The sequence below is a fragment of the Phyllobates terribilis genome, unplaced genomic scaffold (genome assembly GCF_046119375.1).
Source record: "Phyllobates terribilis strain yellow unplaced genomic scaffold, ASM4611937v1 Scaffold_13__5_contigs__length_258822181, whole genome shotgun sequence".
In the NCBI taxonomy this organism is placed as follows: Eukaryota; Metazoa; Chordata; class Amphibia; order Anura; family Dendrobatidae; genus Phyllobates; species Phyllobates terribilis.
The window spans coordinates 257,359,507-257,503,685 of record NW_027362773.1 but is presented as its reverse complement, the minus strand read 5'-3'; positions in this window follow the sequence as shown (position 1 = coordinate 257,503,685).

Sequence of the window (144,179 nt, the reverse complement as noted above, 5' to 3'; positions counted from 1 at the left end):
AATCGCTCTGGAACTGAAATCGGAACGCTCACTGACATTTCCCCTATCTGAAAGTCTGATAAACGCCCGAAAAATGACTAAGTCGAAAAAAAATTTTTTTTTAACTTTTTGCAATTTTAACCCCCATGTAATATATATTCTAACCACACACATTTGGAACTCTCCTAGGGTACCCTCACACATATTATTCCCTCATTTAGTGGATATTTTCACAAAAAAGTGAAATTTTCAAAAATTCAGAGTATTGGCTAAAAACGACTAAATATCAAGAACTCAACGGGCGAATCGCTCTGGAACTGAAATCGGAACGCTCACTGACATTTCCCCTATCTGAAAGTCTGATAAACGCCGGAAAAATGACTAAGTCCAAAAAATAATAACTTTTAAACTTTTTTCACTTTTACCCCCGTGGGATATTTATTCTACCCACACACGTTTGGAACTCTCCTGCTGTACCCTCACACATATTATTCCCTCATTTAGTGGATATTTTCACAAAAAGTGAAATTTTCAAAAATTCAGAAAATTAACTGAAAATGACTAAATATCAAGGACTCAACGGGCGAATCGCTCTGGAACTGAAATCGGAACGCTCACTGACATTTCCCCTATCTGAAAGTCTGATAAACGCCCGAAAAATGACTAAGTCCAAAAAAAAAATTTTTTTAACTTTTTTCAATTTTACCCCCGTGGGATATATATTCTACCCACACACATTTGGAACTCTCCTAGGGTACCCTCACACATATTATTCCCTCATTTAGTGGATATTTTCACAAAAAAGTGAAATTTTCAAAAATTCAGAGAATTGGCTGAAAACGACTAAATATCAAGGACTCATTGGGCAATCGCTCTGGAACTGAAATCAGAATGCTCACTGACATTTCCCCTATCTGAAAGTCTGATAAACGCCGGATAAATGACTAAGTCCAAAAAAAATTTTTTTTTTACTTTTTTCAATTTTACCCCCATGGGATATATATTCTAACCACACACATTTGGAACTCTCCTGGGGTACCCTCACACATATTATTCCCTCATTTAGTGGATATTTTCACAAAAAAGTGACATTTTCAAAAATTCAGAAAACTGGCTGAAAACGACTAAATATCAAGGACTCATCAGGCGAATCGCTCTGGAACTGAAATCGTAACGCTCACTGACATTTCCCCTATCTGAAAGTCTGATAAACGTCGGAAAAATGACTAAGTCCAAAAAAAAAATTTTTTAAATTTTTTTCAATTTTACCCCCGTGGGATATATTCTACCCACACACATTTGGAACTCTCCTAGGGTACCCTCACACATATTATTCCCTCATTTAGTGGATATTTTCACAAAAAAGTGAAATTTTCAAAAATTCAGAGAATTGGCTGAAAACGACTAAATATCAAGGACTCATCGGGCGAATCGCTCTGGAACTGAAATCAGAATGCTCACTGACATTTCCCCTATCTGAAAGTCTGATAAATGCCGGAAAAATGACTAAGTCCAAAAAAAAAATTTTTTAAACTTTTTTCAATTTTACCCCCGTGGGATATTTATTCTACCCACACACATTTGGAACTCTCCTGCTGTACCCTCACACATATTATTCCCTCATTTAGTGGATATTTTCACAAAAAGTAAAATTTTCAAAAATTCAGAAAATTGACTGAAAATGACTAAATATCAAGGACTCAATGGGCGAATCGCTCTGGAACTGAAATTGGAATGCTCACTGACATTTCCCCTATCTGAAAGTCTGATAAACGCCCGAAAAATGACTAAGTACAAAAAATAATAATTTTTCAACTTTTTCCAATTTTACCCCCGTGGGATATATATTCTACCCACACACATTTGGAACTCTCCTAGGGTACCCTCACTAGTGTTGAGCCACCCCCGTAGTGTTCGGGTTCGGTTCGGTTCGTCGAACACCGGGATGTTCGAGGAACTGTTCGTCGAACTGTTCGTCGAACACCTTAGAACACCGTAGAACACCGTTAAAACCAATGGCAGGCAAACAAAAACACATAGGAACACATAGAAAACACCTTCAAAGGTGTCCAAAAGCTGACAAACTGCTCAGAAGACGCTTTCTTTAAAAAAGCCGGCCGGCAATTCAGCAGCGGCATACACCGGTACCCGACAATTTAGACATGAAGGAATAGAGCATCACACATAGATTAGATAGATAGAAACATGTCAGTCACATATATATGAAGTACAGTGACAGTGTTGCTTACTGTACTTGTCATTTAGTGTAAAGGATTTATTAAAAAATATAATAGTGTTTTCGTGCACCGTCTCTTTAAAAAAGCCGGCCGGCAATTCAGCATCTGTACACGACAATTTATAACAGACAGAATAGAGCTTCACACATAGATTAGATAGATAGAAACATGTCAGTCACATATATATGAAGTACTGTGACAGTGTTGGTTACTGTACTTGTCATTTAGTGTAAAGGATTTATTAAAAAAAATAATAGTGTTTTCATGCACCGTCTCTTTAAAAAAGCCGGCCGGCAATTCAGCATCTGTACCCGACAATTTATAACAGACAGAATAGAGCTTCACACATAGATTAGATAGAAAGAACATGTCAGTCACATATATAATAAGTACAGTGACAGTGTTGGTTACTGTACTTGTCATTTAGTATTAAAATAAAGGATTTATTATTAAAAAAAATTGGCGTGGGGTTCCCCGTTATTTTAGTCTCTAACGGAGGTTAAGCAGACAGCTGGGGCAGATGTTTGAAGCCTGGGAAGGTGGTAATACCCACGGAGCTTCCCAGGCTACTAATATCAGCCCCCAGCTGAATACCTAGCCTTTACTAGCTATTAAAATGGAGGACCCCCCCAAAAAAAATGACGTGGGGTCCCCCCTAATTTAATAGCTAGCAAAGGCTAGGCAGACAGCTGGGGGCTGATATTAATAGCCCAGGAAGGTAGCCATGAATATTGGCCCCCTCCCAGGCTAGAAACACCAGCCGTCAGCCGCCCCAGAAATGGCGCATCCATAGGATGCGCCAATTCTGGCACTTAGCCTCGCTCTTCCACGCTGCCCTGGTGCGGTGGCAGGGGGTAATAGGGTTGGGGTTGATGTCAGCTTATAATGCCAGCTGACATCAAGCCCAGGTTAGTAATGGAGAGGCGTCTATAAGACACCCCCATTACTAACCCCATAGTCAAAGTTAAAAGAAAACACAAACACCCAGAATAAAGTCCTTTAATTGAAATAAAGACACATTCCTTTATTGTTCTAAATTAAACCATACTTACCGTCACGCCCATTCCAGCTGAAGCCAACGATCTCCTGCAATAAAAGAAAAATAATAAAGCAACCTCATCCTTACCTTTCCATGGTTCCCAGGACAGCTTCAGCTCTGCTACATCGAGATGACAGGCTGGACCGCAGCAGAACGCTGCCATCCAGCTTGCCATGCCGCACACACTGAGAAGCGCAGGCATGCTTGCGCTCCTCAGTGTCTGACTGTGACGGCATCCAGATGAGCCGACAATGAACTCGGCTCACCTCATGTACGTCACTGACAGCGTGGGAAAATTCTCCTGCACTCAGCGCTTCAGCGTGAGAATTCTTCCACGCTGTCAGTGACGTGTATGAGGTGAGCCGAGTTCATTGGACATGACCTCGGCTCATCTGGATGCCGTCACAGCCAGACACTGAGTAGCGCAAGCATGTCTGCTCTTCTCAGTGTCTGCGGGATGACAGACTGGATGGCAGCGTTCTGCTGCGGTCCAGCCTGTCATCTCGATGTAGCAGAGCTGAAGCTGTCGTGGGAGCCATGGAAAGGTAAGGATGATGTTGCTTTATTATTTTACTTTTATTGCAGGAGATCATTGGCTTCAGCTGGAATGGGCGTGATGGTAAGTATGGTTTAATTTAGAACAATAAAGAATTGTGTGTTTATTTCAATTAAAGGACTTTTTTCTGGGTGTTTGTGTTTTTTTTAAAATACTTTACTAGAAATTCATGGTGGTCATGTCTAATATTGGCGTGACCCCATGAATTTCGGGCTTAGGGCCAGCTGATAATGCCAAGCTGGCCTTAACCCCTTTATTACTCAGTGAGCCACCGCACCAGGGCCCTGGATGAGTTGGGTACAGCGCCAGAAGATGGCGCTTCTATGAACGCGCCATTTTCCGGGGCGGCTGCGGACTGCAATTTGCAGCGGGTGGGGCCCAGAAAGCTTGGGCCTCCCTGCGCTGCAGATTCCAGCCCCCAGCTGCCTAGTTGTACCTGGCTGGACACAAAAATAGGGCGAAGCCCCACGTATTTTTTTTTTAAATTCATGAAATTCATGGAATAATTAAGAAAAAAAGGGCTTCCCTATATTGTTGTGTCCGGCTAGGTACAAATAGGCAGCTGGTGGTTGGGAGCAGCCCGTTCCTGCCTGCTGTACCTGACTGGACACAAATATAGGGCGAAGCCCCACATCAATTTTTTTTTCATTATTTCATGAATTTCCTGAAATAATTAAAAAAAAATTGATGTGGGGCTTCGCCCTATATTTGTGTCCAGTCAGGTACAGCAGGCAGGAACGGGCTGCCCCCAACCACCAGCTGCCTATTTGTACCTGGCCAGACACAACAATATAGGGAAGCCCTTTTTTAAAAAAATTATTTCATGAAATAATTAAAAAAAAATTGACGTGGGGCTTCGCACTATATTTGTGTCCAGCCAGGTACAGCAGGCAGGGACGGGCTGCCCCCAACCACCAGCTGCCTATTTGTACCTGGTTAGACACAACAATATAGGGAAGCCCTTTTTTTCTTAATTATTCCATGAATTTCATGAAATAATTTAAAAAAAAAATGCGTGGGGCTTCGCCCTATTTTTGTGCCCAGCCAGATACAACTAGGCAGCTGGGGGCTGGAATCAGCAGCGCAGGGAGGCCCAAGCTTTCTGGGCCCCACCCGCTGCAAATTGCAGTCCGCAGCCGCCCCAGAAAATGGCGCGTTCATAGAAGCGCCATCTTCTGGCGCTGTACCCAACTCATCCAGGGCCCTGGTGCGGTGGCTCACTGGGTAATAAAGGGGTTAAGGCCAGCTTGGCATTATCAGCTGGCCCTAAGCCCGAAATTCATGGGGTCACGCCAATATTAGACATGACCACCGTGAATTTCTAGTAAAGTATTTAAAAAAACACAACACCCAGAATAAAGTCCTTTAATTGAAATAAACACACAATTCTTTATTGTTCTAAATTAAACCATACTTACCATCACGCCCATTCCAGCTGAAGCCAATGTCTTCTGCAATAAAAGTAAAATAATTAAGCAACCTCATCCTTACCTTTCCATGGTTCCCACGACAGCTTCAGCTCTGCTACATCGAGATGACAGGCTGGACCGCAGCAGAACGCTGCCATCCAGCCTGTCATCCCGCGGACACTCAGAAGAGCAGGCATGCTTGCGCTCCTCAGTGTCTCGCTGTGACGGCATAAAGATGAGACGAGTTCATGTTCAATGAACTCGGCTCACCTCATGCACGTCACTGACAGCGTGGGAGAATTCTCCTGCACTCAGCGCTTCAGCGTGAAAATTCTCCCACGCTGTCAGTGACGTACATGAGGTCAGCTGAGTTCATTGGACATGAATGAGCTCACCTCATGCACGTCACTGACAGCGTGGGAAAATTCTCACGCTGAAGCGCTGAGTGCAGGAGAATTTTCCCACGCTGTCAGTGACGTGCATGAGGTGAGCTCATTCATGTCCAATGATCTCAGCTCACCTCATGCACGTCACTGACAGCGTGGGAAAATTCTCCTGCACTCAGCGCTACAGCGTGAGAATTCTCCCACGCTGTCAGTGACGTGCATGAGGTGAGCTCATTCATGTTCAATGAACTCAGCTGACCTCATGCACGTCACTGACAGCGTGGGAGAATTCTCACGCTGAAGTGCTGAGTGCAGGAGAATTCTCCCACGCTGTCAGTGACGTGCATGAGGTGCGCCGAGTTCATTGGACATGAACTCGTCTCATCTTTATGCCGTCACAGCCAGACACTGCAGAGCGCAAGCATGCCTGCGCTTCTCAGTGTCTGCGGGATGACAGGCTGGATGGCAGCGTTCTGCTGCGGTCCAGCCTGTTATCTCGATGTAGCAGAGCTGAAGCTGTCGTGGGAACCATGGAAAGGTAAGGATGAGGTTGCTTTATTATTTTTCTTTTATTGCAGGAGATCGTTGGCTTCAGCTGGAATGGGCGTGACTGTAAGTATGGTTTAATTTAGAACAATAAAGAATTGTGTCTTTATTTCAATTAAAGGACTTTATTCTGGGTGTTTGTGTTTTCTTTTAACTTTGACTATGGGGTTAGTAATGGGGGTGTCTTATAGACGCCTCTCCATTGCTAACCTGGGCTTGATGTCAGCTGGCATTATAAGCTGACATCAACCCCAACCCTATTACCCCCTGCCACCGCACCAGGGCAGCGTGGAAGAGCGAGGCTAAGTGCCAGAATTGGCGCATCCCATGGATGCGCCATTTCTGGGGCGGCTGATGGCTGGTGTTTCTAGCCTGGGAGGGGGCCAATATTCATGGCTCCCTTCCTGGGCTATTAATATCAGCCCCCAGCTGTCTGCCTAGCCTTTGCTAGCTATTAAAATTAGGGGGGACCCCACGTCATTTTTTTGGGGGGTCCTCCATTTTAATAGCTAGTAAAGGCTAGGTATTCAGCTGGGGGCTGATATTAGTAGCCTGGGAAGCTCCGTGGGTATTACCCCCTTCCCAGGCTTCAAACATCTGCCCCAGCTGTCTGCTTAACCTTCGCTAGAGACTAAAATTACTTGGAACCCCACGCCAATTTTTTTTAATAATAAATCCTTTATTTTAATACTAAATGACAAGTACAGTAACCAACACTGTCACTGTACTTATTATATATGTGACTGACATGTTTCTATCTATCTAATCTATGTGTGAAGCTCTATTCTGTCTGTTATAAATTGTCGGGTACAGATGCTGAATTGCCGGCCGGCTTTTTTAAAGAGACAGTGCATGAAAACACTATTATTTTTTTTTAATAAATCCTTTGCAGTAAATGACAAGTACAGTAAGCAACACTGTCACAGTACTTCATATATATGTGACTGACATGTTTCTATCTACCTAATCTATGTGTGATTCTCTATTCTTTCTGTTATAAATTGTCGGGTACAGATGCTGAATTGCCGGCCGGCTTTTTTAAAGAGATGGTGCATGAAAACACTATTATTTTTTTTAATAAATCCTTTGCAGTACATGACAAGTACAGTAAGCAACACTGTCACAGTACTTCATATATATGTGACTGACATGTTTCTATCTATCTAATCTATGTGTGAAGCTCTATTCTGTCTCTTATAAATTGTCGGGTACCGCTGCTGAATTGCCGGCCGGCTTTTTTAAAGAGAGGGTGCACGAAAACACTATTATATTTTTTAATAAATCCTTTACACTAAATGACAAGTACAGTAAGCAACACTGTCACTGTACTTCGTATATATGTGGCTGACATGTTTCTATCTATCTAATCTATGTGTGATTCTCTATTCCTTCTATTCTAAATTGTCGGGTACAGATGCTGAATTGCCGGCCGGCTTTTTTAAAGAGACGGTGCATGAAAACACTATTATTTTTTTTGATAAATCCTTTACACTAAATGACAAGTACAGTAACCAACACTGTCACTGTACTTCTTATATGTGTGACTGACATGTTTCTATCTATATAATCTATGTGTGAAGCTCTATTCTTTCGGTTCTAAATTGTCGGGTACCGATGTATGCCGCTGCTGAATTGCCGGCTTTTCATGTTTCACTGTGAGCACTGTTCCCATCGATTTGGGCAATCACTGTAATGCCACAACCACCATGGCTGTGGCATTACAGTGAGTGGCAGACAATCCCTGCATGATTGGTGCTCTAAATAGCGCCAGACATGCAGGACACGCTTTTGGTGCACGAACAGTTATCGAACATAACCTCGAACAGCCGAATTTTTTGCAAATCGTTCGGGTTCGTCGAACAACTCGAACACCACCCAAAACAGCTCGAATTTGAGATTGGCGAACAGTTCTAGTCGAACACCGCTCATCTCTAACCCTCACACATATTATTTTCTCATTTAGTGGATATTTTCACAAAAAGTGAAATTTTCAAAAATTCAGAAAATTGACTGAAAATGACTAAATATCAAGGAATCAACGGGCGAATCGCTCTGGAACTGAAATTGGAACGCTCACTGACATTTCCCCTATCTGAAAGTCTGATAAACGCCCAAAAAATGACTAAGTCCAAAAATAAATTTTTTTCAACTTTTTGCAATTTTACCTTCTTGGGATATATTTTCTACCCACACACATTTGGAACTCTCCTAGGGTACCCTCACACATATTATTTCCTCATTTAGTGGATATTTTCACAAAAAAGTGAAATTTTCAAAACTTCAGAAAATTGGCTAAAAACGACTAAATATCCAGGACTCAACGGGCGAATCGCTCTGGAACTAAAATCGGAATGCTTACTGACATTTCCCCTATCTGAAAGTCTGATAAACGCCCAAAAAATGACTAAGTCCAAAAAAAAGTTTTTTTTAACTTTTTTCAATTTTACCCCCATGGGATATATATTCTACCCACACACATTTGGAACTCTCCTGGGGTACCCTCACACATATTATTCCCTCATTTAGTGGATATTTTCACAAAAAAGTGACATTTTCAAAAATTCAGAAAACTGGCTGAAAACGACTAAATATCAAGGACTCATCGGGCGAATCGCTCTGGAACTGAAATCGGAATGCTCACTGACATTTCCCCTATCTGAAAGTCTGATAAACGCCGGAAAAATGACTTAAGTCGAAAAAAAAAATTTTTTAAACTTTTTTCAATTTTACCCCCGTGGGATATATATTCTACCCACACATTTGGAACTCTCCTTGGGTACCCTCACACATATTATTCCCTCATTTAGTGGATATTTTCACAAAAAAGTGAAGTTTTCAAAAATTCTGAAAATTGGCTAAAAACCACTAAATATCAAGGACTCAACGGGCGAATCGCTCTGGAACTGAAATCGGAACGCTCACTGACATTTCCCCAATCTGAAAGTCTGATAAACGCCCAAAAAATGACTAAGGGTATGTGCACACGATGTAGAAATGAAGCAGAAAATTTCTGCATCATTTCTGCATCTCCCTGGCAGAAAAAACGCATGCAGATTGTGCATGCGTTTTTCCTGCAGAATACATGCGGATATACATGCAGATTCACATGCGTTTCCGCATGCAGATTGACAAGCGCTTTCCAGGCGATTTTAGCATCACCTGGAAAGTGCTTGACAACTAGGTCACACTATCTAAATCCATGCAAACAGCATGGATTTATATAGTGTGACCCGAGAGAGTGTATATACTTACCTCCGATGGCCCGCGCTGTCCTGCTCACTCCGTTCTCCCGGCTGCCGGCAACTTTGAATTGAAAGACCTGCCGACGTCAGCGTCACGTGACCCGTCACATGACTCTGACGTCACCGCAGGTCCTACAACTCACTGCAAGTGCCGGGAACCAAGCAGGAGCGGTGCGCGGGCCGACAGAAGGTAAGAATACATTTATTTTTTATTTTATTCTTTTTTTTTTAATGGTACCTGGGTGTGGATGAGACTCTCCTCTCCTCCACACCCGGGTACCATCCGCATATTAGAACGCGCCAATAACGCAAGTACAAATGCTGTCTTGCGGAATTGGCGCGTTCTAATGCAAGTCAATGGCGGCGAAATCGCCGCGTTTCCGCAAAATAAATTGACATGCTGCGGATTTTTGACCACAGCGTTAACGCTGCGGAAAAATCCGCATCATGGGCACAGCACATGCGGATTTCCATAGGGGAACATTGCTTACCTTCTACCATGCGTTTTTCATGCGTTTCCGCGGCGTTTACGCAACTGCAAAAACGCCGCGGAAACGCATGAAATACGCATCGTGTGAACTCAGCCTAAGTCCAAAAAAAAAATTTTTTTAACTTTTTTCAATTTTACCCCCGTGGGATATATATTCTACCCACACACATTTGGAACTCTCCTAGGGTACCCTCACACATATTATTTTCTCATTTAGTGGATGTTTTCACAAAAAAGTGAAATTTTCAAAAATTCAGAAAATTGACAGAAAATGACTAAATATCAAGGACTCAACGGGCGAATCGCTCTGGAACTGAAATCGGAACGCTCACTGACATTTCCCCTATCTGAAAGTCTGATAAACGCCCGGAAAATGACTAAGTCCAAAAAAAAAATTTTTTTAACTTTTTTCAATTTTACCCCCGTGGGATATATATTCTACCCACACACATTTGGAACTCTCCTGCTGTACCTCACACATATTATTCCCTCATTTAGTGGATATTTTCACAAAAAGTTAAATTTTCAAAAATTCAGAAAATTGACTGAAAATGACTAAATATCAAGGACTCAACGGGCGAATCGCTCTGGAACTGAAATTGGAACGCTCACTGACATTTCCCCTATCTGAAAGTCTGATAAACGCCCAAAAAATGACTAAGTCCAAAAAAAAAATTTTTTTAACTTTTTGCAATTTTACCTTCTTGGGATATATTTTCTACCCACACACATTTGGAACTCTCCTAGGGTACCCTCACACATATTATTCCCTCATTTAGTGGATATTTTCACAAAAAAGTGAAATTTTAAAAAATTCAGAAAATTGGCTGAAAACGACTAAATATCAAGGACTCAACGGGCGAAACGCTCTGGAACTAAAATTGGAGCGCTCACTGACATTTCCCCTATCTGAAAGTCTGATAAAGGCCTGAAAAATGACTAAGTCCAAAAAAAAATAATTTTACAACTTTTTTAAATTTTACCCCCGTGGGATATATATTCTACCCACACACATTTGGAACTCTCCTGGGGTACCCTCACACATATTATTCCCTCATTTAGTGGATATTTTCACAAAAAAGTGAAATTTTCAAAAATTCTGAAAATTGGCTGAAAATGACTAAATATCAAGGACTCAACGGGCGAATCGCTCTGGAACTGAAATCGGAACGCTCACTGACATTTCCCCTATCTGAAAGTCTGATAAACGCCCGAAAAATGACTAAGTCCAAAAAAAAAATTTTTTTAACTTTTTTCAATTTTACCCCCGTGGGATATATATTCTACCCACACACATTTGGAACTCTCCTGCTGTACCCTCACACATATTATTCCCTCATTTAGTGGATATTTTCACAAAAAGTTAAATTTTCAAAAATTCAGAAAATTGACTGAAAATGACTAAATATCAAGGACTCAACGGGCGAATCGCTCTGGAACTGAAATTGGAACGCTCACTGACATTTCCCCTATCTGAAAGTCTGATAAACGCCCAAAAAATGACTAAGTCCAAAAAAAAATTTTTTTTAACTTTTTGCAATTTTACCTTCTTGGGATATATTTTCTACCCACACACATTTGGAACTCTCCTGGGGTACCCTCACACATATTATTCCCTCATTTAGTGGATATTTTCACAAAAAAGTGAAATTTTCAAAAATTCTGAAAATTGGCTGAAAACGACTAAATATCAAGGATTCATTGGGTGAATCGCTCTGGAACTGAAATCGGAACGCTGACTGACATTTCCCCTATCTGAAAGTCTGATAAACGCCGGAAAAATGACTAAGTCCAAAAAAAATAATTTTTCACCTTTTTTCAATTTTACCCCCGTGGGATATATATTCTACCCACACACATTTGGAACTTTCCTGGGGTACCCTCACACATATTATTCCCTCATTTAGTGGATATTTTCACAAAAAAGCGAAATTTTTAAAAATTCTGAAAATTGGCTGAAAACGACTAAATATCCAGGACTCAACTTGCGAATCACTCTGGAACTGAAATCGGAACGCTCACTGACATTTCCCCTATCTGAAAGTCTGATAAACGCCCAAAAAATGACTAAGTCCAAAAAAAAAATTTTTTAAACTTTTTGCAATTTTACCTTCTTGGGATATATTTTCTACCCACACACATTTGGAACTCTCCTAGGGTACCCTCACACATATTATTCCCTCATTTAGTGGATATTTTCACAAAAAAGTGAAATTTTAAGAAATTCAGAAAATTGGCTGAAAACGACTAAATATCAAGGACTCAACGGGCGAATCGCTCTGGAACTGAAATCGGAACGCTCACTGACATTTCCCCTATCTGAAAGTCTGATAAACGCCCGAAAAATGACTAAGTCCAAAAAAAAAATTTTTTTAACTTTTTTCAATTTTACCCCCGTGGGATATATATTCTACCCACACACATTTGGAACTCTCCTGCTGTACCCTCACACATATTATTCCCTCATTTAGTGGATATTTTCACAAAAAGTTAAATTTTCAAAAATTCAGAAAATTGACTGAAAATGACTAAATATCAAGGACTCAACGGGCGAATCGCTCTGGAACTGAAATTGGAACGCTCACTGACATTTCCCCTATCTGAAAGTCTGATAAACGCCCAAAAAATGACTAAGTCCAAAAAAAAATTTTTTTTAACTTTTTGCAATTTTACCTTCTTGGGATATATTTTCTACCCACACACATTTGGAACTCTCCTGGGGTACCCTCACACATATTATTCCCTCATTTAGTGGATATTTTCACAAAAAAGTGAAATTTTCAAAAATTCTGAAAATTGGCTGAAAACGACTAAATATCAAGGATTCATTGGGTGAATCGCTCTGGAACTGAAATCGGAACGCTGACTGACATTTCCCCTATCTGAAAGTCTGATAAACGCCGGAAAAATGACTAAGTCCAAAAAAAATAATTTTTCACCTTTTTTCAATTTTACCCCCGTGGGATATATATTCTACCCACACACATTTGGAACTTTCCTGGGGTACCCTCACACATATTATTCCCTCATTTAGTGGATATTTTCACAAAAAAGCGAAATTTTTAAAAATTCTGAAAATTGGCTGAAAACGACTAAATATCCAGGACTCAACTTGCGAATCACTCTGGAACTGAAATCGGAACGCTCACTGACATTTCCCCTATCTGAAAGTCTGATAAACGCCCAAAAAATGACTAAGTCCAAAAAAAAAATTTTTTAAACTTTTTGCAATTTTACCTTCTTGGGATATATTTTCTACCCACACACATTTGGAACTCTCCTAGGGTACCCTCACACATATTATTCCCTCATTTAGTGGATATTTTCACAAAAAAGTGAAATTTTAAGAAATTCAGAAAATTGGCTGAAAACGACTAAATATCAAGGACTCAACGGGCGAATCGCTTTAGAACTGAAATCGGAACGCTCACTGACATTTCCCCTATCTGAAAGTCTGATAAACGCCGGAAAAATGACTAAGTCCAAAAAAAAATTTTTTTCAACTTTTTTCAATTTTACCCCAGTGGGATATATATTCTACCCACACACATTTGGAACTCTCCCGGGGTACCCTCACACATATTATTCCCTCATTTAGTGGATATTTTCACAAAAAAGTGAAATTTTCAAAAATTCAGAAAATTGGCTGAAAACGACTAAATATCAAGGACTCATCGGGCAAATCGCTCTGGAACTGAAATCGGAACGCTGACTGACATTTTCCCTATCTGAAAGTCTGATAAACGCCCAAAAAATGACTAAGTCCAAAAAAAAATTTTTTCAACTTTTTTACATTTTACCCCAGTGGGATATATATTCTACCCACACACATTTGGAACTCTCCTGGGGTACCCTCACAAATATTATTACCTCATTTAGTGGTTATTTTCACAAAAAAGTGAAATTTTCAGAAATTCAGAAAATTGGCTGAAAACGTCTAAATATCAAGGAATCATCGGGCGAATCGCTCTGGAACTGAAATCGGAATGCTCACTGACATTTCCCCTATGTGAAAGTCTGATAAACGCCGGAAAAATGACTAAGTCCAAAAAAAATAATTTTTCAACTTTTTTCAATTTTACCCCCGTGGGATATATATTCTACCCACACACATTTGGAACTCTCCTGGGGTACCCTCACACATATTATTCCCTCATTTAGTGGATATTTTCACAAAAAAGTGACATTTTCAAAAATTCTGAAAATTGGCTGAAAACGACTAAATATCAAGGACTCATCGGGCGAATCGTTCTAGAACTGAAATCGGAACGCACACTGACATTTCCCCTATCAGAAAGCTTGATAAACGCCGGAAAAATGACTAAGTCCAAAAAAAAAATTTTTTTGACTTTTTTCAATTTTACCCCCGTGGGATATATATTCTACCCACACACATTTGGAACTCTCCTAGGGTACCCTCACACATATTATTCCCTCATTTAGTGGATATTTTCACAAAAAAGTGAAATTTTCAAAAATTCAGAAAATTGACAGAAAATGACTAAATATCAAGGACTCATCGGGCGAATCGCTCTGGAACTGAAATCGGAATGCTCACTGACATTTCCCCTATCTGAAAGTCTGATAAACGCCGGAAAAATGACTAAGTCCAAAAAAAAAAATATTTTCAACTTTTTTCAATTTTACCCCCGTGGCATATATATTCTAACCAAACACATTTGGAACTCTCCTGGGGTACCCTCACACATATTATTCCCTCATTTAGTGGATATTTTCACAAAAAAGTAAAATTTTCAAAAATTCTGAAAATTGGCTGAAAACGACTAAATATCAAGGACTCAACGGGCGAATCGCTTTAGAACTGAAATCGGAACGCTCACTGACATTTCCCCTATCTGAAAGTCTGATAAACGCCGGAAAAATGACTAAGTCCAAAAAAAAAATTTTTTCAACTTTTTTCAATTTTACCCCAGTGGGATATATATTCTACCCACACACATTTGGAACTCTCCCGGGGTACTCTCACACATATTATTCCCTCATTTAGTGGATATTTTCACAAAAAAGTGACATTTTCAAAAATTCTGAAAATTGGCTGAAAACGACTAAATATCAAGGACTCATCGGGCGAATCGTTCTAGAATTGAAATCGGAACGCTCACTGACATTTCCCCTATCTGAAAGTCTGATAAACGCCGGAAAAATGACTAAGTCCAAAAAAAAAATTTTTTCAACTTTTTTCAATTTTACCCCCTTGGGATATATATTCTACCCACACACATTTGGAACTCTCCTGGGGTACCCGCACACATATTATTCACTCATTTAGTGGCTATTTTCACAAAAAAGTGAAATTTTCAAAAATTCTGAAAATAGGCTGAAAACGACTAAATATCAAGGACACAACGGGCGAATCACTCTGGAACTGAAATCGAAATGCTCACTGACATTTCCCCTATCTGAAAGTCTGATAAACGCCCAAAAATTGACTAAGTCCAAAAAAAAAATTTTTTAAACTTTTTGCAATTTTACCTTCTTGGGATATATTTTCTACCCACACACATTTGGAACTCTCCTAGGGTACCCTCACACATATTATTCCCTCATTTAGTGGATATTTTCACAAAAAAGTGAAATTTTAAGAAATTCAGAAAATTGGCTGAAAACGACTAAATATCAAGGACTCAACAGGCAAAACGCTCTGGAACTAAAATTGGAGCGCTCACTGACATTTCCCCTATCTGAAAGTCTGATAAAGGCCCGAAAAATGACTAAGTCCAAAAAAAAATAATTTTTCAACTTTTTTCAATTTTACCCCCGTGGGATATATATTCTACCCACACACATTTGGAACTCTCCTGGGGTACCCTCACACATATTATTCCCTCATTTAGTGGATATTTTCACAAAAAAGTGAAATTTTCAAAAATTCTGAAAATTGGCTAAAAACTACTAAATATCAAGGACTCAACGGGCAAATCGCTCTGGAACTGAAATCGGAACGCTCACTGACATTTCCCCTATCTGAAAGTCTGATAAACACCGGAAAAATGACAGTCCAAAAAAAAAATTTTTATCAACTTTTTCAATTTTACCCCCGTGGGATATATATTCTACCCACACACATTTGGAACTCTCCTAGGGTACCCTCACACATATTATTCCCTCATTTAGTGGATATTTTCACAAAAAAGTGAAATTTTCAAAAATTCAGAAAATTGACAGAAAATGACTAAATATCAAGGACTCAACAGGCGAAACACTCTGGAACTAAAATTGGAGTGCTCACTGACATTTCCCCTATCTGAAAGTCTGATAAAGGCCCGAAAAATGACTAAGTCCAAAAAAAAATTTTTTTGACTTTTTTCAATTTTACCCCCGTGGGATATATATTCTACCCACACACATTTGGAACTCTCCTAGGGTACCCTCACACATATTATTCCCTCATTTAGTGGATATTTTCACAAAAAAGTGAAATTTTCAAAAATTCAGAAAATTGACAGAAAATGACTAAATATCAAGGACTCATCGGGCGGATCGCTCTGGAACTGAAATCGGAACGCTGACTGACATTTCCCCTATCTGAAAGTCTGATAAACGCCGGAAAAATGACTAAGTCCAAAAAAAATAATTTTTCAACTTTTTTCAAGTTTACCCCCGTGGGATATATATTCTACCCACACACATTTGGAACTTTCCTGGGGTACCCTCACACATATTATTCCCTCATTTAGTGGATATTTTCACAAAAAAGCGAAATTTTCAAAAATTCTGAAAATTGGCTGAAAACGACTAAATATCCAGGACTCAACTTGCGAATCACTCTGGAACTGAAATCGGAACGCTCACTGACATTTCCCCTATCTGAAAGTCTGATAAACGCCCAAAAAATGACTAAGTACAAAAAAAAAATTTTTTAAACTTTTTGCAATTTTACCTTCTTGGGATATATTTTCTACCCACACACATTTGGAACTCTCCTAGGGTACCCTCACACATATTATTCCCTCATTTAGTGGATATTTTCACAAAAAAGTGAAATTTTAAAAAATTCAGAAAATTGGCTGAAAACGACTAAATATCAAGGACTCAACGGGCAAAACGCTCTGGAACTAAAATTGGAGCGCTCACTGACATTTCCCCTATCTGAAAGTCTGATAAAGGCCCGAAAAATGACTAAGTCCAAAAAAAAATAATTTTTCAACTTTTTTCAATTTTACCCCCGTGGGATATATATTCTACCCACACACATTTGGAACTCTCCTGGGGTACCCTCACACATATTATTCCCTCATTTAGTGGATATTTTCACAAAAAAGTGAAATTTTCAAAAATTCTGAAAATTGGCTAAAAACTACTAAATATCAAGGACTCAACGGGCAAATCGCTCTGGAACTGAAATCGGAACGCTCACTGATATTTCCCCTATCTGAAAGTCTGATAAACGCCGGAAAAATGACAGTCCAAAAAAAAAATTTTTATCAACTTTTTCAATTTTACCCCCGTGGGATATATATTCTACCCACACACATTTGGAACTCTCCTAGGGTACCCTCACACATATTATTCCCTCATTTAGTGGATATTTTCACAAAAAAGTGAAATTTTCAAAAATTCAGAAAATTGACAGAAAATGACTAAATATCAAGGACTCAACAGGCGAAACGCTCTGGAACTAAAATTGGAGTGCTCACTGACATTTCCCCTATCTGAAAGTCTGATAAAGGCCCGAAAAATGACTAAGTCCAAAAAAAAATTTTTTTGACTTTTTTCAATTTTACCCCCGTGGGATATATATTCTACCCACACACATTTGGAACTCTCCTGGGGTACCCTCACACATATTATTCCCTCATTTAGTGGATATTTTCACAAAAAAGTGACATTTTCAAAAATTCTGAAAATTGGCTGAAAACGACTAAATATCAAGGACTCATCGGGCGAATCGTTCTAGAACTGAAATCGGAACGCACACTGACATTTCCCCTATCAGAAAGCTTGATAAACGCCGGAAAAATGACTAAGTCCAAAAAAAAAATTTTTTTGACTTTTTTCAATTTTACCCCCGTGGGATATATATTCTACCCACACACATTTGGAACTCTCCTAGGGTACCCTCACACATATTATTCCCTCATTTAGTGGATATTTTCACAAAAAAGTGAAATTTTCAAAAATTCAGAAAATTGACAGAAAATGACTAAATATCAAGGACTCATCGGGCGAATCGCTCTGGAACTGAAATCGGAATGCTCACTGACATTTCCCCTATCTGAAAGTCTGATAAACGCCGGAAAAATGACTAAGTCCAAAAAAAAAAATATTTTCAACTTTTTTCAATTTTACCCCCGTGGCATATATATTCTAACCAAACACATTTGGAACTCTCCTGGGGTACCCTCACACATATTATTCCCTCATTTAGTGGATATTTTCACAAAAAAGTAAAATTTTCAAAAATTCTGAAAATTGGCTGAAAACGACTAAATATCAAGGACTCAACGGGCGAATCGCTTTAGAACTGAAATCGGAACGCTCACTGACATTTCCCCTATCTGAAAGTCTGATAAACGCCGGAAAAATGACTAAGTCCAAAAAAAAAATTTTTTCAACTTTTTTCAATTTTACCCCAGTGGGATATATATTCTACCCACACACATTTGGAACTCTCCCGGGGTACTCTCACACATATTATTCCCTCATTTAGTGGATATTTTCACAAAAAAGTGACATTTTCAAAAATTCTGAAAATTGGCTGAAAACGACTAAATATCAAGGACTCATCGGGCGAATCGTTCTAGAATTGAAATCGGAACGCACACTGACATTTCCCCTATCAGAAAGCTTGATAAACGCCGGAAAAATGACTAACTCCAAAAAAAAAATTTTTTCAACTTTTTTCAATTTTACCCCCTTGGGATATATATTCTACCCACACACATTTGGAACTCTCCTGGGGTACCCGCACACATATTATTCACTCATTTAGTGGCTATTTTCACAAAAAAGTGAAATTTTCAAAAATTCTGAAAATAGGCTGAAAACGACTAAATATCAAGGACACAACGGGCGAATCACTCTGGAACTGAAATCGAAATGCTCACTGACATTTCCCCTATCTGAAAGTCTGATAAACGCCCAAAAATTGACTAAGTCCAAAAAAAAAATTTTTTAAACTTTTTGCAATTTTACCTTCTTGGGATATATTTTCTACCCACACACATTTGGAACTCTCCTAGGGTACCCTCACACATATTATTCCCTCATTTAGTGGATATTTTCACAAAAAAGTGAAATTTTAAGAAATTCAGAAAATTGGCTGAAAACGACTAAATATCAAGGACTCAACAGGCAAAACGCTCTGGAACTAAAATTGGAGCGCTCACTGACATTTCCCCTATCTGAAAGTCTGATAAAGGCCCGAAAAATGACTAAGTCCAAAAAAAAATAATTTTTCAACTTTTTTCAATTTTACCCCCGTGGGATATATATTCTACCCACACACATTTGGAACTCTCCTGGGGTACCCTCACACATATTATTCCCTCATTTAGTGGATATTTTCACAAAAAAGTGAAATTTTCAAAAATTCTGAAAATTGGCTAAAAACTACTAAATATCAAGGACTCAACGGGCAAATCGCTCTGGAACTGAAATCGGAACGCTCACTGACATTTCCCCTATCTGAAAGTCTGATAAACACCGGAAAAATGACAGTCCAAAAAAAAAATTTTTATCAACTTTTTCAATTTTACCCCCGTGGGATATATATTCTACCCACACACATTTGGAACTCTCCTAGGGTACCCTCACACATATTATTCCCTCATTTAGTGGATATTTTCACAAAAAAGTGAAATTTTCAAAAATTCAGAAAATTGACAGAAAATGACTAAATATCAAGGACTCAACAGGCGAAACACTCTGGAACTAAAATTGGAGTGCTCACTGACATTTCCCCTATCTGAAAGTCTGATAAAGGCCCGAAAAATGACTAAGTCCAAAAAAAAATTTTTTTGACTTTTTTCAATTTTACCCCCGTGGGATATATATTCTACCCACACACATTTGGAACTCTCCTAGTGTACCCTCACACATATTATTCCCTCATTTAGTGGATATTTTCACAAAAAAGTGAAATTTTCAAAAATTCAGAAAATTGACAGAAAATGACTAAATATCAAGGACTCATCGGGCGGATCGCTCTGGAACTGAAATCGGAACGCTGACTGACATTTCCCCTATCTGAAAGTCTGATAAACGCCGGAAAAATGACTAAGTCCAAAAAAAATAATTTTTCAACTTTTTTCAAGTTTACCCCCGTGGGATATATATTCTACCCACACACATTTGGAACTTTCCTGGGGTACCCTCACACATATTATTCCCTCATTTAGTGGATATTTTCACAAAAAAGCGAAATTTTCAAAAATTCTGAAAATTGGCTGAAAACGACTAAATATCCAGGACTCAACTTGCGAATCACTCTGGAACTGAAATCGGAACGCTCACTGACATTTCCCCTATCTGAAAGTCTGATAAACGCCCAAAAAATGACTAAGTACAAAAAAAAAATTTTTTAAACTTTTTGCAATTTTACCTTCTTGGGATATATTTTCTACCCACACACATTTGGAACTCTCCTAGGGTACCCTCACACATATTATTCCCTCATTTAGTGGATATTTTCACAAAAAAGTGAAATTTTAAAAAATTCAGAAAATTGGCTGAAAACGACTAAATATCAAGGACTCAACGGGCAAAACGCTCTGGAACTAAAATTGGAGCGCTCACTGACATTTCCCCTATCTGAAAGTCTGATAAAGGCCCGAAAAATGACTAAGTCCAAAAAAAAATAATTTTTCAACTTTTTTCAATTTTACCCCCGTGGGATATATATTCTACCCACACACATTTGGAACTCTCCTGGGGTACCCTCACACATATTATTCCCTCATTTAGTGGATATTTTCACAAAAAAGTGAAATTTTCAAAAATTCTGAAAATTGGCTAAAAACTACTAAATATCAAGGACTCAACGGGCAAATCGCTCTGGAACTGAAATCGGAACGCTCACTGATATTTCCCCTATCTGAAAGTCTGATAAACGCCGGAAAAATGACAGTCCAAAAAAAAAATTTTTATCAACTTTTTCAATTTTACCCCCGTGGGATATATATTCTACCCACACACATTTGGAACTCTCCTAGGGTACCCTCACACATATTATTCCCTCATTTAGTGGATATTTTCACAAAAAAGTGAAATTTTCAAAAATTCAGAAAATTGACAGAAAATGACTAAATATCAAGGACTCAACAGGCGAAACGCTCTGGAACTAAAATTGGAGTGCTCACTGACATTTCCCCTATCTGAAAGTCTGATAAAGGCCCGAAAAATGACTAAGTCCAAAAAAAAATTTTTTTGACTTTTTTCAATTTTACCCCCGTGGGATATATATTCTACCCACACACATTTGGAACTCTCCTAGGGTACCCTCACACATATTATTCCCTCATTTAGTGGATATTTTCACAAAAAAGTGAAATTTTCAAAAATTCAGAAAATTGACAGAAAATGACTAAATATCCAGGACTCAACTTGCGAATCACTCTGGAACTGAAATCGGAATGCTGACTGACATTTCCCCTATCTGAAAGTCTGATAAACGCCCAAAAAATGACTAAGTACAAAAAAAAAATTTTTTAAACTTTTTGCAATTTTACCTTCTTGGGATATATTTTCTACCCACACACATTTGGAACTCTCCTAGGGTACCCTCACACATATTATTCCCTCATTTAGTGGATATTTTCACAAAAAAGTGAAATTTTAAAAAATTCAGAAAATTGGCTGAAAACGACTAAATATCAAGGACTCAACGGGCAAAACGCTCTGGAACTAAAATTGGAGCGCTCACTGACATTTCCCCTATCTGAAAGTCTGATAAAGGCCCGAAAAATGACTAAGTCCAAAAAAAAATAATTTTTCAACTTTTTTCAATTTTACCCCCGTGGGATATATATTCTACCCACACACATTTGGAACTCTCCTGGGGTACCCTCACACATATTATTCCCTCATTTAGTGGATATTTTCACAAAAAAGTGAAATTTTCAAAAATTCTGAAAATTGGCTAAAAACTACTAAATATCAAGGACTCAACGGGCGAATCGCTCTGGAACTGAAATCGGAACGCTCACTGACATTTCCCCTATCTGAAAGTCTGATAAACGCCGGAAAAATGACAAAGTCCAAAAAAAAAATTTTTTTCAACTTTTTTCAATTTTACCCTCGTGGGATATATATTCTACCCACACACATTTGGAACTCTCCTAGGGTACCCTCACACATATTATTCCCTCATTTAGTGGATATTTTCACAAAAAAGTGAAATTTTCAAAAATTCAGAAAATTGACAGAAAATGACTAAATATCAAGGACTCAACAGGCGAAACGCTCTGAAACTAAAATTGGAGTGCTCACTGACATTTCCCCTATCTGAAAGTCTGATAAAGGCCCGAAAAATGACTAAGTCCAAAAAAAATTTTTTTTAACTTTTTTCAATTTTCCCCCGTGGGATATATATTCTACCCACACACATTTGGAACTCTCCTAGGGTACCCTCACACATATTATTCCCTCATTTAGTGGATATTTTCACAAAAAAGTGACATTTTCAAAAATTCAGAAAACTAGCTGAAAACGTCTAAATATAAAGGACTCATCGGGCGAATCGCTCTGGAACTGAAATCGGAACGCTCACTGACATTTCCCCTATCTGAAAGTCTGATAAAAGCCAGAAAAATGACTAAGTCCAAAAAAAATAATTGTTCCACTTTTTTAAATTTTACCCCCGTGGCATATATATTCTAACCAAACACATTTGGAACTCTCCTGGGGTACCCTCACACATATTATTCCCTCATTTAGTGGATATTTTCACAAAAAAGTGAAATTTTCAAAAATTCAGAAAATTGGCTGAAAACGACTAAATATCAAGGACTCATCGGGCAAATCGCTCTGGAACTGAAATCGGAACGCTGACTGACATTTTCCCTATCTGAAAGTCTGATAAACGCCCAAAAAATGACTAAGTCCAAAAAAAAATTTTTTCAACTTTTTTACATTTTACCCCAGTGGGATATATATTCTACCCACACACATTTGGAACTCTCCTGGGGTACCCTCACAAATATTATTACCTCATTTAGTGGTTATTTTCACAAAAAAGTGAAATTTTCAGAAATTCAGAAAATTGGCTGAAAACGTCTAAATATCAAGGAATCATCGGGCGAATCGCTCTGGAACTGAAATCGGAATGCTCACTGACATTTCCCCTATGTGAAAGTCTGATAAACGCCGGAAAAATGACTAAGTCAAAAAAAATAATTTTTCAACTTTTTTCAATTTTACCCCCGTGGGATATATATTCTACCCACACACATTTGGAACTCTCCTGGGGTACCCTCACACATATTATTCCCTCATTTAGTGGATATTTTCACAAAAAAGTGACATTTTCAAAAATTCTGAAAATTGGCTGAAAACGACTAAATATCAAGGACTCATCGGGCGAATCGTTCTAGAACTGAAATCGGAACGCACACTGACATTTCCCTTATCAGAAAGCTTGATAAACGCAGGAAAAATGACTAAGTCCAAAAAAAAAATTTTTTCAACTTTTTTCAATTTTACCCCCTTGGGATATATATTCTACCCACACACATTTGGATCTCTCCTGGGGTACCCTGACACATATTATTCCCTCATTTAGTGGATATTTTCACAAAAAAGTGACATTTTCAAAAATTCAGAAAATTGACTGAAAATGACTCAATATCAAGGTCTCAACAGGCGAATCGCTCTGGAACTGAAATTGGAACGCTCACTGACATTTCCCCTATCTGAAAGTCTGATAAACGCCCGAAAAATGACTGTGAAAAAAAAAATTTTTTTCAACTTTTTTCAATTTTACCCCCGTGGGATATATATTCTACCCACACACATTTGGAAATCTCCTGGGGTACCCTCACACATATTATTCCCTCATTTAGTGGATATTTTCACAAAAAAGTGACATTTTCAAAAATTCAGAAAACTGGCTGAAAACGACTAAATATCAAGGACTCATCGGGCGAAACATTCTAGAACTGAAATCGGAACGCACACTGACATTTCCCCTATCAGAAAGCCTGATAAACGCCGTAAAAATGACTAAGTCCAAAAAAATATTTTTTTCAACTTTTTTCAATTTTACCCCCGTGGGATATATATTCTACCCACACACATTTGGAACTCTCCTGGGGTACCCGCACACATATTATTCCCTCATTTAGTGGCTATTTTCACAAAAAAGTGAAATTTTCAAAAATTCTGAAAATTGGCTGAAAACGACTAAATATCAACGACTCAACTTGCGAATCGTTCTGGAACTGAAATCGGAATGCTCACTGACTTTTCCCCTATCTGAAAGTCTGATAAACGCCCGAAAAATGACTAAGTCCAAAAAAAAATAATTTTTCAACTTTTTCAATTTTACCCCCGTGGGATATATATTCTACCCACACACATTTGGATCTCTCCTGGGGTACCCTCACACATATTATTCCCTCATTTAGTGGATATTTTCACAAAAAAGTGACATTTTCAAAAATTCTGAAAACTGGCTGAAAACGTCTAAATATAAAGGACTCATGGGGCGAATCGCTCTGGAACTGATATCGGAATGCTCACTGACATTTCCCCTATCTGAAAGTCTGATAAACGCCGGAAAAATGACTAAGTCCAAAAAAAATAATTTTTCAACTTTTTTCAATTTTACCCCCGTGGGATATATATTCTACCCACACACATTTGGAACTTTCCTGGGGTACCCTCACACATATTATTCCCTCATTTAGTGGATATTTTCACAAAAAAGTGAAATTTTCAAAATTTCTGAAAATTGGCTGAAAATGACTAAATATCCAGGACTCAACTTGCGAATCGCTCTGGAACTGAAATCGGAACGCTCACTGACATTTCCCCTATCTGAAAGTCTGATAAATGTCCGAAAAATGACTAAGTCCAAAAAAAAACAATTTTTCAACTTTTTTCAATTTTACCCCCGTGGGATACATATTCTACTCACACACATTTGGAACTTTCCTGGGATACCCTCACACATATTATTCCCTCATTTAGTGGATATTTTAACAAAAAAGTGACATTTTCAAAAATTCTGAAAATTGGCTGAAAACGACTAAATATCAAGGACTCATCGGGCGAATCGCTCTGGAACTGAAATCGGAACGCTCACTGACATTTCCCCTATCTGAAAGTCTGATAAACGCCGGAAAAATTACTAAGTCCAAAAAATAATTTTTTTCAACTTTTTGCAATTTTACCCCAGTGGGATATATATTCTACCCACACACATTTGGAACTCACCTGGGGTACCCTCACACATATTATTCCCTCATTTAGTGGATATTTTCACAAAAAAGTGAAATTTTCAAAAATTCAGAAAATTGACTGAAAATGACTCAATATCAAGGTCTCAACAGGCGAATCGCTCTGGAACTGAAATTGGAACGCTCACTGACATTTCCCCTATCTGAAAGTCTGATAAACGCCCGAAAAATGACTGTGAAAAAAAAATTTTTTTTCAACTTTTTTCAATTTTACCCCCGTGGGATATATATTCTACCCACACACATTTGGAAATCTCCTGGGGTACCCTCACACATATTATTCCCTCATTTAGTGGATATTTTCACAAAAAAGTGACATTTTCAAAAATTCAGAAAACTGGCTGAAAACGACTAAATATCAAGGACTCAACTTGCGAATCATTCTGGAACTGAAATCGGAACGCTCACTGACTTTTCCCCTATCTGAAAGTCTGATAAACGCCCGAAAAATGACTAAGTCCAAAAAAAAATAATTTTTCAACTTTTTCAATTTTACCCCCGTGGGATATATATTCTACCCACACACATTTGGATCTCTCCTGGGGTACCCTCACACATATTATTCCCTCATTTAGTGGATATTTTCACAAAAAAGTGACATTTTCAGAAATTCAGAAAATTGGCTGAAAACGTCTAAATATCAAGGACTCATCGGGTGAATCGCTCTGGAACTGAAATCGGAACGCTGACTGACATTTCCCCTATGTGAAAGTCTGATAAAAGCCGGAAAAATGACTTAAGTCCAAAAAAAATAATTTTTCAACTTTTTTCAGTTTTACCCCCGTGGGATATATATTCTACCCACACACATTTGGAACTCTCCTGGGGTACACTCACACATATTATTCCCTCATTTAGTGGATATTTTCACAAAAAAGTGACATTTTCAAAAATTCTGAAAACTGGCTGAAAACGTCTAAGTATAAAGGACTCATCGGGCGAATCGCTCTGGAACTGATATCGGAATGCTCACTGACATTTCCCCTATCTGAAAGTCTGATAAACGCCGGAAAAATGACTAAGTCCAAAAAAAATAATTTTTCAACTTTTTTCAATTTTACCCCCGTGGGATATATATTCTACCCACACACATTTGGAACTTTCCTGGGGTACCCTCACACATATTATTCCCTCATTTAGTGGATATTTTCACAAAAAAGTGAAATTTTCAAAATTTCTGAAAATTGGCTGAAAACGACTAAATATCCAGGACTCAACTTGCGAATCGCTCTGGAACTGAAATCGGAACGCTCACTGACATTTCCCCTATCTGAAAGTCTGATAAATGCCCGAAAAATGACTAAGTCCAAAAAAAAAAAATTTTTCAACTTTTTTCAATTTTACCCCCGTGGGATACATATTCTACTCACACACATTTGGAACTTTCCTGGGATACCCTCACACATATTATTCCCTCATTTAGTGGATATTTTCACAAAAAAGTGACATTTTCAAAAATTCTGAAAATTGGCTGAAAACGACTAAATATCAAGGACTCATCGGGCGAATCGCTCTGGAACTGAAATCGGAACGCTCACTGACATTTCCCCTATCTGAAAGTCTGATAAACGCCGGAAAAATTACTAAGTCCAAAAAATAATTTTTTTCAACTTTTTGCAATTTTACCCCAGTGGGATATATATTCTACCCACACACATTTGGAACTCACCTGGGGTACCCTCACACATATTATTCCCTCATTTAGTGGATATTTTCACAAAAAAGTGAAATTTTCAAAAATTCAGAAAATTGACTGAAAATGACTCAATATCAAGGTCTCAACAGGCGAATTGCTCTGGAACTGAAATTGGAACGCTCACTGACATTTCCCCTATCTGAAAGTCTGATAAACGCCCGAAAAATGACTGTCAAAAAAAAATTTTTTTTCAACTTTTTTCAATTTTACCCCCGTGGGATATATATTCTACCCACACACATTTGGAAATCTCCTGGGGTAACCTCACACATATTATTCCCTCATTTAGTGGATATTTTCACAAAAAAGTGACATTTTCAAAAATTCAGAAAACTGGCTGAAAACGACTAAATATCAAGGACACAACGGGCGAATCACTCTGGAACTGAAATCGAAACGCTCACTGACATTTCCCCTATCTGAAAGTCTGATAAACGCCCGAAAAATGACTAAGTCCAAAAAAAAATAATTTTTCAACTTTTTTCAATTTTACCCGCGTGGGATATATATTCTACCCACACACATTTGTATCTCTCCTGGGGTACCCTCACATATATTATTCCCTCATTTAGTGGATATTTTCACAAAAAAGTGACATTTTCAAAAATTCAGAAAACTGGCTGAAAACGACTAAATATCAAGGACTCATCGGCCGAATCGCTCTGGAACTGAAATCAGAACGCTCACTGACATTTCCCCTATCTGAAAATCTGATAAACGCCAGAAAAATGACTAAGTCCAAAAAAATATTTTTTTCAACTTTTTTCAATTTTACCCCCGTGGGATATATATTCTACCCACACACATTTGGAACTCACCTGGCGTACCCTTACTCATATTATTCCCTCATTTAGTGGATATTTTCACAAAAAAGTGAAATTTTCAAAAATTCAGAAAATTGACTGAAAATGATAATTTGCATATTCCCACTGCATTTTGGGGTAAGTGAAGAGTCTCCGCGAGCTCAATGAACACTGGATTTTGGCTGTTGGAGCTGAAAAGAGGACATCGGTAAACCGCGCGCCTGTAGTTTTTTTTTAAGCTTTTTTCACTGTTTTCAGAACATTAACAATAAGAACATGGAAGAGTCCAGGAGCCATTTGGTGAGCTGCATATCCTGCTACATGTTCACAGACTTGCCAGTGGAAAAGCCAAACTTCACATGCCAGAAATGCAAGCTTGTGTCCCTGTTGGAGGAAAAGTTGCGAAATCTAGAAGAGAGGTTAACTACCTTGAAAATCATTAAGGAAGGTGAAGAGTTCTTAGACAGAGCAGAATTATCTCTTCATGATTCAGAAAGAGAAGAAATTCGAACTGCACCTGACGAAACAGAGGAATGGAAGCATGTGACCCACAGAAGCAGGAGGATCGAGAGTCAGTCAGCACCCATACTGCTAAGGAACCAGTACCAGGCTCTCACGCAGGAGAACCATGAAGAAATACAGCAAAATAAGACGTTGCCAGCAATGAATAACCTTGTAAGCCCTCAGAATCCTCCTGGATGGAGAAAGAAGAATGTTGTGAAGAAAAAACGGAGAGTGGTGGTCATGGGGGATTCCCTGTTAAGAGGAACAGAGGCCGCTATCTGCAGACCAGACATAACCTCAAGAGAAATGTGCTGTCTTCCAGGAGCAAAAATTAAAGATGTGTCTGACAGGATATCAAGACTCTTCAGACCTACAGATCACTACCCATTCCTGCTAATACATGTGGGGACAAATGACACCGCAAGAAAGGACCTGGAAACCATCTGCAGTGACTTTGAAGACTTAGGCAAGAAAGTGAAAGAATTGGGAGCGCAGGTGGTCTTCTCATCCATCCTCCCAGTGGATGGCCATGGAACAATGAGGTGGAATAAGATTCTACAGGTGAACAACTGGCTACATCGATGGTGCCGTCAACAAGGATTTGGATTTCTGGATCACGGAATGAATTACCTATACGATGGACTACTTGCTAGAGATGGGGTGCACCTTACGAAGACTGGAAAACATGTATTTGGAAGTCGCCTTGCTACACTCATCAGAAGAGCTTTAAACTAGAACAATGTGGGAAGGGAAGCAAAAGGCCAGAAAAAGCCATACAGCTGACAAATACTATTGAGATCTCTGCTACTGGAAGTGGAAAGGAAGAACAAAGACAAAACAATTTAAATAATAAAAATATGGGAGGAAGAGAAACCAATCACAAACTAAAATGTTTTTATACAAATGCACAAAGCATGGGCAACAAACAAGGAGAATTGGAACTACTAATGCAGGAAAAGGAATATGATGTCATTGGAATCACTGAAACTTGGTGGGACGATACACATGATTGGAATAAAAGGCTAAAAGGATACAATTTATTTGCAAGAAACAGACTTGATAAACGAGGAGGAGGTGTTGCATTGTATGTTAGAAAAGCGTATATCTGCACAGAGATTGAAGCTTCAGAGACTGGGAGTTCTGTGGAAACTGTTTGGGTAAGAATACAAGGAGAGAACAATGGAAAGGACACCATTGTAGGCATTTACTACAGGCCACCTGGGCAAGCTGAAGATATGGATGAACTCTTTATGTATCAAATGACCAAGTTCTCCAAAAAATATGACGTAGTGGTCATGGGAGATTTCAACTATCCAGACATTTGTTGGGAATCTCTCTCAAGTAAAACTAACAGGTCAAGCAAATTCTTATCCTCTCTTGCTGACAACTTTATCTTCCAAAAGGTAGGGGAGAAAACAAGGGGATCTGCTACTTTGGATCTAATCCTTATAAACAGGGAGGAAATGGTTGAGGAGGTAAAGGTGGCTGGGACCCTAGGAGGCAGCGATCATGCTATTATAGAATTTTGGATAACTAGAGGAGGAAGACATGTGAAGACTCAGACTTCAAGGTTAGATTTTAGAAAGGCAGATTTTAACAGACTCAGAAAGAGAATAGGAGGGATCCAATGGCTGGATGTCCTTATGGACAAAAATGTCCAGGAAGGATGGGAAATTTTTATAAATGAGAGTCTCAAAGCACAATCGTTAACAATCCCGAAAAGTAGGAAGAATGGGAAGCATTTAAGGAAACCAGGATGGATGAACACAGAACTTAAACACATGCTAAAAAGAAAGAAAGAAATGTTTATTAAATTGAAAGAGGGAGGCATATCTAAAGAAGATTATAATGCAGTCTGCAGATCCTGTAGGGCACGTATCAGGTTAGCTAAAGCTGACAATGAATTAAGGTTTGCAAGAGATGTCAAAAGCAATAAAAAAGGATTTTGGGGATATGTCAAAAGTAAAAGAAAAGTCAAAGATGCTATAGGATTTTTACAGGATGAAAATGGAGAAATGGTAAGAGAGGATGTTGAGAAGGCCGAACTTTTTAATTCCTATTTTGCATCTGTTTTCTCTCAGAAAGAAAATGTAACATCAACTGATCTTCACTGTCCTTTTAAAGGAATAGAGGAATCCAAGTTATCTGTAAACAGAAAGATTGTGAGGGAATATTTAGCTAACATAAATGAGTTCAAGTCTCCAGGTCCAGATGAATTACACCCCAGAGTACTGAAGGAGATCGTAGAAGAAATTTTAGAACCACTTTCCATAATCTTTGAAAATTCTTGGAGAACAGGAGAAGTCCCAAAAGACTGGAGAAGAGCAAATGTTGTTCCTATCTTCAAAAAGGGGAAGAAGGTGGACCCAGGGAACTATAGGCCGGTGAGTCTGACTTCTATACCAGGAAAGATCTTTGAACAAATTATTAAACAACATGTATGTAAGTACATGGATAAGAATGAAGTGATTAACCAGAGTCAGCATGGGTTTGTAACTAACAAGTCATGTCAGACTAACTTAATTTCCTTCTATGACAGAATCACTGACTGGGTGGATCAGGGAAATGCTGTAGATATAGTATATCTTGACTTCAGCAAAGCATTTGACAAAGTATCTCACACCATCCTTATTGAAAAAATGACCAAGTATGCAATGGACCAGGCAACTGTTAGGTGGATTCATAACTGGCTTAGTGATCGGACTCAAAGGGTGGTTGTAAATGGCTTCACATCCAGCTGGATGAATGTCTCAAGTGGGGTACCACAGGGCTCCGTCCTGGGACCTGTATTGTTCAACATCTTTATCAATGATTTAGATGAAGGAATTGAGGGTAAACTGATTAAATTTGCTGATGACACAAAGCTAGGAGGGATAGCTAATACTAGAGAAGAGAGAGAGAGGATTCAAAAAGACCTAAATAAACTGGAGCAGTGGGCAGCAACCAACAGAATGGTTTTTAACAGGGAAAAATGCAAAGTACTACATCTGGGCAATAAAAATGAAAAAAGCATATAAAGAATGGGAGGAATAGAGCTAAGCAACAGTACATGTGAAAAAGACTTAGGTATACTAATAGATCATAGACTGAACATGAGTCAACAGTGTGATGCAGCAGCAAAAAAGGCAAATACAATTCTGGGATGTATTAACAGAAGCATACAGTCTAGATCACGTGAAGTCATTATCGGTCTTTACTCCTCTTTGGTCAGACCTCATCTGGAATACTGTGTACAGTTTTGGGCACCACATTTTAAAAAAGACATAGACAAACTGGAGCAAGTTCAGAGAAGAGCGACGAGAATGGTGACTGGTCTGCAAACCATGTCCTATGAGGAACGGTTGCAGGATTTGGGAATGTTTAGCTTGCAAAAAAGAAGACTGAGAGGAGACTTAATAGCTGTCTACAAATATGTCAAGGGCTGTCACATTGTAGAAGGACATCTTTATTCTCATTTGCACAAGGAAAGACTAGAAGCAATGGGATGAAACTAAATGGGAGGAGACACAGATTAGATATTAGAAAAAACTTTTTGACAGTTAGGGTGATTAATGAGTGGAACAGGCTGCCACGAGAGGTGGTGAGTTCCCCTTCAATGGACGTCTTCAAACAGAGGCTGGACAGACATCTGTCTGAGATGATCTAGTGAATCCTGCTTTGAGCAGGGGGTTGGACCAGATGACCCAGGAGGTCCCTTCCAACTCTACCATTCTATGATTCTATGACTAAATATCAAGGACTCAACAGGCGAATCGCTCTGGAACTGAAATTGGAACGCTCACTGACATTTCCCCTGTCTGAAAGTCTGATAAACGCCCGAAAAATGACTAAGTCCAAAAAAAAATAATTTTTCAACTTTTTTCAATTTTACCCCCGTGGGATATATATTCTACCCCCACACATTTGGTACTCTCCTGGGGTACCCTCACACATATTATTCCCTCATTTAGTGGTTATTTTCACAAAAAAGTGACATTTTCAAAAATTCTGAAAATTGGCTGAAAACGACTAAATATCAAAGACTCATCGGGCGAATCGCTCTGGAACTGAAATCGGAATGCTCATTGACATTTCCCCTATCTGAAAGTCTGATAAACGCCGGAAAAATGACTAAGTCCAAAAAAATTTTTTTTCAACTTTTTTCAATTTTACCCCCGTGGGATATATATTCTACCCACACACATTTGGAACTCTCCTGGGGTACCCTCACACATATTATTCCCTCATTTAGTGGCTATTTTCACAAAAAAGTGAAATTTTCAAAAATTCTGAAAATCGGCTGAAAACGACTAAATATCAAGGACACAATGGGCGAATCACTCTGGAACTGAAATCGGAACGCTCACCGACATTTCCCCTATCTGAAAGTCTGATAAACGCCCGAAAAATGACTAAGTCCCAAAAAAAATAATTTTTCAACTTTTTTCAATTTTACCCCCGTGGGATATGTATTCTACCCACACACATTTGGAACTCTCCTTGGGTACCCTCACACATATTATTCGCTCATTTAGTGGATATTTTCACAAAAAAGTGACATTTTCAAAAATTCAGAAAACTGACTGAAAACGACTAAATATCAAGGACTCATCGGCCGAATCGCTCTGGAACTGAAATCAGAACGCTCACTGACATTTCCCCTATCTGAAAATCTGATAAACGCCAGAAAAATGACTAAGTCCAAAAAAATTTTTTTTTCAACTTTTTTCAATTTTACCCCCGTGGGATATATATTCTACCCACACACATTTGGAACTCACCTGGGGTACCCTTACACATATTATTCCCACATTTAGTGGATATTTTCACAAAAAAGTGAAATTTTCAAAAATTCTGAAAATTGACTGAAAATGACTAAATATCAAGGACTCAACAGGCGAATCGCTCTGGAACTGAAATTGGAATGCTCACTGACATTTCCCCTATCTGAAAGTCTGATAAACGCCGGAAAAATGACTAAGTCCAAAAAAAAATTTTTTTCAACTTTTTTCAATTTTACCCCCGTGGGATATATATTCTACCCACACACATTTGGAATTCACCTGGGGTACCCTCACACATATTATTCCCTCATTTAGTGGATATTTTCACAAAAAAGTGACATTTTCAAAAATTCAGAAAACTGGCTGAAAACGACTAAATATCAAGGACTCAACGGGCGAATCGCTCTGGAACTGAAATTGGAACGCTCACTGACATTTCCCCTATCTGAAAGTCTGATAAACGCCCGAAAAATGACTTAGTCCAAAAAAAAATAATTTTTCAACTTTTTTCAATTTTACCCCCGTGGGATATATATTCTACCCACACACATTTGGATCTCTCCTGGGGTACCCTCACACATTTTATTCCCTCATTTAGTGGATATTTTCACAAAAAAGTGAAATTTTCAAAAATTCTGAAAATCGTCTGAAAACGACTAAATATCAAGGACTCAACAGGCGAATCACTCTGGAACTGAAATCGGAATGCTCACTGACATTTCCTCTATCTGAAAGTCTCATAAACGCCGGAAACATGACTAAGTCCAAAAAAAGAAACTTTTCAACTTTTTTCAATTTTACCCCCGTGGGATATATATTCTACCCACACACATTTGGAACTCTCCTGGGGTACCCTCACACATATTATTCCCTCATTTAGTGGATATTTTCACAAAAAAGTGAAATTTTCAAAAATTCTGAAAATCGGCTGAAAACGACTAAATATCAAAGACTCAACGGGTGAATCGCTCTGGAACTGAAGTCGGAATGCTCACTGACATTTCCCCTATCTGAAAGTCTGATAAACGCCCAAAAAAATTACTAAGTCGAAAAAAAAAATGTTTTCAACTTTTTCCAATTTTACCCCAGTGGGATATATATTCTACCCACACACATTTGGAACTCTCCTGGGGTACACTCACACATATTATTCCCTCATTTAGTGGATATTTTCACAAAAAAGTGAAATTTTCAAAAATTCAGAAAATTTACTGAAAGTGACTAAATATCAAGGACTCAATGGGCGAATCGCTCTGGAACTGAAATTGGAAACTCACTGACATTTCCCCTATCTGAAAGTCTGATAAACGCCCGAAAAATGACTAAGTCCAAAAAATAATAATTTTTCAACTTTTTTAAATTTTACCCCCGTGGGATATATATTCTACTCACACACATTTGTATCTCTCCTGGGGTACCCTCACACATATTATTCCCTCATTTAGTGGATATTTTCACAAAAAAGTGACATTTTCAAAAATTCAGAAAATTGACTGAAAGTGACTAAATATCAAGGACTCAATTGTCGAATCGCTATGGAACTGAAATTGGAACGCTCACTGACATTTCCCCTATCTGAAAGTTTGATAAACGCCCGAAAAATGACTAAGTCCAAAAAAAAATTTTTTTCAACTTTTTTCAATTTTACCCCCGTGGGATATATATTCTACCCACACACATTTGGAATTCACCTGGGGTACCCTCACACATATTATTCCCTCATTTAGTGGATATTTTCACAAAAAAGTGACATTTTCAAAAATTCAGAAAACTGGCTGAAAACGACTAAATATCAAGGACTCAACGGGCGAATCGCTCTGGAACTGAAATTGGAACGCTCACTGACATTTCCCCTATCTGAAAGTCTGATAAACGCCCGAAAAATGACTTAGTCCAAAAAAAAATAATTTTTCAACTTTTTTCAATTTTACCCCCGTGGGATATATATTCTACCCACACACATTTGGATCTCTCCTGGGGTACCCTCACACATTTTATTCCCTCATTTAGTGGATATTTTCACAAAAAAGTGAAATTTTCAAAAATTCTGAAAATTGGCTGAAAACGACTAAATATGAAGGACTCATTGGGCGAATCGCTCTGGAACTGAAATCGGAATGCTCACTGACATTTCCCCTATCTGAAAGTCTGATAAACGCCGGAAAAATGACTAAGTCCAAAAAAAAATTTTTTCAACTTTTTTCAATTTTACCCCCGTGGGATATATATTCTACCCACACACATTTGGAAATCTCCTGGGGTACCCTCACACATATTATTCCCTCATTTAGTGGATATTTTCACAAAAAAGTGAAATTTTCAAAAATTCTGAAAATCGGCTGAAAACGACTAAATATCAAGGACTCAACAGGCGAATCACTCTGGAACTGAAATCGGAATGCTCACTGACATTTCCTCTATCTGAAAGTCTCATAAACGCCGGAAACATGACTAAGTCCAAAAAAAGAAACTTTTCAACTTTTTTCAATTTTACCCCCGTGGGATATATATTCTACCCACACACATTTGGAACTCTCCTGGGGTACACTCACACATATTATTCCCTCATTTAGTGGATATTTTCACAAAAAAGTGAAATTTTCAAAAATTCAGAAAATTTACTGAAAGTGACTAAATATCAAGGACTCAATGGGCGAATCGCTCTGGAACTGAAATTGGAAACTCACTGACATTTCCCCTATCTGAAAGTCTGATAAACGCCCGAAAAATGACTAAGTCCAAAAAATAATAATTTTTCAACTTTTTTCAATTTTACCCCCGTGGGATATATATTCTACTCACACACATTTGTATCTCTCCTGGGGTACCCTCACACATATTATTCCCTCATTTAGTGGATATTTTCACAAAAAAGTGACATTTTCAAAAATTCAGAAAATTGACTGAAAGTGACTAAATATCAAGGACTCAATTGTCGAATCGCTATGGAACTGAAATTGGAACGCTCACTGACATTTCCCCTATCTGAAAGTTTGATAAACGCCCGAAAAATGACTAAGTCCAAAAAAAAATTTTTTTCAACTTTTTTCAATTTTACCCCCGTGGGATATATATTCTACCCACACACATTTGGAACTCTCCTGGGGTACCCTCACACATATTATTCCATCATTTAGTGGATATTTTCACAAAAAAGTGACATTTTCAAAAATTCAGAAAACTGGCTGAAAACGACTAAATATCAAGGACTCATCGGCCGAATCGCTCTGGAACTGAAATCAGAACGCTCACTGACATTTCCCCTATCTGAAAATCTGATAAACGCCAGAAAAATGACTAAGTCCAAAAAAAAATTTTTTTCAACTTTTTTCAATTTTACCCCCGTGGGATATATATTCTACCCACACACATTTGGAATTCACCTGGGGTACCCTCACACATATTATTCCCTCATTTAGTGGATATTTTCACAAAAAAGTGACATTTTCAAAAATTCAGAAAACTGGCTGAAAACGACTAAATATCAAGGACTCAACGGGCGAATCGCTCTGGAACTGAAATTGGAACGCTCACTGACATTTCCCCTATCTGAAAGTCTGATAAACGCCCGAAAAATGACTTAGTCCAAAAAAAAATAATTTTTCAACTTTTTTCAATTTTACCCCCGTGGGATATATATTCTACCCACACACATTTGGATCTCTCCTGGGGTACCCTCACACATTTTATTCCCTCATTTAGTGGATATTTTCACAAAAAAGTGAAATTTTCAAAAATTCTGAAAATTGGCTGAAAACGACTAAATATGAAGGAATCATTGGGCGAATCGCTCTGGAAGTGAAATCGGAATGCTCACTGACATTTCCCCTATCTGAAAGTCTGATAAACGCCGGAAAAATGACTAAGTCCAAAAAAAATTTTTTTCAACTTTTTTCAATTTTACCCCCGTGGGATATATATTCTACCCACACACATTTGGAAATCTCCTGGGGTACCCTCACACATATTATTCCCTCATTTAGTGGATATTTTCACAAAAAAGTGAAATTTTCAAAAATTCTGAAAATCGTCTGAAAACGACTAAATATCAAGGACTCAACAGGCGAATCACTCTGGAACTGAAATCGGAATGCTCACTGACATTTCCTCTATCTGAAAGTCTCATAAACGCCGGAAACATGACTAAGTCCAAAAAAAGAAACTTTTCAACTTTTTTCAATTTTACCCCCGTGGGATATATATTCTACCCACACACATTTGGAACTCTCCTGGGGTACCCTCACACATATTATTCCCTCATTTAGTGGATATTTTCACAAAAAAGTGAAATTTTCAAAAATTCTGAAAATCGGCTGAAAACGACTAAATATGAAAGACTCAACGGGTGAATCGCTCTGGAACTGAAGTCGGAATGCTCACTGACATTTCCCCTATCTGAAAGTCTGATAAACGCCCAAAAAAATGACTAAGTCGAAAAAAAAAATGTTTTCAACTTTTTCCAATTTTACCCCAGTGGGATATATATTCTACCCACACACATTTGGAACTCTCCTGGGGTACACTCACACATATTATTCCCTCATTTAGTGGATATTTTCACAAAAAAGTGAAATTTTCAAAAATTCAGAAAATTTACTGAAAGTGACTAAATATCAAGGACTCAATGGGCGAATCGCTATGGAACTGAAATTGGAACGCTCACTGACATTTCCCCTGTCTGAAAGTTTGATAAACGCCCGAAAAATGACTAAGTCCAAAAAAAAATTTTTTTCAACTTTTTTCAATTTTACCCCCGTGGGATATATATTCTACCCACACACATTTGGAATTCACCTGGGGTACCCTCACACATATTATTCCCTCATTTAGTGGATATTTTCACAAAAAAGTGACATTTTCAAAAATTCAGAAAACTGGCTGAAAACGACTAAATATCAAGGACTCAACGGGCGAATCGCTCTGGAACTGAAATTGGAACGCTCACTGACATTTCCCCTATCTGAAAGTCTGATAAACGCCCGAAAAATGACTTAGTCCAAAAAAAAATAATTTTTCAACTTTTTTCAATTTTACCCCCGTGGGATATATATTCTACCCACACACATTTGGATCTCTCCTGGGGTACCCTCACACATTTTATTCCCTCATTTAGTGGATATTTTCACAAAAAAGTGAAATTTTCAAAAATTCTGAAAATTGGCTGAAAACGACTAAATATGAAGGACTCATTGGGCGAATCGCTCTGGAACTGAAATCGGAATGCTCACTGACATTTCCCCTATCTGAAAGTCTGATAAACGCCGGAAAAATGACTAAGTCCAAAAAAAAATTTTTTCAACTTTTTTCAATTTTACCCCCGTGGGATATATATTCTACCCACACACATTTGGAAATCTCCTGGGGTACCCTCACACATATTATTCCCTCATTTAGTGGATATTTTCACAAAAAAGTGAAATTTTCAAAAATTCTGAAAATCGGCTGAAAACGACTAAATATCAAGGACTCAACAGGCGAATCACTCTGGAACTGAAATCGGAATGCTCACTGACATTTCCTCTATCTGAAAGTCTCATAAACGCCGGAAACATGACTAAGTCCAAAAAAAGAAACTTTTCAACTTTTTTCAATTTTACCCCCGTGGGATATATATTCTACCCACACACATTTGGAACTCTCCTGGGGTACACTCACACATATTATTCCCTCATTTAGTGGATATTTTCACAAAAAAGTGAAATTTTCAAAAATTCAGAAAACTGGCTGAAAACGACTAAATATCAAGGACTCATCGGCCGAATCGCTCTGGAACTGAAATCAGAACGCTCACTGACATTTCCCCTATCTGAAAATCTGATAAACGCCAGAAAAATGACTAAGTCCAAAAAAATATTTTTTTCAACTTTTTTCAATTTTACCCCCGTGGGATATATATTCTACCCACACACATTTGGAACTCTCCTTGGGTACCCTCACACATATTATTCCCTCATTTAATGGATATTTTCACAAAAAAGTGACATTTTCAAAAATTCTGAAAACTGACTGAAAACGACTAAATATCAAGGACTCATCGGCCGAATCGCTCTGGAACTGAAATCAGAACGCTCACTGACATTTCCCCTATCTGAAAATCTGATATACGCCAGAAAAATGACTAAGTCCAAAAAAATTTTTTTTTCAACTTTTTTCAATTTTACCCCCGTGGGATATATATTCTACCCACACACATTTGGAACTCACCTGGGGTACCCTTACACATATTATTCCCTCATTTAGTGGATATTTTCACAAAAAAGTGAAATTTTCAAAAATTCTGAAAATTGACTGAAAATGACTAAATATCAAGGACTCAACAGGCGAATCGCTCTGGAACTGAAATTGGGACGCTCACTGACATTTCCCCTATCTGAAAGTCTGATAAACGCCCGAAAAATGACTAAGTCCAAAAAAAAAATAATTTTTAAATTTTTTTCAATTTTACCCCTGTGGGATATATATTCTACCCCCACACATTTGGTACTCTCCTGGGGTACCCTCACACATATTATTCCCTCATTTAGTGGATATTTTCACAAAAAAGTGACATTTTCAAAAATTCATAAAATTGGTTGAAAACGACTAAATATCAAGGACTCATCGGGCGAATCGCTCTGGAACAGAAAACGGAATGCTCACTGACATTTCCCCTATCTGAAAGTCTGATAAACGCCGGAAAAATGACTAAGTCCAAAAAAAAAATAATTTTTCAACTTTTTTCAATTTTACCCCCGTGGGATATATATTCTACCCCCACACATTTGGTACTCTCCTGGAGTACCCTCACACATATTATTCCCTCATTTAGTGGATATTTTCACAAAAAAGTGAAATTTTCAAAAATTCAGAAAATTGACTGAAAGTGACTAAATATCAAGGACTCAATGGGCGAATCGCTCTGGAACTGAAATTGGAAAGCTCACTGACATTTCCCCTATCTGAAAGTCTGATAAACGCCCGAAAAATGACTAAGTCCAAAAAAAAATTTTTTTCAACTTTTTTCAATTTTACCCCCGTGGGATATATATTCTACCCACACACATTTGGAATTCACCTGGGGTACCCTCACACATATTATTCCCTCATTTAGTGGATATTTTCACAAAAAAGTGACATTTTCAAAAATTCTGAAAATTGGCTGAAAACGACTAAATATGAAGGACTCATTGGGCGAATCGCTCTGGAACTGAAATCGGAATGCTCACTGACATTTCCCCTATCTGAAAGTCTGATAAACGCCGGAAAAATGACTAAGTCCAAAAAAAATTTTTTTCAACTTTTTTCAATTTTACCCCCGTGGTTATATATATTCTACCCACACACATTTGGAAATCTCCTGGGGTACCCTCACACATATTATTCCCTCATTTAGTGGATATTTTCACAAAAAAGTGAAATTTTCAAAAATTCTGAAAATCGGCTGAAAACGACTAAATATCAAGGACTCAACAGGCGAATCACTCTGGAACTGAAATCGGAATACTCACTGACATTTCCCCTATCTGAAAGTCTGATAAACGCCCAAAAAAATGACTAAGTCGAAAAAAAAAATGTTTTCAACTTTTTCCAATTTTACCCCAGTGGGATATATATTCTACCCACACACATTTGGAACTCTCCTGGGGTACACTCACACATATTATTCCCTCATTTAGTGGATATTTTCACAAAAAAGTGACATTTTCAAAAATTCAGAAAACTGGCTGAAAACGACTAAATATCAAGGACTCATCGGCCGAATCGCTCTGGAACTGAAATCAGAATGCTCACTGTCATTTCCCCTATCTGAAAGTCTGATAAACGCCGGAAAAATGACTAGATCCAAAAAAATATTTTTTTCAACTTTTTTCAATTTTACCCCCGTGGGATAAATATTCTACCCACACACATTTGGAACTCACCTGGGGTACCCGCACACATATTATTCCCTCATTTAGTGGATATTTTCACAAAAAAGTGAAATTTTCAAAAATTCAGAAAATTGGCTGAAAACGACTAAATATCAAGGACTCAACGGGCGAATCGCTTTGGAACTGAAATCGGAATGCTCACTGACATTTCCCCTATCTGAAAGCCTGATAAACGCCGGAAAAATGACTAAGTCCAAAAAAAAATAATTTTTCAACTTTTTTCAATTTTACCCCAGTGGGATATATATTCTACCCACACACATTTGGAACTCTCCTGGGGTACACTCACACATATTATTCCCTCATTTAGTGGATATTTTCACAAAAAAGTGAAATTTTCAAAAATTCTGAAAATTTACTGAAAGTGACTAAATATCAAGGACTCAATGGGCGAATCGCTCTGGAACTGAAATTGGAAACTCACTGACATTTCCCCTATCTGAAAGTCTGATAAACGCCCGAAAAATGACTAAGTCCAAAAAATAATAATTTTTCAACTTTTTTCAATTTTACCCCCGTGGGATATATATTCTACTCACACACATTTGTATCTCTCCTGGGGTACCCTCACACATATTATTCCCTCATTTAGTGGATATTTTCACAAAAAAGTGACATTTTCAAAAATTCAGAAAATTGACTGAAAGTGACTAAATATCAAGGACTCAATTGTCGAATCGCTATGGAACTGAAATTGGAACGCTCACTGACATTTCCCCTATCTGAAAGTTTGATAAACGCCCGAAAAATGACTAAGTCCAAAAAAAAATTTTTTTCAACTTTTTTCAATTTTACCCCCGTGGGATATATATTCTACCCACACACATTTGGAACTCTCCTGGAGTACCCTCACACATATTATTCCCTCATTTAGTGGATATTTTCACAAAAAAGTGAAATTTTCAAAAATCCAGAAAATTGACTGAAAATGACTAAATATCATGGACTCAACAGGCGAATCGCTCTGGAACTGAAATCAGAACGCTCACTGTCATTTCCCCTATCTGAAAGTCTGATAAACGCCCGAAAAATGACTAAGTCCAAAAAAAAAAATTTTTTCAACTTTTTTCAATTTTACCCCCGTGGGATATATATTCTACCCCCACACATTTCGTACTCTCCTGGGGTACCCTCACACATATTATTCCCTCATTTAGTGGCTATTTTCACAAAAAAGTGAAATTTTCAAAAATTCAGAAAATTGGCTGAAAACGACTAAATATCAAGGACTCAACGGGCGAATCGCTCTGGAACTGAAATCGGAATGCTCACTGACATTTCCCCTATCTGAAAGCCTGATAAACGCCGGAAAAATGACTAAGTCCAAAAAAAAATAATTTTTCAACTTTTTTTCAATTTTACCCCCGTGGGATATATATTCTACCCACACACATTTGGATCTCTCCTGGGGTACCCTAACACATATTATTCCCTCATTTAGTGGATATTTTCACAAAAAAGTGAAATTTTCAAAAATTCAGAAAATTGACTGAAAGTGACTAAATATCAAGGACTCAACGGGCGAATCGCTATGGAACTGAAATTGGAACGCTCACTGACATTTCCCCTATCTGAAAGTCTGGTAAACGCCAGAAAAATGACAGTCCAAAAAAAAATAATTTTTCAACTTTTTTCAATTTTACCCCCGTGGGATATATATTCTACCCCCACACATTTGGAAATCTCCTGGGGTACCCTCACACATATTATTCCCTCTTTTAGTGGATATTTTCACAAAAAAGTGAAATTTTCAAAAATTCTGAAATTCGGCTGAAAACGACTAAATATCAAGGACTCAACAGGCGAATCACTCTGGAACTGAAATCGGAATGCTCACTGACATTTCCCCTATCTGAAAGTCTTATAAACGCCGGAAACATGACTAAGTCCAAAAAAGAAACTTTTCAACTTTTTTCAATTTTACCCCCGTGGGATATATATTCTACCCACACACATTTGGAACTCTCCTGGGTTACCCTCACACATATTATTCCCTCATTTAGTGGATATTTTCACAAAAAAGTGAAATTTTCAAAAATTCTGAAAATCGTCTGAAAACGACTAAATATCAAGGACTCAACGGGTGAATCGCTCTGGAACTGATATAGGAATGCTCACTGACATTTCCCCTATCTGAAAGTCTGATAAACGCCCAAAAAAATGACTAAGTCGAAAAAAAAAATGTTTTCAACTTTTTTCAATTTTACCCCAGTGGGATATATATTCTACCCACACACATTTGGAACTCTCCTGGGGTACACTCACACATATTATTCCCTCATTTAGTGGATATTTTCACAAAAAAGTGAAATTTTCAAAAATTCTGAAAATTGACTGAAAGTGACTAAATATCAAGGACTCAATTGTCGAATCGCTATGGAACTGAAATTGGAACGCTCACTGACATTTCCCCTATCTGAAAGTCTGATAAACGCCCGAAAAATGACTAAGTCCAAAAAAAAAAATTTTTCAACTTTTTTCAATTTTACCCCCGTGGGATATATATTCTACTCACACACATTTGTATCTCTCCTGGGGTACCCTCACACATATTATTCCCTCATTTAGTGGATATTTTCACAAAAAAGTGACATTTTCAAAAATTTAGAAAATTGACTGAAAGTGACTAAATATCAAGGACTCAATTGTCGAATCGCTATGGAACTGAAATTGGAATGCTCACTGACATTTCCCCTATCTGAAAGTTTGATAAACGCCCGAAAAATGACTAAGTCCAAAAAAAAATTTTTTTCAACTTTTTTCAATTTTACCCCCGTGGGATATATATTCTACCCACACACATTTGGAACTCTCCTGGAGTACCCTCACACATATTATTCCCTCATTTAGTGGATATTTTCACAAAAAAGTGAAATTTTCAAAAATTCAGAAAATTGACTGAAAGTGACTAAATATCAAGGACTCAATGGGCGAATCGCTATGGAACTGAAATCGGAATGTTCACTGACATTTCCCCTATCTGAAAGCCTGATAAACGCCGGAAAAACGACTAAGTCCAAAAAAAAATAATTTTTCAACTTTTTTCAATTTTACCCCCGTGGGATATATATTCTACCCACACACATTTGGATCTCTCCTGGGGTACCCTCACACATATTATTCCCTCATTTAGTGGATATTTTCACAAAAAAGTGAAATTTTCAAAAATTCAGAAAATTGACTGAAAGTGACTAAATATCAAGGACTCAACGGGCGAATCGCTCTGGAACTGAAATTGGAACGCTCACTGACATTTCCCCTATCTGAAAGTCTGATAAACGCCGAAAAATGACTTAGTCCAAAAAAAAATAATTTTTCAACTTTTTTCAATTTTACCCCCGTGGGATATATATTCTACCCACACACATTTGGAACTCTCCTGGGGTACACTCACACATATTATTCCCTCATTTAGTGGATATTTTCACAAAAAAGTGAAATTTTCAAAAATTAGGAAAATTGACTGAAAGTGACTAAATATCAAGGACTCAATTGTCGAATCGCTATGGAACTGAAATTGGAACGCTCACTGACATTTCCCCTATCTGAAAGTTTGATAAACGCCCGAAAAATGACTAAGTCCAAAAAATAATAATTTTTCAACTTTTTTCAATTTTACCCCCGTGGGATATATATTCTACTCACACACATTTGTATCTCTCCTGGGGTACCCTCACACATATTATTCCCTCATTTAGTGGATATTTTCACAAAAAAGTGACATTTTCAAAAATTCAGAAAACTGGCTGAAAACGACTAAATATCAAGGACTCATCGGCCGAATCGCTCTGGAACTGAAATCAGAACGCTCACTGACATTTCCCCTATCTGAAAATCTGATAAACACCAGAAAAATGACTAAGTCCAAAAAAATATTTTTTTCAACTTTTTTCAATTTTACCCCCGTGGGATATATATTCTACCCACACACATTTGGAACTCACCTGGGGTAACCTCACACATATTATTCCCTCATTTAGTGGATATTTTCACAAAAAAGTGAAATTTTCAAAAATTCAGAAAATTGACTGAAAATGACTAAATATCAAGGACTCAACAGGCGAATCGCTCTGGAACTGAAATCAGAACGCTCACTGTCATTTCCCCTATCTGAAAGTCTGATAAACGCCCGAAAAATGACTAAGTCCAAAAAAAAAAATTTTTTCAACTTTTTTCAATTTTACCCCCGTGGGATATATATTCTACCCCCACACATTTGGTACTCTCCTGGGGTACCCTCACACATATTATTCCCTCATTTAGTGGCTATTTTCACAAAAAAGTGACATTTTCAAAAATTCATAAATTTGGCTGAAAACAACTAAATATCAAGGACACAACGGGCGAATCACTCTGGAACTGAAATCGGAACGCTCACTGACATTTCCCCTATCTGAAAGTCTGATAAACGCCCAAAAAAATGACTAAGTCGAAAAAAAAAATGTTTTCAACTTTTTTCAATTTTACCCCAGTGGGATATATATTCTACCCACACACATTTGGAACTCTCCTGGGGTACACTAACACATATTATTCCCTCATTTAGTGGATATTTTCACAAAAAAGTGACATTTTCAAAAATTCTGAAAATTGGCTGAAAACGACTAAATATCAAGGACTCAACGGGCGAATCGCTCTGGAACTGAAATTGGAACGCTCACTGACATTTCCCCTATCTGAAAGTCTGATAAACGCCCGAAAAATGACTTAGTCCAAAAAAAAATAATTTTTCAACTTTTTTCAATTTTACCTCCGTGGGATATATATTCTACCCACACACATTTGGAACTCTCCTGGGGTACACTCACACATATTATTCCCTCATTTAGTGGATATTTTCACAAAAAAGTGAAATTTTCAAAAATTCAGAAAATTGACTGAAAGTGACTAAATATCATGGACTCAATTGTCGAATCGCTATGGAACTGAAATTGGAACGCTCACTGACATTTCCCCTATCTGAAAGTTTGATAAACGCCCGAAAAATGACTAAGTCCAAAAAATAATAATTTTTCAACTTTTTTCAATTTTACCCCCGTGGGATATATATTCTACTCACACACATTTGTATCTCTCCTGGGGTACCCTCACACCTATTATTCCCTCATTTAGTGGATATTTTCACAAAAAAGTGACATTTTCAAAAATTCAGAAAATTGACTGAAAGTGACTAAATATCAAGGACTCAATTGTCGAATCGCTATGGAACTGAAATTGGAACGCTCACTGACATTTCCCCTATCTGAAAGTTTGATAAACGCCAGAAAAATGACTAAGTCCAAAAAAAAAAATTTTTACAACTTTTTTCAATTTTACCCCCGTGGGATATATATTCTACCCCCACACATTTGGTACTCTCCTGGGGTACCCTCACACATATTATTCCCTCATTGAGTGGCTATTTTCACAAAAAAGTGAAATTTTCAAAAATTCATAAATTTGGCTGAAAACAACTAAATATCAAGGACACAACGGGCGAATCACTCTGGAACTGAAATCGGAACGCTCACTGACATTTCCCCTATCTGAAAGTCTGATAAACGCCCAAAAAAAATGACTAAGTCGAAAAAAAAAATGTTTTCAACTTTTTTCAATTTTACCCCCGTGGGATATATATTCTACCCACACACATTTGGAACTCTCCTGGGGTACACTCACACATATTATTCCCTCATTTAGTGGATATTTTCACAAAAAAGTGAAATTTTCAAAAATTCAGAAAATTGACTGAAAGTGACTAAATATCAAGGACTCAATGGGCGAATCGCTCTGGAACTGAAATTGGAAAGCTCACTGACATTTCCCCTATCTGAAAGCCTGATAAACGCCGGAAAAATGACTAAGTCCAAAAAAAAATAATTTTTCAACTTTTTTCAATTTTACCCCCGTGGGATATATATTCTACCCACACACATTTGGATCTCTCCTGGGGTACCCTCACACATATTATTCCCTCATTTAGGGGATATTTTCACAAAAAAGTGAAATTTTCAAAAATTCAGAAAATTGACTGAAAGTGACTAAATATCAAGGACTCAATGGGAGAATCGCTCTGGAACTGAAATTGGAAAGCTCACTGACATTTCCCCTATCTGAAAGTCTGATAAACGCCCGAAAAATGACAGTCCAAAAAAAAATAATTTTTCAACTTTTTTCAATTTTACCCCCGTGGGATATATATTCTACCCACACACATTTGTATCTCTCCTGGGGTACCCTCACACATTTTATTCCCTCATTTAGTGGATATTTTCACAAAAAAGTGACATTTTCAAAAATTCATAAAATTGGCTGAAAACGACTAAATATCAAGGACTCATCGGGCGAATCGCTCTGGAACTGAAATCGGAATGCTCACTGACATTTCCCCTATCTGAAAGTCTGATAAACGCCGGAAAAATGACTAAGTCCAAAAAAATATTTTTTTCAACTTTTTTCAATTTTACCCCCGTGGGATATATATTCTACCCACACACATTTGGAACTCACCTGGGGTACCCGCACACATATTATTCCCTCATTTAGTGGATATTTTCACAAAAAAGTGAAATTTTCAAAAATTCTGAAAATCGGCTGAAAACGACTAAATATCAAGGACACAACGGGCGAATCACTCTGGAACTGAAATCGGAATGCTCACTGACATTTCCCCTATCTGAAAGTTTGATAAACGCCAGAAAAATGACTAAGTCCAAAAAAAAATTTTTTTCAACTTTTTTCAATTTTACCCCCGTCGGATATATATTCTACCCACACACATTTGGAATTCACCTGGGGTACCCTCACACATATTATTCCCTCATTTAGTGGATATTTTCACAAAAAAGTGACATTTTCAAAAATTCAGAAAACTGGCTGAAAACGACTAAATATCAAGGACTCATCGGCCGAATCGCTCTGGAACTGAAATTAGAACGCTCACTGACATTTCCCCTATCTGAAAATCTGATAAACGCTGGAAAAATGACTAAGTCCAAAAAAATATTTTTTTCAACTTTTTTCAATTTTACCCCCGTGGGATATATATTCTACCCACACACATTTGGAACGCACCTGGGGTACCCGCACACATATTATTCCCTCATTTAGTGGATATTTTCACAAAATAGTGAAATTTTCAAAAATTCAGAAAATTGTCTGAAAACGACTAAATATCAAGGACTCAACGGGCGAATCGCTCTGGAACTGAAATCGGAATGCTCACTGACATTTCCCCTATCTGAAAGCCTGATAAACGCCCGAAAAATGACTTAGTCCAAAAAAAAATAATTTTTCAACTTTTTTCAATTTTACCCCCGTGGGATATATATTCTACCCACACACATTTGGAACTCTCCTGGGTTACCCTCACACATTTTATTCCCTCATTTAGTGGATATTTTCACAAAAAAGTGACATTTTCAAAAATTCAGAAAACTGGCTGAAAACGACTAAATATCAAGGACTCATCGGCCGAATCGCTCTGGAACTGAAATCAGAACGCTCACTGACATTTCCCCTATCTGAAAGTCTGATAAACGCCGGAAAAATGACTAAGTCCAAAAAAAAAAATTTTTCAACTTTTTTCAATTTTACCCCCGTGGGATATATATTCTACCCACACACATTCGTAACTCTCCTGGGGTACCCTCACACATATTATTCCCTCATTTAGTGGCTATTTTCACAAAAAAGTGAAATTTTCAAAAATTCTGAAAATCGGCTGAAAACGACTAAATATCAAGGACACAACGGGCGAATCACTCTGGAACTGAAATCGGAATGCTCACTGACATTTCCCCTATCTGAAAGTTTGATAAACGCCCGAAAAATGACTAAGTCCAAAAAAAAATTTTTTTCAACTTTTTTCAATTTTACCCCCGTCGGATATATATTCTACCCACACACATTTGGAATTCACCTGGGGTACCCTCACACATATTATTCCCTCATTTAGTGGATATTTTCACAAAAAAGTGACATTTTCAAAAATTCAGAAAACTGGCTGAAAACGACTAAATATCAAGGACTCATCGGCCGAATCGCTCTGGAACTGAAATTAGAACGCTCACTGACATTTCCCCTATCTGAAAATCTGATAAACGCCGGAAAAATGACTAAGTCCAAAAAAATATTTTTTTCAACTTTTTTCAATTTTACCCCCGTGGGATATATATTCTACCCACACACATTTGGAACGCACCTGGGGTACCCGCACACATATTATTCCCTCATTTAGTGGATATTTTCACAAAATAGTGAAATTTTCAAAAATTCTGAAAATTGTCTGAAAACGACTAAATATCAAGGACTCAACGGGCGAATCGCTCTGGAACTGAAATCGGAATGCTCACTGACATTTCCCCTATCTGAAAGCTTGATAAACGCCGGAAAAATGACTAAGTCCAAAAAAAAATAATTTTTCAACTTTTTTCAATTTAACCCCCGTGGGATATATATTCTACCCACACACATTTGGATCTCTCCTGGGGTACCCTCACACATATTATTCCCTCATTTAGGGGATATTTTCACAAAAAAGTGAAATTTTCAAAAATTCAGAAAATTGACTGAAAGTGACTAAATATCAAGGACTCAATGGGAGAATCGCTCTGGAACTGAAATTGGAAAGCTCACTGACATTTCCCCTATCTGAAAGTCTGATAAACACCCGAAAAATGACAGTCCAAAAAAAAATAATTTTTCAACTTTTTTCAATTTTACCCCCGTGGGATATATATTCTACCCACACACATTTGTATCTCTCCTGGGGTACCCTCACACATTTTATTCCCTCATTTAGTGGATATTTTCACAAAAAAGTGACATTTTCAAAAATTCATAAAATTGGCTGAAAACGACTAAATATCAAGGACTCATCGGGCGAATCGCTCTGGAACTGAAATCGGAATGCTCACTGACATTTCCCCTATCTGAAAGCCTGATAAACGCCGGAAAAATGACTAAGTCCAAAAAAAAATAATTTTTCAACTTTTTTCAATTTTACCCCCGTGGGATATATATTCTACCCACACACATTTGGATCTCTCCTGGGGTACCCTCACACATATTATTCCCTCATTTAGGGGATATTTTCACAAAAAAGTGAAATTTTCAAAAATTCAGAAAATTGACTGAAAGTGACTAAATATCAAGGACTCAATGGGAGAATCGCTCTGGAACTGAAATTGGAAAGCTCACTGACATTTCCCCTATCTGAAAGTCTGATAAACGCCCGAAAAATGACAGTCCAAAAAAAAATAATTTTTCAACTTTTTTCAATTTTACCCCCGTGGGATATATATTCTACCCAAACACATTTGTAACTCTCCTGGGGTACCCTCACACATATTATTCCCTCATTTAGTGGCTATTTTCACAAAAAAGTGAAATTTTCAAAAATTCTGAAAATCGGCTGAAAACGACTAAATATTAAGGACACAACGGGCGAATCACTCTGGAACTGAAATCGGAATGCTCACTGACATTTCCCCTATCTGAAAGTTTGATAAACGCCCGAAAAATGACTAAGTCCCCAAAAAAATTTTTTTCAACTTTTTTCAATTTTACCCCCGTCGGATATATATTCTACCCACACACATTTGGAATTCACCTGGGGTACCCTCACACATATTATTCCCTCATTTAGTGGATATTTTCACAAAAAAGTGACATTTTCAAAAATTCAGAAAACTGGCTGAAAACGACTAAATATCAAGGACTCATCGGTCGAATCGCTCTGGAACTGAAATCAGAATGCTCACTGACATTTCCCCTATCTGAAAATCTGATAAACGCCGGAAAAATGACTAAGTCCAAAAAAATATTTTTTTCAACTTTTTTCAATTTTACCCCCGTGGGATATATATTCTACCCACACACATTTGGAACTCACCTGGGGTACCCGCACACATATTATTCCCTCATTTAGTGGATATTTTCACAAAAAAGTGAAATTTTCAAAAATTCAGAAAATTGTCTGAAAACGACTAAATATCAAGGACTCAACAGGCGAATCGCTCTGGAACTGAAATCGGAATGCTCACTGACATTTCCCCTATCTGAAAGCCTGATAAATGCCGGAAAAATGACTAAGTCCAAAAAAAAATAATTTTTCAACTTTTTTCAATTTTACCCCCGTGGGATATATATTCTACCCACACACATTTGGATCTCTCCTGGGGTACCCTCACACATATTATTCCCTCATTTAGTGGCTATTTTCACAAAAAAGTGAAATTTTCAAAAATTCTGAAAATCGGCTGAAAACGACTAAATATTAAGGACACAACGGGCGAATCACTCTGGAACTGAAATCGGAATGCTCACTGACATTTCCCCTATCTGAAAGTTTGATAAACGCCCGAAAAATGACTAAGTCCCCAAAAAAATTTTTTTCAACTTTTTTCAATTTTACCCCCGTCGGATATATATTCTACCCACACACATTTGGAATTCACCTGGGGTACCCTCACACATATTATTCCCTCATTTAGTGGATATTTTCACAAAAAAGTGACATTTTCAAAAATTCAGAAAACTGGCTGAAAACGACTAAATATCAAGGACTCATCGGTCGAATCGCTCTGGAACTGAAATCAGAATGCTCACTGACATTTCCCCTATCTGAAAATCTGATAAACGCCGGAAAAATGACTAAGTCCAAAAAAATATTTTTTTCAACTTTTTTCAATTTTACCCCCGTGGGATATATATTCTACCCACACACATTTGGAACTCACCTGGGGTACCCGCACACATATTATTCCCTCATTTAGTGGATATTTTCACAAAAAAGTGAAATTTTCAAAAATTCAGAAAATTGTCTGAAAACGACTAAATATCAAGGACTCAACAGGCGAATCGCTCTGGAACTGAAATCGGAATGCTCACTGACATTTCCCCTATCTGAAAGCCTGATAAATGCCGGAAAAATGACTAAGTCCAAAAAAAAATAATTTTTCAACTTTTTTCAATTTTACCCCCGTGGGATATATATTCTACCCACACACATTTGGATCTCTCCTGGGGTACCCTCACACATATTATTCCCTCATTTAGGGGATATTTTCACAAAAAAGTGAAATTTTCAAAAATTCAGAAAATTGACTGAAAGTGACTAAATATCAAGGACTCAATGGGAGAATCGCTCTGGAACTGAAATTGGAAAGCTCACTGACATTTCCCCTATCTGAAAGTCTGATAAACGCCCGAAAAATGACAGTCCAAAAAAAAATAATTTTTCAACTTTTTTCAATTTTACCCCCGTGGGATATATATTCTACCCACACACATTTGTATCTCTCCTGGGGTACCCTCACACATTTTATTCCCTCATTTAGTGGATATTTTCACAAAAAAGTGACATTTTCAAAAATTCATAAAATTGGCTGAAAACGACTAAATATCAAGGACTCATCGGGCGAATCGCTCTGGAACTGAAATCGGAATGCTCACTGACATTTCCCCTATCTGAAAGTCTGATAAACGCCGGAAAAATGACTAAGTCCAAATAAAATTTTTTTTCAACTTTTTTCAATTTTACCCCCGTCGGATATATATTCTACCCACACACATTTGGAATTCACCTGGGGTACCCTCACACATATTATTCCCTCATTTAGTGGATATTTTCACAAAAAAGTGACATTTTCAAAAATTCAGAAAACTGGCTGAAAACGACTAAATATCAAGGACTCATCGGGCTAATCGCTCTGGAACTGAAATTGGAAAGCTCACTGACATTTCCCCTATCTGAAAGTCTGATAAACGCCCGAAAAATGACAGTCCAAAAAAAAATAATTTTTCAACTTTTTTCAATTTTACCCCCGTGGGATATATATTCTACCCACACACATTTGGAACTCTCCTGGGGTACCCTCACACATATTATTCCCTCATTTAGTGGATATTTTCACAAAAAAGTGAAATTTTCAAAAATTCAGAAAATTGGCTGAAAACGACTAAATATCAAGGACTCAACGGGCGAATCGCTCTGGAACTGAAATCGGAATGCTCACTGACATTTCCCCTATCTGAAAGCCTGATAAACGCCGGAAAAATGACTAAGTCCAAAAAAAAATTTTTTCAACTTTTTTCAATTTTACCCCCGTGGGATATATATTCTACCCACACACATTTGGAAATCTCCTGGGGTACCCTCACACATATTATTCCCTCATTTAGTGGATATTTTCACAAAAAAGTGAAATTTTCAAAAATTCTGAAAATCGGCTGAAAACGACTAAATATCAAGGACTCATCAAGTGAATCACTCTGGAACTGAAATCGGAATGCTCACTGACATTTCCCCTATCTGAAAGTCTGATAAACGCCGGAAAAATGACTAAGTCCAAAAAAAAATAATTTTTCAACTTTTTTCAATTTTACCCCCGTGGGATATATATTCTACCCACACACATTTGGATCTCTCCTGGGGTACCCTCACACATATTATTCCCTCATTTAGTGGATATTTTCACAAAAAAGTGAAATTTTCAAAAATTCAGAAAATTGACTGAAAGTGACTAAATATCAAGGACTCATCGGGCGAATCGCTCTGGAACTGAAATTGGAAAGCTCACTGACATTTCCCCTATCTGAAAGTCTGATAAACGCCCGAAAAATGACTTAGTCCAAAAAAAAATAATTTTTCAACTTTTTTCAATTTTACCCCTGTGGGATATATATTCTACCCACACACATTTGGATCTCTCCTGGGGTACCCTCACACATTTTATTCAATCATTTAGTGGATATTTTCACAAAAAAGTGAAATTTTCAAAAATTCTGAAAATTGACTGAAAGTGACTAAATATCAAGTACTCAATGGGCGAATCGCTCTGGAACTGAAATTGGAAACTCACGGACATTTCCCCTATCTGAAAGTCTGATAAACGCCCGAAAAATGACTAAGTCCAAAAAATAATAATTTTTCAACTTTTTTCAATTTTACCCCCGTGGGATATATAATCTACTCACACACATTTGTATCTCTCCTGGGGTACCCTCACACATATTATTCCCTCATTTAGTGGATATTTTCACAAAAAAGTGACATTTTCAAAAATTCAGAAAACTAGCTGAAAACGACTAAATATCAAGGACTCATCGGCCGAATCGCTCTGGAACTGAAATCAGAACGCTCACTGACATTTCCCCTATCTGAAAATCTGATAAACGCCAGAAAAATGACTAAGTCCAAAAAAATATTTTTTTCAACTTTTTCCATTTTACCCCCGTGGGATATATATTCTACCCACACACATTTGGAACTCACCTGGGGTACCCTCACACATATTATTCCCTCATTTTGTGGATATTTTCACAAAAAAGTGAAATTTTCAAAAATTCAGAAAATTGACTGAAAATTACTAAATATCAAGGACTCAACAGGCGAATCGCTCTGGAACCGAAATTGGAACGCTCACTGACATTTCCCCTATCTGAAAGTCTGATAAACGCCCGAAAAATGACTAAGTCCAAAAAAAAATTTTTTTCAACTTTTTTCAATTTTACCCCCGTGGGATATATATTCTACCCACACACATTTGGAACTCTCCTGGGTTACCCTCACACATATTATTCCCTCATTTAGTGGATATTTTCACAATAAAGTGAAATTTTCAAAAATTCAGAAAATTGGCTGAAAACGACTAAATATCAAGGACTCATCGGGCGAATCGCTCTGGAACTGAAATCAGAACGCTCACTGACATTTCCCCTATCTGAAAATCTGATAAACGCCAGAAAAATGACTAAGTCAAAAAAAATATTTTTTTCAACTTTTTTCAATTTTACCCCCGTGGGATATATATTCTACCCACACACATTTGGAACTCTCCTGGGGTACCCTCACACATATTATTCTCTCATTTAGTGGTTATTTTCACAAAAAAGTGACATTTTCAAAAATTCAGAAAACTGGCTGAAAACGACTAAATATCAAGGACTCAACGGGTTAATCGCTCTGGAACTGAAGTCGGAACGCTCACTGACATTTCCCCTATCTGAAATTCTCATAAACGCCGGAAAAATGACTAAGTCCAAAAAAAGAAATTTTTCAAATTTTTTCAGTTTTACCCCCGTGGGATATATATTCTATCCACACACATTTGGAACTCTCCTGGGGTACCCTCACACATATTATTTCCTCATTTAGTGGATATTTTCACAAAAAAGTGAAATTTTCAAAAATTCTGAAAATTGACTGAAAGTGACTAAATATCAAGGACTCAACGGGCGAATCGCTCTGGAACTGAAATTGGAAAGCTCACTGACATTTCCCCTATCTGAAAGTCTGATAAACGCCGGAAAAATGACTAAGTCCAAAAAAAAATAATTTTTCAACTTTTTTCAATTTTACCCCCGTGGGATATATATTCTACCCACACACATTTGGATCTCTCCTGGGGTACCCTCACACATATTATTCTCTCATTTAGTGGATATTTTCACAAAAAAGTGACATTTTCAAAAATTCTGAAAATTAGCTGAAAACGACTAAATATCAAGGACTCAACGGGCGAATCGCTCTGGAACTGAAATCGGAATGCTCACTGACATTTCCCCTATCTGAAAGTCTGATAAACGCCGGAAAAATGACTAAGTCCAAAAAAAAATAATTTTTCAACATTTTTCAATTTTACCCCCGTGGGATATATATTCTACCCCCACACATTTGGTACTCTCCTGGGGTACCCTCACACATATTATTCCCTCATTTAGTGGATATTTTCACAAAAAAGTGACATTTTCAAAAATTCAGAAAATTGGCTGAAAACGACTAAATATGAAGGACTCATTGGGCGAATCGCTCTAGAACTGAAATTGGAACGCTCACTGACATTTCCCCTATCTGAAAGTTTGATAAACGCCCGAGAAATGACTAAGTCCAAAAAATAATAATTTTTTACCTTTTTTCAATTTTACCCCCGTGGGATATATATTCTACCCACACACATTTGGAACTCTCCTGGGGTACCCTCACACATATTATTCCCTCATTTAGTGGATATTTTCACAAAAAAGTAACATTTTCAAAAATTCAAAATACTCTCTGAAAACGACTAAATATCAAGGACTCATAGGGAGAATCGTTCTGGAACTGAAATCGGAATGCTCACTGACATTTCCCCTATCTGAAAGTCTGATAAACGCCGGAAAAAATGACTAAGTCCAAAAAAAAAAATTTTTCAACTTTTTTCAATTTTACCCCCGTGGGATATATATTCTACCCACACATATTTGGAACTCTCCTGGGGTACCCTCACACATATTATTCCCTCATTTAGTGGTTATTTTCACAAAAAAGTGACATTTTCAAAAATTCAGAAAACTGGCTGAAAACGACTAAATATCAAGGACTCATCGGGCGAATCGCTCTGGAACTGAAATCGGAATGCTCACTGACATTTCCCCTATCTGAAAGTCTGATAAACGCCGGAAAAATGACTAAGTCCAAAAAAAAATTTTTTTCAACTTTTTTCAATTTTACCCCCGTGGGATATATATTCTACCCACACACATTTGGAACTCTCCTGGGGTACCCTCACACATATTATTCCCTCATTTAGTGGATATTTTCACAAAAAAGTGACATTTCCAAAAATTCAGAAAATTGACTGAAAATGACTAAATATCAAGGACTCAACAGGTGAATCGCTCTGGAACTGAAATCGGAATGCTCACTGACATTTCCCCTATCTGAAAGTCTGATAAACGCCCGAGAAATGACTAAGTCCAAAAAAAAATTTTTCAACTTTTTTCAATTTTACCCCCGTGGGATATATATTCTACCCACACACATTTGGAACTCTCCTGGGGTACCCTCACACATATTATTCCCTCATTTAGTGGATATTTTCACAAAAAAGTGAAATTTTCAAAAATTCAGAAAATTGACTGAAAATGACTAAATGTCAAGGACTCAACAGGCGAATCGCTCTGGAACTGAAATTGGAACGCTCACTGACATTTCCCCTATCTGAAAGTCTGATAAACGCCCGAAAAATGACTAAGTCCAAAAAAAAATAATTTTTCAACATTTTTCAATTTTACCCCCGTGGGATATATATTCTACCCCCACACATTTGGTACTCTCCTGGGGTACCCTCACACATATTATTCCCTCATTTAGTGGATATTTTCACAAAAAAGTGACATTTTCAAAAATTCAGAAAATTGGCTGAAAACGACTAAATATGAAGGACTCATTGGGCGAATCGCTCTAGAACTGAAATTGGAACGCTCACTGACATTTCCCCTATCTGAAAGTTTGATAAACGCCCGAGAAATGACTAAGTCCAAAAAATAATAATTTTTTACCTTTTTTCAATTTTACCCCCGTGGGATATATATTCTACCCACACACATTTGGAACTCTCCTGGGGTACCCTCACACATATTATTCCCTCATTTAGTGGATATTTTCACAAAAAAGTAACATTTTCAAAAATTCAAAATACTCTCTGAAAACGACTAAATATCAAGGACTCATAGGGAGAATCGTTCTGGAACTGAAATCGGAATGCTCACTGACATTTCCCCTATCTGAAAGTCTGATAAACGCCCGAAAAATGACTAAGTCCAAAAAAAAATTTTTTTTATCTTTTTTCAATTTTACCCCCGTGGGATATATATTCTACCCACACACATTTGGAACTCTCCTGGGGTACACTCACACATATTATTCTCTCATTTAGTGGTTATTTTCACAAAAAAGTGACATTTTCAAAAATTCAGAAAACTGGCTGAAAACGACTAAATATCAAGGACTCATCGGGCGAATCGTTTTGGAACTGAAATCGGAACGCTCATTGACATTTCCCCTATCTGAAGTCTGATAAACGGCGGAAAAATGACTAAGTCCAAAAAAAATTTTTTTTCACCTTTTTCAATTTTACCCCCGTGGGATATATTTTCTTCCCACACACATTTGTAACTCTCCTGGGGTTCCCTCACACATATTATTCCCTCATTTAGTGGATATTTTCACAAAAAAGTGACATTTTCAAAAATTCAGAAAACTGGCTGAAAACGACTAAATATCAAGGACTCATCTGGCGAATCGCTCTGGAACTGAAATCGGAATGCTCACTGACATTTCCCCTATCTGAAAGTCTGATAAACGCCGAAAAAATGACTAAGTCCAAAAAAAGAAATTTTAAACTTTTTTCAATTTTACCCCCGTGGGATATATATTCTATCCACACACATTTGGAACTCTCCTGGGGTACCCTCACACATATTATTCCCTCATTTAGTGGATATTTTCACAAAAAAGTGAAAGTTTCAAAAATTCTGAAAATTGACTGAAAGTGACTAAATATCAAGGACTCAACGGGCGAATCACTCTGGAACTGAAATTGGAAAGCTCACTGACATTTCCCCTATCTGAAAGTCTGATAAACGCCCGAAAAATGACTAAGTCCCAAAAAAATTTTTTTTTAACTTTTTCAATTTTACCCCCGTGGGATATATTTTCTTCCCTCACACATTTGGAACTCTCCTGGGGTGCCCTCACACATATTATTCCCTCATTTAGTGGATATTTTCACAAAAAAGTGACATTTTCAAAAATTCAGAAAACTGGCTGAAAACGACTAAATATCTAGGACTCATCGGGCGAATCGCTCTGGAACTGAAATCAGAATGCTCACTGATATTTCCCCTATCTGAAAGTCTGATAAACGCCCGAAAAATGACTAAGTCCAAAAAAAATAATTTTTCAACTTTTTTCAATTTTACCCCCGTGGGATATATATTCTACCCACACACATTTGGAACTCTCCTGGGGTACCCTCACACAAATTATTCCCTCATTTAGTGGATATTTTCACAAAAAAGTGAAATTTTCAAAAATTCTGAAAATTAGCTGAAAACGACTAAATATCAAGGACACAACGGGCGAATCGCTCTGGAACTGAAATCGGAATGCTCACTGACATTTCCCCTATCTGAAAGTCTGATAAACGCCCGAAAAATGACTAAGTCCCAAAAAAAATTTTTTTCAACTTTTTCAATTTTACCCCCGTGGGATATATTTTCTTCCCTCACACATTTGGAACTATCCTGGGGTTCCCTCACACATATTATTCCCTCATTTAGTGGATATTTTCACAAAAAAGTGACATTTTCAAAAATTCAGAAAACTGGCTGAAAACGACTAAATATCTAGGACTCATCGGGCGAATCGCTCTGGAACTGAAATCGGAATGCTCACTGACATTTCCCCTATCTGAAAGTCTGATAAACGCCCAAAAATGACTAAGTCCAAAAAAAAAATTTTTTTATCTTTTTTCAATTTTACCCCCGTGGGATATATATTCTATCCACACACATTTGGAACTCTCCTGGGGTACCCTCACACATATTATTTCCTCATTTAGTGGATATTTTCACAAAAAAGTGAAATTTTCAAAAATTCAGAAAATTGACTGAAAGTGATTAAATATCAAGGACTCAACAGGCGAATCGCTCTGGAACTGAAATTGGAAAGCTCACTGACATTTCCCCTATCTGAAAGTCTGATAAACGCCCGAAAAATGACTAAGTCCAAAAAAAAATAATTTTTCAACTTTTTTCAATTTTACCCCCGTGGGATATATATTCTACCCACACACATTTAGATCTCTCCTGGGGTACCCTCACACATATTATTCTCTCATTTAGTGGATATTTTCACAAAAAAGTGACATTTTCAAAAATTCTGAAAATTAGCTGAAAACGACTAAATATCAAGGACTCATCGGGCGAATCGTTTTGGAACTGAAATCGGAACGCTCACTGACATTTCCCCTATCTGAAAGTCTGATAAACGCCGGAAAAATGACTAAGCCCAAAAAAAAATTTTTTTTAACTTTTTTCAATTTTACCCCCGTGGGATATTTATTCTACCCACACACATTTGGAAATCTCCTGGGGTACCCTCACACATATTATTCCCTCATTTAGTGGATATTTACACAAAAAAGTGAAATTTTCAAAAATTCTGAAAATTGGCTGAAATTGACTAAATATCAAGGACTCATTGGGCGAATCGCTCTGGAACTGAAATCATAATGCGCACTGACATTTCCCCTATCTGAAAATCTGATAAACGCCGGAAAAATGACTAAGCCGAAAAAAAAAATTTTTCAATTTTTTTCAATTTTACCCCCGTGGGATATATATTCTACCCAGACACATTTGGAAATCTCCTGGGGTACCCTCACACATATTATTCCCTCATTTAGTGGATATTTACACAAAAAAGTGAAATTTTCAAAAATTCTGAAAATTGGCTGAAAACGTCTAAATATCAAGGACTCATCGGGCAAAACGCTCTGGAACTGAAATCGGAACGCTCACTGACATTTCCCCTATCTGAAAGTCTGATAAACGCCGGAAAAATGACAGTCCAAAAAAAAATTTTTTTCAACTTTTTTCAATTTTACCCCCGTGGGATATATTTTCTACCCACACACATTTGGAAGTCTCCTGGGGTACCCTCACACATATTATTCCCTCATTTAGTGGATATTTTCACAAAAAAGTGAAATTTTCAAAAATTCAGAAAATTGGCTGAAAACGACTAAATATCTAGGACTCATCGGGCGAATCGCTCTGGAACTGAAATCGGAATGCTCACTGACATTTCCCCTATCTGAAAGTCTGATAAACGCCGGAAAAATGACTAACTCCAAAAAAAAAGGTTTTTCATCTTTTTTCAATTTTACCCCCGTGGGATATATATTCTACCCACACACATTTGGAACTCTCCTGGGGTACCCTCACACATATTATTCCAACATTTAGTGGATATTTTCACAAAAAAGTGAAATTTTCAAAAATTCAGAAAATTGGCTAAAACGACTAAATATCATGGACTCAATGGGCAAATCGCTCTGGAACTGAAATCAGAACGCTCACTGACATTTCCCCTATCTGAAATTCTGATAAACGCCGGAAAAATGACTAAGTCCAAAAAAAAGTGTTTTTCATCTTTTTTCAATTTTACCCCCGTGGGATATATATTCTACCCACACACATTTGGAACTCTACTGGGGTACCCTCACACATATTATTCCCTCATTTAGTGGATATTTTCACAAAAAAGTGAAATTTTCAAAAATTCTGAAAATTGGCTGAAAACGTCTAAATATCAAGGACTCATCGGGCAAAACGCTCTGGAACTGAAATCGGAACACTCACTGACATTTCCCCTATCTGAAAGTCTGATAAACGCCGGAAAAATGACTAAGCCGAAAAAAAAATTTTTTCAACTTTTTTAAATTTTACCCCGTGGGATATATATTCTACCCACACACATTTGGAACTCTCCTGGGGTACCCTCACACATATTATTCCCTCATTTAGTGGTTATTTTCACAAAAAAGTGAAATTTTCAAAAATTCAGAGAATTGTCTGAAAACGACTAAATATCAAAGACTCATCGGGCAAATCGCTCTGGAACTGAGATCGGAATGCTCACTGACATTTCCCCTATCTGAAAGTCTGATAAACGCCGGAAAAATGACTAAGTCCAAAAAAAAATTTTTTTCATCATTTTTCAATTTTACCCCCGTGGGATATGTATTCTACCCACACACATTTGGAACTCTCCTGGGGTACCCTCACACATATTATTCCCTCATTTAGTGGTTATTTTCACAAAAAAGTGAAATTTTGAAAAATTCAGAAAATTGTCTGAAAACGACTAAATATCAAGGACTCATTGGGCAAATCGCTCTGGAACTGAAATCAGAACGCTCACTGACATTTCCCCTATCTGAAAGTCTGATAAACGCCGGAAAAATGACTAAGTCCAGAAAAAATGTTTTTCATCTTTTTTCAATTTTACCCCCGTGGGATATATATTCTACCCACACACATTTGGAACTCTCCTGGGGTACCCTCACACATATTATTCCCTCATTTAGTGGATATTTTCACAAAAAAGTGAAATTTTCAAAAATTCTGAAAATTGGCTGAAAACGTCTAAATATCAAGGACTCATCGGGCAAAACGCTCTGGAACTGAAATCGGAACACTCACTGACATTTCCCCTATCTGAAAGTCTGATAAACGCCGGAAAAATGACTAAGCCGAAAAAAAAAATTTTTCAACTTTTTTCAATTTTACCCCGTGGGATATATATTCTACCCACACACATTTGGAACTCTCCTGGGGTACCCTCACACATATTATTCCCTCATTTAGTGGTTATTTTCACAAAAAAGTGAAATTTTCAAAAATTCAGAGAATTGTCTGAAAACGACTAAATATCAAAGACTCATCGGGCAAATCGCTCTGGAACTGAGATCGGAATGCTCACTGACATTTCCCCTATCTGAAAGTCTGATAAACGCCGGAAAAATGACTAAGTCCAAAAAAAAATTTTTTTCATCATTTTTCAATTTTACCCCCGTGGGATATATATTCTACCCACACACATTTGGAACTCTCCTGGGGTACCCTCACACATATTATTCCCTCATTTAGTGGTTATTTTCACAAAAAAGTGAAATTTTGAAAAATTCAGAAAATTGTCTGAAAACGACTAAATATCAAGGACTCATTGGGCAAATCGCTCTGGAACTGAAATCAGAACGCTCACTGACATTTCCCCTATCTGAAAGTCTGATAAACGCCGGAAAAATGACTAAGTCCAGAAAAAATGTTTTTCATCTTTTTTCAATTTTACCCCCGTGGGATATATATTCTACCCACACACATTTGGAACTCTCCTGGGGTACCCTCACACATATTATTCCCTCATTTAGTGGATATTTTCACAAAAAAGTGAAATTTTCAAAAATTCTGAAAATTGGCTGAAAACGTCTAAATATCAAGGACTCATCGGGCAAAACGCTCTGGAACTGAAATCGGAACACTCACTGACATTTCCCCTATCTGAAAGTCTGATAAACGCCGGAAAAATGACTAAGCCGAAAAAAAAAAATTTTCAACTTTTTTCAATTTTACCCCGTGGGATATATATTCTACCCACACACATTTGGAACTCTCCTGGGGTACCCTCACACATATTATTCCAACATTTAGTGGATATTTTCACAAAAAAGTGAAATTTTCAAAAATTCAGAAAATTGGCTAAAACGACTAAATATCATGGACTCAATGGGCAAATCGCTCTGGAACTGAAATCAGAACGCTCACTGACATTTCCCCTATCTGAAATTCTGATAAACGCCGGAAAAATGACTAAGTCCAAAAAAAAGTGTTTTTCATCTTTTTTCAATTTTACCCCCGTGGGATATATATTCTACCCACACACATTTGGAACTCTACTGGGGTACCCTCACACATATTATTCCCTCATTTAGTGGATATTTTCACAAAAAAGTGAAATTTTCAAAAATTCTGAAAATTGGCTGAAAACGTCTAAATATCAAGGACTCATCGGGCAAAACGCTCTGGAACTGAAATCGGAACACTCACTGACATTTCCCCTATCTGAAAGTCTGATAAACGCCGGAAAAATGACTAAGCCGAAAAAAAAATTTTTTCAACTTTTTTAAATTTTACCCCGTGGGATATATATTCTACCCACACACATTTGGAACTCTCCTGGGGTACCCTCACACATATTATTCCCTCATTTAGTGGTTATTTTCACAAAAAAGTGAAATTTTCAAAAATTCAGAGAATTGTCTGAAAACGACTAAATATCAAAGACTCATCGGGCAAATCGCTCTGGAACTGAGATCGGAATGCTCACTGACATTTCCCCTATCTGAAAGTCTGATAAACGCCGGAAAAATGACTAAGTCCAAAAAAAAATTTTTTTCATCATTTTTCAATTTTACCCCCGTGGGATATGTATTCTACCCACACACATTTGGAACTCTCCTGGGGTACCCTCACACATATTATTCCCTCATTTAGTGGTTATTTTCACAAAAAAGTGAAATTTTGAAAAATTCAGAAAATTGTCTGAAAACGACTAAATATCAAGGACTCATTGGGCAAATCGCTCTGGAACTGAAATCAGAACGCTCACTGACATTTCCCCTATCTGAAAGTCTGATAAACGCCGGAAAAATGACTAAGTCCAGAAAAAATGTTTTTCATCTTTTTTCAATTTTACCCCCGTGGGATATATATTCTACCCACACACATTTGGAACTCTCCTGGGGTACCCTCACACATATTATTCCCTCATTTAGTGGATATTTTCACAAAAAAGTGAAATTTTCAAAAATTCTGAAAATTGGCTGAAAACGTCTAAATATCAAGGACTCATCGGGCAAAACGCTCTGGAACTGAAATCGGAACACTCACTGACATTTCCCCTATCTGAAAGTCTGATAAACGCCGGAAAAATGACTAAGCCGAAAAAAAAAATTTTTCAACTTTTTTCAATTTTACCCCGTGGGATATATATTCTACCCACACACATTTGGAACTCTCCTGGGGTACCCTCACACATATTATTCCCTCATTTAGTGGTTATTTTCACAAAAAAGTGAAATTTTCAAAAATTCAGAGAATTGTCTGAAAACGACTAAATATCAAAGACTCATCGGGCAAATCGCTCTGGAACTGAGATCGGAATGCTCACTGACATTTCCCCTATCTGAAAGTCTGATAAACGCCGGAAAAATGACTAAGTCCAAAAAAAAATTTTTTTCATCATTTTTCAATTTTACCCCCGTGGGATATATATTCTACCCACACACATTTGGAACTCTCCTGGGGTACCCTCACACATATTATTCCCTCATTTAGTGGTTATTTTCACAAAAAAGTGAAATTTTGAAAAATTCAGAAAATTGTCTGAAAACGACTAAATATCAAGGACTCATTGGGCAAATCGCTCTGGAACTGAAATCAGAACGCTCACTGACATTTCCCCTATCTGAAAGTCTGATAAACGCCGGAAAAATGACTAAGTCCAGAAAAAATGTTTTTCATCTTTTTTCAATTTTACCCCCGTGGGATATATATTCTACCCACACACATTTGGAACTCTCCTGGGGTACCCTCACACATATTATTCCCTCATTTAGTGGATATTTTCACAAAAAAGTGAAATTTTCAAAAATTCTGAAAATTGGCTGAAAACGTCTAAATATCAAGGACTCATCGGGCAAAACGCTCTGGAACTGAAATCGGAACACTCACTGACATTTCCCCTATCTGAAAGTCTGATAAACGCCGGAAAAATGACTAAGCCGAAAAAAAAAATTTTTCAACTTTTTTCAATTTTACCCCGTGGGATATATATTCTACCCACACACATTTGGAACTCTCCTGGGGTACCCTCACACATATTATTCCCTCATTTAGTGGTTATTTTCACAAAAAAGTGAAATTTTCAAAAATTCAGAGAATTGTCTGAAAACGACTAAATATCAAAGACTCATCGGGCAAATCGCTCTGGAACTGAAATCGGAATGCTCACTGACATTTCCCTTATCTGAAAGTCTGATAAACGCCGGAAAAATGACTAACTCCAAAAAAAAAGGTTTTTCATCTTTTTTCAATTTTACCCCCGTGGGATATATATTCTACCCACACACATTTGGAACTCTCCTGTGGTACCCTCACACATATTATTCCCTCATTTAGTGGTTATTTTCACAAAAAAGTGAAATTTTCAAAAATTCAGAGAATTGTCTGAAAACGACTAAATATCAAGGACTCATCAGGCAAAGTGCTCTGGAACTGACATCGGAACGCTCACTGACATTTCCCCTATCTGAAAGTCTGATAAACGCCGGAAAAATGACTAAGTCCAAAAAAAAATGTTTTTCAACTTTTTTCAATTTTACCCCCGTGGGATATATATTCTACCCACACACATTTGGAACTCTCCTGGGGTACCCTCACACATATTATTCCAACATTTAGTGGATATTTTCACAAAAAAGTGAAATTTTCAAAAATTCAGAAAATTGGCTAAAACGACTAAATATCAAGGACTCATTGGGCAAATCGCTCTGGAACTGAAATCAGAATGCTCACTGACATTTCCCCTATCTGAAAGCCTGATAAACGCCGGAAAAATGACTAAGTCCAAAAAAAAGTGTTTTTCATCTTTTTTCAATTTTACCCCCGTGGGATATATATTCTACCCACACACATTTGGAACTCTACTGGGGTACCCTCACACATATTATTCCCTCATTTAGTGGATATTTTCACAAAAAAATGAAATTTTCAAAAATTCAAAAAATTGAATAAAAACGACTAAATATCAAGGACTCAACGGGCGAATCACTCTGGAACTGAAATCGGAACGCTCACTGACATTTCCCCTATCTGAAAGCCTGATAAACGCCGGAAAAATGACTAAGTCCAAAAAAAAATGTTTTTCATCTTTTTTCAATTTTACCCCCGTGGGATATATATTCTACCCACACACATTTGGAACTCTCCTGGGGTACCCTCACACATATTATTCCCTCATTTAGTGGTTATTTTCACAAAAAAGTGAAATTTTCAAAAATTCAGAAAATTGTCTGAAAACGACTAAATATCAAGGACTCATTGGGCAAATCGCTCTGGAACTGAAATCAGAACGCTCACTGACATTTCCCCTATCTGAAAGTCTGATAAACGCCGGAAAAATGACTAAGTCCAAAAAAAAATGTTTTTCATCTTTTTTCAATTTTACCCCCGTGGGATATATATTCTACCCACACACATTTGGAACTCTCCTGGGGTACCCTCACACATATTATTCCCTCATTTAGTGGATATTTTCACAAAAAAGTGAAATATTCAAAAATTCTGAAAATTGGCTGAAAACGTCTAAATATCTTGGACTCAGCGGGCAAAACGCTCTGGAACTGAAATCGGAACACTCACTGACATTTCCCCTATCTGAAAGTCTGATAAACGCCGGAAAAATGACAGTCCAAAAAAAAAAAAATTTCAACTTTTTGCAATTTTACCCCCGTGGGATATATTTTCTACCCACACACATTTGGAACTCTCCTGGGGTACCCTCACACATATTATTCCCTCATTTAGTGGTTATTTTCACAAAAAAGTGAAATTTTCAAAAATTCAGAAAATTGTCTGAAAACGACTAAATATCAAGGACTCATTGGGCAAATCTCTCTGGAACTGAAATCAGAACGCTCACTGACATTTCCCCTATCTGAAAGTCTGATAAACGCCGGAAAAATGACTAAGTCCAAAAAAAAATGTTTTTCATCTTTTTTCAATTTTACCCCCGTGGGATATATATTCTACCCACACACATTTGGAACTCTCCTGGGGTACCCTCACACATATTATTCCCTCATTTAGTGGATATTTTCACAAAAAAGTGAAATATTCAAAAATTCTGAAAATTGGCTGAAAAAGTCTAAATATCAAGGACTCATCGGGCAAAACGCTCTGGAACTGAAATCGGAACACTCACTGACATTTCCCCTATCTGAAAGTCTGATAAACGCCGGAAAAATGACTAAGTCCAGAAAAAAATGTTTTTCATCTTTTTTCAATTTTACCCACGTGGGATATATATTCTACCCACACACATTTGGAACTCTCCTGGGGTACCCTCACACATATTATTCCCTCATTTAGTGGATATTTTCACAAAAAAGTGAAATTTTCAAAAATTCTGAAAATTGGCTGAAAACGTCTAAATATCAAGGACTCATCGGGCAAAACGCTCTGGAACTGAAATCGGAACACTCACTGACATTTCCCCTATCTGAAAGTCTGATAAACGCCGGAAAAATGACTAAGTCCAGAAAAAAATGTTTTTCATCTTTTTTCAATTTTACCCCCGTGGGATATATATTCTACCCACACACATTTGGAACTCTCCTGGGGTACCCTCACACTTATTATTCCCTCATTTAGTGGATATTTTCACAAAAAAGTGACATTTTCAAAAATTCTGAAAATTGGCTGAAAACGTCTAAATATCAAGGACTCATCGGGCAAAATGCTCTGGAACTGAAATCTGAACGCTCACTTACATTTCCCCTATCTGAAAGTCTGATAAACGCCGGAAAAATGACTAAGTCCAAAAAAAAATGTTTTTCAACTTTTTTCAATTTTACCCCGTGGGATATATATTCTACCCACAAACATTTGGAACTCTCCTGGGGTACCCTCACACATATTATTCCAACATTTAGTGGATATTTTCACAAAAAAGTGAAATTTTCAAAAATTCAGAAAATTGGCTAAAACGACTAAATATCAAGGACTCAACGGGCGTATCGCTCTGGAACTGAAATCGGAACGCTGACTGACATTTCCCCTATCTGAAAGACTGATAAACGCCGGAAAAATGACTAAGTCCAAAAAAAAAAAAAATTTAAACTTTTTGCAATTTTACCCCCGTGGGATATATTTTCTACCCACACACATTTGGAACTCTCCTGGGGTACCCTCACACATGTTATTCCCTCATTTAGTGGTTATTTTCACAAAAAAGTGAAATTTTCAAAAATTCAGAAAATTGTCTGAAAACGACTAAATATCAAGGACTCATTGGGCAAATCGCTCTGGAACTGAAATCAGAACGCTCACTGACATTTCCCCTATCTGAAAGTCTGATGAACGCCGGAAAAATGACTAAGTCCAAAAAAAAATGTTTTTCATCTTTTTTCAATTTTACCCCCGTGGGATATATATTCTACCCACACACATTTGGAACTCTACTGGGGTACCCTCACACATATTATTCCCTCATTTAGTGGATATTTTTACAAAAAAGTGACATTTTCACAAATTCAGAAAATTGACTGAAAATGACTAAATATCAAGGACTCAACGGGCGAATCGCTCTGGAGCTGAAATTGGAATGCTCACTGACATTTCCCCTATCTGAAAGTCTGATAAACGCCCGAAAAATGACTAAGTCCAAAAAAAAATGTTTTTCAACTTTTTTCAATTTTACCCCCGTGGGATATATTTTCTACCCACACACATTTGGAACTCTCCTGGGGTACCCTCACACATATTATTCCAACATTTAGTGGATATTTTCACAAAAAAGTGAAATTTTCAAAAATTCAGAAAATTGGCTAAAACGACTAAATATCAAGGACTCAACGGGCGTATCGCTCTGGAACTGAAATCGGAACGCTCACTGACATTTCCCCTATCTGAAAGTCTGATAAACGCCGGAAAAAATGACAGTCCAAAAAAAAATTTTTTTCAACTTTTTTCAATTTTACCCCCGTGGGATATATTTTCTACCCACACACATTTGGAAGTCTCCTGGGGTACCCTCACACATATTATTCCCTCATTTAGTGGATATTTTCACAAAAAAGTGAAATTTTCAAAAATTCAAAAAATTGGCTGAAAACGACTAAATATCTAGGACTCATCGGGCGAATCGCTCTGGAACTGAAATCAGAATGCTCACTGACATTTCCCCTATCTGAAAGTCTGATAAACGCCCGAAAAATGACTAAGTCCAAAAAAAAATGTTTTTCATCTTTTTTCAATTTTACCCCCGTGGGATATATATTCTACCCACACACATTTGGAACTCTACTGGGGTACCCTCACACATATTATTCCCTCATTTAGTGGATATTTTTACAAAAAAGTGACATTTTCAAAAATTCAGAAAATTGACTGAAAATGACTAAATATCAAGGACTCAACGGGCGAATCGCTCTGGAGCTGAAATTGGAATGCTCACTGACATTTCCCCTATCTGAAAGTCTGATAAACGCCCGAAAAATGACTAAGTCCAAAAAAAAATGTTTTTCATCTTTTTTCAATTTTACCCCCGTGGGATATATTTTCTACCCACACACATTTGGAACTCTCCTGGGGTACCCTCACACATATTATTCCAACATTTAGTGGATATTTTCACAAAAAAGTGAAATTTTCAAAAATTCAGAAAATTGGCTAAAACGACTAAATATCAAGGACTCATTGGGCAAATCGCTCTGGAACTGAAATCAGAATGCTCACTGACATTTCCCCTATCTGAAAGCCTGATAAACGCCGGAAAAATGACTAAGTCCAAAAAAAAATGTTTTTCATCTTTTTTCAATTTTACCCCCGTGGGATATATATTCTACCCACACACATTTGGAACTCTCCTGGGGTACCCTCACACATATTATTCCAACATTTAGTGGATATTTTCACAAAAAAGTGAAATTTTCAAAAATTCAGAAAATTGGCTAAAACGACTAAATATCAAGGACTCAACGGGCGTATCGCTCTGGAACTGAAATCGGAACGCTCACTGACATTTCCCCTATCTGAAAGTCTGATAAACGCCGGAAAAAATGACAGTCCAAAAAAAAATTTTTTTCAACTTTTTTCAATTTTACCCCCGTGGGATATATTTTTTACCCACACACATTTGGAAGTCTCCTGGGGTACCCTCACACATATTATTCCCTCATTTAGTGGATATTTTCACAAAAAAGTGAAATTTTCAAAAATTCAAAAAATTGGCTGAAAACGACTAAATATCTAGGACTCATCGGGCGAATCGCTCTGGAACTGAAATCAGAATGCTCACTGACATTTCCCCTATCTGAAAGTCTGATAAACGCCCGAAAAATGACTAAGTCCAAAAAAAAATTTTTTTCAACTTTTTTCAATTTTACACCCGTGGGATATATATTCTACCCACACACATTTGGAACTCTCCTGGGGTACCCTCACACATATTATTCCCTCATTTAGTGGATATTTTCACAAAAAAGTGAAATTTTCAAAAATTCTGAAAATTGGCTGAAAACGTCTAAATATCAAGGACTCATCAGGCAAAGCGCTCTGGAACTGACATCGGAACGCTCACTGACATTTCCCCTATCTGAAAGTCTGATAAACGCCCGAAAAATGACTAAGTCCAGAAAAAAATGTTTTTCATGTTTTTTCAATTTTACCCCCGTGGGATATATATTCTACCCTCACACATTTGGAACTCTCCTGGGGTACCCTCACACATATTATTCCCTCATTTAGTGGATATTTTCACAAAAAAGTGAAATTTTCAAAAATTCAGAAAATTGGCTGAAAACGACTAAATATCAAGGACTCAACGGGCGAACCGCTCTGGAACTGAAATCGGAATGCTCACTGACATTTCCCTTATCTGAAAGTCTGATAAATGCCGGAAAAATGACTAACTCCAAAAAAAAAGGTTTTTCATCTTTTTTCAATTTTACCCCCGTGGGATATATATTCTACCCACACACATTTGGAACTCTCCTGGGGTACCCTCACACATATTATTCCCTCATTTAGTGGTTATTTTCACAAAAAAGAGAAATTTTCAAAAATTCAGAGAATTGTCTGAAAACGACTAAATATCAAAGACTCATCAGGCAAAACGCTGTGGAACTGAAATCGGAACGCTCACTGACATTTCTCCTATCTGAAAGTCTGATAAACGCCGGAAAAATGACTAAGTCCAAAAAAAAATGTTTTTCAACTTTTTTCAATTTTACCCCCGTGGGATATATATTCTACCCACACACATTTGGAACTCTCCTGGGGTACCCTCAGACAAATTATTCCCTCATTTAGTGGATATTTTCACAAAAAAGTGAAATTTTCAAAAATTCTGAATATTAGCTGAAAACGACTAAATATCAAGGACTCAATGGGCGAATCGCTCTGGAATTGAAATCGGAACGCTCACTGACATTTCCCCTATCTGAAAGTCTGATAAACGCCGGAAAAATGACAGTCCAAAAAAAATTTTTTTTCAACTTTTTTCAATTTTACCCCCGTGGGATATATTTTCTACCCACACACATTTGGAAGTCTCCTGGGGTACCCTCACACATATTATTCCCTCATTTAGTGGATATTTTCACAAAAAAGTGAAATTTTCAAAAATTCAGAAAATTGGCTGAAAACGACTAAATATCTAGGACTCATCGGGCGAATCGCTCTGGAACTGAAATCGGAATACTCACTGACATTTCCCCTATCTGAAAGTCTGATAAACGCCCGAAAAATGACTAAGTCCAAAAAAAAATTTTTTTCAACTTTTTTCAATTTTACCCCCGTGGGATATATATTCTACCCACACACATTTGGCACTCTCCTGGGGTACCCTCACACATATTATTCCCTCATTTAGTGGATATTTTCACAAAAAAGTGAAATTTTCAAAAATTCAGAAAATTGGCTAAAACGACTAAATATCATGGACTCAATGGGCAAATCGCTCTGGAACTGAAATCAGAACGCTCACTGACATTTCCCCTATCTGAAATTCTGATAAACGCCGGAAAAATGACTAAGTCCAAAAAAAAGTGTTTTTCATCTTTTTTCAATTTTACCCCCGTGGGATATATATTCTACCCACACACATTTGGAACTCTCCTGGGGTACCCTCACACATATTATTCCCTCATTTAGTGGATATTTTCACAAAAAAGTGAAATTTTCAAAAATTCTGAAAATTGGCTGAAAACGTCTAAATATCAAGGACTCATCGGGCAAAACGCTCTGGAACTGAAAGCGGAACACTCACTGACATTTCCCCTATCTGAAAGTCTGATAAACGCCGGAAAAATGACTAAGCCGAAAAAAAAAATTTTTCAACTTTTTTCAATTTTACCCCGTGGGATATATATTCTACCCACACACATTTGGAACTCTCCTGGGGTACCCTCACACATATTATTCCCTCATTTAGTGGTTATTTTCACAAAAAAGTGAAATTTTCAAAAATTCAGAGAATTGTCTGAAAACGACTAAATATCAAAGACTCATCGGGCAAATCGCTCTGGAACTGAAATCGGAATGCTCACTGACATTTCCCCTATCTGAAAGTCTGATAAACGCCGGAAAAATGACTAAGTCCAAAAAAAAATTTTTTTCATCATTTTTCAATTTTACCCCCGTGGGATATGTATTCTACCCACACACATTTGGAACTCTCCTGGGGTACCCTCACACATATTATTCCCTCATTTAGTGGTTATTTTCACAAAAAAGTGAAATTTTCAAAAATTCAGAAAATTGTCTGAAAACGACTAAATATCAAGCACTCATTGGGCAAATCGCTCTGGAACTGAAATCAGAACGCTCACTGACATTTCCCCTATCTGAAAGTCTGATAAACGCCGGAAAAATGACTAAGTCCAAAAAAAAATGTTTTTCATCTTTTTTCAATTTTACCCCCGTGGGATGTATATTCTACCCACACACATTTGGAACTCTCCTGGGGTACCCTCACACATATTATTCCCTCATTTAGTGGATATTTTCACAAAAAAAGTGAAATTTTCAAAAATTATGAAAATTGGCTGAAAACGTCTAAATATCAAGGACTCATCGGGCAAAACGCTCTGGAACTGAAATCGGAACGCTCACTGACATTTCCCCTATCTGAAAGTCTGATAAACGCCGGAAAAATGACAGTCCAAAAAAAAATGTTTTTCATCTTTTTTCAATTTTACCCCCGTGGGATATATATTCTACCCACACACATTTGGAACTCTACTGGGGTACCCTCACACATATTATTCCCTCATTTAGTGGATATTTTCACAAAAAAATGAAATTTTCAAAAATTCAAAAAATTGAATAAAAACGACTAAATATCAAGGACTCAACGGGCGAATCACTCTGGAACTGAAATCGGAACGCTCACTGACATTTACCCTATCTGAAAGACTGATAAACGCCGGAAAAATGACTAAGTCCAGAAAAAAATGTTTTTCATCTTTTTTCAATTTTACCCCCGTGGGATATATATTCTACCCACACACATTTGGAACTCTCCTGGGGTACCCTCACACATATTATTCCCTCATTTAGTGGATATTTTTACAAAAAAGTGACATTTTCAAAAATTCAGAAAATTGACTGAAAATGACTAAATATCAAGGACTCAACGGGCGAATCGCTCTGGAGCTGAAATTGGAATGCTCACTGACATTTCCCCTATCTGAAAGTCTGATAAACGCCCGAAAAATGACTAAGTCCAAAAAAAAATGTTTTTCATCTTTTTTCAATTTTACCCCCGTGGGATATATTTTCTACCCACACACATTTGGAACTCTCCTGGGGTACCCTCACACATATTATTCCAACATTTAGTGGATATTTTCACAAAAAAGTGAAATTTTCAAAAATTCAGAAAATTGGCTAAAACGACTAAATATCAAGGACTCATTGGGCAAATCGCTCTGGAACTGAAATCGGAACGCTCACTGACATTTCCCCTATCTGAAAGTCTGATAAACGCCGGAAAAAATGACAGTCCAAAAAAAAATTTTTTTCAACTTTTTTCAATTTTACCCCCGTGGGATATATTTTTTACCCACACACATTTGGAAGTCTCCTGGGGTACCCTCACACATATTATTCCCTCATTTAGTGGATATTTTCACAAAAAAGTGAAATTTTCAAAAATTCAAAAAATTGGCTGAAAACGACTAAATATCTAGGACTCATCGGGCGAATCGCTCTGGAACTGAAATCAGAATGCTCACTGACATTTCCCCTATCTGAAAGTCTGATAAACGCCCGAAAAATGACTAAGTCCAAAAAAAAATTTTTTTCAACTTTTTTCAATTTTACACCCGTGGGATATATATTCTACCCACACACATTTGGAACTCTCCTGGGGTACCCTCACACATATTATTCCCTCATTTAGTGGATATTTTCACAAAAAAGTGAAATTTTCAAAAATTCTGAAAATTGGCTGAAAACGTCTAAATATCAAGGACTCATCAGGCAAAGCGCTCTGGAACTGACATCGGAACGCTCACTGACATTTCCCCTATCTGAAAGTCTGATAAACGCCCGAAAAATGACTAAGTCCAGAAAAAAATGTTTTTCATGTTTTTTCAATTTTACCCCCGTGGGATATATATTCTACCCTCACACATTTGGAACTCTCCTGGGGTACCCTCACACATATTATTCCCTCATTTAGTGGATATTTTCACAAAAAAGTGAAATTTTCAAAAATTCAGAAAATTGGCTGAAAACGACTAAATATCAAGGACTCAACGGGCGAACCGCTCTGGAACTGAAATCGGAATGCTCACTGACATTTCCCTTATCTGAAAGTCTGATAAACGCCGGAAAAATGACTAACTCCAAAAAAAAAGGTTTTTCATCTTTTTTCAATTTTACCCCCGTGGGATATATATTCTACCCACACACATTTGGAACTCTCCTGGGGTACCCTCACACATATTATTCCCTCATTTAGTGGTTATTTTCACAAAAAAGTGAAATTTTCAAAAATTCAGAGAATTGTCTGAAAACGACTAAATATCAAAGACTCATCAGGCAAAACGCTGTGGAACTGAAATCGGAACGCTCACTGACATTTCTCCTATCTGAAAGTCTGATAAACGCCGGAAAAATGACTAAGTCCAAAAAAAAATGTTTTTCAACTTTTTTCAATTTTACCCCCGTGGGATATATATTCTACCCACACACATTTGGAACTCTCCTGGGGTACCCTCAGACAAATTATTCCCTCATTTAGTGGATATTTTCACAAAAAAGTGAAATTTTCAAAAATTCTGAATATTAGCTGAAAACGACTAAATATCAAGGACTCAATGGGCGAATCGCTCTGGAATTGAAATCGGAACGCTCACTGACATTTCCCCTATCTGAAAGTCTGATAAACGCCGGAAAAATGACAGTCCAAAAAAAATTTTTTTTCAACTTTTTTCAATTTTACCCCCGTGGGATATATTTTCTACCCACACACATTTGGAAGTCTCCTGGGGTACCCTCACACATATTATTCCCTCATTTAGTGGATATTTTCACAAAAAAGTGAAATTTTCAAAAATTCAGAAAATTGGCTGAAAACGACTAAATATCTAGGACTCATCGGGCGAATCGCTCTGGAACTGAAATCGGAATACTCACTGACATTTCCCCTATCTGAAAGTCTGATAAACGCCCGAAAAATGACTAAGTCCAAAAAAAAATTTTTTTCAACTTTTTTCAATTTTACCCCCGTGGGATATATATTCTACCCACACACATTTGGCACTCTCCTGGGGTACCCTCACACATATTATTCCCTCATTTAGTGGATATTTTCACAAAAAAGTGAAATTTTCAAAAATTCAGAAAATTGGCTAAAACGACTAAATATCATGGACTCAATGGGCAAATCGCTCTGGAACTGAAATCAGAACGCTCACTGACATTTCCCCTATCTGAAATTCTGATAAACGCCGGAAAAATGACTAAGTCCAAAAAAAAGTGTTTTTCATCTTTTTTCAATTTTACCCCCGTGGGATATATATTCTACCCACACACATTTGGAACTCTACTGGGGTACCCTCACACATATTATTCCCTCATTTAGTGGATATTTTCACAAAAAAATGAAATTTTCAAAAATTCAAAAAATTGAATAAAAACGACTAAATATCAAGGACTCAACGGGCGAATCACTCTGGAACTGAAATCGGAACGCTCACTGACATTTCCCCTATCTGAAAGACTGATAAACGCCGGAAAAATGACTAAGTCCAAAAAAAAAAAATTTCAACTTTTTGCAATTTTACCCCCGTGGGATATATTTTCTACCCACACACATTTGGAACTCTCCTGGGGTACCCTCACACATATTATTCCCTCATTTAGTGGTTATTTTCACAAAAAAGTGAAATTTTCAAAAATTCAGAAAATTGTCTGAAAACGACTAAATATCAAGGACTCATTGGGCAAATCGCTCTGGAACTGAAATCAGAACGCTCACTGACATTTCCCCTATCTGAAAGTCTGATAAACGCCGGAAAAATGACTAAGTCCAAAAAAAAATGTTTTTCATCTTTTTTCAATTTTACCCCCGTGGGATATATATTCTACCCACACACATTTGGAACTCTCCTGGGGTACCCTCACACATATTATTCCCTCATTTAGTGGATATTTTCACAAAAAAGTGAAATTTTCAAAAATTCTGAAAATTGGCTGAAAACGTCTAAATATCAAGGACTCATCGGGCAAAACGCTCTGGAACTGAAAGCGGAACACTCACTGACATTTCCCCTATCTGAAAGTCTGATAAACGCCGGAAAAATGACTAAGCCGAAAAAAAAAATTTTTCAACTTTTTTCAATTTTACCCCGTGGGATATATATTCTACCCACACACATTTGGAACTCTCCTGGGGTACCCTCACACATATTATTCCCTCATTTAGTGGTTATTTTCACAAAAAAGTGAAATTTTCAAAAATTCAGAGAATTGTCTGAAAACGACTAAATATCAAAGACTCATCGGGCAAATCGCTCTGGAACTGAAATCGGAATGCTCACTGACATTTCCCCTATCTGAAAGTCTGATAAACGCCGGAAAAATGACTAAGTCCAAAAAAAAATTTTTTTCATCATTTTTCAATTTTACCCCCGTGGGATATGTATTCTACCCACACACATTTGGAACTCTCCTGGGGTACCCTCACACATATTATTCCCTCATTTAGTGGTTATTTTCACAAAAAAGTGAAATTTTCAAAAATTCAGAAAATTGTCTGAAAACGACTAAATATCAAGGACTCATTGGGCAAATCGCTCTGGAACTGAAATCAGAACGCTCACTGACATTTCCCCTATCTGAAAGTCTGATAAACGCCGGAAAAATGACTAAGTCCAAAAAAAAATGTTTTTCATCTTTTTTCAATTTTACCCCCGTGGGATGTATATTCTACCCACACACATTTGGAACTCTCCTGGGGTACCCTCACACATATTATTCCCTCATTTAGTGGATATTTTCACAAAAAAAGTGAAATTTTCAAAAATTCTGAAAATTGGCTGAAAACGTCTAAATATCAAGGACTCATCGGGCAAAACGCTCTGGAACTGAAATCGGAACGCTCACTGACATTTCCCCTATCTGAAAGTCTGATAAACGCCGGAAAAATGACAGTCCAAAAAAAAATTTTTTTCAACTTTTTTCAATTTTACCCCCCGTGGGATATATTTTCTACCCACACACATTTGGAAGTCTCCTGGGGTACCCTCACACATATTATTCCCTCATTTAGTGGATATTTTCACAAAAAAGTGAAATTTTCAAAAATTCAGAAAATTGGCTGAAAACGACTAAATATCTAGGACTCATCGGGCGAATCGCTCTGGAACTGAAATCGGAATGCTCACTGACATTTCCCCTATCTGAAAGTCTGATAAACGCCGGAAAAATGACTAAGTCCAAAAAAAAAGGTTTTTCATCTTTTTTCAATTTTACCCCCGTGGGATATATATTCTACCCACACACATTTGGAACTCTCCTGGGGTACCCTCACACATATTATTCCAACATTTAGTGGATATTTTCACAAAAAAGTGAAATTTTCAAAAATTCAGAAAATTGGCTAAAACGACTAAATATCATGGACTCAATGGGCAAAGCGCTCTGGAACTGAAATCAGAACGCTCACTGACATTTCCCCTATCTGAAATTCTGATAAACGCCGGAAAAATGACTAAGTCCAAAAAAAAGTGTTTTTCATCTTTTTTCAATTTTACCCCCGTGGGATATATATTCTACCCACACACATTTGGAACTCTCCTGGGGTACCCTCACACATATTATTCCCTCATTTAGTGGTTATTTTCACAAAAAAGTGAAATTTTCAAAAATTCAGAGAATTGTCTGAAAACGACTAAATATCAAAGACTCATCGGGCAAATCGCTCTGGAACTGAAATCGGAATGCTCACTGACATTTCCCCTATCTGAAAGTCTGATAAACGCCGGAAAAATGACTAAGTCCAAAAAAAAATTTTTTTCATCATTTTTCAATTTTACCCCCGTGGGATATGTATTCTACCCACACACATTTGGAACTCTCCTGGGGTACCCTCACACATATTATTCCCTCATTTAGTGGTTATTTTCACAAAAAAGTGAAATTTTGAAAAATTCAGAAAATTGTCTGAAAACGACTAAATATCAAGGACTCATTGGGCAAATCGCTCTGGAACTGAAATCAGAACGCTCACTGACATTTCCCCTATCTGAAAGTCTGATAAACGCCGGAAAAATGACTAAGTCCAGAAAAAATGTTTTTCATCTTTTTTCAATTTTACCCCCGTGGGATATATATTCTACCCACACACATTTGGAACTCTCCTGGGGTACCCTCACACATATTATTCCCTCATTTAGTGGATATTTTCACAAAAAAGTGAAATTTTCAAAAATTCTGAAAATTGGCTGAAAACGTCTAAATATCAAGGACTCATCGGGCAAAACGCTCTGGAACTGAAATCGGAACACTCACTGACATTTCCCCTATCTGAAAGTCTGATAAACGCCGGAAAAATGACTAAGCCGAAAAAAAAATTTTTCAACTTTTTTCAATTTTACCCCGTGGGATATATATTCTACCCACACACATTTGGAACTCTCCTGGGGTACCCTCACACATATTATTCCCTCATTTAGTGGTTATTTTCACAAAAAAGTGAAATTTTCAAAAATTCAGAGAATTGTCTGAAAACGACTAAATATCAAAGACTCATCGGGCAAATCGCTCTGGAACTGAAATCGGAATGCTCACTGACATTTCCCTTATCTGAAAGTCTGATAAACGCCGGAAAAATGACTAACTCCAAAAAAAAAGGTTTTTCATCTTTTTTCAATTTTACCCCCGTGGGATATATATTCTACCCACACACATTTGGAACTCTCCTGTGGTACCCTCACACATATTATTCCCTCATTTAGTGGTTATTTTCACAAAAAAGTGAAATTTTCAAAAATTCAGAGAATTGTCTGAAAACAACTAAATATCAAGGACTCATCAGGCAAAGCGCTCTGGAACTGACATCGGAACGCTCACTGACATTTCCCCTATCTGAAAGTCTGATAAACGCCGGAAAAATGACTAAGTCCAAAAAAAAATGTTTTTCATCTTTTTTCAATTTTACCCCCGTGGGATATATATTCTACCCACACACATTTGGAACTCTACTGGGGTACCCTCACACATATTATTCCCTCATTTAGTGGATATTTTCACAAAAAAATGAAATTTTCAAAAATTCAAAAAATTGAATAAAAACGACTAAATATCAAGGACTCAACGGGCGAATCACTCTGGAACTGAAATCGGAACGCTCACTGACATTTCCCCTATCTGAAAGACTGATAAACGCCGGAAAAATGACTAAGTCCAAAAAAAAAAAAATTTCAACTTTTTGCAATTTTACCCCCGTGGGATATATTTTCTACCCACACACATTTGGAACTCTCCTGGGGTACCCTCACACATATTATTCCCTCATTTAGTGGTTATTTTCACAAAAAAGTGAAATTTTCAAAAATTCAGAAAATTGTCTGAAAACGACTAAATATCAAGGACTCATTGGGCAAATCGCTCTGGAACTGAAATCAGAACGCTCACTGACATTTCCCCTATCTGAAAGTCTGATAAACGCCGGAAAAATGACTAAGTCCAAAAAAAAATGTTTTTCATCTTTTTTCAATTTTACCCCCGTGGGATATATATTCTACCCACACACATTTGGAACTCTTCTGGGGTACCCTCACACATATTATTCCCTCATTTAGTGGATATTTTCACAAAAAAGTGAAATATTCAAAAATTCTGAAAATTGGCTGAAAACGTCTAAATATCATGGACTCAGCGGGCAAAACGCTCTGGAACTGAAATCGGAACACTCACTGACATTTCCCCTATCTGAAAGTCTGATAAACGCCGGAAAAATGACAGTCCAAAAAAAAAAAAATTTCAACTTTTTGCAATTTTACCCCCGTGGTATATATTTTCTACCCACACACATTTGGAACTCTCCTGGGGTACCCTCACACATATTATTCCCTCATTTAGTGGTTATTTTCACAAAAAAAGTGAAATTTTCAAAAATTCAGAAAATTGTCTGAAAACGACTAAATATCAAGGACTCATTGGGCAAATCTCTCTGGAACTGAAATCAGAACGCTCACTGACATTTCCCCTATCTGAAAGTCTGATAAACGCCGGAAAAATGACTAAGTCCAAAAAAAAATGTTTTTCATCTTTTTTCAATTTTACCCCCGTGGGATATATATTCTACCCACACACATTTGGAACTCTCCTGGGGTACCCTCACACATATTATTCCCTCATTTAGTGGATATTTTCACAAAAAAGTGAAATATTCAAAAATTCTGAAAATTGGCTGAAAAAGTCTAAATATCAAGGACTCATCGGGCAAAACGCTCTGGAACTGAAATCGGAACACTCACTGACATTTCCCCTATCTGAAAGTCTGATAAACGCCGGAAAAATGACTAAGTCCAGAAAAAAAGTTTTTCATCTTTTTTCAATTTTACCCCCGTGGGATATATATTCTACCCACACACATTTGGAACTCTCCTGGGGTACCCTCACACATATTATTCCCTCATTTAGTGGATATTTTCACAAAAAAGTGAAATTTTCAAAAATTCTGAAAATTGGCTGAAAACGTCTAAATATCAAGGACTCATCGGGCAAAATGCTCTGGAACTGAAATCTGAACGCTCACTTACATTTCCCCTATCTGAAAGTCTGATAAACGCCGGAAAAATGACTAAGTCCAAAAAAAAATGTTTTTCAACTTTTTTCAATTTTACCCCGTGGGATATATATTCTACCCACAAACATTTGGAACTCTCCTGGGGTACCCTCACACATATTATTCCAACATTTAGTGGATATTTTCACAAAAAAGTGAAATTTTCAAAAATTCAGAAAATTGGCTAAAACGACTAAATATCAAGGACTCAACGGGCGTATCGCTCTGGAACTGAAATCGGAACGCTGACTGACATTTCCCCTATCTGAAAGACTGATAAACGCCGGAAAAATGACTAAGTCCAAAAAAAAAAAAAATTTCAACTTTTTGCAATTTTACCCCCGTGGGATATATTTTCTACCCACACACATTTGGAACTCTCCTGGGGTACCCTCACACATGTTATTCCCTCATTTAGTGGTTATTTTCACAAAAAAGTGAAATTTTCAAAAATTCAGAAAATTGTCTGAAAACGACTAAATATCAAGGACTCATTGGGCAAATCGCTCTGGAACTGAAATCAGAACGCTCACTGACATTTCCCCTATCTGAAAGTCTGATGAACGCCGGAAAAATGACTAAGTCCAAAAAAAAATGTTTTTCATCTTTTTTCAATTTTACCCCCGTGGGATATATATTCTACCCACACACATTTGGAACTCTACTGGGGTACCCTCACACATATTATTCCCTCATTTAGTGGATATTTTTACAAAAAAGTGACATTTTCAAAAATTCAGAAAATTGACTGAAAATGACTAAATATCAAGGACTCAACGGGCGAATCGCTCTGGAGCTGAAATTGGAATGCTCACTGACATTTCCCCTATCTGAAAGTCTGATAAACGCCCGAAAAATGACTAAGTCCAAAAAAAAATGTTTTTCAACTTTTTTCAATTTTACCCCCGTGGGATATATTTTCTACCCACACACATTTGGAACTCTCCTGGGGTACCCTCACACATATTATTCCAACATTTAGTGGATATTTTCACAAAAAAGTGAAATTTTCAAAAATTCAGAAAATTGGCTAAAACGACTAAATATCAAGGACTCATTGGGCAAATCGCTCTGGAACTGAAATCAGAATGCTCACTGACATTTCCCCTATCTGAAAGCCTGATAAACGCCGGAAAAATGACTAAGTCCAAAAAAAAATGTTTTTCATCTTTTTTCAATTTTACCCCCGTGGGATATATATTCTACCCACACACATTTGGAACTCTCCTGGGGTACCCTCACACATATTATTCCAACATTTAGTGGATATTTTCACAAAAAAGTGAAATTTTCAAAAATTCAGAAAATTGGCTAAAACGACTAAATATCAAGGACTCAACGGGCGTATCGCTCTGGAACTGAAATCGGAACGCTCACTGACATTTCCCCTATCTGAAAGTCTGATAAACGCCGGAAAAAATGACAGTCCAAAAAAAAATTTTTTTCAACTTTTTTCAATTTTACCCCCGTGGGATATATTTTCTACCCACACACATTTGGAAGTCTCCTGGGGTACCCTCACACATATTATTCCCTCATTTAGTGGATATTTTCACAAAAAAGTGAAATTTTCAAAAATTCAAAAAATTGGCTGAAAACGACTAAATATCTAGGACTCATCGGGCGAATCGCTCTGGAACTGAAATCAAAATGCTCACTGACATTTCCCCTATCTGAAAGTCTGATAAACGCCCGAAAAATGACTAAGTCCAAAAAAAAATGTTTTTCATCTTTTTTCAATTTTACCCCCGTGGGATATATATTCTACCCACACACATTTGGAACTCTACTGGGGTACCCTCACACATATTATTCCCTCATTTAGTGGATATTTTCACAAAAAAATGAAATTTTCAAAAATTCAAAAAATTGAATAAAAACGACTAAATATCAAGGACTCAACGGGCGAATCACTCTGGAACTGAAATCGGAACGCTCACTGACATTTACCCTATCTGAAAGACTGATAAACGCCGGAAAAATGACTAAGTCCAAAAAAAAAAAAATTTCAACTTTTTGCAATTTTACCCCCGTGGGATATATTTTCTACCCACACACATTTGGAACTCTCCTTGGGTACCCTCACACATATTATTCCCTCATTTAGTGGTTATTTTCACAAAAAAGTGAAATTTTCAAAAATTCAGAAAATTGTCTGAAAACGACTAAATATCAAGGACTCATTGGGCAAATCGCTCTGGAACTGAAATCAGAACGCTCACTGACATTTCCCCTATCTGAAAGTCTGATAAACGCCGGAAAAATGACTAAGTCCAAAAAAAAATGTTTTTCATCTTTTTTCAATTTTACCCCCGTGGGATATATATTCTACCCACACACATTTGGAACTCTCCTGGGGTACCCTCACACATATTATTCCCTCATTTAGTGGATATTTTCACAAAAAAGTGAAATATTCAAAAATTCTGAAAATTGGCTGAAAACGTCTAAATATCATGGACTCATCGGGCAAAACGCTCTGGAACTGAAATCGGAACACTCACTGACATTTCCCCTATCTGAAAGTCTGATAAACGCCGGAAAAATGACAGTCCAAAAAAAAAAAATTTCAACTTTTTGCAATTTTACCCCCGTGGGATATATTTTCTACCCACACACATTTGGAACTCTCCTGGGGTACCCTCACACATATTATTCCCTCATTTAGTGGATATTTTCACAAAAAAGTGAAATATTCAAAAATTCTGAAAATTGGCTGAAAAAGTCTAAATATCAAGGACTCATCGGGCAAAACGCTCTGGAACTGAAATCGGAACACTCACTGACATTTCCCCTATCTGAAAGTCTGATAAACGCCGGAAAAATGACTAAGTCCAGAAAAAAATGTTTTTCATCTTTTTTCAATTTTACCCCCGTGGGATATATATTCTACCCACACACATTTGGAACTCTCCTGGGGTACCCTCACACTTATTATTCCCTCATTTAGTGGATATTTTCACAAAAAAGTGACATTTTCAAAAATTCTGAAAATTGGCTGAAAACGTCTAAATATCAAGGACTCATCGGGCAAAATGCTCTGGAACTGAAATCTGAACGCTCACTTACATTTCCCCTATCTGAAAGTCTGATAAACGCCGGAAAAATGACTAAGTCCAAAAAAAAATGTTTTTCAACTTTTTTCAATTTTACCCCCGTGGGATATATATTCTACCCACAAACATTTGGAACTCTCCTGGGGTACCCTCACACATATTATTCCAACATTTAGTGGATATTTTCACAAAAAAGTGAAATTTTCAAAAATTCAGAAAATTGGCTAAAACGACTAAATATCAAGGACTCAACGGGCGTATCGCTCTGGAACTGAAATCGGAACGCTGACTGACATTTCCCCTATCTGAAAGACTGATAAACGCCGGAAAAATGACTAAGTCCAAAAAAAAAAAAAATTTCAACTTTTTGCAATTTTACCCCCGTGGGATATATTTTCTACCCACACACATTTGGAACTCTCCTGGGGTACCCTCACACATGTTATTCCCTCATTTAGTGGTTATTTTCACAAAAAAGTGAAATTTTCAAAAATTCAGAAAATTGTCTGAAAACGACTAAATATCAAGGACTCATTGGGCAAATCGCTCTGGAACTGAAATCAGAACGCTCACTGACATTTCCCCTATCTGAAAGTCTGATGAACGCCGGAAAAATGACTAAGTCCAAAAAAAAATGTTTTTCATCTTTTTTCAATTTTACCCCCGTGGGATATATATTCTACCCACACACATTTGGAACTCTACTGGGGTACCCTCACACATATTATTCCCTCATTTAGTGGATATTTTTACAAAAAAGTGACATTTTCAAAAATTCAGAAAATTGACTGAAAATGACTAAATATCAAGGACTCAACGGGCGAATCGCTCTGGAGCTGAAATTGGAATGCTCACTGACATTTCCCCTATCTGAAAGTCTGATAAACGCCCGAAAAATGACTAAGTCCAAAAAAAAATGTTTTTCAACTTTTTTCAATTTTACCCCCGTGGGATATATTTTCTACCCACACACATTTGGAACTCTCCTGGGGTACCCTCACACATATTATTCCAACATTTAGTGGATATTTTCACAAAAAAGTGAAATTTTCAAAAATTCAGAAAATTGGCTAAAACGACTAAATATCAAGGACTCATTGGGCAAATCGCTCTGGAACTGAAATCAGAATGCTCACTGACATTTCCCCTATCTGAAAGCCTGATAAACGCCGGAAAAATGACTAAGTCCAAAAAAAAATGTTTTTCATCTTTTTTCAATTTTACCCCCGTGGGATATATATTCTACCCACACACATTTGGAACTCTCCTGGGGTACCCTCACACATATTATTCCAACATTTAGTGGATATTTTCACAAAAAAGTGAAATTTTCAAAAATTCTGAATATTAGCTGAAAACGACTAAATATCAAGGACTCAATGGGCGAATCGCTCTGGAATTGAAATCGGAACGCTCACTGACATTTCCCCTATCTGAAAGTCTGATGAACGCCGGAAAAATGACAGTCCAAAAAAAAATTTTTTTCAACTTTTTTCAATTTTACCCCCGTGGGATATATTTTCTACCCACACACATTTGGAAGTCTCCTGGGGTACCCTCACACATATTATTCCCTCATTTAGTGGATATTTTCACAAAAAAGTGAAATTTTCAAAAATTCAGAAAATTGGCTGAAAACGACTAAATATCTAGGACTCATCGGGCGAATCGCTCTGGAACTGAAATCGGAATACTCACTGACATTTCCCCTATCTGAAAGTCTGATAAACGCCCGAAAAATGACTAAGTCCAAAAAAAAATTTTTTTCAACTTTTTTCAATTTTACCCCCGTGGGATATATATTCTACCCACACACATTTGGCACTCTCCTGGGGTACCCTCACACATATTATTCCCTCATTTAGTGGATATTTTCACAAAAAAGTGAAATTTTCAAAAATTCTGAAAATTGGCTGAAAACGTCTAAATATCAAGGACTCATCAGGCAAAGCGCTCTGGAACTGACATCGGAACGCTCACTGACATTTCCCCTATCTGAAAGTGTGATAAACGCCGGAAAAATGACTAAGTCCAGAAAAAATGTTTTTCATCTTTTTTCAATTTTACCCCCGTGGGATATATATTCTACCCACACACATTTGGAACTCTCCTGGGGTACCCTCACACATATTATTCCCTCATTTAGTGGATATTTTCACAAAAAAGTGAAATTTTCAAAAATTCAGAAAATTGGCTGAAAACACTAAATATCAAGGACTCAACGGGCGAATCGCTCTGGAACTGAAATTGGAATGCTCACTGACATTTCCCTTATCTGAAAGTCTGATAAACGCCGGAAAAATGACTAACTCCAAAAAAAAAGGTTTTTCATCTTTTTTCAATTTTACCCCCGTGGGATATATATTCTACCCACACACATTTGGAACTCTCCTGGGGTACCCTCACACATATTATTCCCTCATTTAGTGGTTATTTTCACAAAAAAGTGAAATTTTCAAAAATTCAGAGAATTGTCTGAAAACGACTAAATATCAAAGACTCATCGGGCAAATCGCTCTGGAACTGAAATCGGAATGCTCACTGCCATTTCCCCTATCTGAAAGTCTGATAAACGCCGGAAAAATGACTAAGTCCAAAAAAAAATTTTTTTCATCATTTTTCAATTTTACCCCCGTGGGATATATATTCTACCCACACACATTTGGAACTCTTGTGGGGTACCCTCACACATATTATTCCCTCATTTAGTGGATATTTTCACAAAAAAGTTAAATTTTCAAAAATTCTGAAAATTGGCTGAAAACGTCTAAATATCAAGGACTCATCAGGCAAAACGCTGTGGAACTGAAATCGGAACGCTCACTGACATTTCTCCTATCTGAAAGTCTGATAAACGCCGGAAAAATGACTAAGTCCAAAAAAAAATGTTTTTCAACTTTTTTCAATTTTACCCCCGTGGGATATATTTTCTACCCACACACATTTGGAACTCTCCTGGGGTACCCTCACACATATTATTCCAACATTTAGTGGATATTTTCACAAAAAAGTGAAATTTTCAAAAATTCAGAAAATTGGCTAAAACGACTAAATATCAAGGACTCAATGGGCGTATCGCTCTGGAACTGAAATCGGAACGCTCACTGACATTTCCCCTATCTGAAAGTCTGATAAACGCCGGAAAAATGACTAAGTCCAAAAAAAAATGTTTTTCAACTTTTTTCAATTTTACCCCCGTGGGATATATATTCTACCCACACACATTTGGAACTCTCCTGGGGTACCCTCACACTTATTATTCCCTCATTTAGTGGATATTTTCACAAAAAAGTGACATTTTCAAAAATTCTGAAAATTGGCTGAAAACGTCTAAATATCAAGGATTCATCGGGCAAAATGCTCTGGAACTGAAATCTGAAAGCTCACTGACATTTACCCTATCTGAAAGTCTGATAAACGCCGGAAAAATGACTAAGTCCAAAAAAAAATGTTTTTCAACTTTTTTCAATTTTACCCCCGTGGGATATATATTCTACCCACAAACATTTGGAACTCTCCTGGGGTACCCTCACACATATTATTCCAACATTTAGTGGATATTTTCACAAAAAAGTGAAATTTTCAAAAATTCAGAAAATTGGCTAAAACGACTAAATATCAAGGACTCAACGGGCGTATCGCTCTGGAACTGAAATCGGAACGCTGACTGACATTTCCCCTATCTGAAAGACTGATAAACGCTGGAAAAATGACTAAGTCCAAAAAAAAAAAAAATTTCAACTTTTTGCAATTTTACACCCGTGGGATATATTTTCTACACACACACATTTGGAACTCTCCTGGGGTACACTCACACATATTATTCCCTCATTTAGTGGATATTTTCACAAAAAAGTGAAATTTTCAAAAATTCAGAAAATTGTCTGAAAACGACTAAATATCAAGGACTCATGGGGCAAATCGCTCTGGAACTGAAATCAGAACGCTCACTGACATTTCCCCTATCTGAAAGTCTGATAAACGCCGGAAAAATGACTAAGTCCAAAAAAAAATGTTTTTCATCTTTTTTCAATTTTACCCCCGTGGGATATATATTCTACCCACTCACATTTGGAACTCTCCTGGGGTACACTCACACATATTATTCCCTCATTTAGTGGATATTTTCACAAAAAAGTTACATTTTCAAAAATTCTGAAAATTGGCAGAAAACGACTAAATATCAAGGACTCAACGGGCTTATCGCTCTGGAACTGAAATCGGAACGCTCACTGACATTTCCCCTATCTGAAAGACTGATAAACGCCGGAAAAATGACTAAGTCCAAAAAAAAATTTTTTTTAACTTTTTTCAATTTTACCCCCGTGGGATATATATTCTACCCACACACATTTGGAACTCTCCTGGGGTACCCTCACACATATTATTCCCTCATTTAGTGGATATTTTCACAAAAAAGTGACATTTTCAAAAATTCTGAAAATTGGCTGAAAACGACTAAATATCAAGGACTCAATGGGCGTATCGCTCTGAAACTGAAATCGGAACGCTCACTGACATTTCCCCTATCTGAAAGACAGATAAACGCCGGAAAAATGACTAAGTCCAAAAAAAAATGTTTTTCATCTTTTTTCAATTTTACCCCGTGGGATAAATATTCTACCCACACACATTTGGAACTCTACTGGGGTACCCTCACACATATTATTCCCACATTTAGTGGATATTTTCACAAAAAAGTGACATTTTCAAAAATTCTGAAAATTGGCTAAAAACGACTAAATATCAATTACTCATTGGGCAAATCACTCTGGAACTGAAATCAGAACGCTCACTGACATTTCCCCTATCTGAAAGTCTGATAAACGCCGGAAAAATGACTAAGTCCAAAAAAAAAAAAATTTAAACTTTTTGCAATTTTACCCCCGTGTGATATATTTTCTACGCACACACATTTGGAACTCTCCTGGGGTACCCTCACACATATTATTCCCTCATTTAGTGGATATTTTCACAAAAAAGTGACATTTTCAAAAATTCTGAAAATTGGCTGAAAACGTCTAAATATCAAGGACTCATCGGGCAAAATGCTCTGGAACTGAAATCTGAACGCTCACTGACATTTCCCCTACCTGAAAGTCTGATAAACGCCGGAAAAATGACTAAGTACAAAAAAAAAAAATTTCATCTTTTTTCAATTTTACCCCCGTGGGATATATTTTCTACCCACACACATTTGGAACTCTCCTGGGGTACCCTCACACATATTATTCCCTCATTTAGTGGTTATTTTCACAAAAAAGTGAAATTTTCAAAAATTCAGAAAATTGTCTGAAAACGACTAAATATCAAGGACTCAATGGGCGTATCGCTCTGAAACTGAAATTGGAATGCTCACTGACATTTCCTCTATCTGAAAGTCTGATAAACGCCGGAAAAATGACTAAGTCCAAAAAAAAATGTTTTTCATCTTTTTTCAATTTTACCCCGTGGGATAAATATTCTACCCACACACATTTGGAACTCTACTGGGGTACCCTCACACATATTATTCCCACATTTAGTGGATATTTTCACAAAAAAGTGACATTTTCAAAAATTCTGAAAATTGGCTGAAAACGACTAAATATCAAGTACTCAACGGGCGTATCGCTCTGGAACTGAAATCGGAACGCTCACTGACATTTCTCCTATCTGAAACACTGATAAACGCTGGAAAAATGACTAAGTCCAAAAAAAAAAATTTTCAACTTTTTGCAATTTTACCCCCGTGGGATATATTTTCTACCCACACACATTTGGAACTCTCCTAGGGTACCCTCACACATATTATTCCCTCATTTAGTGGATATTTTCACAAAAAAGTGACATTTTCAAAAATTCTGAAAATTGGCTAAAAACGACTAAATATCAAGGACTCATTGGGCAAATCGCTCTGGAACTGAAATCAGAACGCTCACTGACATTTCCCCTATCTGAAAGTCTGATAAACGCCGGAAAAATGATTAAGTCCAAAAAAAAAAAAATTTCAACTTTTTGCAATTTTACCCCCGTGTGATATATTTTCTACGCACACATTTGGAACTCTCCTGGGGTACCCTCACACATATTATTCCCTCATTTAGTGGATATTTTCACAAAAAAGTGAAATTTTCAAAAATTCAGAAAATTGGCTGAAACGACTAAATATCAAGGACTGATTGGGCAAATCGCTCTGGAACTGAAATCAGAACGCTGACTGACATTTCCCCTATCTGAAAGTCTGATAAACGCCGGAAAAATGACTAAGTCCAAAAAAAAGTGTTTTTCATCTTTTTTCAATTTTACCCCCGTGGGATATATATTCTACCCACACACATTTGGAACTCTACTGGGGTACCCTCACACATATTATTCCCTCATTTAGTGGATATTTTCACAAAAAAATGAAATTTTCAAAAATTCAAAAAATTGAATAAAAACGACTAAATATCAAGGACTCAATGGGCGAATCACTCTGGAACTGAAATCGGAACGCTCACTGACATTTCCCCTATCTGAAAGACTGATAAACGCCGGAAAAATGACTAAGTCCAGAAAAAAATGTTTTTCATCTTTTTTCAATTTTACCCCCGTGGGATATATGTTCTACCCACACACATTTGGAACTCTCCTGGGGTACCCTCACACTTATTATTCCCTCATTTAGTGGATATTTTCACAAAAAAGTGACATTTTCAAAAATTCTGAAAATTGGCTGAAAACGTCTAAATATCAAGGACTCATCGGGCAAAATGCTCTGGAACTGAAATCTGAACGCTCACTGACATTTCCCCTATCTGAAAGTCGGATAAACGCCGGAAAAATGACTAAGTACAAAAAAAAAAAAATTTCAACTTTTTGCAATTTTACCCCCGTGGGATATATTTTCTACCCACACACATTTGGAACTCTCCTGGGGTACCCTCACACATATTATTCCCTCATTTAGTGGTTATTTTCACAAAAAAGTGAAATTTTCAAAAATTCAGAAAATTGTCTGAAAACGACTAAATATCAAGGACTCAATGGGCGTATCGCTCTGAAACTGAAATTGGAATGCTCACTGACATTTACTCTATCTGAAAGTCTGATAAACGCCGGAAAAATGACTAAGTCCAAAAAAAAATGTTTTTCATCTTTTTTCAATTTTACCCCCGTGGGATAAATATTCTACCCACACACATTTGGAACTCTACTGGGGTACCCTCACAGATATTATTCCCTCATTTAGTGGATATTTTCACAAAAAAGTGACATTTTCAAAAATTCTGAAAATTGGCTGAAAACGACTAAATATCAAGTACTCAACGGGCGTATCGCTCTGGAACTGAAATCGGAACGCTCACTGACATTTCCCCTATCTGAAAGACTGATAAACGCTGGAAAAATGACTAAGTCCCAAAAAAAATTTTTTCAACTTTTTTCAATTTTACCCCCCGTGGGATATATATTCTACCCACACACATTTGGAACTCTCCTGGGGTACCCTCACACATGTTATTCCCTCATTTAGTGGATATTTTCACAAAAAAGTGAAATTTTCAAAAATTCAGAAAATTGGCTGAAAACGTCTAAATATCAAGGACTCATCGGTAGTGTTGAGCGATACCTTCCGATATCAGGAAATATCGTATCGGATTGGATCGAACCGATACTCAAAAAGTATCGGATATCGCCGATTCCGATACAGGAAACCAATGCAAGTCAATGGGACACTAATATCGAAATGAAAATAAACCCTTTCTTTCCTTGTAGGTTAATTCTACATGAAGTAAAACAACTAAGAATAATGTAGAATGTATACGAAAAGCCGGCAATTCATCAGCGCATACACCGGTACCCGACAATTTACGACAGATGGAATAGAGCTTCACACATAGATTAGATAGATAGAAACATGTCAGTCACATATATATGAAGTACAGGGACAGTGTTGCTTACTGTACTTGTCATTTATTGTAAAGGATTTATTTTAAAAAATAATAGTGTTTTCATGCACCGTCTCTTTAAAAAAGCCGGCCGGCAATTCAGCATCTGTACCCGACAATTTATAACAGACAGAGTAGAGCTTCACACATAGATTAGATAGATAGAAACATGTCAGTCACATATATATGAAGTACAGTGACAGTGTTGGTTACTGTACTTGTCATTTAGTGTAAAGGATTTACATAAAAAAATAATAGTGTTTTCATGCACCGTCTCTTTAAAAAAGCCGGCCGGCAATTCAGCATCTGTACCCGACAATTTAGAATTGAAGGAATAGAGAATCATACATAGATTAGATAGATAGAAACATGTCAGTCACATATATATGAAGTACAGTGATAGTGTTGATTACTGTACTTGTCATTTAGTGTTAAAATAAAGGATTTATTTTAAAAAAAATTGGCGTGGGGTTCCCCTTAATTTTAGTCTCTAGCGGAGGTTAAGCAGACAGCTGGGGCAGATTTTTGAAGCCTGGGAAGGGGGTAATACCCACGGAGCTTCCCAGGCTACTAATATCAGCCCCCAGCTGAATACCTAGCCTTTACTAGCTATTAAAATGGGGGACCCCCCCAAAAAAATGACGTGGGGTCCCCCCTATTTTAATAGCTAGCAAAGGCTAGGCAGACAGCTGGGGGCTGATATTAATAGCCCAGGAAGGGAGCCATGAATATTGGCCCCCTCCCAGGCTAGAAACACCAGCCGTCAGCCGCCCCAGAAATGGCGCATCCATAGGATGCGCCAATTCTGGCACTTAGCCTCGCTCTTCCCACTGCCCTGTAGCGGTGGCAGTGGGGTAATAAGGCTGGGGTTGATGTCAGCTTATAATGCCAGCTGACATCAAGTCCAGGTTAGTAATGGAGAGGCGTCTATAAGACACCCCCATTACTAACCCCATAGTGAAAGTTAAAAAAAAACCACAAACACCCAGAATAAAGTCCTTTAATTGAAATAAACACACAATTCTTTATTGTTCTAAATTAAACCATACTTACCGTCACGCCCATTCCAGCTGAAGCCAACGATCTCCTGCAATAAAAGAAAAATAATAAAGCAACCTCATCCTTACCTTTCCATGGTTCCCACGACGGCTCCAGCTCTGCTACATCGAGATGACAGACTGGACCGCAGCAGAACGCTGCCATCCAGCCTGTCATCCCGCAGACACTGAGAAGCGCAGGCTTGCTTGCGCTCCTCAGTGTCTCTCTGTGACGGCATCCAGATGAGCCGACAATGAACTCGGCTCACCTCATGCACGTCACTGACAGCGTGGGAGAATTCTCACGCTGAAGCGCTGAGTGCAGGAGAATTTTCCCACGCTGTCAGTGACGTACATGAAGTGAGCTGAGTTCATTGGACATGACCTCACCTCATGCACGTCACTGACAGCGTGGGAAAATTCTCCTGCACTCAGCGCTTCAGCGTGAGAATTTCCCCACGCTGTCAGTGACGTGCATGAGGTGAGCTCATGTCCAATGAACTCAGCTCACTTCATGTACGTCACTGACAGCGTGGGAGAATTCTCACGCTGAAGCGCTGAGTGCAGGAGAATTTTCCCACGCTGTCAGTGACGTGCATGAGGTGAGCTGAGTTCATTGGACATGAACTCGGCTCATCTTTATGCCGTCACAGAGAGACACTGAGGAGCGCAAGCATGCCTGCGCTTCTCAGTGTCTGCGGGATGACAGGCTGGATGGCAGCGTTTTGCTGCGGTCCAGCCTGTCATCTCGATGTAGCAGAGCTGAAGCTGTCGTGGGATCCATGGGAAGGTAAGGATAAGGTTGGTTTATTATTTTTCTTTTATTGCAGGAGATCGTTGGCTTCAGCTGGAATGGGCGTGATGGTAAGTATAGTTTAATTTAGAACAATAAAGAATTGTGTCTTTATTTCAATTAAAGGACTTTTTTCTTGGTGTTGTGTTTTTTTTAAATACTTTACTAGAAATTCATGGTGGTCATGTCTAATATTGGCGTGACCCCATGAATTTCGGGCTTAGGGCCAGCTGATAATGCCAAGCTGGCCTTAACCCCTTTATTACCCAGTGAGCCACCGCACCAGGGCCCTGGATGAGTTGGGTACAGCGCCAGAAGATGGCGCTTCTATGAACGCGCCATTTTCCGGGGCGGCTGCGGACTGCAATTTGCAGCGGGTGGGGCCCAGAAAGCTTGGGCCTCCCTGCGCTGCAGATTCCAGCCCCCAGCTGCCTAGTTGTACCTGGCTGGACACAAAAATAGGGCGAAGCCCCACGTATTTTTTTTTTAAATTATTTCATGAAATAATTAAGAAAAAAAGGGCTTCCCTATATTGTTGTGTCCAGCCAGGTACAAATAGGCAGCTGGTGGTTGGGGGCAGCCCGTTCCTGCCGGCTGTACCTGGCTGGACACAAAAATAGGGCGACGCCCCACGTATTTTTTTTTTTAATTATTTCATGAAATTCATGAAATAATTAAGAAAAAAAGGGCTTCCCTATATTGTTGTGTCCGGCCAGGTACAAATAGGCAGCTCGTGGTTGGGGGCAGCCCGTTCCTGCCTGCTGTACCTGGCTGGACCCAAATATAGTGCGAAGCGCCACGTCAATTTTTTTTTAATTATTTCATGAAATAATTTTTTAAAAAAAGGGCTTCCCTATATTGTTGTGTCCGGCCAGGTACAAATAGGCAGCTGGTGGTTGGGGGCAGCCCGTTCCTGCATGCTGTACCTGGCTAGACACAAATATAGGACGCAGCCCCACATCAATTTTTTTTTAATTATTTCATGAATTTCCTGAAATAATTAAAAAAAAATTGAAGTGGGGCTTTGCACTATATTTGTGTCCAGCCAGGTACAGCAGGCAGGAACGGGCTGCCCCCAACCACCAGCTGCCTATTTGTACCTGGCCGGACACAACAATATAGGGAAGCCCTTTTTTTCTTTATTATTTCATGAATTTCATGAAATAATTAAAAAAAAAAATACGTGGAGCTTCGCCCTATTTTTGTGTCCAGCCAGGTACAACTAGGCAGCTGGGGGATGGAATAAGCAGCGCAGGGAGACCCAAGCTTTCTGGGCCCCCCCCGGCTGCAAATTGCAGTCCGCAGCCGCCCCGGAAAATGGCGCGTTCATAGAAGCTGGATGCTGTACCTGGCTGGCATACAAAAATATAGCAAAGCCCACGTCAAAATTTTTGGGAAAAATTAATTAAAAAATAAATAATAATTTAGGGACTGCATCTTTATTAACTCCTCAAATGTCATTTAGTGTTAAAATAAAGGATTTTAAAAAAAAAAAAATTGGCGTGGGATCCCCCATAATTTTAGTCTCTAGCGGAGGTTAAGCAGACGGCTGGGGAAGATGTTTGAAGCCTGGGAAGGGGGTAATACCCACGGAGCTTCCCAGACTACTAATATCAGCCCCCAGCTGAATACCTAGCCTTTACTAGCTATTAAAATGGGGGACCCCCCCAAAAAAATGACGTGGGGTCCCCCCTATTTTAATAGCTAGCAAAGGCTAGGCAGACAGCTGGGGGCTGATATTAATAGCCCAGGAAGGGTGCCATGAATATTGGCCCCCTCCCAGGCTAGAAACACCAGCCGTCAGCCGCCCCAGAAATGGCGCATCCATAGGATGCGCCAATTCTGGCACTTAGCCTCGCTATTCCACGCTGCCCTGGTGCGGTGGCAGGGGGTAATAGGGCTGGGGTTCATGTCAGCGCCAGCTGCCATGAAGCCCAGGTTAGTAATGATGGGCGTCTATAAGACTCCCCCATTACTAACCTACAAAGTGTTAAAAAGAAAAAACACACTACACCCAGAAAAAAATAATTTATTTGAAATAAAACACACCATTTTATTTAATTCTTAGTTTACTAAAAAAAAAAAGTTACCTGTCCACGTTCCTGCGCTGATCTCCCATGCACAGCTGTCACATCTGGAGATGGTGACAGCTGTGCATGGCTGCTGTATGCTCACACTGCCGGGAACACGTCCGCTCCCGGCAGCGGGAGCCACTGACTGAGGTCACCGGAGTGCATTCAGGCAGCGCAGCTCCGGAGACCTCCTTTACGGCAGTGCTGTACCGTGGGAATTTCTCATGATACAGCAGGGCCGTAAAGGAGCTGACCGGAGCAGCGCTGCCTGAACTCTGGCGAACCCGCTTATGCAGTGACGGGGCTGCTTTACGGCCCCGTCATTCTAGCGGTGGCAGCGGTTCAGAGCGGTCACATTCTATGTGGCTGCTCTGAACTGGAGATCATCATGGGACACTCGTGGACTACTACGGAGGGGTAAGGATAAGGTTGTGGTTTATTATTTTATATTTTATTACGGGAGATCGATGGCTTCGGGGAATTAGGTGTCTAGGTGAGTATAGGTGTAGTTTTTTATTTTTTACTTTATTTTAGGTGGCGATCGGCGGGGACAGGTAATGTATGAACTAATTTATTGTAGGTAACCACTGGCCACCAATGACATGTATTTAAAATTTATTGGGGACACAGTAGGGCAATTTAAATAGCAGGATCAGGCTGATGGGAACTACTGCTCCCATCGAGCTGATCCTGCTGGCACAAGTGGACGGGGGACAGACATAGGCCGATGGGAGTAGTAGTGTCACATCGGCCTATGTCTGCCTGCACGCAGACACCTGCACACATCCCGCACACATCGCACAGACACCGTGCACACCTGAACACATCACACAGACACCGCGCACACCCGCAGACATCGCACAGGCACCGCACACACCCGCAGACATCGCACAGACACCGCGCACACCCGCAGACATCGCACAGGCACCGCACACACCCGCAGACATCGCACAGACACCGCGCACACCCACACACATCGCACAGACACCCACACACACCAATCATGACGGGTCTGGGAGGTGTGGCTGACCTGTGCGACCGTGGGAAAGTTCATGTGAGTTCATGCAATGCAGTCAAGCATGAACTCACATAAACCCTCTGAGGGCACCGCGGCGACTTCAAATGAACAGCTGATCAGCATCACCTGATACCGCAGCTGTTCATTTGAAATAACCGGCGGGAAAGCGCAGCACAGAACGGGAAAGCCGGCGATGAAGTCTTTTCACTGCCGGCTTCCCCGCCCGGGTCCTTCGCTCCCCGCTCCTTTGTGCTGCACTCCCCGCCCGGTCCTAACTTACGATCGGGATGGGAGGTGGCGAGGGGTGTGGAGGATCGGGGTGGGAGGCTGCGGGGAAGCAGTATGGGGATGTGTGATGGTTTAAAAGCCGGCGGCTTTTTACCGCGCGCCGGCTTTTAAACAATCAGGAGAATTCTCCCACGCTGGGATGGCATTCTGATGACAGACTGGATCGCAGCTGAGCGCTGCCATCCAGCTTGTCATCCTTCAGAGAAACGGCAGAGCGCAGGCATTATGGGAACTTCCGATTCCGGTATTCGATATTGTAAAAGTATCGGAATTAAGTATCGGAATTCCGATACCGCGAATATCGGCCGATACCCGATATTTCAGTATCGGAATGCTCAACACTACTCATCGGGCAAAACGCTCTGGAACTGAAATTGGAACGCTCACTGACATTTCCCCTATCTGAAAGTCTGATAAACGCCGGAAAAATGACTAAGTCCAAAAAAATAAATGTTTCAACTTTTTCAATTTTACCCCCGTGAGGTATATATTCTACCCACACACATTTGGAACTCTCCTAGGGTACCCTCACACATATTATTCCCTCATTTAGTGGTTATTTTCACAAAAAAGTGACATTTTCAAAAATTCTGAAAATTGGCTGAAAACGACTAAATATCAAGGACTCAACGGGCGTATCGCTCTGGAACTGAAATCGGAACGCTCACTGACATTTCCCCTATCTGAAAGACTGATAAACGCCGGAAAAAAGACTAAGTCCAAAAAAAAAAAATTTCAACTTTTTGCAATTTTACCCCCGTGGGATATATTTTCTACCCACACACATTTGGACCTCTCCTGGGGTACCCTCACACATATTATTCCCTCATTTAGTGGTTATTTTCACAAAAAAGTGAAATTTTCAAAAATTCAGAAAATTGTCTGAAAACGACTAAATATCAAGGACTCCTTGGGCAAATCGTTCTGGAACTGAAATCAGAACGCTCACTGACATTTCCCCTATCTGAAATTCTGATAAACGCCGGAAAAATGACTAAGTCCAAAAAAAAATGTTTTTCATCTTTTTTCAATTTTACCCCCGTGGGATATATATTCTACCCACACACATTTGGAACTCTACTGGGGTACCCTCACACATATTATTCCCTCATTTAGTGGATATTTTCACAAAAAAATGAAATTTTCAAAAATTCAGAAAATTGTCTGAAAACGACTAAATATCAAGGACTCATTGGGCAAATCGCTCTGGAACTGAAATCGGAACGCTCACTGACATTTCCCCTATCTGAAAGTCTGATAAACACCTGAAAAATGACTAAGTCCCAAAAAAATTTTTTTCACATTTTTTCAATTTTACCCCGTGGGATATATATTCTACCCACACACGTTTGGAACTCTCCTGGGGTACCCTCACACATATTATTCCCTCATTTAGTGGATATTTTCACAAAAAAGTGAAATTTTCAAAAATTCAGAAAACTGGCTGAAAACGTTTAAATATCAAGGACTCATCGGGCGAATCGCTCTGGAACTGAAATCGGAAATCTCACTGACATTTCCCCTATCTGAAAGTCTGATAAATGCCCAAAAAATGACTAAGTCCCAAAAAAAATTTTTTTCAACTTTTTTAAATTTTACCCCAGTGGGATATATATTCTACCCACACACATTTGCAACTCTCCTGGGGTACCCTCACACATATTATTCCCTCATTTAGTGGATATTTTCACAAAAAAGTGAAATTTTCAAAAATTCTGAAAATTGGCTGAAAACGACTAAACATCAAGGACTCATCGGGCGAACCGATCTGGAACTGAAATCGGAACGCTCACTGACATTTCCCCTATCTGAAAGTCTGATAAACGCCGGAAAAATGACTAAGACCAAAAAAAAAATTTTTTCAACTTTTTTCAATTTTACCCCCGTGGGATATATATTCTACCCACACACATTTGGAACTCTCCTGGGGTACCCTCACACATATTATTCCCTCATTTAGTGGTTATTTTCACAAAAAAGTGAAATTTTCAAAAATTCAGACAAATGGCTGAAAACGTCTAAGTATCCAGGACTCAACTTGCGAATCGCTCTGGAACTGAAATCGGAACGCTCACTGACATTTCCCCTATCTGAAAGTCTGATAAATGCCCGAAAAATGACTAAGTCCAAAAAAAAATAATTTTTCAACTTTTTCAATGTTACCCCCGTGGGATATATTTTCTACCCACACACATTTGGAACTCTCCTGGGATACCCTCACACATATTATTCCCTCATTTAGTTATTATTTTCACAAAAAAAGTGAAATTTTCAACATTTCTGAAAATTGGCTGAAAACGTCTAAATATCAAGGACTCATCGGGCGAATCGCTCTGGAACTGAAATCGGAATGCTCACTGACATTTCCCCTATCTGAAAGTCTGATAAACGCCTAAAAAATGACTAAGTCAAAAAAAATAATTTTTTCAACTTTTTTTAATTTTACCCCAGTGGGATATATATTCTACCCACACACATTTGGAACTCTCCTGGGGTACCCTCACACATATTATTCCCTCATTTAGTGGATATTTTCACAAAAAAGTGACATTTTCAAAAATTCTGAAAATTGGCTGAAAACGACTATATATCAAGGACTCAACTTGTGAATCGCTCTGGAACTGAAATCGGAAAGCTCACTGACATTTCCCCTATCTGAAAGTCTGATAAATGCCCAAAAAATGACTAAGTCCCAAAAAAAAATTTTTTCAACTTTTTTAAATTTTACCCCAGTGGGATATATATTCTACCCACACACATTTGGAACTCTCCTGGGGTACCCTCACACATATTATTCCCTCATTTAGTGGTTATTTTCACAAAAAAAGTGAAATTTTCAAAAATTCTGAAAATTGGCTGAAAACGTCTAAATATCAAGGACTCATCGGGCGAATCGCTCTAGAACTGAAATCGGAATGCTCACTGACATTTCCCCTATCTGAAAGTCTGATAAACGCCGGAAAAATGACTAAGTCCAAAAAAAATAATTTTTCAACTTTTTTCAATTTTACCCCCGTGGGATATATATTCTACCCACACACATTTGGAACTCTCCTGGGGTACCCTCACACATATTATTCCCTCATTTAGTGGATATTTTCACGAAAAAGGGAAATTTTCAAAAATTCTGAAAATTGTCTGAAAACGACTAAATATCCAGGACTCAACTTTCGAATCGCTCTGGAGCTGAAATCGGAACGCTCACTGACATTTCCCCTATCTGAAAGTCTGATAAACGCCCGAAAAATGACTAAGTCCAAAAAAAGAAATTTTTCAACTTTTTTCAACTTTACCCCAGTGGGATATATATTCTACCCACACACATTTGCAACTCTCCTGGGGTACCCTCACACATATTATTCCCTCATTTAGTGGTTATTTTCACAAAAAAGTGAAATTTTCAAAAATTCAGACAAATGGCTGAAAACGTCGCAATATCAAGGACTCATCGGGCGAATCGCTCTGGAACTGATATCGGAACGCTCACTGACATTTCCCCTATCTGAAAGTCTGATCAACGCCGGAAAAATGACTAAGTCCAAAAAAAAATGTTTTTCATCTTTTTTCAATTTTACCCCCGTGGGATATATATTCTACCCACACACATTTGGAACTCTACTGGGGTACCCTCACACATATTATTCCCTCATTTAGTGGATATTTTCACAAAAAAATGAAATTTTCAAAAATTCAGAAAATTGTCTGAAAACGACTAAATATCAAGGACTCATTGGGCAAATCGCTCTGGAACTGAAATCGGAACGCTCACTGACATTTCCCCTATCTGAAAGTCTGATAAACACCTGAAAAATGACTAAGTCCCAAAAAAATTTTTTTCACATTTTTTCAATTTTACCCCGTGGGATATATATTCTACCCACACACGTTTGGAACTCTCCTGGGGTACCCTCACACATATTATTCCCTCATTTAGTGGATATTTTCACAAAAAAGTGAAATTTTCAAAAATTCAGAAAACTGGCTGAAAACGTTTAAATATCAAGGACTCATCGGGCGAATCGCTCTGGAACTGAAATCGGAAATCTCACTGACATTTCCCCTATCTGAAAGTCTGATAAATGCCCAAAAAATGACTAAGTCCCAAAAAAAATTTTTTTCAACTTTTTTAAATTTTACCCCAGTGGGATATATATTCTACCCACACACATTTGCAACTCTCCTGGGGTACCCTCACACATATTATTCCCTCATTTAGTGGATATTTTCACAAAAAAGTGAAATTTTCAAAAATTCTGAAAATTGGCTGAAAACGACTAAACATCAAGGACTCATCGGGCGAACCGATCTGGAACTGAAATCGGAACGCTCACTGACATTTCCCCTATCTGAAAGTCTGATAAACGCCGGAAAAATGACTAAGACCAAAAAAAAAATTTTTTCAACTTTTTTCAATTTTACCCCCGTGGGATATATATTCTACCCACACACATTTGGAACTCTCCTGGGGTACCCTCACACATATTATTCCCTCATTTAGTGGTTATTTTCACAAAAAAGTGAAATTTTCAAAAATTCAGACAAATGGCTGAAAACGTCTAAGTATCCAGGACTCAACTTGCGAATCGCTCTGGAACTGAAATCGGAACGCTCACTGACATTTCCCCTATCTGAAAGTCTGATAAATGCCCGAAAAATGACTAAGTCCAAAAAAAAATAATTTTTCAACTTTTTCAATATTACCCCCGTGGGATATATTTTCTACCCACACACATTTGGAACTCTCCTGGGATACCCTCACACATATTATTCCCTCATTTAGTTATTATTTTCACAAAAAAAGTGAAATTTTCAACATTTCTGAAAATTGGCTGAAAACGTCTAAATATCAAGGACTCATCGGGCGAATCGCTCTGGAACTGAAATCGGAATGCTCACTGACATTTCCCCTATCTGAAAGTCTGATAAACGCCTAAAAAATGACTAAGTCAAAAAAAATAATTTTTTCAACTTTTTTTAATTTTACCCCAGTGGGATATATATTCTACCCACACACATTTGGAACTCTCCTGGGGTACCCTCACACATATTATTCCCTCATTTAGTGGATATTTTCACAAAAAAGTGACATTTTCAAAAATTCTGAAAATTGGCTGAAAACGACTATATATCAAGGACTCAACTTGTGAATCGCTCTGGAACTGAAATCGGAAAGCTCACTGACATTTCCCCTATCTGAAAGTCTGATAAATGCCCAAAAAATGACTAAGTCCCAAAAAAAAATTTTTTCAACTTTTTTAAATTTTACCCCAGTGGGATATATATTCTACCCACACACATTTGGAACTCTCCTGGGGTACCCTCACACATATTATTCCCTCATTTAGTGGTTATTTTCACAAAAAAAGTGAAATTTTCAAAAATTCTGAAAATTGGCTGAAAACGTCTAAATATCAAGGACTCATCGGGCGAATCGCTCTAGAACTGAAATCGGAATGCTCACTGACATTTCCCCTATCTGAAAGTCTGATAAACGCCGGAAAAATGACTAAGTCCAAAAAAAATAATTTTTCAACTTTTTTCAATTTTACCCCCGTGGGATATATATTCTACCCACACACATTTGGAACTCTCCTGGGGTACCCTCACACATATTATTCCCTCATTTAGTGGATATTTTCACGAAAAAGGGAAATTTTCAAAAATTCTGAAAATTGTCTGAAAACGACTAAATATCCAGGACTCAACTTTCGAATCGCTCTGGAGCTGAAATCGGAACGCTCACTGACATTTCCCCTATCTGAAAGTCTGATAAACGCCCGAAAAATGACTAAGTCCAAAAAAAGAAATTTTTCAACTTTTTTCAACTTTACCCCAGTGGGATATATATTCTACCCACACACATTTGCAACTCTCCTGGGGTACCCTCACACATATTATTCCCTCATTTAGTGGTTATTTTCACAAAAAAGTGAAATTTTCAAAAATTCAGACAAATGGCTGAAAACGTCGCAATATCAAGGACTCATCGGGCGAATCGCTCTGGAACTGATATCGGAACGCTCACTGACATTTCCCCTATCTGAAAGTCTGATCAACGCCGGAAAAATGACTAAGTCCAAAAAAAATAATTTTTCAACTTTTTTCAATTTTACCCCTGTGGGATATATATCCTACCCACACACATTTGGAACTCTCCTGGGGTACCCTCACACATATTATTCCCTCATTTAGTGGATATTTTCACAAAAAAGTGAAATTTTCAAAAATTTTGAAAATTGGCTGAAATCGGCTCAATTTCAAGGACTCATCGGGCGAATCGCTCTGGAACTGAAATGGGAATGCTCACTGACATTTCCCCTATCTGAAAGTCTGATAAACGCCGGAAAAATGACTAAGTTCAAAAAAAAAATGTTTTCAACTTTTTTTAATTTTACCCCAGTGGGATATATATTCTACCCACACACATTTGGAACTCTCCTGGGGTACCCTCACACATATTATTCCCTCATTTAGTGGATATTTTCACAAAAAAAGTGACATTTTCAAAAATTCAGAAAACTGGCTGAAAACGACTAAATATAAAGGACTCATCAGGCGAATCGCTCTGGAAATGATATCGGAACGCTCACTGACATTTCCCCTATCTGAAAGTCTGATAAACACCGGAAAAATGACTAAGTCGAAAAAAAAATAATTTTTCAACTTTTTCAATTTTACCCCCGTGGGATATATTTTCTACCCACATCCATTTGGAACTCTCCTGGGATACCCTGACACATATTATTCCCTCATTTAGTGGATATTTTCACAAAAAAGTGAAATTTTCAAAAATTCTGAAAATTGGCTGAAATCGACTCAATATCAAGGACTCATAGGGCGAATCGCTCTGGATCTGAAATGGGAATGCTCACTGACATTACCCTATCTGAAAGTCTGAGAAATGCCCAAAAAATGACTAAGTCCAAAAAAAAAAAATTTTTCAACTTTTTTCCATTTTACCCCAGTGGGATATATATTCTACCCACACACATTTGGAACTCTCCTGGGGTACCCTCACATATATTATTCCCTCATTTAGTGGATATTTTCACAAAAAAGTGAAATTTTCAAAAATTCAGAAAATTGGCTGAAAACGCCTAAATATCAAGGACTCATCGGGCAAATCGCTCTGGAATTGAAATTTTAACGCTCACTGACATTTCCCCTCTCTGAAAGTCTGATAAACGCCCAAAAAATGACTAAGTCAAAAAAAAAAATGTTTTCAACTTTTTTTAATTTTACCCCAGTGGGATATATATTCTACCCACACACATTTGGAACTCTCCTGGGGTACCCTCACACATATTATTCCCTCATTTAGTGGATATTTTCACAAAAAAGTGACATTTTCAAAAATTCAGAAAACTGGCTGAAAACGACTAAATATCAAGGACTCATTGGGTGAATAGCTCTGTAGCTGAAATCGGAATACTCACTGACATTTCCCCTATCTGAAAGTCTGATAAACGCAGGAAAAATGACTAAGTCCAAAAAAAATAATTTTTCAACTTTTTTCAATTTTACCCCCGTGGGATATATATTCTACCCACACACATTTGGAACTCTCCTGGGGTACCCTCACACATATTATTCCCTCATTTAGTGGATATTTTCACAAAAAAGTGAAATTTTCAAAAATTCTGAAAATTGGCTGAAAATGACTAAACATCAAGGATAGTGTTGAGCGATACCTTCCGATATCAGGAAATATCGTATCGGATTGGATCGGGCCGATACCCAAAAAGTATCGGATATCGCCGATTCCGATACCGGAAACCAATGCAAGTCAATGGGACACTAATATCGGAATGAAAATAAACCCTTTCTTTCCTTGTAGGTTAATTCTACATGAAGTAAAACAACTAAGAATAATGTAGAATGACATGAAAAGCCGGCAATTAATCAGCGGCATTCACCGGTACCCGACAATTTACAACAGAAAGAATAGAGCTTCACACATAGATTAGGTAGATAGAACCATGTCAGTCACATATATATGAAGTACAGGGACAGTGTTGCTTACTGTACTTGTCATTTAGTGTAAAGGATTTATTTTAAAAAATATTAGTGTTTTCATGCACCGTCTCTTTAAAAAAGCCGGCCGGCAATTCAGCAGCGGTACCCGACAATTTATAACAGACAGAATAGAGCTTCACACATAGATTAGATAGATAGAAACATGTCAGTCACATATATATGAAGTACTGTGACAGTGTTGCTTACTGTACTTGTCATTTAGTGTAAAGGATTTATTTAAAAAAATATTAGTGTTTTCGTGCACCGTCTCTTTAAGAAAGCCGGCCGGCAATTCAGCATCTGTACCCGACAATTTAGAATAGAAAGAATAGAGAATCACACATAGATTAGATAGATAGAAACATGTCAGTCACATATATATGAAGTAGAGTGACAGTGTTGATTACTGTACTTGTCATTTAGTGTTAAAATAAAGGATTTATTTTAAAAAAAATTGGCGTGGGGTTCCCCTTAATTTTAGGCTCTAGCGGAGGTTAAGCAGACGGCTGGGGCAGATGTTTGAAGCCTGGGAAGGGGGTAATACCCACGGAGCTTCCCAGGCAACTAATATCAGCCCCCAGCTGAATACCTAGCCTTTACTAGCTATTAAAATGGGGGAACCCAGCCAGGTACAGCAGGCAGGAACAGGCTGCCCCCAACCACCAGCTGCCTAGTTGTACCTGGCTGGGCACAAAAATAGGGCGAAGCCCCACGCATTTTTTTTTTTAATTATTTCATGAAATTCATGGAATAATTAAGAAAAAAAGGGCTTCCCTATATTCTTGTGTCCGGCCAGGTACAAATAGGCAGCTGGTGGTTGGGGGCAGCCTGTTCCTGCCTGCTGTACCTGGCTGGACACAAATATAGGGCGAAGCCCCACATCAATTTTTTTTTAAATAAATCCTTTATTTTAACACTAAATGACATTTGAGGAGTTAATAAAGATGCAGTCCCTAAATTATTATTTATTTTTTAATTAATTTTTCCCAAAACTTTTGACGTGGGCTTCGCCATATTTTTGTATGCCAGCCAGGTACAGCATCCAGCTTCTATGAACGCGTCATTTTCCGGGGTGGCTGTGGACTGCAATTTTCAGCGGGGGGGGGGCAGAAAGCTTGGGCCTCCCTGCGCTGCAGATTCCATCCCCCAGCTGCCTAGTTGTACCTGGCTGGACACAAAAATAGGGAGAAGCTTCACGTATTTTTTTTTTTTAATTATTTCATGAAATTCATGAAATAATTAAGAAAAAAAGGGCTTCCCTATATTGTTGTGTCCAACCAGGTACAAATAGGCAGCTGGTGGTTGGGGGCAGCCCGTTCCTGCCTGCTGTACCTGGCTGGACACAAATATAGTGCGAAGCCCCACGTCAATTTTTTTAAAATCATTTCAGGAAATTCATGAAATAATTAAAAAAAATTGATGTGGGGCTTCGCCCTATATTTGTGTCCAGTCAGGTACAGCAGGCAGGAACGGGCTGCCCCCAACCACCAGCTGCCTATTTGTACCTAGCCGGACACAACAATATAGGGAAGCCTTTTTTTTCTTAATTATTCCATGAATTTCATGAATTTAAAAAAAAAATACGTGGCGCTTCGCCCTATTTTTGTGTCCAGCCAGGTACAACTAGGCAGCTGGGGGCTGGAATCTGCAGCGCAGGGAGACCCAAGCTTTCTGCCCCCCCCCCGCTGAAAATTGCAGTCCCCAGCCGCCCCGGAAAATGGCGCGTTCATAGAAGCTGGATGCTGTACCTGGCTGGCATACAAAAATATGGCGAAGCCCACGTCAAAAGTTTTGGGAAAAATTAATTAAAAAATAAATAATAATTTAGGGACTGCATCTTTATTAACTCCTCAAATGTCATTTAGTGTTAAAATAAAGGATTTATTTTAAAAAAAATGGCGTGGGATCCCCCATAATTTTAGTCTCTAGCGGAGGTTAAGCAGACGGTTGGGGCAGATGTTTGAAGCCTGGGAAGGGGATAAAACCCACGGAGCTTCCCAGGCTACTAATATCAGCCCCCAGCTGAATACCTAGCCTTTACTAGCTATTAAAATGGGGGACCCCCCCAAAAAAAATGACGTGGGGTCCCCCCTATTTTAATAGCTAGCAAAGGCTAGGCAGACAGCTGGGGGCTGATATTAATAGCCCAGGAAGGGTGCCATGAATAATGGCCCCCTCCCAGGCTAGAAACACCAGCCGTCAGCCGCCCAAGAAATGGCGCATCCATAGGATGCGCCAATTCTGGCACTTAGCCTCGCTCTTCCACGCTGCCCTGGTGCGGTGGCAGGGGGTAATAGTGGTGGGGTTCATGTCAGCGCCAGCTGCCATGAAGCCCAGGTTAGTAATGATGGGCGTCTATAAGACACCCCCATTACTAACCTACAAAGTGTTAAAAAGAAAAAACACACTACACCAAGAAAAAAATAATTTATTTGAAATAAAACACACCATTTTATTTAATTCTTAGTTTACTAAAAATAATAGTTACCTGTCCACGTTCCTGCGCTGATCTCCCATGCACAGCTGTCACATCTGGAGATGGTGACAGCTGTGCATGGCTGCTGTAAGCTCACGCTGCCGGGAACACGTCCGCTCCCGGCAGCGTGAGCCACTGACTGAGGTCACCGGAGTGCATTCAGGCAGCGCAGCTCCGGAGACCTCCTTTACCGCACTGCTGTACCGTGGGAATTTCTCACGATACAGCAGGGCCGTAAAGCAGCTAACCGGAGCAGCGCTGCCTGAACTCCGGTGAACCCGCTTATGCAGTGACGGGGCTGCTTTACGGCCCCGTCATTCTAGCGGCAGCAGCGGTTCAGAGCGGTCACATTCTATGTGGCTGCTCTGAACTGGAGATCTTCGTGGGACACTCGTGGACTACTCCGGAGGGGTAAGGATAAGGTTGTGGTTTATTATTTTATATTTTATTACAGGAGATCGATGGCTTCGGGGAATTAGGTGTCTAGGTGAGTATAGGTGTAGTTTTTTATTTTTTACTTTATTTTAGGTGGCGATCGGCGGGGACAGGTAATGTATGAACTAATTTATTTTAGGTAACCACTGGCCACCAATGACATGTATTTAACATTTATTGGGGAAACAGTAGGGCAATTTAAATAGCAGGATCAGGCTGATGGGAACTACTGCTCCCATCGAGCTGATCCTGCTGGCAGGAGTGGACGGGGGACAGACATAGGCCGATGGGAGTAGTAGTGTCACATCGGCCTATGTCTGCCTGCACGCACACACCCCCCAGACATCGCACACACACCGCGCACACCCGCAGACACTGCGCACACACACCGCGCACACACACCCCACGCACACACACCCGCACCCCGCACACACACACCCGCACACACACACCCGCACACACACACCCCGCACACACACACCCCGCACACACACCCCGCACACACATCGCACACACACCCCGCACAAACATCGCACAGACACCCCGTACACATACCCCGTACACACACCCCGTACACACACCCCGTACACACACCCCACACACAAACATCGCACACAAACCCCGCACACACACCCCGCACACACACCCCGCACACACACTCCGCACACACACCCCGCACACACACCCGCACACACACCCGCACACATCGCACACACACCCGCACACACACTAATCATGACCGGTCTGATGGTCTGGGAGGTGAGGCTGACCTGTGCGGCCGTGGGAAAGTTCATGTGAGTTCATGCAGTGAAGCATGTACTCACATGAACCCTCTGAGGGCACCGCGGCTACTTCAAATGAACAGCTGATCGGCATCACCTGATACCTCAGCTGTTCATTTGAAATAACCGGCGGGAAAGCGCAGCACAGAACGGGAAAGCCGGCGGTGAAGTCTTTTCACTGCCGGCTTCCCCGCCCGGGTCCTTCGCTCCCCACTCCTTGGTGCTGCGCTCCCCGCCCGGTCCTAACTTACGATCAGGATGGGGAGAGCGGAGGATCGGGGTGGGAGGCTGCGGGGAAGCAGTATGGGGCTGTGTGATTGTTTAAAAGCCGGCGGCTTTTTACCGCGCTCCGGCTTTTAAACAATCAGGAGAATTCTCCCCCGCTGGGATGGCATTCTGATGACAGGCTGGATCTCAGCGGAGCGCTGCCATCCAACTTGTCATCCTTCACAGACACTGCAGAGCGCAGGCATTATGGGAACTTCCGATTCCGGTATTCGATATTGTAAAAGTATCGGAATTAAGTATCGGAATTCCGATACCGCGAATATCGGCCGATACCCAATATTACAGTATCGGAATGCTCAACACTAATCAAGGACTCATCAGGCGAACCGATTTGGAACTGAAATCGGAACGCTCACTGACATTTCCCCTATCTGAAAGTCTGATAAACGCCGGAAAAATGACTAAGTCCAAAAAAAAAATTTTTTCAACTTTTTTCAATTTTACCCCCGTGGGATATATATTCTACCCACACACATTTGGAACTCTCCTGGGGTACCCTCACACATATTATTCCCTCATTTAGTGGATATTTTCACAAAAAAGTGACATTTTCAAAAATTCAGAAAACTGGCTGAAAGCGTCTAAATATAAAGGACTCATCGGGCGAATCGTTCTGGAACTGAAATCGGAACGATCACTGACATTTCCCCTATCTGAAAGTCTGATAAATGCCCAAAAAATGAGTAAGTCCAAAAAAAAAAAATTTTTCAACTTGTTTCCATTTTACCCCAGTGGGATATATATTCTACCCACACACATTTGGAACTCTCCTGGGGTACCCTCACACATATTGTTCCCTCATTTAGTGGTGTTTTCACAAAAAAGTTAAATTTTCAAAAATTCTGAAAATTGGCTGAAAACGACTAAGTATCCAGGACTCAACTTGCGAATCGCTCTGGAACTGAAATCGGAACGGTCACTGACATTTCCCCTATCTGAAAGTCTGATAAATGCCCGAAAAATGACTAAGTCCAAAAAAAAAATAATTTTTAAACTTTTTCAATTTTACCCCCGTGGGATATATTTTCTAACCACACACATTTGGAACTCTCCTGGGATACCCTCACACATATTATTCCCTCATTTAGTGGATATTTTCACAAAAAAAGTGAAATTTTCAAAAATTCAGAAAACTGGCTGAAAGGGTCTAAATATAAAGGACTCATCAGGCGAATTGCTCTGGAAATGATATTGGAACACTCACTGACATTACCCCTATCTGAAAGTCTGATCAACACCGGAAAAATGACTAAGTCGAAAAAAAAATAATTTTTCAACTTTTTCAATTTTACCCCCGTGGGATATATATTCTACCCACACACATTTGGAACTCTCCTGGGGTACCCTCACACATATTATTCCCTCATTTAGTGGTGTTTTTCACAAAAAAGTGAAATTTTCAAAAATTCAGAAAAATCGCTGAAAACGTCTAAATATCAAGGACTCATCGGGCGAATTGCTCTGGAACTGATATCGGAATGCTCACTGACATTTCCCCTGTCTGAAAGTCTGATAAACGCAGGAAAAATGACTAAGTCCAAAAAAAATACTTTTTCAACTATTTCAAATTTACCCCCGTGGGATATATATTCTACCCAAACACATTTGGAACTCTCCTGGGGTACCCTCACACATATTATTCCCTCATTTAGTGGATATTTTCACAAAAAAGTTAAATTTTCAAAAATTCTGAAAATTGGCTGAAAACGACTAAACATCAAGGACTCATCAGGCGAACCGATCTGGAACTGAAATCGGAACGCTCACTGACATTTCCCCTATCTGAAAGTCTGATAAATGCCCGAAAAATGACTAAGTCCAAATAAAAAATAATTTTTCAACTTTTTCAATTTTACCCCCGTAGGATATATTTTCTACCCACACACATTTGGAACTCTCCTGGGATACCCTCACACATATTATTCCCTCATTTAGTGGATATTTTCACAAAAAAGTGAAATTTTCAAAACTTCAGAAAATTGGCTGAAAACGACTAAATATCAAGTACTCATCGGGCAAATCGCTCTGGAACTGAAATCGGAACTCTCACTGACATTTCCCCTATCTGAAAGTCTGAAAAAACGCCCAAAAAATGACTAAGTCCAAAAAAAAAAAAAAATTTTCAGCTGTTTTCAATTTTACCCCCGTGGGATATATATTCTACCCACACACATTTTGAACTCTCCTGGGGTACCCTCACACATATTATTCCCTCATTTAGTGGATATTTTCACAAAGAAGGGAAATTTCAAAAATTCAGAAAACTGGCTGAAAACGACGAAATATCAAGGACTCATCGGGCGAATCGCTCTGGAATTGAAATCGGAACTCTCACTGACATTTCCCCTATCTGAAAGTCTGATAAATGCCGCAAAAATCATTAAGTCCAAAAAAAAATTTTTTTCAACTTTTTTCGATTTTACCCCCGTGGGATATATATTCTACCCACACACATTTGGAACTCTCCTGGGGTACCCTCACACATATTATTCCCTCATTTAGTGGATATTTTCACAAAAAAGAGACATTTTCAAAACTTCAGAAAACTGGCTGAAAACGACTAAATATCAAGTACTCATCGAGCGAATCGCTCTGGAACTGAAATCGGAACTCTCACTGACATTTTCCCTATCTGAAAGTCTGATAAACACTGCAAAAATGACTACGTCCAAAAAAAAATTTTTTTAAACTTTTTGCAATTTTACCCCAGTGGGATATATATTCTACCCACACACATTTGGAACTCTCCTAGGGTACCTTCACACATATTATTCCCTCACTTAGTGGATATTTTCACAAAAAAGTGAAATTTTCAAAACTTCAGAAAATTGGCTGAAAACGACTAAATATCAAGGACTCATCGGGCGAATCGCTCTGGAACTGAAATCGGAACTCTCACTGACATTACCCCTATCTGAAAGTCTGATAAATGCCGCAAAAATGACTACGTCCAAAAAAATTTTTTTTTCAACTTTTTGCAATTTTACCCCAGTAGGATATATATTTTACCCACACACATTTGGAACTCTCCTGGGTTACCCTCAAACATATTATTCCCTCATTTAGTTGATATTTTCACAAAAAAGTGACATTTTCAAAAATTCTGAAAATTGTCTGAAAACGACTAAATTTCAAGGACTCATCGGGCGAATCGCTCTGGAACTGAAATCGGAACTCTCACTGACATTTCCCCTATCTGAAAGTATGATAGACGCCGCAAAAATGACTAAGTCAAAAAAAAAATTTTTTTCAACTTTTTGCAATTTTACCCGAGTGGTATATATATTCTACCCACACACATTTGGTACTCTCCTGGGGTACCCTCACACATATTATTCCCTCATTTAGTGGATATTTTCACAAAAAATTGACATTTTCAAAAATTCAGAAAACTGGCTGAAAACTGCTAAATATCAAGGACTCATCGGGTGAATCGCTCTGGAACTGAAATCAGAACGCTCACTGACATTTCCCCTATCTGAAAGTCTGATAAATGCCGCAAAAATGACTAAGTCCAAAAAAATTTTTTTTTCAACTTTTTTAATTTTACCCCCGTGGGATATATATTCTACCCACACACATTTGGAAGTCTCCTGGGGTACCCTCAACACATATTATTCCCTCATTTAGTGGATATTTTCACAAAAAAGTGACATTTTCAAAAATTCAGAAAACTTGCTGAAAACGACTAAATATCAAGGACTCATCGGGTGAATCGCTCTGGAACTGAAATCGGAAAGCTCACTGACATTTCCCCGATCTGAAAGTCTGATAAACGCCGGAAAAATGACTAAGCCAAAAAAAAAAATTTTTTCAACTTTTTGCAATTTTACCCCTGTGAGATATATATTCTAACCACACACAATTCTAACTCTCCTGGGGTACCCTCACACATATTATTCCCTCATTTAGTGGATATTTTCACAAAAAAGTGCCATTTTCAAAAATTCAGAAAATTGTCTGAAAACTACTAAATATCAATTACTCCCCGGCAAATCGCTCTGGAACTGAAATCGGAATGCTCACTGACATTTCCCCTATCTGAAAGTCTGATAAACGCCGGAAAATTGACTAAGTCCAAAAAAAAAATTTTTCAACTTTTTGCAATTTTACCCCAGAGGGATATATATTCTACCTACACACATTTGGAACTCTCCTGGGTACCCTCACACATATTATTCCCTCGTTTAGTGGATATTTTCACAAAAAAGTGACATTTTCAAAAATTCAGAAAATTGTCTGAAAACGACTAAATATCAAGGACTCATCGGGCAAATCGCTCTGGAACTGAAAACGGAATGCTCACTGACATTTCCAATATCTGAAAGTCTGATAAACGACGGAAAAATGACTACGTCTAGAAAAAAATTGTTTTCAACTTTTTGCAATTTCACCCCCGTGGGATATATTTTCTACCCACACACATTTGCAACTATCCTAGGGTACCCTCACATATATTATTTCCTCATTTAGTGGATATTTTCACAAAAAAGTGAAATTTTCAAAACTTCAGAAAATTGTCTGAAAACGACTAAATATCAATTACTCCCCGGCAAATCGCTCTGGAACTGAAATTGGAATGCTCACTGACATTTCCCCTATCTGAAAGTCTGATAAACGCCGGAAAATTGACTAAGTCCAAAAAAAAATTTTTTTTCAACTTTTTGCAATTTTACCCCCGTGGGATATATTTTCTACCCACACACATTTGGAACTCTCCTGGGGTATTCTCACACGTATTATTTCCTCATTTAGTGGATATTTTCACAAAAAAGTGAAATTTTCAAAACTTCAGAAAATTGGCTGAAAAGGACTAAATATCAAGGACTCATCGGGCGAATCGCTCTGGAACTGAAATCGGAACACTCACTGACATTTCCCGTATCTGAAAGTCTGATAAACGCCGAAAAATGACTAAGTCCAAAAAAAAAATTTTTCAGCTTTTTGCAATTTTACCCCCGTGGGATATATATTCTACCCACACACATTTGGAACTCTCCTGGGTTACCCTCATACATCTTATTCCCTCATTTAGTGGATATTTTTACAAAAAAGTGACATTTTAAAAAATTCAGATAATTGTCTGAAAACGACTAAATATCAAGGAATAATCGGGCAAATCGCTCTGGAACTGAAATCGGAATGCTCACTGACATTTCCCCTATCTGAAAGTCTGATAAACGCAGGAAAAATGACTAAATCCAAAAAAAAAATTTTTTTCAACTTTTTGCAATTTTACCCCCGTGGGATATATTTTCTACCCACACACATTTGGAATTCTCCTGGGGTACCCTTCGCACATATTATTTCCTCATTTAGTGGATATTTTCACAAAAAAGTGACATTTTCAAAAATTCAGAAAATTGTCTGAAAACGACTAAATATCAAGGACTCATCGCGCGAATCGCTCTGGAACTGAAATCGGAACGCTCACTGACATTTCCCCTATCTGAAAGTCTGATAAACGCCGGAAAAATGAATAAGTCCAAAAAAAAAAATTTTTCAACTTTTTGCAATTTTACCCCCGTGGGATATATATTCTACCCACACACATTTGGAATGCTCCTAGGGTACCCTCACACATCTTATTCCCTCATTTAGTGGATATTTTCACAAAAAAGTGACATTTTAAAAAATTCAGTAAAATTGTCTGAAAACGACTAAATATCAAGGAATAATCGGGCAAATCGCTCTGGAACTGAAATCGGAATGCTCACTGACATTTCCCCTATCTGAAAGTCTGATAAACGCAGGAAAAATGACTAAATCCCCAAAAAAAATTTTTTTCAACTTTTTGCAATTTTACCCCCGTGGGATATATTTTCTACCCACACACATTTGGAATTCTCCTGGGGTACCCTCACACATATTATTTCCTCATTTAGTGGATATTTTCACAAAAAAGTGACATTTTCAAAAATTCAGAAAATTGTCTGAAAACGACTAAATATCAAGGACTCATCGCGCGAATGGCTCTGGAACTGAAATCGGAATGCTCACTGACATTTCCCCTATTTGAAAGACTGATAAACGCCGCAAAAATGACTAAGTCGAAAAAAAAATTTTTTTCAACTTTTTGCAATTTTACCCCCGTGGGATATATTTTCTACCCACACACATTTGGAACTCTCCTGGGGTATTCTCACACATATTATTTCCTTATTTAGTGGATATTTTCACAAAAAAGTGAAATTTTCAAAACTTCAGAAAATTGGCTGAAAACGACTAAATATCAAGGACTCATTAGGCGAATCGCTCTGGAACTGAAATCGGAACGCTCACTGACATTTCCCGTATCTGAAAGTCTGATAAACGCCGAAAAAATGACTAAGTCCAAAAAAAAAATTTTTTCAATTTTTTGCAATTTTACCCCCGTTGGATATATATTCTACCCACACACATTTGGAACTCTCCTGGGGTACCCTCACACATATTATTCCCTCATTAAGTGGATATTGTCACAAAACAGTGAAATTTTCAAAAATTCAGAAAATTAACTGAAAATGACTAAATATCAAGGACTCAATGGACAAATCGCTCTGGAACTGAAATCGGAACGCTCACTGACATTTCCCCTATCTGAAAGTCTGAAAAATGCCAGAAAAATGACTAAGTCAAAAAAATAATAGTTTTTCAACTTTTTGCAATTTTACCCCCGTGGGATATATTTTCTACCCACACACATTTGGAACTCTCCTGGGGTACCCTCACACATATTATTTCCTCATTTAGTGGATATTTTCACAAAAAAGTGAAATTTTCAAAACTTTATAAAATTGGCTGAAAACGACTAAATATCAAGGACTCATCGGGCGAATCGCTCTGGAACTGAAATCGGAACGCTCACTGACATTTCCCCTATCTGAAAGTCTGATAAACGCCGGAAAAATGACTAAGCCAAAAAAAAAAAAAATTTTCAACTTTTTGCAATTTTACCCCCGTGGGATATATATTCTACCCACACACATTTAGAACTCTCCTGGGGTACCCTCACACATATTATTTCCTCATTTAGTGGATATTTTCACAAAAAAGTGAAATTTTCAAAACTTCAGAAAATTGGCTGAAAACGACTAAATATCAAGGGCTCATCGGCCAAATCGCTCTGGAACTGAAATAGTAATGCTCACTGAAATTTCCCCTCTCTGAAAGTCTGATAAACACAGGAAAAATGACTAAGTCCAAAAAAAAAATTTTTTTAAACTTTTTGCAATTTTACCCCCGTGGGATATATTTTCTACCCATACACATTTGAAACTCTCCTAGGGTACCCTCACACATATTATTTCCTCATTTAGTGGATAGTTTCACAAAAAAGTGAAATTTTCAAAACTTCAGAAAATTGGCTGAAAATGACTAAATATCAAGGACTCATAGGGCGAATCGCTCTGGAACTGAAATCGGAATGCTCACTGACATTTCCCCTATCTGAAAGTCTGATAAACGGCGGAAAAATGACTAAGTCTAAAAAAAATTTTTTTTCAACTTTTTGCAATTTTACCCCTGTGGGATATATTTTCTACCCACACACATTTGGAACTCTCCTGGGGTATTCTCACACATATTATTTCCTTATTTAGTGGATATTTTCACAAAAAAGTGAAATTTTCAAAACTTCAGAAAATTGGCTGAAAACGAATAAATCCAAGGACTCTTCGGGCGAATCTCTCTGGAACTGAAATCGGAACGCTCACTGACATTTCCCCTATCTGAAAGTCTGATAAACGCCGGAAAAATGACTAAGTCCAAAAAAAAAATTTTTTCAACATTTTGCAATTTTACCCCCGTGGGATATATATTCTACCCACACACATTTGGAACTCTCCTGGGGTACCCTCACACATATTATTCCCTCATTTAGTGGATATTTTCACAAAAAAGTGACATTTTCAAAACTTCAGAAAATTGGCTGAAAACGACTAAATATCAAGGACTCATCGGGCGAATCGCTCTGGAACTGAAATCGGAATGCTCACTGACATTTCCCCTATCTGAAAGTCTGATAAACGGCGGAAAAATGACTATGTCCAAAAAAAATTATTTTTCAACTTTTTGCAATTTTACCCCTGTGGGATATATTTTCTACCGACACACATTTGGAACTCTCCTGGGGTATTCTCACACATATTATTTCCTTATTTAGTGGATATTTTCAGAAAAAAGTGAAATTTTCAAAACTTCAGAAAATTGGCTGAAAACGACTAAATATCAAGTACTCTTCGGGCGAATCTCTCTGGAACTGAAATCGGAACGCTCACTGACATTTCCCCTATCTGAAAGTCTGATAAACGCCGGAAAAATGACTAAGTCCAAAAAAAATTTTTTTTCAACTTTTTGCAATTTTACCCCGTGGGATATACAGTCATATGAAAAAGTTTGGGCACCCCTATTAATCTTAAGCTTAATGTTCTATAAAAATTGGTGTTTTTGCAACAGCTCTTTCAGTTTGATCTATGTAACAACTGTTGGACACAGTAATGTTTCTGCCTTGAAATGAGGTTTATTGTACTAACAGAAAATGTGCAATCTGCATTCAAACAAAATTTGACAGGTGCATAAGTATGGGCACCTCACCAGAAAAGTGACATTAATAGTTAGTAGATCCTCCTTTTGCAAAAATAACAGCCTCTAGTCGCTTCCTGTAGCTTTTAATGAGTTCCTGGATCCTGGATGAAGGTATTTTTGACCATTCCTCTTTACAAAACAATTCCAGTTCAGTTAAGTTTGATGGTCGCCCCCGAGCATGGACAGCCCTCTTCAAATGATCCCACAGATGTTCAATGATATTCAGGTCTGGGGACTGGGATGGCCATTCCAGAATATTGTAGTTGTTCCTCTGCATGAATGCCTGAGTAGATTTGGAGCGGTGTTTTGGATCATTGTCTTGCTGAAAGATCCATCCCCTGCGTAACTTCATATTTATCACTGATTCTTGAACACTATTGTCAAGAATCTGCTGATACTGAGTGGAATCCATGCGTCCCTCAACTTTAACAAGATTCCCAGTGCCAGCATTGACCACACAGCCCCAAAGCATGATGGAACCTCCACCAAATTTTACTGTGGGTAGCAAGTGTTTTTCTTGGAATGCTGTGTTTTTTTGCCACCATGCATAACGCCTTTTTGTATGACCAAATAACTCAATCTTGATTTCATCAGTCCACAGGACCTTCTTCCAAAAAGAAATTGGCTTCTCCAAATGTGCTTTTGCATACCTCAGCCAACTCTGTTTGTGGCGTGCTTGCAGAAACGGCTTCTTTCGCATCACTCTCCCATACAGCTTCTCCTTGTGCAAAGTGCGTTGTATAGTTGACCGATGCACAGTGACACCATCTGCAGCAAGTTGATGCTGCAGCTCTCTGGAGGTGGTCTGAGGATTGTCCTTGACTGATCTCACCATTCTTCTTCTCTGCCTTTCTGATGTTTTTCTTGGCCTGACACTTCTGGCCTTAACAAGAACTGTCCCTGTGTTCTTCCATTTCCTTACTATGTTCCTCACAGTGGAAACTGACAGGTTAAATCTCTGAGACAGCTTTTTGTATGCTTCCCCTGAACAACTATGTTGAATAATCTTTGTTTTCAGATCATTTGACAGTTGTTTTGAGGAGCACATGATGCCACTCTTCAGAGGAGATTCAAACAGGAGAACAACTTGCAAGTGGCCACTTTAAGTAGCTTTTCTCATGATTGCATACACCTGGCTATGAAGTTCAAAGATCAATGAGGTTACAAAACCAAAAAAAGTGCTTTAGTAAGTCAGTAAAAAGTAGGTAGGAGTATTTAAAACAAGAAAATGATAAGGGTGCCCATACTTATGCACCTTTCAAATTTTGTTTGAATGCAGATTGCACATTTTCTGTTAGTACAATAAACCTCATTTCAAGGCAGAAACATTACTGTGTCCAACAGTTATTACATATATCAAACTGAAATAGCTGTTGCAAAAACACCAATTTTTATAAAACATTAAGCTTAAGATTAATAGGGGTGCCCAAACTTTTTCATATGACTGTATATTCTACCCACACACATTTGGAACTCTCCTGGGGTACCCTCACACATTTTATTCCCTCACTTAGTGGATATTTTCACAAAAAAGTGAAATTTTCAAAAATTCAGAAAATTAACTGAAAACGACTAAATATCAAGGACTCAACGGACAAATCGCTCTGGAACTGAAATCGGAACGCTCACTGACATTTCCCCTATCTGAAAGTCTGATAAATGCCAGAAAAATGACTAAGTCCATAAATAATAATTTTTCAACTTTTTGCAATTTTACCCCCGTGGGATATATATTCTACCCACACACATTTGGAACTCTCCTGGGGTACCCTCACACATATTATTCCCTCATTTAGTGGATATTTTCACAAAAAAGTGACATTTTCAAAAATTCAGAAAATTGTCTGAAAACGACTAAATATCAAGGGCTCATAAGGCAAATCGCTCTGGAACTGAAATCGGAATGCACACTGACATTTCCCCTATCTGAAAGTCTGATAAATGCCGGAAAAATGACTAAGTCCAAAAAAATATTTTTTTTTAAACTTTTTGCAATTTTACCCCCGTGGGATATATTTTCTACCCATACACATTTGGACCTCTCCTGGGGTATTCTCACAAATATTATTTCCTTATTTAGTGGATATTTTCACAAAAAAGTGAAATTTTCAAAAATTCAGAAAATTAACTGAAAACGACTAAATATCAAGGACTCAACGGACAAATCGCTCTGGAACTGAAATCGGAACGCTCACTGACATTTCCCCTATCTGAAAGTCTGATGAATGACAGAAAAATGACTAAGTCCAAAAAATAATAATTTTTCAACTTTTTGCAATTTTACCCCCGTGGGATATATTTTCTACCCACACACACTCTCCTGGGGTACCCTCACACATATTATTTCCTCATTAAGTGGATATTTTCACAAAAAAGTGAAATTTTCAAAACTTCAGAAAATTGGCTGAAATCGACTAAATATCAAGGACTCATCGGGCAAATCGCTCTGGAACTGAAATCGGACGCTGACTGACATTTCCCTTATCTGAAAGTCTGATAAACGCCGGAAAAATGACTAAGTCCTGAAAAAAATTTTTTTCAACTTTTTGCAATTTTACCCCCGTGGGATATATATTCTACCCACACACATTTGGAGCTCTCCTGGGGTACCCTCACACATATTATTTCCTCATTTAGTGGATATTTTCACAAAAAAGTAAAATTTTCAAAAATTCTGAAAATTGGCTGAAAACGATTAAATATCAAGGACTCATCGGGCAAATCGCTCTGGAACTGAAATCGGAATGCTCACTGACATTTCTCCTATCTGAAAGACTGATAAACGCCGGAAAAATGACTAAGTCCAAAAAAAAATTCTTTTAAACTTTTTGCAATTTTACCCCCGTGGGATATATTTTCTACCCACACACATTTGGAACTCTCCTAGGGTACCCTCACATATATCTTTTCCTCATTTAGTGGATATTTTCACAAAAAAGTTAAATTTTCAAAAATTCTGAAAATTGGCTGAAAACGACTAAATATCAAGGACTCATCGGGCAAATCGCTCTGGAACTGAAATCGTAATGCTCACTGACATTTCCCCTATCTGAAAGTCTGATAAACGCCGGAAAATTGAGTAAGTCCAGAAGAAATTTTTTTTCAACTTTTTGCAATTTTACCCCCGTGGGATATATTTTCTACCCACACACATTTGGAACTCTCCTGGGCTACCCTCACACATCTTATTCCCTCATTTAGTGGATATTTAAAAAAAAAAATGACATTTTAAAAAATTCATCAAATTGTCTGAAAACGACTAAATATCAAGGAATAATCGGGCAAATCGCTCTGGAACTGAAATTGGAATGCTCATTGACATTTCCCCTATCTGAAAGTTTGATAAACGCCGGAAAAATGACTAAGTCCAAAAAAAAATTTTTTTTCAACTTTTTGCAATTTTACCCCCGTGGGATATATTTTCTACTCAAACACATTTGGAACACTCCTAGGGTACCCTCACACATATTATTTCCTCATTTAGTGGATATTTTCACAAAAAAGTGAAATTTTCAAAACTTCAGAAAATTGGCTGAAAACGAATAAATATCAAGGACTCTTTGGGCGAATCGCTCTGGAACTGAAATCGGAATGCTCACTGACATTTCCCCTATCTGAAAGTCTGATAAACGCCGGAAAAATGACTAAGTCCAAAAAAAAAATTTTTTTCAACTTTTTGCAATTTTACCCCCGTGGGATATATTTTCTATCCACACACATTTGGAACTCTCCTGGGGTACCCTCACACATATTATTTCCTTATTTAGTGGATATTTTTAAAAAAAAGTGACATTTTAAAAAATTCAGAAAATTGCCTGAAAACGACTAAATATCAAGGACTCATCGGGCGAATCGCTCTGGAACTGAAATCGGAATGCTCACCGACATTTCCCCTATCTGAAAGTCTGATAAACGCCGGAAAATGAGTAAGTCCAGAAAAATTTTTTTTTCAACTTTTTGAAATTTTACCCCCGTGGGATATATTTTCTACCCACACACATTTGGAACTCTCCTATGGTACCCTCACACATATTATTTCCTCATTTAGTGGATATTTTCACAAAAAAGTGAAATTTTGAAAACTTCAGAACATTGGCTGAAAACGACTAAATATCATGGACTCTTCGGGCAAATCGCTCTGGAACTGAAATTGGAACGCTCACTGAAATTTCCCCTATCTGAAAGTCTGATAAACGCCCAAAAACTGACTTAGCCCCAAAAAAATTTTTTTTAAACTTTTTTCACTTTTACCCCCGTGGGATATATATTCTACCCACACACATTTGGAACTCTCCTGGGGTACCCTCACACATATTATTCCATCATTTAGTGGATATTTTCACAAACAAGTGAAATCTTCAAAAATTCAGAAAATTGGTGAAAACGACTAAATATCAAGGACTCTTCGGGCGAATCACTCTGGAACTAAAATCGGTACGCTCACTGACATTTCCCCTATCTGAAAGTCTGATAAACGCCCAAAAAATGACTAAGTCCAAAAAAAATATTTTTTCAACTTTTTGCAATTTTACCCCCGTGGGATATATTTTCTACCCACACACATTTGGAACTCTCCTGGGGTACCCTCACACATATTATTCCCTCATTTAGTGGATATTTTCACAAAAAAGTGAAATTTTAAAAAATTCTGAAAATTGGCTGAAAACGACTAAATATCAAGGATTCATCGGGCGAATCACTCTGGAACTGAAATCGGAACACTCACTGACATTTCCCCTATCTGAAAGACTGATAAACGGCGGAAAAATGACTAAGTCAAAAGAAATTTTTTTTTTCAACCTTTTGCAATTTTACCCCCCGTGGGATATATTTTCTACCCACACACATTTGGAACTCTCCTAGGGTACCCTCACAGATAATATTTTGTCATTTAGTGGATATTTTCACAAAAAAGTGAAATTTTGAAAACTTCAGAACATTGGCTGAAAACGACTAAATATCAAGGACTCATCGGGCGAATCGCTCTGGAACTGAAATCGGAACGCTCACTGAAATTTCACCTATCTGAAAGTCTGATAAACACCCAAAAAATTACTAAGTCCAAAAAAAAAATTTTTTCAACTTTTTTCAATTTTACCTTCGTGGGATATATTTTCTACCCACATACATTTGGAACTCTCCTGGGGTACCCTCACATATATTATTCCCTCATTTAGTGGATATTTTCACAAAAAAGTGACATTTTCAAAAATTCAGAAAACTGGCTGAAAACGACTAAAAATAAAGGACTCATCGGGCGAATCGCTCTGGAACTGAAATCGGAATGCACACTGACATTTCCCCTATCTGAAAGTCTGATAAATGCCGGAAAAATGACTAAGTCCAAAAAAATATTTTTTTTTAAACTTTTTGCAATTTTACCCCCGTGGGATATATTTTCTACCCATACACATTTGGACCTCTCCTGGGGTATTCTCACACATATTATTTCCTTATTTAGTGGATATTTTCACAAAAAAGTGAAATTTTCAAAAATTCAGAAAATTAACTGAAAACGACTAAATATCAAGGACTCAACGGACAAATCGCTCTGGAACTGAAATCGGAATGCTCACTGACATTTCCCCTATCTGAAAGTCTGATGAATGCCAGAAAAATGACTAAGTCCAAAAAATAATAATTTTTCAACTTTTTGCAATTTTACCCCCGTGGGATATATTTTCTACCCACACACACTCTCCTGGGGTACCCTCACACATATTATTTCCTCATTAAGGGGATATTTTTACAAAAAAGTGAAATTTTCAAAACTTCAGAAAATTGGCTGAAAACGACTAAATATCAAGGACTCATCGGGCAAATCGCTCTGGAACTGAAATCGGACGCTGACTGACATTTCCCTTATCTGAAAGTCTGATAAACGCCGGAAAAATGACTAAGTCCAAAAAAAAAAATTTTTCAACTTTTTGCAATTTTACCCCCGTGGGATACATATTCTACCCACACACATTTGGAACTCTCCTGGGGTACCCTCACACATATTATTCCCTCATTTAGTGGATATTTTCCCCAAAAAGTGACATTTTCAAAACTTCAGAAAATTGGCTGTAAACGACTAAATATCAAGGACTCATCGGGCAAATCGCTCTGGAACTGAAATCGGAATGCTCACTGACATTTCCCCCATCTGAAAGTCTGATAAACACCGCAAAAATGACTAAGTCCAAAAAAAAAATTTTTTAAACTTTTTGCAATTTTACCCCCGTGGGATATATATTCTACCCACACACATTTGGAACTCTCCTGGGGTACCATCACACATGTTATTTCCTCATTTAGTGGATATTTTCACAAAAAAGTGAAATTTTCAAAACTTCAGAAAATTGGCTGAAAAAGACTAAATATCAAGGACTCATCGGGTGAATCGCTCTGAAACTGAAATCGGAACGCTCACTGACATTTCCCCTATCTGAAAGTCTGATAAACGCCGGAAAAATGATTAAGTCCAAAAAAAAAAATTTTTTTCAACTTTTTGCAATTTTACCCCCGTGGGATATGTTTTCTACCCACACACATTTGGAACTCTCCTAGGGTGCCGTCACACATATTATTTCCTCATTTAGTGGATATTTTCACAAAAAAGTGACATTTTCAAAAATTCTGAAAATTGTCTGAAAACGACTAAATATCAAGGACTCATCGGGCAAATCGCTCTGGAACTGAAATCGGAATGCTCACTGACATTTCCCCTTTCTGAAAGTCTGATAAACGCCGGAAAAATTACTAAGTCGAAAAAAAAAAAAAATTTTCAACTTTTTGCAATTTTACCCCCGTGGGATATATATTCCACCCACACACATTTGGAACTCTCCTGGGGTACCCTCACACATATTATTCCCTCATTTAGTGGATATTTTCCCAAAAAAGTGAAATTTTCAAAACTTCAGAAAATTGGCTGAAAACAACTAAATATCAAGGACTCATCGGGTGAATCGCTCTGAAACTGATATCGGAGCGCTCACTGACATTTCCCCTCTCTGAAAGTCTGATAAACACCGGAAAAATGACTAAGTCCAAAAAAAAATTTTTTTTCAGCTTTTTGCAATTTTACCCCCGTGGGATATATTTTCTACCCACACACATTTGGTACTCTCCTAGGGTACCCTCACTCATATTATTCCCTCATTTAGTGGATATTTTCCCAAAAAAGTGAAATTTTCAAAACTTCAGAAAATTGGCTGAAAACGACTAAATATCAAGGACTCATGGGGCGAATCGCTCTGAAACTGAAATCGGAACGCTCACTGACATTTCCTTTATCTGAAAGTCTGATAAACGCTGGAAAAATGACTAAGTCCAAAAAAAAAATTTTTTTCAACTTTTTGCAATTTTACCCCCGTGGGATATATTTTCTACCCACACACATTTGGAACTCTCCTAGGGTACCCTCACACATATTATTTCCTCATTTAGTTGATATTTTCACAAAAAAGTGAAATTTTGAAAACTTCAGAAAATTGGCTGAAAACGACTAAATATCAAGGACTCATCGGGCGAATCGCACTGAAACTGAAATCGGAACGCTCACTGACATTTCCCCTATCTGAAAGTCTGACAAACGCCGGGAAAATGACTAAGTCCAAAAAAAATTTTTTTTTCAACTTTTTGCAATTTTACCCCGTGAGATATATTTTCTACCCACACACATTTGGAACTCTCCTAGGGTACCCTCACACATATTATTTCCTCATTTAGTGGATATTTTCACAAAATGTGACATTTTCAAAAATTCTGAAAATTGTCTGAAAACGACTAAATATCAAGGACTCATCGGGCAAATCGCTCTGGAACTGAAATCGGAATGCTCACTGACATTTCCACTATCTGAAAGTCTGATAAACGCCGGAAAAATTACTAAGTCCAAAAAAAAAATTTTTTTCAACTTTTTGTAATTTTACCCCCGTGGGATATATATTCCACCCACACAACTCTCCTGGGGTACCCTCACACATATTATTTCCTCATTTAGTGGATATTTTCACAAAATGTGACATTTTCAAAAATTCTGAAAATTGTCTGAAAACGACTAAATATCAAGGACTCATCGGGCAAATCGCTCTGGAACTGAAATCAGAATGCTCACTGACATTTCCCCTATCTGAAAGTCTGATAAACGCCGAAACAATGTCTTCAGTCCAAAAAAAATTTTTTTTCAACTTTTTGCAATTTTACCCCCGTGGGATATATTTTCTACCCACACACATTTGGAACTCTCCTGGAGTAACCCTCACACATATTATTTCCTCATTTAGTAGATATTTTCACAAAAAAGTGAAATTTTCAAAACTTCAGAAAATTTGCTGAAAACGACTAAATATCAAGGACTCATTGGGTGAATCGCTCTGAAACTGAAATCGGAATGCTCACTGACATTTCCCCTATCTGAAAGTCTGATAAACGCTGGAAAAATGTCTTAAGTCCAAAAAAAATTTTTTTTCAACTTTTTGAAATTTTACCCCCGTGGGATATATTTTCTACCCACACACATTTGGAACTCTCCTAGGGTACCCTCACACATATTATTTCCTCATTTAGTGGATATTTTCACAAAAAAGTGACATTTTCAAAACTTCAGAAAATTGTCTGAAAACGACTAAATATCAAGGACTCATCCGGCAAATCGCTCTGGAACTGATATCGGAACGCTCACTGACATTTCCCCTCTCTGAAAGTCTGATAAACGCTGGAAAAATGACTAAGTCCAAAAAATTAATTTTTTTAAACTTTTTGCAATTTTACCCCCGTGGGATATATTTTCTACCCACAAACATTTGGAACTTTCCTCGGGTACCCTCACACATATTAATTCCTCATTTAGTGGATATTTTCACAAAAAAGTGAAATTTTGAAAACTTCAGAAAATTGGCTGAAAACAACTAATTATAAAGGACTCATCGGGCGAATCGCTCTGAAACTGATATCGGAACGCTCACTGACATTTCCCCTCTCTGAAAGTCTGATAGACGCCGGAAAAATGACTAAGTCCAAAAGAAAAATTTTTTTCAACTTTTTGCAATTTTACCCCCGTGGGATATATTTTCTACCTACACACATTTGGAACACTCCTAGGGTGCCCTCACACATATTATTTTCTCATTTAGTGGATATTTTCACAAAAAAGTGACATTTTCAAAAATTCTGAAAATTGTCTGAAAACGACTAAATATCAAGGACTCATCGGGCGAATCGTTCTGAAACTGAAATCGGAACGCTCACTGACATTTCCCCTATCTGAAAGTCTGACAAACGCCAGAAAAATGACTAAGACCAAAAAAAAATTTTTTCTCAACTTTTTGCAATTTTACCCCCGTGGGATATATTTTCTACCCACACACATTTGGAACTCTCCTGGGGTACCCTCACACATATTATTCCCTCATTTAGTGGATATTTTCCCAAAAAAGTGAAATTTTCAAAACTTCAGAAAATTGGCTGAAGACGACTAAATATCAAGGACTCATCGGGCGAATCGCTCGGAAACTGAAATCGGAACGCTCACTGACATTTCCCCTATCTGAAAGTCTGATAAACGCTGGAAAAATGACTAAGTCCAAAAAAAAAAAATTTTTCAACTTTTTGCAATTTTACCCCGTGGGATATATTTTCTACCCACACACATTTGGAACTCTCCTAGGGTACCCTCACACATATTATTTCCTCATTTAGTGGATATTTTCACAAAAAGGTGAAATTTTGAAAACTTCAGAAAATTGGCTGAAAACGACTAAATATCAAGGACTCATCAGGCGAATCGCTCTGAAACTGAAATCGGAATGCTCACTGACATTTCCCCTATCTGAAAGTCTGATAAACGCTGGAAAAATGACAGTCCAAAAAAAAAATTTTTTTCAACTTTTTGCAATTTTACCCGCGTTGGATATATATTCCACCCACACACATTTGGAACTCTCCTGGGGTACCCTCACACATATTATTCCCTCATTTAGTGGATATTTTCCCAAAAAAGTGACATTTTCAAAACTTCAGAAAATTGGCTGAAGACGACTAAATATCAAGGACTCATCGGGCGAATCGCTCGGAAACTGAAATCGGAACGCTCACTGACATTTCCCCTATCTGAAAGTCTGATAAACGCTGGAAAAATGACTAAGTTCAAAAAAAAAATTTTTTTCAACTTTTTGCAATTTTACCCCCGTGGGATATATTTTCTACCCACACACATTTGGAACTCTCCTAGGGTACCCTCACACATATTATTTGCTCATTTAGTGGATTTTTTCACAAAAAGGTGAAATTTTGAAAACTTCAGATAATTGGCTGAAAACGACTAAATATCAAGGACTCATTCGGCGAATCGCTCTGAAACTGAAATCGGAATGCTCACTGACATTTCCCCTATCTGAAAGTCTGATAAACGCTGGAAAAATGACTAAGTCCAAAAAAAAAATTTTTTTCAACTTTTTGCAATTTTACCCCCGTGGGATATATTTTCTACCCACACACATTTGGAACTCTCCTAGGGTACCCTCACACATATTTCCTCATTTAGTGGATATTTTCACAAAAAAGTGAAATTTTGAAAACTTCAGAAAATTGGCTGAAAACGACTAAGTATCAAGGACTCATCGGGCGAATCGCTCTGGAACTGAAATCGGAATGCTCACTGACGTTTACCCTATCTGAAAGTCTGATAAACGCCGGAACAATGACTTAAGTCCAAAAAAAAATTTTTTAAAACTTTTTGCAATTTTACCCCCGTGGGATATATTTTCTACCCACACACATTTATAACTCTCCTAGGGTACCCTCACACATATTATTTCCTCATTTATTCGATATTTTCACAAAAAAGTGAAATTTTCAAAACTTCACAAAATTGGCTGAAAACGACTAAATATCAAGGACTCATTGGGCGAATCACTCTGGAACTGAAATCGGAACGCTGACTGACATTTCCCCTATCTGAAAGTCTGATAAACGGCGGAAAAATGACTAAGTCCAAAAAAAATTTTTTTTCAACTTTTTGCAATTTTACCCCCTTGGGATATATTTTCTACCCACACACATTTGGAACTCTCCTGGGGTACCCTCACACATATTATTTCCTCATTTAGTGGATATTTTCACAAAAAAGTGACAATTTCAAAAATTCAGAAAATTGTCTGAAAACGACTAAATATCAAGGACTCATCGGGCAAATCGCTCTGGAACTGAAATCGGAATGCTCACTGGCATTTCCCCTATCTGAAAGTCTGATAAACGCTGGAAAAATGACTTGAGTCCAAAAAAAAAATTTTTTCAACTTTTTGCAATTTTACCCCCGTGGGATATATTTTCTACCCACACAAATTTGAACCTCTCCTAGGGTACCCTCACACATATTATTTCCTCATTTAGTGGATATTTTCACAAAAAGGTGAAATTTTGAAAACTTCAGAAAATTGGCTGAAAACGACTAAATATCAAGGACTCATCGGGCGAATCGCTCTGGAACTGAAATCGGAATGCTCACTGACATTTCCCCTATCTGAAAGTCTGATAAACGCCGGAACAATGACTTGAGTCCAAAAAAAAATTTTTTTCAACTTTTTGCAATTTTACCCCTGTGGATATATTTTCTACCCACACACATTTGGAAATCTCCTAGGGTACCCTCACACATATTATTTCCTCATTTAGTGGATATTTTCACAAAAAAGTGAAATTTTGAAAACTTCAGAAAATTGGCTGAAAACGACTAAATATCAAGGACTCATTGTACGAATCGCTCTGAAACTGAAATTGGAACGCTCACTGACATTTCCCCTATCTGAAAGTCTGATAAACGCTGGAAAAATTACTAAGTCCAAAAAAAAAATTTTTTCAACTTTTTGCAATTTTACCCGCGTGGGATATATATTCCACCCACACACATTTGGAACTCTCCTGGGGTACCCTCACACATATTATTCCCTCATTTAGTGGATATTTTCCCAAAAAAGTGACATTTTCAAAACTTCAGAAAATTGGCTGAAAACGACTAAATACCAAGGACTCATCGGGCGAATCGCTCGGAAACTGAAATCGGAACGCTCACTGACATTTCCCCTATCTGAAAGTCTGATAAACGCTGGAAAAATGACTAAGTTCAAAAAAAATTTTTTTCAACTTTTTGCAATTTTACCCCTGTGGGATATATTTTCTACCCACACACATTTGGAACTCTCCTAGGGTACCCTCACACATATTATTTCCTCATTTAGTGGATATTTTCACAAAAAAGTGAAATTTTGAAAACTTCAGAAAATTGGCTGAAAACGACTAAATATCAAGGACTCATCGGGCGAATCGCTGTGGAACTGAAATCGGAATGCTCACTGACATTTCCCCTATCTGAAAGTCTGATAAACGCCGGAACAATGACTTAAGTCCAAAAAAATATTTTTTTTAACTTTTTGCAATTTTACCCCCGTGGGATATATTTTCTACCCACACACATTTGGAACTCTCCTGGGGTACCCTCACACATATTATTTCCTCATTTAGTGGATATTTTCACAAAAAAGTGAAATTTTCAAAACTTCACAAAATTGGCTGAAAACGACTAAATATCAAGGACTCATCGGGCGAATCGCTCTGGAACTGAAATCGAATGCTCACTGACATTTCCCCTATCTGAAAGTCTGATAAACGCCGGAACAATGACTTAAGTCCAAAAAAATATTTTTTTCAACTTTTTGCAATTTTACCCCCGTGGGATATATTTTCTACCCACACACATTTGGAACTCTCCTTGGGTACCCTCACACATATTATTTCCTCATTTAGTGGATATTTTCACAAAAAAGTGAAATTTTGAAAACTTCAGAAAATTGTCTGAAAACGACTAAATATCAAGGACTCATTGTACGAATCGCTCTGAAACTGAAATTGGAACGCTCACTGACATTTCCCCTATCTGAAAGTCTGATAAACGCTGGAAAAATTACTAAGTCCAAAAAAAAAATTTTTTTTCAACTTTTTGCAATTTTACCCCCGTGGGATATATATTCTACCCACACACATTTGGAACTCTCCTAGGGTACCCTCACACATATTATTTCCTCATTTAGTGGATATTTTCACAAAAAAGTGACATTTTCAAAAATTCAGAAAATTGGCTGAAAACGACTAAATATCAAGGACTCATTGGGCGAATCGCTCAGGAACTGAAATCGGAATGCTCACTGACATTTCCCCTATCTGAAAGTCTGATAAACGCCGGAAAAATAACTAAGTCCAAAAAAATTTTTTTTTAAACTTTTTGCAATTTTACCCCCTTGGGATATATTTTCTACCCACACACATTTGGAACTCTCCTAGGGTACCCTCACACATATTATTTCCTCATTTAGTGGATATTTTCACAAAAAAGAGGACTTTTTCAAAAATTCAGAAAATTGTCTGAAAACGACTAAATATCAAGGACTCATCGGGCAAATCGCTCTGGAACTGAAATCGGAATGCTCACTGACATTTCCCCTATCTGAAAGTCTGATAAACGCCGGAAAAATGAGTAAGTCCAAAAAAAAAAATTTTTCAACTTTTTGCAATTTTACCCCCGTGGGATATATTTTCTACACACACACATTTGGAACTCTCCTGGGGTACCTTCACACATATTATTTCCTCATTTAGTGGATATTTTCACAAAAAAGTGAAATTTTCAAAACTTCAGAAAATTGGCTGAAAACGTCTAAATTTCAAGTACTCATCGGGCGAATCACTCTGGAACTGAAATCGGAACACTCACTGACATTTCCCCTATCTGAAAGTCTGATAAATGCCCGAAAAATGACTAAGTCCAGAAAATAATAATTTTTGAACTTTTTTCAATTTTACCCAAGTGGGAAATATATTCTACCCACACACATTTGGAACTCTCCTTTGGAACCCTCTCACATATTATTCCCTCATTTAGTGGATGTTTTCACAAAAAAGTGATATTTTCAAAAATTCAGAAAATTGTCTGAAAACGACTAAATATCAAGGACTCATCGGGGAAATCGCTCTGGAACTGAAATCGGAACGCTCACTTACATTTCCTCTAACTGAAAGTCTGATAAACGCCGGAAAAATGACTAAGCCTAAAAAAAAAAAATATTTCAACTTTTTTCAATTTTACCCCGTGGGATATATTTTCTACCCACACAGATTTGGAACTTTCCTGGGGTACCCTCACACATATTATTCCCTCATTTAGTGGATATTTTCACAAAAAAGTGAAATTTTCAAAAATTCTGACAATTGGTAGAAAACGACTAAATATCAAGGACTCATCGCTCAAGTCACTCTGGAACTGAAATCGGAATGCTCACTGACATTTCCTCTATCTGAAAGTTTGATAAACGCCGGAAAAATGACTAATTCCAAAAACATTTTTTTTTCAACTTTTTTCAATTTTACCCCCGTGGGATATATATTCTACCCACACACATTTGGAACTCTAATGGGGTACGGGGTACACTCACACATATTATTTCCTCATTTAGTGGATATTTTCAAAAAAGTGACATTTTCAAAAATTCAGAAAACTGGCTGAAAACGACTAAATATCAAGGACTCATCAGGCGAATCGCTCTGGAACTGAAATCGGAACGCTCACTGACATTTCCCCTATCTGAAAGTCTGATAAACGCCCGAAAAATGACTACGTCCAAAAAAAAAATGTTTTCAACTTTTTTCAATTTTACACCCGTATGATATATATTCTACCCACACACATTTGAAATGCTCCTGGGGTACCCTCACACATATTATTCCCTCATTTAGTGGATATTTTCACAAAAAAGTGAAATTTTCAAAAATTCAGAAAACTGGCTGAAAACGACTAAATATCAAGGACTCATTGGGTGAATCGCTCTGGAACTGAAATTGGAACGCTCACTGACATTTCCCCTATCTGAAAGTCTGATAAACGCCGGAAGAATGACTAAGTCTAAAAAAAAAATTTTTTCACCTTTTTTCAATTTTACCCCCGTGGGATATATATTCTACCCACACACATGTGGAATTCTCATGGGGTAGCCTCATATGTATTATTCCCTCATTTAGTGGATATTTTCACAAAAAAGTGAAATTTTCAAAAATTCAGAAAACTGGCTGAAAACGACTAAATATCAAGGACTCATTGGGCGAATCGCTCTGGAACTGAAATCGAAACTTTCACTGACATTTCCCCTATCTGAAAGTCTGATAAACGCTGGAAAAATTACTAAGTCCAAAAAAAAAATTTTTCAACTTTTTTCAATTTTACCCCCGTGGGATATATATTCTACCCACACACATTTGAAATGCTCCTGGGGCACCCTCACACATATTATTCCCTCATTTAGTGGATATTTTCACAAAAAAGTGGAATTTTCAAAAATTCAGAAAACTGGCTGAAAACGACTAAATATGAAGGAATCATTGGGCGAATCGCTCTGGAACTGAAATCGGAACGCTCACTGACATTTCCCCTATCTCAAAGTCTGATAAACGCCCGAAAAATGACTAAGTCCAAAAAAAAAATGTTTTCAACTTTTTTCAATTTTACCCCCGTGGGATATATATTTTACCCACACACATTTGGAACTCTCCTGGGGTACCCTCACACTTATTATTCCCTCATTTAGTGGATATTTTCACAAAAAAGTGAAATTTTCAAAAATTCAGAAAACTGGCTGAAAACGACTAAATATCAAGGACTCATCAGTCGAATCGCTCTGGAACTGAAATCGGAACGCTCACTGACATTTCCCCTATCTGAAAGTCTGATAAACGCTGGAAAAATTACTAAGTCCAAAAAAAAAATTTTTTCAACTTTTTGCAATTTTACCCGCGTGGGATATATATTCCACCCACACACATTTGGAACTCTCCTGGGGTACCCTCACACATATTATTCCCTCATTTAGTGGATATTTTCCCAAAAAAGTGACATTTTCAAAACTTCAGAAAATTGGCTGAAAACGACTAAATACCAAGGACTCATCGGGCGAATCGCTCGGAAACTGAAATCGGAACGCTCACTGACATTTCCCCTATCTGAAAGTCTGATAAACGCTGGAAAAATGACTAAGTTCAAAAAAAATTTTTTTCAACTTTTTGCAATTTTACCCCTGTGGGATATATTTTCTACCCACACACATTTGGAACTCTCCTAGGGTACCCTCACACATATTATTTCCTCATTTAGTGGATATTTTCACAAAAAAGTGAAATTTTGAAAACTTCAGAAAATTGGCTGAAAACGACTAAATATCAAGGACTCATCGGGCGAATCGCTGTGGAACTGAAATCGGAATGCTCACTGACATTTCCCCTATCTGAAAGTCTGATAAACGCCGGAACAATGACTTAAGTCCAAAAAAATATTTTTTTTAACTTTTTGCAATTTTACCCCCGTGGGATATATTTTCTACCCACACACATTTGGAACTCTCCTGGGGTACCCTCACACATATTATTTCCTCATTTAGTGGATATTTTCACAAAAAAGTGAAATTTTCAAAACTTCACAAAATTGGCTGAAAACGACTAAATATCAAGGACTCATCGGGCGAATCGCTCTGGAACTGAAATCGAATGCTCACTGACATTTCCCCTATCTGAAAGTCTGATAAACGCCGGAACAATGACTTAAGTCCAAAAAAATATTTTTTTCAACTTTTTGCAATTTTACCCCCGTGGGATATATTTTCTACCCACACACATTTGGAACTCTCCTTGGGTACCCTCACACATATTATTTCCTCATTTAGTGGATATTTTCACAAAAAAGTGAAATTTTGAAAACTTCAGAAAATTGTCTGAAAACGACTAAATATCAAGGACTCATTGTACGAATCGCTCTGAAACTGAAATTGGAACGCTCACTGACATTTCCCCTATCTGAAAGTCTGATAAACGCTGGAAAAATTACTAAGTCCAAAAAAAAAATTTTTTTTCAACTTTTTGCAATTTTACCCCCGTGGGATATATATTCTACCCACACACATTTGGAACTCTCCTAGGGTACCCTCACACATATTATTTCCTCATTTAGTGGATATTTTCACAAAAAAGTGACATTTTCAAAAATTCAGAAAATTGGCTGAAAACGACTAAATATCAAGGACTCATTGGGCGAATCGCTCAGGAACTGAAATCGGAATGCTCACTGACATTTCCCCTATCTGAAAGTCTGATAAACGCCGGAAAAATAACTAAGTCCAAAAAAATTTTTTTTTAAACTTTTTGCAATTTTACCCCCTTGGGATATATTTTCTACCCACACACATTTGGAACTCTCCTAGGGTACCCTCACACATATTATTTCCTCATTTAGTGGATATTTTCACAAAAAAGAGGACTTTTTCAAAAATTCAGAAAATTGTCTGAAAACGACTAAATATCAAGGACTCATCGGGCAAATCGCTCTGGAACTGAAATCGGAATGCTCACTGACATTTCCCCTATCTGAAAGTCTGATAAACGCCGGAAAAATGAGTAAGTCCAAAAAAAAAAATTTTTCAACTTTTTGCAATTTTACCCCCGTGGGATATATTTTCTACACACACACATTTGGAACTCTCCTGGGGTACCTTCACACATATTATTTCCTCATTTAGTGGATATTTTCACAAAAAAGTGAAATTTTCAAAACTTCAGAAAATTGGCTGAAAACGTCTAAATTTCAAGTACTCATCGGGCGAATCACTCTGGAACTGAAATCGGAACACTCACTGACATTTCCCCTATCTGAAAGTCTGATAAATGCCCGAAAAATGACTAAGTCCAGAAAATAATAATTTTTGAACTTTTTTCAATTTTACCCAAGTGGGAAATATATTCTACCCACACACATTTGGAACTCTCCTTTGGAACCCTCTCACATATTATTCCCTCATTTAGTGGATGTTTTCACAAAAAAGTGATATTTTCAAAAATTCAGAAAATTGTCTGAAAACGACTAAATATCAAGGACTCATCGGGGAAATCGCTCTGGAACTGAAATCGGAACGCTCACTTACATTTCCTCTAACTGAAAGTCTGATAAACGCCGGAAAAATGACTAAGCCTAAAAAAAAAAAATATTTCAACTTTTTTCAATTTTACCCCGTGGGATATATTTTCTACCCACACAGATTTGGAACTTTCCTGGGGTACCCTCACACATATTATTCCCTCATTTAGTGGATATTTTCACAAAAAAGTGAAATTTTCAAAAATTCTGACAATTGGTAGAAAACGACTAAATATCAAGGACTCATCGCTCAAGTCACTCTGGAACTGAAATCGGAATGCTCACTGACATTTCCTCTATCTGAAAGTTTGATAAACGCCGGAAAAATGACTAATTCCAAAAACATTTTTTTTTCAACTTTTTTCAATTTTACCCCCGTGGGATATATATTCTACCCACACACATTTGGAACTCTAATGGGGTACGGGGTACACTCACACATATTATTTCCTCATTTAGTGGATATTTTCAAAAAAGTGACATTTTCAAAAATTCAGAAAACTGGCTGAAAACGACTAAATATCAAGGACTCATCAGGCGAATCGCTCTGGAACTGAAATCGGAACGCTCACTGACATTTCCCCTATCTGAAAGTCTGATAAACGCCCGAAAAATGACTACGTCCAAAAAAAAAATGTTTTCAACTTTTTTCAATTTTACACCCGTATGATATATATTCTACCCACACACATTTGAAATGCTCCTGGGGTACCCTCACACATATTATTCCCTCATTTAGTGGATATTTTCACAAAAAAGTGAAATTTTCAAAAATTCAGAAAACTGGCTGAAAACGACTAAATATCAAGGACTCATTGGGTGAATCGCTCTGGAACTGAAATTGGAACGCTCACTGACATTTCCCCTATCTGAAAGTCTGATAAACGCCGGAAGAATGACTAAGTCTAAAAAAAAAATTTTTTCACCTTTTTTCAATTTTACCCCCGTGGGATATATATTCTACCCACACACATGTGGAATTCTCATGGGGTAGCCTCATATGTATTATTCCCTCATTTAGTGGATATTTTCACAAAAAAGTGAAATTTTCAAAAATTCAGAAAACTGGCTGAAAACGACTAAATATCAAGGACTCATTGGGCGAATCGCTCTGGAACTGAAATCGAAACTTTCACTGACATTTCCCCTATCTGAAAGTCTGATAAACGCTGGAAAAATTACTAAGTCCAAAAAAAAAATTTTTCAACTTTTTTCAATTTTACCCCCGTGGGATATATATTCTACCCACACACATTTGAAATGCTCCTGGGGCACCCTCACACATATTATTCCCTCATTTAGTGGATATTTTCACAAAAAAGTGGAATTTTCAAAAATTCAGAAAACTGGCTGAAAACGACTAAATATGAAGGAATCATTGGGCGAATCGCTCTGGAACTGAAATCGGAACGCTCACTGACATTTCCCCTATCTCAAAGTCTGATAAACGCCCGAAAAATGACTAAGTCCAAAAAAAAAATGTTTTCAACTTTTTTCAATTTTACCCCCGTGGGATATATATTTTACCCACACACATTTGGAACTCTCCTGGGGTACCCTCACACTTATTATTCCCTCATTTAGTGGATATTTTCACAAAAAAGTGAAATTTTCAAAAATTCAGAAAACTGGCTGAAAACGACTAAATATCAAGGACTCATCAGTCGAATCGCTCTGGAACTGAAATCGGAACGCTCACTGACATTTCCCCTATCTGAAAGTCTGATAAACGCCGGAAAAATGACTAAGTCTAAAAAAAAATTTTTTTCACCTTTTTTCAATTTTACCCCCGTGGGATATATATTCTACCCACACACATTTGGAACTCTCCTGGGGTACCCTCACACTTATTATTCCCTCATTTAGTGGATATTTTCACAAAAAAGTGAAATTTTCAAAAATTTAGAAAATTGACTGAAAACTTCTAAATATCAAGGACTCATCAGTCGAATCGCTCTGGAACTGAAATCGGAACGCTCACTGACATTTCCCCTATCTGAAAGTCTGATAAACGCTGGAAAAATTACTAAGTCCAAAAAAAAAATTTTTCAACTTTTTTCAATTTTACCCCCGTGGGATATATATTCTACCCACACACATTTGAAATGCTCCTGGGGCACCCTCACACATATTATTCCCTCATTTAGTGGATATTTTCACAAAAAAGTGGAATTTTCAAAAATTCAGAAAACTGGCTGAAAACGACTAAATATGAAGGAATCATTGGGCGAATCGCTCTGGAACTGAAATCGGAACGCTCACTGACATTTCCCCTATCTCAAAGTCTGATAAACGCCCGAAAAATGACTAAGTCCAAAAAAAAAATGTTTTCAACTTTTTTCAATTTTACCCCCGTGGGATATATATTTTACCCACACACATTTGGAACTCTCCTGGGGTACCCTCACACTTATTATTCCCTCATTTAGTGGATATTTTCACAAAAAAGTGAAATTTTCAAAAATTCAGAAAACTGGCTGAAAACGACTAAATATCAAGGACTCATCAGTCGAATCGCTCTGGAACTGAAATCGGAACGCTCACTGACATTTCCCCTATCTGAAAGTCTGATAAACGCCGGAAAAATGACTAAGTCTAAAAAAAAATTTTTTTCACCTTTTTTCAATTTTACCCCCGTGGGATATATATTCTACCCACACACATTTGGAACTCTCCTGGGGTACCCTCACACTTATTATTCCCTCATTTAGTGGATATTTTCACAAAAAAGTGAAATTTTCAAAAATTTAGAAAATTGACTGAAAACTTCTAAATATCAAGGACTCATCAGTCGAATCGCTCTGGAACTGAAATCGGAACGCTCACTGACATTTCCCCTATCTGAAAGTCTGATAAACGCTGGAAAAATGACTAAGTCCAAAAAAAAAATTTTTTCAACTTTTTTCAATTTTACCCCCGTGGGATATATATTCTACCCACACACATGTGGAATTCTCATGGGGTAGCCTCACATATATTATTCCCTCATTTAGTGGATATTTTCACAAAAAAGTGAAATTTTCAAAAATTCAGAAAACTGGCTGAAAACGACTAAATATCAAGGACTCATTGGGCGAATCGCTCTGGAACTGAAATCGAAACTTTCACTGACATTTCCCCTATCTGAAAATCTGATAAACGCCGGAAAAATGACTAAGTCCAAAAAAAAAAATTTTCAACTTTTTTCAATTTTACACCCGTGGGATATATATTCTACCCACACACATTTGAAATGCTCCTGGGGTACCCTCACACATATTATTCCCTCATTTAGTGGATATTTTCACAAAAAAGTGAAATTTTCAAAAATTCAGAAAACTGGCTGAAAACGACTAAATATCAAGGACTCATTGGGTGAATCGCTCTGGAACTGAAATCGGAACGCTCACTGACATTTCCCCTATCTGAAAGTCTGATAAACGCCGGAAGAATGACTAAGTGTAAAAAAAAATTTTTTTCACCTTTTTTCAATTTTACCCCCGTGGGATATATATTCTACACACAAACATGTGGAATTCTCATGGGGTAGCCTCACATATATTATTCCCTCATTTAGTGGATATTTTCACAAAAAAGTGAAATTTTCAAAAATTCAGAAAACTGGCTGAAAACGACTAAATATCAAGGACTCATTGGGTGAATCGCTCTGGAACTGAAATCGGAACGCTCACTGACATTTCCCCTATCTGAAAGTCTGATAAACGCCGGAAAAATGACTAAGTCCAAAAAAAAAATTCTCAACTTTTTGCAATTTTACCCCCGTGGGATATATATTCTACCCACACACATATGGAATTCTCCTGGGGTACCCTCTGTTATGTTCTGCTACCAGAGCTAAGGAAAGAGAGGAGATCTGTCTCTACGATAGAACTCAGCTTGATCCCTACGATGTAACAGGGAACCTGATCCTGCGATCAGACCTGCTAAAGTCCTCAGCTAGTCTGTACGGAGACCTATAGATGTGGGGAAGGAATCCCTACAAGTACTAGGGACTGGGAGCAAAATGGACACCTCCTAACAGAAATAGTAGCAGACAGACGAACAAACAAAATATAAAGAACACAGAGGTCCGAAGACCAAGCAAACTAACAGAGTTAGATACAGAGCACAGGCTAGCTAAAGAGTAGTAATACAATGAAGTCCAGCAAAGCCAGAAGGGCGGAGCAGGACTAAATAGGCCAACAAGGTCATGTGACCAGCATTAGAAAAAACCTAAGAGCAAGGTTCTAACAGTACCCATCCCTTCTAAGAGGATCCTCCGGATCCCCTAGGACCAGGCTTATCAGGAAATCTCCTGTGAAACGCTCTGATAAGTCTGGACGCGGAAACATCATCCGACCTCACCCATGAGTTATCCTCGGGTCCGAAACCTTTCCAGGCCACGAGATACTGCAAACTACCTCTAGAATTAAGGATGCGAGAATTTTCATATTCCCCGTCCTCCACCACCGGAGGAACAGAGGCAGAGGCGTCACAATCCGACACAACAGCTTTTTTTAACAGAGAGACATGAAACACCGGATTAATTCTCCAGGATGTAGGAACCTCCAACCTAACAGCAGATTGGTTGACAACCTGAAGCACCTTAAAGGGCCCTACAAACTTGGGACCCAATTTCTTAGAAGGAAACCTCAACCGCAGATTCCTAGAGGACAACCAAACCATGTCACCAACAGCGAACAAAACTTCCTGTCGTTTCCTATCAAAGTAGTCTTTAGATTTTCTGTTAGCCTCCTGAAGATTACCACGCACATCCGTCCAAACTCTCTCCAAATTGCCGGAAAAATTCTCCTCCTCAGGCACGGCAGATACCAACTTGGAGAACGACCCAAACGACGGATGTCTCCCAGAACAACAAAAAAAAGGCGAACAACAAGCAGAAGAAGATGTATGATTGTTCAGAGCAAATTCAGCAAGTGGCAGAAACTCAGACCACCCCTCTTGATTGTCTGCCACAAAACAACGCAAGAACTGCTCAACATCCTGGTTTTTCCTTTCTGTCTGGCCATTAGATTCAGGATGATATCCGGATGAGAACGACAAATGAACTCCCAACCTGTCACAAAAGGCGCGCCAAAAACGAGCCACGAACTGAGGTCCCCTATCAGAAACAATGTCAGTAGGAACGCCATGAAGTCTGACAATTTCCTTGACAAAGGCCTTAGCGAGAGTCTTAGCGCAGGGCAGTTTGACGAAGGGAACCAAGTGACACATCTTGCTAAAACGGTCCACGACCACCCAGATGACAGTAAAACCCTCAGATGGGGGAAGGTCAGTTATAAAGTCCATAGCCAAATGTGTCCAAGGAGCACTGGGAACCTCCAGAGGGCAAAGTAACCGCGCAGCTGGAGTATGTGAGGACTTAGATCTAGCACATATAGTACATTGACGCACCCACTTAATGACTTCCTTCTGCCATCCAGGCCACCAAAAACTGCGACCCACCAGTCTCTTGGTCTCAGAGATTCCAGGATGACCTGCCAACCGAGATTCGTGACACTCAACAAACAAATCTCTCCTAAAGGTCCCAGGCACAAACAACCTCCCATGGGGAGTGTTAGATGGGGCATTCTCCTGTGCTTTAAGAATCTCATCTTCCAAAACGGAGTCCAAAGCAGCTATCACTCCTTCTTATAAAATGTTCTCCTCTTTCTCAGCACCGACTATGGGGGAAAAACTGCGAAACAAGGCATCCGCCTTAACATTCTTAGTACCTGGGATGTAAGTAACGGAAAAATTAAACCGCAAGAAAAACAGTGCCCACCTAGCCCGACGGGCATTCAGGCGCTTGGCAGCATCAAGATATATCAAATTTTTATGATCCGTAAAAACCTGAACGGGAAATTCAGCACCTTCCAAGAGGTGGCGCCAGTGTTCAAATGCGAGTTTAATAGCCAATAATTCCCGATTACCAATATCGTAATTCAGTTCAGTCTCCGAAAATTTTTTTGAAAAAAAGGCATAGGGATGTACTCCATCCCCGTTATCCTGAGACAATACTGCGCCAACCCCCACAGAGGAAGCATCAACCTCAACCAAAAACGGCTTAGTCACATCAGGCTGCATAAGGATGGGAGCAGAGGTGAACCTCTCCTTGAGATACACAAAAGCTTCAATGGCCTCAGCAGTCCACTGAACCGTATCAGCACCTTTCCTGGTGAGATCGGTCAGAGGTTTGACAATAATAGAAAAATTTTTAATGAATTTTCTATAATAATTGGCGAAACCCAAAAACCTCTGTATCGATTTCAAACCAATAGGCCTAGGCCATTCCTGCACAGCTTGAACTTTCACCGGGTCCATCTCAAAACCTTCGCTGGAGATAATGTAGCCCAAAAAACTAATTCTCTGTACAGCGAACTCACATTTCTCCAGCTTAGCAAAAAGCGAATTGTCAATTAATAACTGTAATACTTCACGTACGCTCCGCCAATGAGATTCCAGATCCGGCGAATAAATCAAAATGTCATCCAAATACACAACCACATTTTTGCCGATCAAAGGTCTAAGGATGTCATTAATAAGATTCTGAAAAATGCTGGAGCATTGGTGAGACCAAAAGGCATAACCAAATTCTCAAAATGACCCACAGGAGTGTTAAAAGCAGTCTTCCATTCGTCACCCTCCTTCATGCGCAACAGATTGTATGCCCCCCGAAGGTCAATTTTAGAGAACCACTTGGCCCCCACTAACTGGTTAAACAGATCAGGAATCAATGGCAGTGGGTAAGGATTGCGTACAGTAATTTTGTTAATCTCACGAAAATCCAGACAAGGACGTAAACCGCCGTACTTTTTTTTTACAAAAAAAATCCAACCGCCACAGGAGACTTAGAGGGCCTAATGTGACCGGCGGCCAAACTTGTCTGTATGTATTCCTCCAAAGCCTTTCTCTCAGGAATAGTAAGGTTAAATAAACGACTTTTAGGAAGAGTCGCTCCAGGGACAAATTCAATAGTACAATCATAGTCTCTATGGGGAGGCAAAACCTGCGATTCCTTCTCAGAAAAAACTCTCCAAAAATCCTGAATAGGAACAGGCAATTCCGCCCTATCCACAGCTGCAATACGCCCGTTACAACACTTGTCACAACATTTATGGCTCCAGGATTTAATTTCATTGGTAGACCAATCCAGTACAGGATTGTGCAATTTTAACCAGGGCAATCCCAACACCACCGGAGAAGGCAAGTTATTCAAAACTACCAAATCCAATTTCTCATGGTGAACACCATTAATAGTGAGAGGAAATTCACAGACCTTGAGAGTAACATTCTTCAAAGGGGAGCCATCCACAGAAACCACAGCAATGGGGGATGACAAAGGTTCGGGTTTTAAATTGAGTTTTTCCAAGAATCCCCCATCAATTACATTCAGAGTAGACCCACAATCGACAAACACCCGAAATTCCATTAATTTTTCCTGAGCAATAGTGGAAGCAGCTAAAAATACACCCTTGGAATTTAAACAGGCAATACGGGCATGACTGACCATTTTTTTTTCTTTCTTCATACGAAGCACACAGCTTTTAATGAAATGACCAGAATTTCCGCAATAGAAACACAAACCTTCAGAAAATCTGCGGTCTTTTTCTTGAGAGCGAGGTGCCATCGCTCCAATCTCCATCGGCTCTCCACTGTTAGTGCACACATTCTCATGACCAGAAACTGACATAGCAGAGGATTTGCTCTCATTAACCCTTGCACGCAGTCTCCTATCCACCCGTATAGCTAATTGCATAGCCTGTTGCAAATCTTCAGGTGTGGGATAAGCAATTAGCAGGTCTTTAACCCTTTCACTAAGCCCAGCAAGAAACAGACTCTTCAGAGCAGAATCGTTCCACCCTATTTGAGTAGACCACTGACGGAAATGAGTACAATATTTTTCCACATTACCTGATCCCTGTCTCAAACGTCTCAACTCAGTCTCAGCAGATGAGACACGGTCAAGGTCATCATATAATAGCCCCAAAGCAGAAAAAAAAATATCCACTGATCTAAAGCATGTATCACTAGGTT